This window comes from Balaenoptera ricei, chromosome 10 (assembly GCF_028023285.1).
Source record: "Balaenoptera ricei isolate mBalRic1 chromosome 10, mBalRic1.hap2, whole genome shotgun sequence".
Lineage (NCBI taxonomy): Eukaryota > Metazoa > Chordata > Mammalia > Artiodactyla > Balaenopteridae > Balaenoptera > Balaenoptera ricei.
The window spans coordinates 58,295,009-58,439,187 of NC_082648.1; the positions used below are offsets into that span (position 1 = coordinate 58,295,009).

Genomic DNA, 144,179 nt, shown 5'->3' on the forward strand with positions numbered 1-144,179 from the left:
TTCTTAACCACTGCGACACCAGGGAAGCCCATACTTTCTAATTTGAGCTGATGCTTATAAAGCATTTATCTCAGGGGCTGGCACATATTACTATATGCTCAATAATTGTTGGCTCTTTCCCATTTCTCTTGTCCTCATCCTAACACTCTATTTGAGGTAGACAGTATTATCCCTATTTTTTTCAACAGGTCTTAATGAGTTTAAGTAACTGTTGCCCAAAATATCACACTTGGGTCTCAGATGACAGTGTTGAGTCTCAAACGACAGTGCTGAGTCTCAAACCTAGATCTGTCACATTGCATGTTACCATGCCACTTCTTACTACATCATGATGGAATTTTATTTACATTTGTAACACTCATTACTACTTACTACAGTGGCCCCCACATAGTAGTTGCATTAAAAATATGTGTTAAAGGAATTCCCTGGCGGTCCAGTGGTTAGGACTCTGTGCTTTCACTGCTGAGGGCCCAGGTTCAATCCCTGGTCAGATCCCGCAAGCCGCGCAACTAAAAAAATTATATATATGCGTGTTGATTAATGGAATGAATAAAGTATGTCATCACTTATACATTTATTTAGTTGCTGTATAAGTTGTAGGAAAAAATAAACTGTATGATTGTTAATTTTGAGCCCCATTAGCTCCATAAAAATTGATTTTTGATATTAAAAAATATACTTCCACTCATATTAATGTTATTGTGTTTTGCTGAAGTCCAGTCCTTCACATGGACTTTATATTTCCATTTCACCTCCAGTAATTTCCAGAAACAAATCGCAAAGATCTGTTTGCAAAGACAAATACATTTTAAAAAGCACAAAATAAGGCCACTTGTAACAAACAACACACTTTAAAGTCATGGCGAGAACTGTTTATTTTTTAAAATATATTCTCACACAAATGTTGAAAAATAGTCTATGGCAAACTACAGTGTAGCCTTCAGATGTTTTTATTTTTTAATCAGGTGTGTCTCATTAGGATTATAATTTTCTAAATTCCAAGCTCCATCCTGAGTCCAAATGAATAGCTATACTGCACAATAAAGTCTTAATTCTATGGTTTTTTATTTTTAAAACTAAAGTTTAAATTTTTCTTGATTTTACAGTTAATAAATATATATTATAGCAACAATGAAAACAGAAGTGTGTAAATAAATAAGAAACTAAAAATACTCAGATCTCCACTGCCCAAAAACGATATTAACATTTGGATGTGTTTGTAGCCAGTATTTTGTCTATACATACTTGAGATGAACTTTTTATTTTGGCAAGTATCTGATCATCCTGGCAGTGTGTACATGATCCTTTGCTTAATGTTCCAGCCCTGGACTTTGAATCTTGAGGGAATGTACAAAAAAACAACACTTAGAGTAGGTACAAGGTGGCTTCAGCTCAGTAAAAAGTGTGTCAGTCTAGCAAGGATCAACCGTTAAGGGTGGAGTTCAGCGGAGTGACAGCAATTATCTAGTGGCAACAATGCTGGTGAAAGCTTCCTAGGCAGTTTCTCTCTGCAACATGATCCTGACTCTACTTTGCCTCCTTTGGTTTTTCTGCCTGTTTTCCAAACTCAGTTCTCAACCCTTTTAGTCAATTTTGTGTGTTCACTGATACCTCACAATATATTTTCCTACTTTTAGTGTCAACTTGAGTCCTCTTTCTTTTACTCGCAGCTGAGTACATCCTAAATGATATATTAGGGTGAATGCACCAATGTTAGACCATTGTTGGCCTATAAAAACTGCAATTTTAGGTGGTTCAGTCTAACAGAATTTGGTTAACAGGAAGTGCAGTGCTTGAAATATGAAACTGATTGATTCAAGGAGGTAATGCCCCGTTTTTCTGGATTTTAATAGGTCTTTCTTATTTAGCCATCACAAAATAGTTGGTTTAACCATTATCTCTGAAGTGGAGTATACAAATCTGTTCATTGGGATATAGAAAGATATTAGATCATGTACTGTTATAATTTTTATTTTAAAAATTGAAAACTTCAGCTGAACTAATATTTAATATGTGAATTGACACTAGTGTCCTCACTCAATTCATATGTCAAATGGTTTTATGTCACTAAGGTATGTAGAAGGTATGAATCGAGGTTTTTCTGGGGCCCAATATGTCTATATTTGGGGAGCTTTCTATTTATTTATTTATTTATGTATTTTATTTTATGGCTGTGTTGGGTCTTCGCCTCCGTGCGAGGGCCCTCTCCAGCCGCGGCAAGCGGCGGCCACTCCTCATCGCCGTGCGCGGGCCTCTCACCGTCGCGGCCTCTCCCGTTGCGGAGCACCAGCTCCAGACGCGCAGGCTCAGCAATTGTGGCCCATGGGCCTAGCCACTCCGCGGCATGCTGTATCCTCCCAGACCAGGGCTCGAACCCGCGTCCCCCGCACTGGCAGGCAGACCCCCAACCACTGCGCCACCAGGGAAGCCCTGGGGAGCTCTCTTAAAGAAAAAGAACAAAAAGATTATGAATACAAAATAAGGTATGAAAGCAAATTGTTATTTAGAAGAAGAAAAGAAAAAGGAATTTCAAGTTCATGTGATTTTCTCAAAAAGAGAAAAAAATGTATGGTGAGTTGATAATTTTATATGCCTCATTATTTAGTGTATTCCTGTCAGTAGAGACTTTCATTTTGACTAGGCATTAATGAGAACCAAATCTTCCACTTATAATTTTGCATGTCTCTTTAGATTAATTTTCTAAAGAATAGTATATAATTCCATACCTTTCAAACTTTGTTTCTCCTCCACTACCCACATACCTCCAGAGCCTAGCACAGTTGTACACTCCCAGATCACAGTATGACATCTGGCCTTGTGTCTTCGTACCACAGAAGTTGGGTGAGTCGGCACAGTAGCAATAAAAATATTTCTAGAAAGCATTCCTATATCAGGATGGCTAGCAATAACTTACACATAAATATTTTCTTTTAACCCCAAACTAAATGTACCCCATCATTCAATTTCCACTTGGATTCAAAAAGATGCCCGCTGCCATTCCAACCCCCATCCAGCATGAGGGGGCATTGTATGACAGAGGAAAGTGGAGTGGAAAGGAATAGTGGTCTCAAATTGTGGAAAGGGCCCATGAAAGTGAGGAGCTTTGAATCATTAACTTCTTTTGCTTCCTACATAATCCCTCCTACTGGGGGCAATTCTGAGGAAAGAGGGGAATTTCCTCCTCAACACAGAGGATTCTAAAAAGATTCCCTCACACAGGCACTTAATACACTTCACTTGCAGTGTATTTCGATACGTGGCAGTTTATGAGAGCCCAGTTATACAGACTTACAGATTATATTCTCTAGCTTTAACTAAACTAACCATAATGAAATGCCCAATCGTCTTAAAAACAATCCTAAGAAACCATGGTTCACAGTTAATACTAATAATGAAAGTACAAGTGAAAGCAGGAAAATGGCAGAACCAACATTATCTACTTCTAATATGAACCCTTGTCAGGTACATAATAGATAAAAACAATGATGATGCAATCAGATTTGACAAGAGTAAACCCCAAAATTTCAAGAAGATTTGAAATACGGATTAACATCCTCTAATGATAATACTAGGCCATTATGATTAGCAAGACATTTTAAAATCTTATTTATTTCATCCTCTAAAATTGTATATTTGTATATTGGTTCATGGTATAAAAATGTTAATATAAAATGTCTCAATGAAATAATATTTACATTTTCATATACTATGGCTGTATGTTTTTAAATGTTATACTGATAGGGGTAAGTATTTTAAAAAGTTTGGGGACCATAGGGCTAAACTATGGCCTGTAGTATGTTAGAACCAAAATCATGTTCCTGCAGAGGTTATGGCATTGACTTACTTGGAGTAAGTCAGAATGATAGCATGTGTTAAATATTTATGGATTTGGATTTGCCTTCCCCAACCATCAGGCTTTTGTCTATGTGTTGTCATTCAATAGGTGGAATGGGTTAGACAACCTTTGGGGTGTCCGCTTAGTTCAAAACAACCATCTTTCACTGACAATTCTCCATGCTTTCCTAACTCACACGAGTAGAATTTGTAAGCCAAGTTGTTACTCTGTGACCCTACTGCCGTAGACAAACTTGATTGGACTAGGAGTAGACTTCTATTAAAACTGAGCTAATCAGTTGCTTTCTCCTTAGATTCTGTAATCGAAACTAAGACAGGTGGCCATGTTCTTGAATAGCGGTTATTTGAACTCTGGAGCTGAGGTTGCCATTGTTGCAAGGCCATGTGCATGGAAAAGGAGAGCAAGTTCCTCTATACAGAGAAAAAGCAAATGTACAATAGGGAACCTTAGAACGTTACTTATCTCCCTTCCAATCTCTTTGCTACTCTTCTTAAATATTTTAATTTATATTATTTATACTATTGGAGTGATGTGATTGTGGAAAGGGGGCCATAGCCAAAGCATGTAGGCAGCCTATAGGAGATGGATAAAACAAGAAAATGGATTCTCCTCTAGAGCCTCCTAGAATCCAGCCCTGCCAACACCTTGACTTTAGCCCAGTGAGATACATTTTAGACTTCTGATCTCCAAAACTGTAAGATAATACATTTGTATTGCTTCAAGTCACTCAATTTATGGTAGTTTCTTACAGCAGCAATAGGAAACTAATGCAGGTGGGCTAGAAGGAAACTCCTCTGCAATATTTCATATACTATTGTCAAATTTCTCCCAAGGCACCTTGAACTTTCAATTCTATGTAGCTCTGAACAAGAGAATTTCAGGACTGAGAGGGACCTTCATGGAGGACTTGAGGGAAAGGACTTGTCTAAGGTTACTTGACTAGTCAGTTGTAAAGCCAGGACAAGAACCCAAGTCTCCTGTCTTTCATCTATGTACATTAACAACTGTAAGATGTCTAACAAAGAGACTGTTATGCAGAAGGTACTCAATAAGTGAAAAAGTTTGTCATTGTTGTCATAATTATTATGCATTTTCCTTTGTAACCCACTACAGTGTTTCATTTTGTGGCCAAATAAGGAAGTACCCTGCAACAACATTTTAAAATCATCAGAAAGTTGGGGAAGTGCGAGATACAAACTATTGGGTGTAAGATAGGCTCATCCTTGAGCACAGGGAATATAGCCAATATTTTGTAATAACTGTAAATGGAAAGTAACCTTTAAAAACTGTATATGGGAATTCCCTGGTGGTCCAGTGTGTAGGACTCATGCTTTCACTGCCAAGGGCATGGGTTCAATCCCTGGTCTGGGAACTAAGATTCCACAAGTCGTGTGGCGTGGTCATAAAAATTAAAATTAAAATGAAAAGCTATAAAAATTACTTTTAAAAATAAAATAATCAAAAAGCTAACCAGGAAGTGAGTGAGGAATTACCTGGCCAAGAAGCAGAAGGGGATAGTGTCTATACATTCAGAGTGCTTTTGTCCTGGGGGGCATTTTTAGATTCAAAAGAGATGGCTGAGAGGTTTAACTCCACTTTTGACATCTAGGGGAACAAAATATGGAGTCTAGGACCTGTCAAAAGTATAATTCTGAACCTGTCAAAAGTGGTGATTTTGGTAAACCATATTTTGCACTGGTCTTCACAAGGACAGTACCCTGGGAAGTAAGGGCCAACCAAACTAAAGCAGTCTCCCCAAGATTCCCAATCATCTGGGTTTGTTGGTATCACCAGGTGCCTGCCAGAAGAAAATGAAAATCCTCTATGGAAAAAAATCATCATATGTCCCACATTATTTCTTCAAGTGATTCAATTATGATATCCAGAGAGATAAAAGCTAAGATCGACAGTTTTGGCAAAAAAAAAAAAAAAATGATGTCATTAAAATGAACCTAACAGATTTTAAAAAGAATCAAATAGAAATTTTAGAACCTAAAATTAAAAAAAAAAAAACTGAAAAACAAAATTAACAGCCCAACAGATGAATCTAACACTATAGGAGAGAGAATTAGTAATCCAGAAAATAAACCAGAAAAAAAGCTATTCAAAATGAAGCATGGGGGAGATAAAGGCATGGAAAATTAAAAAGAGAAGGTAAGAGAAATAGTGGATAGAAAAGATCTAACAAACATTTCATTGGAATTATAGGAGAGAAGAAAGAGTTGGGCAGAAGCAATATTTGAAGAGATAGTGTCTGAGAATTTACCAGAACTCATGAAAGGCACCAATCAATATATTCAAAAGGCCCAATGAATTCCAAGCATCATAAATAGAAAGAAATACACTTCCAATAACTTTAAATCTCACATTTAAAGCATTTGTTATAATAAATCCCACTTATTCATTCATTAAAAAAAAAAAGAAAGAAAGAAATACACTTCCAGACATACACAGTAAAAGAGCAGAAAACCAAAGTCTAAGAGAAAAAAATCTTAAAAGTAGCCAGAGGGGGAAATCTCCAATGACCTTCAAAAAAACAGTCATGCTCTGGGCCTGTGAGCCACAATTGCTGAGCCTGCGCGTCTGGAGTCTGTGCTCCGCAACGGGAGAGGCCGCGATAATGAGAGGCCCGCGCACCGCGATGAGGAGTGGCCCCCACTTGCCGCAACTGGAGAGAGCCCTCGCACAGAGACGAAGATCCAACACAGCCATAAATAAATAAATAAATAAATAAATAAAATTTTTTTAAAAATTATAAAAAAAAACAGTCATGCTAACAAGCTGACTTTTCATAGGTAGCAATAGAAGTCAGAATCTTGGAGTGATTTTTAAGCGTACTGAAAGAACAAAAACTGCTTTTACCCCACTTCTCCTCTGACTCTTGCCTTGCTCTTTCACATATAGGACTCTTGTGATTCCTTTGGACCCACCAGGAAATCCAGGATAATCTCCCTATCTCAAGATCCCTAACTTAATCACATCTGCAAAGTCTGTTTTAGAATGTAAGGTAACATATTCACAGATTCCAGGGATTGGGATGTGGAACTCTGATGGGCCATTATTGTACCTACCACATTACCAATCTAAAAAATGCTCTTGCCCTTTATCATGAGTGGCTCTTTTTTTCTACGAAGCCCCATAGAAAAAAGGAAATCAGTGTTTCCAAGAAGCAGAAGCAGATAGGCATTTTTCATGCTATGTCATTTAAACCACTATCAACCTTCAACCTTGGTGAGGTAAATATTATGACCCCAATTTTAAAGATTCTGAAATTGAACATGAGAGAGGGTAGGTAACTTGAAGGAGGTCATCTAGCTGGTAAAGTGTCTGACTAGAAATTTGTATCCAGATCACCAGACTGGTCTTTAAGACTCCAACCAAGCTTTTCTACCATATCAAGTACAGTTATCACTTGACTTATCATTGTATGAATAATTTCTGGGCAGTATGTATCTTATGAAACACACTCTAACTTGGTGGGTTTTAAAAATGGTGAAAAAGGGGCTTCCCTGGTGGCGCAGTGGTTGAGAGTCTGCCTGCCAATGCAGGGGACACGGGTTCGAGCCCTGGTCTGGGAAGATCCCACATGCCACGGAGCAACTAGGCCCGTGAGCCACAATAACTGAGCCTGCGCGTCTGGAGCTTGTGCTCCGCAACAAGAGAGGCCGCGATAGTGAGAGGCCTGCGCACCGCGATGAAGAGTGGCCCCCACTTGCTGCAACTAGAGAAAGCCCTCGCACAGAAACGAAGACCCAACACAGCCATAAATAAATAAATAAATAATTTTTAAAAAAATGGTGAAAAAGAAATAAAGAATGGGAGAAGGTTTCAAACTGGAGAGACACCTTTGAATAAAGTGTGGTAGCCCCACTTACCTGAGGGGATATGTTCCAAGACCCCAGGTAACTGAAAACCTCTTTAAGGGAGGACTGCTATATTGGTGGCAAAAGCTTTCTTTATTAACTACATGACTCCGGTTAAACCACTTTGATTATACTGGTGGCAAAAACTTTCTTTATTAACCACGTGACTCTGGTTAAACCACTTTGGTTCTTTTTTAAAAAAACAAATTTATTTATTTGAATTATTTATTTTTGGCTGCGTTGGGTCTTCGTTGCTGTGCACGAGCTTTCTCTAGTTGCGGAGAGCAGGGACTACTCTTTGTCGCGGTACCCGGGCTTCTTGTGGTGGCGGAGCACAGACTCTAGGCACACGGGCCTCAGTAGTTGTGGCACACGGGCTCAGTAGTTGCAGCTCACAGGCTCTAGAGCGCAGGCTCAGTAATTGTGGCGCACGGGCGTAGTTGCTCCGCAGCATGTGGAATCTTCCCGGACCAGGGCTCCAACCCAGCTCCCCTGCATTGGCAGGCGGATTCCCAACCACCGTGCCACCAGGGAAATCTGATTCTTTAGGCCTCAGTTCCCTTTCTCATCTGTAAAAGATGTTTGGATCCAATGACACCTTTTCCAGTTCTCTGACATTCTATTAGTCTAAGAGTGAAGCCCTTGCCTCAAGATACCTCCACCTTATAGGGTGGGTCCGAGGGGGACCGCATTCAAGTTAGAGGCATTTAAACTATCCCAGAGAAAACCAACTGCAGCTCAAAGGAGGAAACAAATGAAGACAGATGAAAGGTTGGGGGGGAGGTGGGACGCGGAGGAGATGAAAGAAGACGATGCCGATGATACAGATGGAAAGATAAACAGCATGCAAATGACACAAGTAGCATGCAAATAACTCAAGATAATCATCAACAGGTAACTAGCCTTTACAAGGCAAACGAAATTCTGCTGGTCTCTGAGGTGGCAGGGGTGAGACATCCTCTCTGGGCGCTCATAGAAAGCGGAGCTACACTTTGTATTTCATCGTGACATAAAACTTCCACCTCTCTAAAAGCCCTGGCTGTGAGAAATGTAAGTAAAACTGAGAAATGAAAATATCACAAAACGCTTGAGTCTGCCAGGGACAACGTGAAACCACAGTCTCTGGAAATGACTGGGACCACCCCCGCCCCGCCCCGCCCCGCCCCGCCCCCCAAGCCTAATCCAGACACACAAAAGAAACCGCTTGTGCCCTCCGAGGTGCAGTGTTTCTTCTCCGCCTGCGGAACGGGCGGCAGCGGAGCGGACGCACGCCCCCGGCCGCCCCCGCCTCGGCCCTCGGAAGTGACGCAGCGCGCCCCGCCCCCGCCGCTAGATCCGCTGCTGCTGCCGCGGCGGGCGGACTTGCAGGAGGTAGCGGCGGCGGCGGCCGAGGCCGAGGGAAGATGGCGGACGGTGTGGACCACATAGACATTTACGCGGATGTGGGCGAAGAGTTCAACCAGGTACGTGAGGGCCCTGGGCCCACGCCGCCGAAGTAGGTGGTGCTGCGGCCGGGATGCGGACCCGGGGCCCACCGTGGGCCGCGAGCCGCCGCGGCTGCAGCCCGTGCGCCCTTGGCGCCTGTGGGCCGCGCCGCCCGACCCAGGCGCGGCGCCCCCCTCACCCCTCGTTCTACCGCGTCGTTTTGCGGGCGGCGGGCGCCGCCACCCGCCGCGGGTCCCCGAGCGCGGACGCGGGCCGCCGTGCAGCCGCCGCCGACCCCTCCCTCGCCGCTGCCTCGCTCCCCATTGTTGGCGGCGGCCGGCGGGCGCTTCCCGCCGTGTTAGGCCTGGGCGGAGGGGCGGCTTGTGCGCGGGGGGGAAGAATGGGCCGCCCCTGCGCCCCCTCCCCGGCCGCCGGGGCGAGGAGAAAACCTGGCGGGGCGCGCGCCGGCCGCCGTCTCGCCCCCGGCCCTGCCTCTCGGGCTTCGATTCTTCCGGTCGCTCCATTTTGTCTCTGTCGGCGCACGGTCGCCTCATGGAAGGCCGCATTCACGGCCCTTTGTATCCCGCGCGCTCTGCTTCCTGCGCTCCCCTGCTCGTGTTTGCGACAGGTTTCGGCGTGGCGCCTTCTCCCTCCTCCCCTCACACTCTGGGAAGGCGGCTTCGTGGCGGGCACGTTTGCAACAAGTCCTTTGACTTTCGGACCCATGGATCGTGTTTAAAAAGTCGGTGAGCTGCCTCCCTGCCTCGGTGGCCCAGGGCTTGTAGTGCCTTTGAGGCCCAGTCGTTCGTGCTTGGCCTTTGTGATGAAAATACCTGTAGGTATAAGATAGGTGGCCCGGGCGAAAAGGAAGACTTGGACGCCCGAGGGTTGGATGGAACAAAAAAGGCGGTAGCTCACCAAGAGATAAGAGGTGTGATGAAACAATCTCACCCGAAATTCACATGGTGTTAGTTTTAAAATAAAGGATTGTAGCTATGACCCGATTTCCGAAAGCAAAATGTTTACTGCCCTCCGAGGGGTTTTGAAAGGCTGGAGAAAGTGAGAATGCAAGGTTTTTCCGGTGTCTCACTGGCCACAGTAGCCTAGAAGGACTACCTGCGGAGCTGTGATGTCTGATGTTGGGCATCCTTGCGAAAGATTGTTACTGGAGTAGTGAAGTTTAAGCTGTAAGCCTACTGCTTACATCTCTACTCCCTTTTACGTAGTAACACATTTAAAAAATCAGATTGTGCCTAATTGCAGTGCACCTAATCGCTTTATCTCTTATATTTTCCAGGTCCATATGAGAAGCTTAGTAAAATTCTGGTTAATGTGTTATTGTGGGTTTTTCCCCCCTCCATTAAGGATCTTATTTGTGACTAGGGGCTAAAGATTTTTTTTAAATAGGGAAAGCTAGAAATCCTTTCTGGTTTTTTTGAGGGATGATTGTGCCCCTGGTTTAAATATTAGAAAAAAAAAATCCAATTAGCTTTAAATATTTCCTACTCCGTTAAAGACTGAATGTATTTAAACGTAACCCACTGTAATCAAACATTAAGTTTTAAAAATTTTTCTTCTTTTTGTTGTGCTTATATTTTGGATATGTGATGCCTGAGTTGTGTCAGTGACAGTTTAGAAAATTACCTTGAGTGCTAAACACAGTCAGATTCTAATCCTTTTTTAAGGTCAGTAGACAAAGACTTCTCAGAAATTTCTTTTCCTTTTATTTATCAAATGAGTGTAACATTCCATCGAAAAGAGGTCCGTATCTGGAAGTAAAGGAAGAGTTAAATGTTCAAGACAGTCTTCATTAGCTTTCTTACAAGAAAATATATTTGCTTTGTCTTTCTACCCACAATAAAGGAAGAATTGAGCTACAATTTTAGAAGTTGAGCTTTCTTCAGAACCTTTTAATGAAATATTTTTTAGGCTTTTGCCTATTTAATTTGGGATGGGCATTTCTCTAACCTGTATAGCTGGATGTAGTGATACTTGCTTATCCCTGTGCAGTAACTAGTGCTGACTGAGCAGGAGGTAAGAAGAGATTAAAATTCTGTGGCCCTGATGAGGAACTGCTTTATAGGGTTCTTTTAAAAATGTAACTTTTTGTTGATCTGTACATATAGTATTATGTTTCACACATAGTTGGATGATTTTTACTATAAAGATATTTATACTTTTCAATCGGTTAATGGGATTAAATAGAGACTTTGTTTTTGTTATTATTTTGCATATCACTGGCCTTTGTAATCTTCTGCTTGCTGTGGTAATTCCTGTTCAAAATATGGCCACATAAAGATAGTTGGTGGTTTTTAAGGTTCATCCTTCATTTTTAATAATGTTACTATCATTGAAATATTTATCTGAAACTTTATCAGAATTAGAGGCAACTACAAAATTATTGTTGATTGTTTTATTTTGCACTCTTATTAGCTGGTGACATTACTTCTGCTGGTTGCTACAGTAAACTATGACTTTTTTTTTGGCTGTGTAGGGTCTTCGTTGCTGCACACAGGCTTTCTCTAGTTGCAGCGAGCGGTGACTTCTCTTGTTGCGGAGCACAGGCTCTAGAGCGCAGGCTCAGTAGTTGTGGCGCACGGGCTTAGTTGCTCCACGGCATGTGGGATCTTCCTGGACCAGGGCTCGATCCCATGTCCCCTGCACTGGCAGGAGGATTCTTAACCACTGCGCCAGCAGGGAAGTCCCAACTATGACTCTTTATTTTGTTGTAGTTGAGTAAAATGTTTTGCTAAGTATAACGGGTCTTGACTTTGGCTTCTAAACTGCTGTAAACATTTGAAAAAAATCTTTGTTCTTCAATGTGAGCTGTAGTTTTAATTGCACAGTATGCTTTGAAATTCTTTGTAATTCATGTATTTTTAATTTTTTTTAATTTTAAATGGTCATACTTTTATGATGCTTTTTTTTCATGTGTGTTTTGGTAAAGAACAGTATAAACCTATTTCAAAATGTTAGATATTCAGCTGTCTTAGAAGAAACTTTAATTTGGAGATGGTGTGAGAAAAAGTTAGTGAAACTATAGAATAGTTCCTTTCTTCACCAGATGAATTAAGAATGGAGAATGAAATTGGAGAAGGGGAGAAGGCACAAGGGACTCAGCTATTCTTTATAGCTGTTCTTTTAGTTCTTAAGTTGAAGGTCTTTGCATGTAACCAACCAAATTGAGAACAGTTGCTCCAGTGGAAGAATTTGAACTTCCAAATCTCTACCTTGGATTTGGAGTTGAGAAGAAAGTGGTTGGTTTCAGCCTCTATAGTGTGTATCAATTCAGTTTGAACTGGGATTTGTACTTGAAGGTAGTAGTTACTAGCCTAATATTTAATAATTATAGATTTTTATTATTTTTTTTTTATTTTTTTTAATACTTTATTTATTTATTTATTTATTTATTTATGGCTGTGTTGGGTCTCTTAGTTTTCGTGTGAGGGCTTTCTCTAGTTGCGGCAAGTGGGGGCCACTCTTCATCGCGGTGCGGAGGCCGCTCTTCATCGCGGTGCGCGGGCCTTTCACTATCGCGGCCCCTCCCGTTGCGGGGCACAGGCTCCAGACGCGCAGGCTCAGTAGTTGTGGCTCACGGGCCCAGTTGCTCCGTGGCATGTGGGATCTTCCCAGACCAGGGCTCGAACCCGTGTCCCCTGCATTAGCAGGCAGATTCTCAACCACTGCGCCACCAGGGAAGCCCCAATAATTATAGATTTTTATTTTGACCAAAACTAAATTAAAAAAATTTTTAACCCAATTGTTTAATATACATTGTTTAATATACATTTCTTGAGTATTTGTTATATGCCAACAAGGAAGGATACAAAGTTTAGATAGTCTGTCCTTAGAGTGCACTGTAGTGGGATTGAGAGACACATACATAAATATAACACTCTGACAGGTCATGTGTTATAGAAACTACTCCTTTATGTGTATCTTTATCTGTAGAATTTTTGTTGGCAGAGGAGAGGAAAGTCAGATTCTGTGAACTTCAGGAAAGCTTATACTGGGTGCGTCGAAATAGTGTGTATTTTGCTTGTTTGGGGAGCAAAAGCTCTTAATGTGGAATTTAGTTACTGATGTACCTGGTGGTAGGTCACTGATAGCAGTGCTCACTTAGTAATCTTGACTATCCAACTTTAAAATGAAAATGTATATAGGTAGTGGGAAAAAATTCATTTGGAAGCTAGAGACCTAGACATGCTTATAACTCTACTTGCCTTTATGAGTCGTTATAGTTTATATTTAGTTATTGTGTATCTACTATAGCCAATGTCTAGCTAATTTTGGAAAATAAGTTTATTAGGCAAATATCAGTGAAATCTTATTTCTAATAAATTTATGTTGAATAGAGAACCCTCTAAGATAAGGCTTGTAAGGTGGAAACTGAGGTAGGTAGAGATTGATTCAGACACTTGGATAGAAATGTTTAGGGGAGCTGGAACTGTTCTTACTCAGTTTTGTTATTTATGAGTAGTTCATTCAGTTGCCCACTTTGTGGTTTATGTGGCATATTTTTAGTACAAAGTTGGCTTCCTTACCATTAGTTGAGCTTTTTACAGGGATTACAAACTAATTTTAATATCTACTTGAAACATAGACAAAATCAGAAAGTGAAGTATTTTCTAAAAAGATAAATATGTATTAGATTATCTGCTGTTGGATTTTATGTGCTGGTATATTATATTCTCTTCCATGGTATAGAGTACATTTTGTAAATGCAAAATAAAACCTTTCCCCCTGCTATATTTCTCAAAATGGAAATGACTATTAAATTTCCTTTTTTTTTTTTTTACTACGGGGACTTTGAACAAGTGGCCTTTGCTGTGCCATTAGTGGTACTATCATATAATGCAGGAGTGGTATTAATACAATTTTAGGACCACCAAAAGCAGTCTTGGGCCTATCAGGGAGAGTGAAGATATAGTACAACTATACCGCAGTCATCCCAATAATGGTATACAGTATATCTGTGACATTAAAATTTTATGGGAGGTGATTAGGGAAAGTATGTCTAAAAAATAACTCTTTGGAGGGAGGGGTTAATGATAATGAAAAAAAGGTTGAGAAACACTGCTTTTAAAAGGAGCTAATTGAATTTTGGTTATTTTACTATCCATCTTAAGTGTTTTCTCTGACTCGGCAACAGCTACTCATATATCATGAGGAACATAATCTTGAAGTGTACAATCTTGAAAGGATACCTTGCCTTTAAAATGATTATAGTAATTAGAATGTAGGGAATGAAATAACTTAGTGGATTTTTTAACAAACCCTAAGAGCTGTTGCCTACTGGAATTTATATATAATGTACAGCTCTATTGGTGATTAGCTGCTATGAAAAGTAGATAGTTACAATTGGGCAGTATTTGGTATCTAAAATAATTAGAGGGGTAATGTTGATTATTTTTTGTTGTTGTTGTTTTTGAATGCCATTAAAATTTCCTAATGGTAATAATCGAAAAGACTACATAGTAGAACTTGACACTGTGGACTGTCTCTCTTTGACAAAGTTTGTCCAATAGACTTTCAGAGCTCACCTTCTTTATATGTGACCTGTGATATACATTTTCCATAATTTCAGAATGTGCATGTTTTCCCCCTTTTTAGAGTGGGAACAGAAAGTAGGATGTGTTCTGTGTGTGCATATATATATATATATATATTTTTTTTTTTTCCTTAATCTGGAGGATAGGTGTGATATGCTAAAGCTGAAAAGGAAGATTACTGATACTACAGAAGAGTATGTGTTTTGAGTTGCATTTTAGTAATGGTGGCAAATGTATTCAGATTCATTAATATTTTTTCACCAAGTCCAAATGCATACCATTGGGGCTAGAAGTACAGGCTGTGGCCTTGGAACTGAGCGAAGCTAATTAGTCCACATGGAGATCAAACCCCAGGACCATGGTCTCAATTAGCATCATACTTCAACCAATTGGAAGCAGTCCAGCTACCAGACAAAATGGCTGATCCTAAATATTGGTAGAATCATATCAGTATGGAAAATTGGTTGGTGTCAACATAGGAATTCGTGGATGGACAAAAATAGTAAGTCATGGTGATTCACCAGGTTAGTGTAGCTGCAATTATGCTTGTAAATGATTGTCTACTTATGTGAACATTTTCCTAGATTTACAACTAATGAAAAATCATAATGTGTTAACCTGTTTCATGAAAGTGTAAATCTAAATACTTTTATTTTAGTGCTGCTATTAATAACCCTTGCATTCTCTTTTACTCTCCCTCAGACCATATAGTGTGATTATAGTCTCTGCTGAGGAGGATGGAAACACAACTGTTTTTGAATAATAGTAATAATAATTCTACTTGATGTACAGAACTGGATTGCCAAAGAGTCTAAAGTGCCCACTACCCCTTGCGGGAAGGTTTTTAGTATCTTAAGTGTGTGGAATCACTGCTGCAGCCATGCCACCCAAGGCTTCAGCTACACTGAAACTTCATAACAAAACTCACCCTTCTTTTTTCTAATTTTTGCTATCACTGCGATTTGATCATGTTGCTTGGTTTTTAAAAACTCATTTCTCAAAGGTTATTTTGGTATTGTTGTACAAACAAAATTATGGCATTATTCAGTGACTTGTGGTCTTAGTTTCTGCCCATTGCTAATGATAGTTTTGTTCTCTGACTTACCTTGAGATTTTTGTTCCTTATTAAATGTTACAGACATTCAACCTGGTTAACAATGTTGTTATGTAGAGATTCTGTTACATAATCAGTAAATTGGATAACTTCGTTATGCAGGTTACCTGAAATGACTTTACAAATTTCAGGTCCCTTTGGCTATGTGTTATAAGTGGTATTTCCCCTTCTAGATTTTTCTCTTCTTTTTCTGTTTCTTTTTTAAAAAATCTTTTTCTGGCTCCCTTCTGAATAACAAAACAACAGCCATGTTCCCTTGGGGCCTATAATAAAAATATTTTGTTGATCTGTTCACAGTCATCACAAATACCTTCTCTGTGTCATTCTTTATCCATATAATAGTTAGTCCCTAAAACTATTAGCTTTTCCTTATGTGCCATTTGTATTCATCCTTAGTGAATTGTATTAATGGAGAGGATATGAGTTATGTCTGAACTCTTTAAGTTTATTGTTTTCTAGGTGTAATTGCCTCTCTTCTCTTATTATCTCAAATATTCTATCTCATAAGAATAAAATAGTTCACATCCATCTAGGTACTTAGCGGTGGAAAGGGAAGAAGATAAAAATAGAACTTTTCCTCTGATACTGGCTAGTCAAGCCTATGGCCCAGTAACTGTTACCAAAGGCAATTTAAATGGTGTTCAGTGTTCTGCCAGTACCTGCATTTCATTTTTCTTGTGCTTATTTACAGATTGAACCCTATTTTTCCATTTTTCTCCTGTTCACATATTTGCTTCTTTTTCGTTTACCTCTTACTTGCGTATCACTTGGGCATGTAAGTGGCATCTACTAGCATTGCTTTAATTCTGCTGGTGACAATGGCAAAGCTTTACTAGATCCTTGTTCGTATCCCTTTTCTCTTGGGTATGTAGATATCTTTTGCCAATTGACTAATATCTAAGAAGTCAGGTAAGCATTAACTCTTTGTTGACTGAGAATAATGAAACTATTAATAGATACTAATTTGGATAGTTTAACCTGTGTTTTATTTATTGTTTCTCTTTCCCCTGTTCATTTGTTGTGACATATGGAATCGTTTACATACCCACATTTCTTTATCCCTTTCCTATGGCTTAGCTCACTATGCTTTTTCTAAAACTAATAGCTTTCACAGAGTTGGGAAGCAAGATACTGAATACCAAAGAAAACAGTAGTTGTATTTTTCTGTTAAATATTAAAGATTTGTAATGGCTCTGATTTTTGTGATATTTTTGTGTCAAAAAAAAAATTTTAAGCCCATCTATTTGTATTCATGTGTTGTTACTTTTAGAGTATTTTATTTCCATGGAAAGTTTTTTATTATTACTTTATTTTGTCTACATGTTATTCTATTCCTAGAGGAATGTTATTTCCTGTATTATAATAAATATCGGTGGGAAAATAGGATTGATTGTATAGAAATTCGCTTTATAGGCGCTGTTCCAGAAGAATACGTCTGTGGCATAAAGTGAAAAGATTTGTACTGAGATCTTTGGCTGTTTCTATCTTCTACCAAATGTTTAAAACAAAATAGTTGAATGAATTTGCATTCAAATCTGTTTAGTAGTAGTCTGACTATTGTATAATCTAGAGCATTATTTCTGTATCTCAGGAAGCTGAATATGGTGGGCATGATCAGATAGATTTGTATGATGATGTCATCTCTCCATCTGCAAATAATGGAGATGCCCCAGAAGATCGGGATTACATGGATACTCTCCCACCAACTGTTGGTGATGATGTGGGTAAAGGAGCAGCACCAAATGTTGTCTATACGTATACTGGAAAGAGAATTGCATTATATATTGGAAATCTAACATGGGTAAGTGACTTAACATATGAATTAAATCATAGGTGGTTGATTTCAAACTGTTCAGTAGTTGTTTTTCTCCAGTTTTATAAAGTAAGAATTTGAAGTTACTAGACTGGTTCTACATGCTTGCTTATGCAACGAGGAGGGAAATGAAATACAAGTACCTTTAAAATATCGTAAATTCCAAATCTTCTAGTTCTGAATTTTGTAGACATTCACCTTGTTTTGGTAGAGATTCCAGTTAATTATGGTTCGATTTTATCTTCAAATCAATTCTTTTTATTTTACTACTCCAACACTTCAGCTCTCCCAGTTTTATAAAGAAAAATGTTCACATAAAGTCTCAAACCGGGATTCAGAAGTGCAGGAGAGAAACACAGTACAACTCCTGGTTTTAAGAGTTTTCATTATCTAAATCATACTGCAGACATGTTGAGTTTCATTTTCACTCATAATTTGAAATCTGATTTATGGAAATGCTGCCATATACATTGTATTTTAATTTGGGTTACTTATGAGACTGTAGGATTATTATTGGTTGGGAGTTTCATTAGCTGGATGTTCAGTGTTATCTATTTTATTAGTATTAAATCTTAAATATTTACTAAAATAGTCCTATAGAATTTTTGCATCTCTACTTAGAAACATTTGTTACACATACTTGAAAATTTTTAAATTGTCTAGAAATCAAAACTTGTTACTGTTCCATTTCCTTAATAGCATTTCATTTTTAAATGTTTACATTTTTAAAAAACTAATTGATCTATCTCCCACTACCCAGTCTGAGGAAATTTTTTTTTTTTTTTTTAAGTTTTTTTGGGTTTTTTTGATGTGGACCATTTTTAAAGTCTTTATTGAATTTGTTACAATATTGCTTCTGCTTTATGTTTTGGTTTTTTGGCTACGAGGCATGTGGGATCTCAGTTCCCCGACCAGGGATCGAACCCACACCCCCCTGCATTGGAAGGCAAAGTCTTAACCACTGGACCACCAGGGAAGTCCCTGAGCAATTTTTATAATATTGGAGACAGTAACAGTGTAGTTATGAAGAGTATGGTTGCCAAGTAAGCCTCTGAATCTTAGCTTTTACATATGTTAATTTTATAACCTTGGAAAAGGTTATAATTATCTCTATCCGATGTGTAAAATGGGAGTGATACAGGACTTTTATGTTTTAAGAATTAAATACTTGATATAAAGTACATGTTAGGTGTTTTGTTTTGTTTTTTTCCATCTTACATTGAAACAGAAGATGGAGTTTATTTCCCCAAATAACTTCCTTTAAGGAAAGGAAGTGACAAGTGAGGTTGGTTTTATTGAAAATTTAAAGTTGTAGCAGTTGAAAGCTGTAAGAGACCAAAAACTCATTAAGAGTTTAAAAAAAAAAAATCTATGTTCTCTCTAAGGGTATGTACCTTCTAATTTCCAAAACGCTTATCAAGGGATAAAATTATGTCCTCAGGTGCTTTTGTGCTATTTAAAAATAGAAGGTTGACTGGCAGTAATTGTACTTAATTTGCACTGAGCATTTTCTCTTGTTTATCCTGAGTTTACCCTTAAAAAATAAATGGAAACAGTAAAAATCTTGGATATGTTTTGATGGTTAATGAGGGGGAAATATCTTGCAGTGGACAACAGATGAAGACTTAACTGAAGCAGTTCATTCTTTGGGAGTAAATGATATTTTGGAGATAAAATTTTTTGAAAATCGGGCAAATGGCCAGTCAAAGGGGTAAGAATTTTGTTTTAATTCTTTTTTTTCCCTAATGGAAGTTAGTAGCTAGTGATTACAATTTTGGGGGTAACTTTCCTTGAAGTTAATGCTAACTACGCATGTGTAGGATGTTTTATTTCTACATTGTCAGGAGGTTCTTGGACAAAGATTCATACTCATTTCATGTATCCTGTGATCTACCTCACTAAAACTAGTGGAGCTGGGAGTGTAGATAGATAAGATCTCTTTTCCAATTTTCCTGAATTTTCTCCATCTATGGTTGAAATGATTTTTGAAATGACAGTTTGAAGAAGCATTGCTATCCCTGTAATTAAGGTATAGTGGAAGATGGGCAACTGAAGAATAATGTAACATGGATGTTTTGCTTTATTTTTTTAAACTATTAAACTACACAAATGAGGTAGGATCATTACGGGATCATCATAAAATACAGATGTCCAAACGTAAGAAAATAAAAAGCCACAATCCCACCATCCATAGATAATCGCTCTTGACATTTTAGTGAATATACTTTCAGGTTTTTAAATTTTTACTGCAAAAACAATAGGATTACAGCTCACGTTTTTTAATGTATTTGATACACAGAGTAAAACGAATATTTAACAATAAACATATATCTTCCCTAATGTATTAGTTCTTTCCATCATACCTTGTATGCTACTGTAATTTATTTTACCATTCTTATTTTTGGTTATTTGGGTTTCCAGTTTTTGCCTATTATAAATAATGTTGTGGCAGGCTTCATTTTATATAAATCTTTAGGTGCAGATTTTGGGCTTTTTAAAAGGTAATTTGCTGGATGCAGAATGATAAAGTAAAAAATATGCTTAATGTACTTATTTTATATTGTTTAATGTGCCAGTTTTCAATAACTAGGAATATTTTCAAAATACGTACAGAGTCTGGCTGCTTTTCATGAACTTCACTTCTACTACCTCATCCGAGCCACTGTTATCTCTTACTTGAACTTCTGCAGTAGCCTCCTACGTGGTGTTCCTGCCTTCACTCTGATTCTCTACCGTCTATATACATGACACATAGCAGAAGTTGAAAAAAAGTGACATCAATATTTGCCTGCTCAGAATCTTCTAAATGGTTATCTATTTTATTCAGAGTAAAACCCAGAATCTTCACTGTGGTCTACAAGGCACTAAGACCGGTTTCCCCACTACCTCTCTGACCTCATCTCTTACTACTCTTTACCTTCCCTATGCTGCTTCAGCCACATTAGTCTCTGATGTTCCTCAAACACATTGCTACTTAAGACCTTTACACTATTTCTTCTTTTTGGTTTATTTTTTCCCAAAATGTCCGCATTTGGGATCTTTCACTTCATTCAGGGTTTTGCTTGAGTTCCCTTCCCTGGCCACCCTGTGCAAGACCTTCTGCTCCCATCACTGTTTCCTTTTTTTAGTTTTTCTTATGGTGTATTTTACTCATTTATTGTCTTGTCTCCTACTAGGTTTAGATTGTAAGCTCCATAAGAACTTTGCTCACTGTTGTATCCCTAACCCTAGAATGGTACCTGGGATATAGGAGGTGGTGCTCAATAAATGTTTGTTAAATTAGTGAATTAATTAAATTATTTCTAAATGTTGTGAGCCAAGATAATCTTGAATCAAACAGCAGACTTTGTTGACCAAGGATCTAGTTTTTAAAAAAATATTTATTTATTTATTTTGGCTGTGCTGGGTCTTAGTTGTGGCATGCGGGATCTTCGTTGTAGCATGCGGACTCTTAGTTGCGGTAGGCAGGCTTCTTAGTTGCGGCGTGCGTGTGGGATCTAGTTCCCCCACTAGGGATTGAACCCGAGCCCCCTGCATTGGGAGCACGGAGTCTTAGTGGGCCACCGGGGAAGTCCCAAAGGACCATTTTGAATACCAGAGAGAAAAGGCTCCTAAGAGTCCTTCTGAGAATAGTTTAGAATATCATATAACTGTGAATTGACACTCGTTCATTTTTTTTTCTATTTCAAATTTATTTTTCCTAGTGAGATATAATTCACATACTATAAAATTCATCATTTTAAAGTCTTCAAATCAGTGGTTTTTAGTTTATTTATAAAGTTATACAACCATTACCACTGTGTAATTCCAGAATATTTAATCACCCCCAAAAGAAATCCCATATGCATTAGCAATCTGTCTCTGTGGATTTGCCTATTCTGAAATGGTATCATAAAGAATGTGGTCCCATGTGACTAGCATCTTACACTTAGCATAATATTTTCAGGGGTCATCATGTTGTAGCATGTGTCAGTACTTAATTTCTTTTTATAGCTAAATAATATTCCACCATGTGGATACACCACATTTTAAAAATCCCATCCATCATTTGGTGGACATTTGGGTTGTTTCCATTTTTGCTATTATGAATAAGACCCCTATGAATATTCATATACCAGTTTTTGCATGAACATATATTTTCTTTTTTTTTTAAGGAAATTGTTTCTTTTATCTAAATAGGTTACACTGTTATTGTATCTTCTACCACTGCTACTACTCGATTAAATAGCTTGAATTTGGGGCAGTTTTATAAAATGTTAATTTTGAAAAATAATTTTGTATTTTTAAACACTAGATAGATTCTCATAAGCAAAGTGAGCTACTCATACTGTGAGAAGCACATGGAGATGAGATCTGACTGGAAACTGTGTACTAAGCATCCCATTTCTTCATTCTAAGGTGCAAATTCTCTGAGAGCCAACAATAGGTTAAATTGCACTATTAACTTTTTTTGTCTTGTTTGGGGGGAAGTTTATTATTGGTCCAACACATTATACCTGATTTATGTATGTTAATTGTGTAAACAGGGAACTCTGTAATAATACTGATAAAAAATAAACAGCATCAGCATAGCATGTGAAAAAGATAGGTTACACTGTAGTCCCCATATGATTTGGCACTGTTCCAGAACCACCCTTTCATATAGACAGACAAATATTTAGTGAAAGAAGTTAAATTTATAAATATTTATAAAAATTTCCATTTTTGTTCTTATGAATAATGCCCCTGTGAATATTCATGTACCAATTTGTGTGAACATATATTTTTAATTCTGTTAGGTACACGTATAACTAGATTTATTTTTCTGCCATGAGGCTTGCAGGATCTCAGTTCTCCAACCAGGGATCGAACCTGGGCCATGGTAATGAAAGCGCCAAGTCCTAACCACTAGACAGACCACCAGGGAACTCCCAGGAGAGAAGATTTATTGGATTGTATTTTTAACTCTGTATTTAACCTTTTAAGGAGCTGCTGGGATATTTGTCAAAGTGGCTGCACCACTTTACATTTCCCTTCAAACAGTGTATGTGGGTTCTAGTTTTCTCCACATCCTCACCAGCACTTGTTAATTGCCTTTTTGGTTAGTGAATGTGAAAAGGTATCATTGTGGTTTTAATTTACATTTCCCTGTTGGCTAATGATATTGAGCATCTTTTCATAGTGACATTATTCATAATAATGAAAAAAGTGGAAACAACCCAAATGTCTTACCAATTTTTGGAAAATGTGGTATATCCATATAATGAAATATTCAGCCATGAAAAGGAATTAAGCACTGACACATGCTACAACATGCATAAACCTTGAAAACATTATGCTAAGTGGAAGAGGCCAATCACAAAGGACCACATACTGTATAATTCCATTTATATGAAGTGTCCAGAATAGGCAAATCTGTAGGGACAGAATGTGGATTAGTGATTCATTAGGGTTGGAGGATGGGAAGAAATGGAGTGACAGCTAACAGTTATGGGGGGTTTTTTGAGTGATGAAAATTGCTCTTAAAATTGATTGTGGTGATGTTTGTAAAATTCTGAACATGCTAAAAAAAAAGAAACCACTGGGGCTTCCCTGGTGGCGCGGTGGTTGAGAGTGCCTGCTAACGCAGGGGACACGGGTTCAAGCCCTGGTCTGGGAAGATCCCACATGCCGCGGAGCGACTAGGCCCATGAGCCACAACTACTGAGCTTGCACGTCTGGAGCCTGTGCTCCACAACAAGAGAGGCCGCGATGGTGAGGGGCCCGCGCACCGTGATGAAGAGTGGCCCCCGCTTGCCGCAACTAGAGAAAGCCCTAGCACAGAAACGAAGACCCAACATAGCAATCAATCAATCAGTCAATCTTTAAAAAAAAAAAAAGCCTTTATTAAAAAAAAAAAAAAAGAAACCACTGAATTCTATACACTTTAAGTGAGTAGGTAGTATGATGTGTTGTTATAAAAAAAAAGTTAAAGATCAAAGTGTGAGCTTTGTATATTTCTAAGAAATATTTTCCATTTTCTTAGGTAAAATTAAATTCAGACCATTTCCTTTTTAATAAGAGTAGTAACAGTTAATCCCTCCTCACTTTCTACCCACACCCCTTTAAACATCTTTTAGGTTTGCCCTTGTTGGTGTTGGATCTGAAGCATCCTCAAAAAAGTTAATGGATCTGTTGCCTAAAAGAGAACTTCATGGTCAGAATCCTGTTGTAACTCCATGCAATAAACAGTTCCTGAGTCAATTTGAAATGCAGTCCAGGAAAAGTAAGCAACCCCTCAAAGGCTTTTATTAAAAGTTGTACATTTTAACTAATCTTGCTAGCATTTGTTAGATGTTATATTGGAGAAGTCATCTTAATATTTATATTTAGTATTTAGTTCATTGTAGAATCCATTTTAGAAAGTCCATGCTTTGAATTTGATTTAAATTACCGATTATGACTGGTCCCATGTACTGGGAACCTACTCCCGTTTTTCTCTAGATGTCACAGACCCAGCATTATACAACAGTGTGCAAGTTCTATAGCCCTGCCATTCTTGTCCTGTCATTCCCATCGTAAAGAAAGGAAGAAACTACATTCTAATCCTTAGATTGAAGGAAAGTTATGTGGATGTCTATTATGGTGGGGGAGGAACCATTGATAATCAGAAAGTATTTGTTGATTTTCCGCTTAGCACCAAGACCTTTCACCACTTGGTAAAGTGGCTATAGAGAAGATTTGCCATATACACTTACAAATGTTATCACTTAAAGAGATAAATGGATGATCAGGCAATTAACAGAAATTCAAGTGGTTGTTTTAATGTTCTAGCACTTAAAACTCAACTGACGAATGTTACAAAATTTAAATGATTTATACTTACTGACATTTAGATTTCTGTTGGAGAATTTTGGTCTTGGCAGCTGCAGAGTACTGGTTTTTTGAAAGTAACTCATGTTTGCTTATTGGAAATACATTTAAGCCTGGATCTTTTGAGGCTTCAAAAGAACTTAAATAGATATGAATGTTTTCCTAAACCGGTACTTCTCATGTAGTTTGGACAGGCCCAAGGCATCTGCAAGTTAGTATATAGTGTAAATGAACTTTGAAATAGAGTTGTTTCAATATCTAACAGTGGTTATGGATCAGCTATTTTAATAAATGCTATTTATGAGTATTTGGATATTTGCAGCTACACAGTCAGGACAAATGTCTGGGGAAGGTAAAGCTGGTCCTCCGGGAGGCAGTTCACGTGCAGCCTTTCCACAAGGTGGTAGAGGACGGGCCCGTTTTCCAGGGGCTGTTCCTGGTGGGGACAGATTTCCTGGGCCAGCAGGACCAGGAGGGCCACCTCCACCTTTTCCAGGTAAAATTTTTCTTAAATTACCATGGATAAAATGTGTCTACCTAATACCTCTTTTCCTTTTCTCTCTTTTTCAAGTAATGCATTATTAATGTGACTTACTCTCCTTGTTATACTATTTTTGGAATCCAGGAAATTTGATCAAGCATCTTGTTAAAGGAACTCGGCCTTTGTTCCTGGAAACTAGGATTCCATGGCATATGGGGCACAGCATAGAGGAAATACCCATTTTTGGCCTAAAAGGTCTTTATTTTTCTCCAAACTTGCTTGACTTATATATAGAATATTTACATCCGTCTTATTTTCTTACCTCTTAAAAAATCCTTTCAAGACCATTTTTCCTTGTTTCACTTTCTAGCTTGGCATCAGAGTAGACTATAAGGTGGGTGATTTCACTGTAAGAAGTGTGTGTACGCTGAAAGATGGAAACTATCTCTAAGCAATATAATCTATTAAAGTTTTTGTTTCAGTAATTTTTCTTAAGCATAAATTGAGCTAGTTAAATGTGTAAGGATAAACTTCACCTTTGTAACTGTTAGTGTAGCATTTACCATATGGGTTTCATTTAAAGAGAGAGTCTTGGTCTATGAGTTACGCTTTAAAGTATAATTTTGGCGTGAAGATTAAACTACCTTATTGAAGTGGTTTTTTTTTTTTTTTTTTTTTTTTTTTTTTCCCTCTCTCTCTCTCTCCCCTTTATTCTATAGCTGGACAGACTCCACCACGTCCACCCTTAGGTCCTCCAGGACCACCCGGTCCACCAGGTCCTCCACCTCCTGGTCAGGTTCTGCCTCCTCCTTTAGCTGGGCCTCCTAATCGAGGAGATCGCCCTCCACCACCAGTTCTTTTTCCTGGACAACCTTTTGGGCAGCCTCCATTGGGTCCGCTTCCTCCTGGTCCTCCACCTCCAGTTCCAGGCTACGGCCCCCCTCCTGGTCCACCACCTCCACAACAAGGACCACCTCCACCTCCAGGCCCCTTTCCACCTCGCCCACCTGGCCCTCTTGGGCCACCCCTTACACTCGCTCCTCCGCCGCATCTTCCTGGACCACCTCCAGGTGCCCCACCACCAGCTCCACATGTGAACCCCGCTTTCTTTCCTCCACCAACTAACAGCGGCATGCCTACATCAGATAGCCGGGGTCCACCACCAACGGACCCATATGGCCGGCCTCCACCATATGATAGGGGTGACTATGGGCCTCCTGGAAGGTAAGTTAGTATGTATCTATAAAAGTAGACTTGGTGTATTTGATCTGCAAAAGGTATTTTTCTCTGTCAGTGAAGTTTTTAAAAAATCATGACTTTTCCCCAGGTACATAATTTTCTGTATTGTTTTCTCTTAGAAGAAGCAGTGTGATATGGTGAAAAACATACTGAACGGGGTTGGGAATAATCCAGCTCTGCCACTTATACAGCCATGTGATTTTAGGGCAAGTCACTTTGTTTTCATCATTTTTAAGTTAAAAGAGGTTAATAAAGATAAATGAAGCTAGCAAATGGGATCCTTAAGCTATTTTTAAGGTTTTAAAGTCAATCTCATTTACCATTGATGACACTACATAGAATGTTAAAGTTTCTTCATTGGTTTAGGAATTAGGTCAGTTTATTAGATAGGTACTATTGATTATTTCATGCTTATCAGGAGTCCTGAGTAGCAGAATTACTAACTTTTAATTAAAATGGGAACATTAAATAACTTACACGCATATTTGGGTAGACAAAGACTTATAAAACACAGACTTTATGGAAATTAAAATGGTTAATGGCAATCCTTAGAAAAAAGCTGCATGGAAATCACGGTGGAACTAAGTGATCCCTAAGCCCCCTTTCAAAGTACTTTTAAAGCTCTCCATACTCAAATCATAATCTGGAGATTAATCTCTAAGAACTACTTGAATTTGCCCCGTTTAGTTTCTTTTGAGTTTATCATTTGATTTTATATTCTTTAACTATCACTGTTGAATGACTTTGTATTTCGGTTTGTCTGACAGTGTTCTGCAGGGATGGATTTGAGCATCTGCCTAATTCCATACAGTTGCACAGGGCCAGGGAAATAAATTTGATGTTGTAAACAAAGTCTCCTGACAGTTATTTATCCATAGAGGTTGTGTCTTTATGTGACTGCCAAAATTGCTTCGTTTTCTTTTGAAAAACGTTATAACTAAGAAGCTAGCACAACTTTTCTCCTGTTCAGCTTAATTCCAGTGAGCAACTACCTATTAAGTGTCCACTCGTGTATAGGGGCGGGTTAGGTGGCTTGGTTTGACAGTTTAAAATTTGAATCTCATGTCCTTTTTCTAACATAATAGAATTTCTATAGTGCCAGTTTTTCTAAAAATACATTTGTGTATATGTTTTTGGTTATTATTGAGTAATTTTTAATTGAAAATTGGAGAAAACTGATTATCTTGCGTGGGTTTTTTTTTTTTTTTTAGGGGATCAGATGGGTATGAGTCACAGAAATTAATTGAAATCGTACATGGATTTTGAACAACTTGTGATTTGGTTGGGCTGTTTATAAAGTTTTGGGAATAACGGTAATACCTTATAAACATGAAGAAGGTTATATTAGCTGTTTCCTCATTTCATTGGAATGAACTGCTACTGCTTGCCTCAATTCAACATCCTACCTAGTAACTAATAACTAAGATGGCAAAAAGTTTACCTTTTCTTATACTACACATGTAGTCACAATTTTTAAAGTTGTCCAGCAGCTTTAGAAAATCTTGGGATTTTACTGGTTTTTTCCAACAAATATTTACAGGTACTGAGTGCCTTTTATTTGCCAGATAGCCTTCTAGGGATTCAGTGGCAAACAAGATAAGTCTAAAATCTTCTCCCTCCTGAAATTTTATTAGTCCAACAGACATTTATTATCCTCCTCTTGTGAATTGGGCCTTGCGCCTAGAGGATTCAAATATAAATGAAACCAAATTACATCCCTTGATTGTGTAGGGTTGTATTTTTTGCAGTCAGGATTTTTTGTTTAGATATACATACGTGTCAGGGGGACATCAGAACAATTTATTATATCTGTTTTTGTATGACTCTGAAAAATAGTATATTATAGTTACATAAATACATAATTTCTGACCTCCAGGAAGATGAGGTTTCTAAGTTGCTACTTTATTTCAGCTGAAAGATAAGGGAATTTTGCTTAGACCTCTCTTTGTAGGAAAAAGATCACATTTCAATCTGAAAAAGTAACTATTAGCTCTAAGGCACTTGTCAAAAGCAATTATTTGAATTGCTTTACACTGTTGTGACTAATTTAGAAAATCTTTTGAATATGATTTAAGGTTTATTTCGATTTTACAGGGAAATGGATACTGCAAGAACACCATTGAGTGAAGCTGAGTTTGAAGAAATCATGAATAGAAACAGGGCAATCTCAAGCAGTGCTATTTCAAGAGCTGTGTCTGATGCCAGTGCTGGTTTGTATATTTCTTTCTGTATTAACATTTCTTACTTATGTTATTAGGAATGACCTAAAAAGTACAGTCTTGAAGATGGGTCATCTACATGTAGTAGTTATTTTTATATTTCCAAATCATTACCTATACTTTATTTAAAAGGCATTGAAGGGAACTGCATGTCACAGTGTAGTGGAAAAACCCCTAATTTAAAAATTTTAGGTGTAAATTTAAATATTATCCCTGACATTTAATGGCTCAGGGACCTTAAGGCAGCTCATTTATTCTCATATTTACTAAATGATTGTGTTTCACACAGCTATAATAGTAACAAATGGTGTTAACTTCATGTACATTAAAGCCTTTCAGAATGGTGAAACTCTGAAAAAAATTAAGACATCTTCTGTAGTGATTTTAAAGTGCATTCCTTTTGTAAAATGGTTGCCCCAAATGGTTTGGTGGTATTTTGAAAACAAAATTTATTTGACTTTGGCCCATCTCCTTCCACTCACAGGTGATTATGGGAGTGCTATTGAGACATTGGTAACTGCAATTTCTTTAATTAAACAATCCAAAGTATCTGCTGATGATCGTTGCAAAGTTCTTATTAGCTCTTTGCAAGATTGCCTTCATGGAATTGAATCCAAGTCTTACGGTTCTGGATCAAGGTAAAACTTTCCTGTCTAATGTCTATTTAAAACTGCTGCTTTGCAAATAGAAAAAATACTGTGTTTGGGACTTTATAGGACTTTGATTTTACTTATTACTGTTTACTTAGCAGCTAGTGTGATTTTGTTGTTGTTTTTGTTTAATCCCTAAATCAAATGTTAGGTGTTTGCTTGCTTAAAACCCTTCAATGGCTTTCAGTTATTCTTAGAATAAGACTGTAAATATTGAAGTGCTGTGTGATATAGTTCTGCCTATCTTTTCAGCCTCACTGTGGACCTCTCCTCTGGCTCACTGTTCTCTAGCCACATTGGTCTCCCTTCTCTTCTTCTTGACACATCAAGCATTTGCCACCTCTCTGTTTTTGTACTTGGTATTTCTGCCCACCTTGCTGTTTTTGTACTTGGTATTTCTTCTGCTGGGAGTCCTTTTCCCTGGCTCTAATAGCTGGCTCCTTATCCTTCATGCCTCAACTCAATCTAACTTGCTGGGCTTCCCTGCTGGTGCAGTGGTTGAGAGTCTGCCTGCCAATGCAGGGCACACGGGTTCGAGCCCTGGTCTGGGAGGATCCCACATGCCGCGGAGCAACTGGGCCCGTGAGCCACAACTACTGAGCCTGCGCGTCTGGAGCCTGTGCTCCGCAACAAGAGAGGCCGCGATAGTGAAAGGCCCGCGCACCGCGATGAAGAGTGGACCCCGCTTGCTACAACTAGAGAAAGCCCTCACACAGAAACGAGGACCCAACACAGCCATAAATAAATAAATAAATAAAATTAAAATGGTTCCTTTAAAAAAAAAAAAATCTAACTTGCTAAGAGGGGTCTTCTCCCAGGTTATTCTGTCATGTTCATTCTGTTTATTTCTTTCATAATACTTACTATAGTCTATTCTTATTTATTACTAATGCAAGTTTTTTTTCACTAGAACACATGGAAAGGACCTTACCTGTCTTGTTCACTACAATATTTGTAATGATCAAACAGTGCTTGGTACAGAATGGGTGCTAAATAAATATTTCTTGAACAAAGGAGTTAATGAATAATCTGTTTCTTAGTATTTTTATTTTAATTAGGCAGTTCCTTTTTTTTGGCATTACTGCTGACCTTGAAATTTTACATATTTTCAAAAGGTAGATCTTTAACCTTGACATGATACTTTTAGGTCTTTAGTGTACTTTATCTAATGGTAGAGTTGTCTTCATTAAGTTAGGAAAAGAGAGTTTGTCTTTGTCATAGTCCCCAGCTTTATAATTATTACCTTTTTGACCCAGTATAAAGATGTTTGGATCTGAACACATTTGTCATACCTAAAGACCGTATCTTATATAGTTTTCTTTTAACTATTTAAGTCCAGAATAATAACTTCTACTTTGATCACAGGCTTAGCACTTAATAATGTTTGCTAAGTTGAGCTGTCTGGTGCAGAAATACAAAATAGAGATTAAACTAATAGCCAGTTGTTATTTCCTTGTTGTGAATTTCAGAATTTAGAATAGTAGGATTTCTAAGATACATACTTTGGTTAAAGTACCTGTTTTTTGTTGTTGTTTTTAAAGGCAGTTCATGAAACATTTCTCTTTATTAAATAAAAATGAGAAGAGTATCTCAGTCTTTTCTAGTGGTCATGTGTACTAAGTTTCTTCTCTGCTTCCCACCATGCCCCTCAGCACCACCACCCCCCAAGCATACCTATGTATATATTTCATTAGAAAGTTTCTTAGTGGGGTAACACTCATGATGAACCATATTTTGGCTAGTTTTAAATGTAAACTTGATATTTACACATAGGTTTAGGTAACCTGTATTAATGGGTGGTAGTTTTATGTATTTAAGTCTCATTATATATTGAGTGATTTCATGAATTTTATGTCTAAAAAACTACCTTCTATATGTTCTTTAGCTTGAAACACAAGTCCTTTGAAATTTTCTCTCCTTTACCTTTCTGCTTTTCATTCAGTAAATACTGCATGTCTGTTTTAGGCTGCTAGTTATAATAGATGTAATAGACGATATGGTGTATTGCCATGGTGTGTCTGGTTCCCAATTTTTATTTATTTATTTGGCTGCGCCGGGTCTTAGTTGCGGCACATGCAATTTTTAGTTGTGGCATTCGGGATCTAGTTCCCTGACCAGGGATCGAACCCAGGACCCCCCTGTATTGGGAGCGAGGAGTCTTAACCGCTGGACCACCAGGGAAGTCCCGGGTGAATGTTTTTAAAAATGGGATTTCTAGTTCATGCTTGTATGTGAGTAAATCATTATTGGCAGTTCAGGATATTTTAGTTTAAATTAGATTTATAAGTTATTTTTTGCCTTAGGTATTTTTAAACACCAGAATATTGAATATCTTTTTAAGCTATCTAATTATGGAGAGCATTAATCCAGTAATTTCTTTTAGAAGACGTGAACGATCAAGAGAAAGGGATCATAGTAGATCACGAGAAAAGAGTCGGCGTCATAAATCCCGCAGTAGAGATCGTCATGATGATTATTACAGAGAGAGAAGCAGAGAACGAGAGAGACACCGGGACCGGGACCGGGACCGTGATCGAGAGCGCGACCGAGAGCGCGAGTATCGTCATCGTTAGAAGGTGGGTATTCCTTGTTCCTGTTGTATTTAACATGTGTATTATTAATAGTAATTATAACTCCGAGGCTATTGTTTATACAGTATATACCCACATTTTACATGGTTCAACTACTTGTTCTGAATTTAATCTTCTGGAAACATCTGAGATAAATGACAGGTGAGTAATAACAGGTAAACATTTTGACCTCTTATCCTTGAATATTGTGTTGCTTGCTTGAGTTACAGCTTTTAGGTTTCAGGTTAATGGTCCTAAGAAATAATCAAGAGGACTCATTGTCTACTTCTAAAAATCTAAAAATTGGAATTCTCTTAATCACATACATAGTTTGCATGTGATTTAAAATATAAAATATAGGGAGTTAATTCATACTATATATAATATGCTTGGACTTTAAAAAATAAAGTTTCTCTCCTGAACTAACTTTATTTATCCCTAAAAATTTTAAAGAAAATCTGACAGTAAAATAGTTTATAATACAGGAAGAATATAGGAGGGTGGTTTCTCAGCATTGAGAAAAACTTTTTTTTTTTTTTTTTAGAAAAGACACTTTTCCTGCCATCTGGGTTTTGTTTTTAAAAGAAAAGAAACAGTATTCTTTAATTTGCAAAGAAGATAAGAAAGTTACTCAATTAAAATGGATTCAGGGTATTCCATATAGAGAATTTTAAATTGTATCAAATCATACATCCCAGGTTAGAATAACCTTGAAATAATTTTCTTTGATGTTTCATTCATAAACCATAATCATTGTCTTTTATTTCTGTATTTTAAAACTATTGTGTACATTTTTCATAAAGCGGGAAGAGTTATCTGTTTATACTTCATTTTCACGTGTAATTTTATTTTTATATTTGTGAACAGCGTTTATTCATGTGAAAAGTGGGGAGAGGGCACTATAAGGCTTGTGCATGTGACACAAAGGTTATTCTGTAAACAGATTTTTTTTTTCTTCATATGTTGGTGGCATATCCAAAATAAATTAGGCTAAAACAAACCCCTTATTGGTAATTACTCTTTACATGATTATTTTCCATAAATAAAATTGGGAAATATTGAAAATTCAGTTATGGTAATTGTTAGTATTTAAATTGTTATGGGCAAAATCAAAGGCTTGTATGTAATTCTGTGACAAAATAACAGTTTCTTTAAAGTAGATATATTTTAGCAAACAAGATCCTTTTTAAGTAATATTACTTAGAAAATAAGCATGTAAGTCTTATTTTTATGGTACACAAATAACCTATTACATTATTTACAGTTTTAAGGGCTTTTTGAAGTAAAAAGGCAAGTTTTAATACTTTTCCTTGCATTTTGAATATGCATCTTGAATATATATCAAAACCTTAATTTTAAAATAGTTCTCCATGTACTGTATTATAGAACTTAATATAAATAATTCTCAAACATTATTTTAATATGAGGCAAAACTTTTTATTTTTAAAACTAAGCTTATTGAAATTGATACTGTTTTTGGATGTAAGAACTGAATGTTGTATCATGTAAGACTAAATACTAAATTTTAAAGATGTAGCCCTCCGCCTCTCCCACTCCCGCCCACCCCACCCCCCAGTTGAATAGATCTGATCCCATCTTATGAAAAAAGCCTGTGTCCATCAGTGCTTAAGGTGAATTGTGGCCAACTTAGGGAAATGCTTAACGTATATCAGCCATTTCATTTAAAGTAAATACAGGTCCTTCAAGTTATATTTTTATTTAGACTTTGTCAGTTATCAGCAAGCTTCTAGTTACTGAAGTCATGATAATGGAACTTGCATACATTTTCAGTCATCTCCAAGATTGGATATGCCCATCAAGGGCATTCTGAACCAGTTTATACCCAAAGTTAATTAACAAGTCTTCTTAACGGTTTTAGCATAGTTAAGTAAACTTCTGAAAGGTCCATTGTTAATTTTAAATACTTTGAATTAACATTACATTCCGGTAATGGGTACACCTAACTATATCATGGTTTGAGTTTCATTACATTCAGACATTAACTATGAATTCCTAACTTGCAAACTATTGTTGACATTTTTTCTTAATCACTGATGTGTACCATACCAAAATTCCCATGTTTTGTTTGTGCATTAATCAGAATTGAGTTGTAATATTGTTATGTGCCTTCATCCAAGCAAAATTTTACTTAAGCATTTCCAGTGCAAAAAATTCTGTTATCCTGGAATATTGTACCTTTGCTATACCAAACAGTATTTATTGTGAACATAGACGTGAATAAATGGGTAGGGACTGGGATTAAATATATCTGAGTGAAAAACTTTTTTGAGCAAATAAAAAATATCTGCACATTTAATCACCATCATAATGAGGTCTATTGACCTTTTTTAGAAGTTTTAAAATATGAGTCCTTTTGAACTTTCATGTAAATCTTAAATGGACTGAATGGAATAAGGGTAACTTGGAAGCTAAAGTGAATGTCAGTAGTAAGTCTGTATACAAATAAAACAATAATGTAATCTATTATTAAAGTGATGATGAATGGCTAAAAGGGTGAGTTCTTAATTTAACTGGAAACTTAAATGATGTTGGCAAGCTGTTAATGTCTGTCCCATCTTAATTTTTTTGTGTGTTTGAGCTGTTGGTAATGTTAATTACATTCTCTCATTTAAAAAATGTATTAGTTTTTCTAAAAGCATTTAATATCTAAGTTCAAATATATAATATTTTAATGGGAATATCGGTATTGTAAATTTCAGCATGTAAATATATTGTGCTTCATATTCTGTAATTTCTGCCTCTATTCTCAGACCACTCTGAGCAAAACAAAAGTAGTTCAGTGTTTTAAGATTATATGCTTTTTACAGAAATAATTTTGTTTTCATAGTTGTTTTCTTTTGTGTTCCTCTTATTATTTGCTGGGAACAACCCTACTCAGCAGATTTCTGTTAACAGTTCCACTTTTCTTTGTATACTGAAGAGTAATGAAATGAAATTATTTTTTTAAATATTCTTTATTCATGCTTTTTCTCTCTCTGACACATGATGTTTTACACATTCTCAAATCATTATCCATTCCTTTGATAGATTTTAAGCATCATGTACGGGGTATAGGTTAAGTAACTATACTTTCCTTTGCTGTATGATTACTTTTCTCCTATCACAAATACCATGATCTTAGATTTTGTTGTCATTGCACAGAATTTAGGGTGTTTTGCATTCCTTATTCAGTTTATAGCTTTGCATTAATTTTGGGGGGAAAAAAAGCCAAAAGAATCAAAAGTTCTTGCATAAGTGTTAAGATGTTTTTATCTCCTCAAGAGTTAGTGTTACTTTGAGTCTTATGTGAAAATTAAATTCTTCTAATTATCTGATGAATGATACTGGTGGTAATGAGATTTAAAAATTATTTCTGCAACTCTTAAGTCATCTGAGATCTGACTAATATTGTCCAGCCCTGTGTTTATGGTTTCCCCATATATCCTAACTGCTTCATCTGGATATGCCAGCTCTCACTTTTTTCGCTTCTAATTTTCCTTGCTTTTAGTGTTATTTGCAAAACCTGCCTGACTACACAATTGTGTTAATTAAAGTGAGAAGAGGGTAAGAAGTGATCCTAGAATGGATGTATAGTGTGTGTTTTGCTCACTGTGGTTTAAGAATATGGTTTTGTTTACAAATGATTAATGTTCCCTGTTTTAAAAAAAAAAATCAGTGCCAATGTGAGTCACCTTGATCTCTCACCTTCATCTCAGTGTGAAATTTATTACCATTGTTTTAGCTTGTAAATTAGATTGTTTGAATAAATAATGATATGAATGAATAGTTAGCATTGTTTAAAGGAAATCTAATAACCAAAAAAGGAGTAAGGGTGTCACATATGCTGTCCAAATTTAATAATTTGCCTTGGTGGTAGCATGTTTTAACTCTCACAGTGAAATCTAAATCACACAGCAGCTTATTTTGAAATGTCCATTTTGTCAAATTTTGGGGGCAAAGCTGGGTATTCTTTAACTGTGAAGTTTATTTCTACTATTTAGTGAACTGCCTAGAGCAACAATCCTGTATATGTTTTATAGTGTAATGAAATGCGTTAGTTAAAATGAGGTAAGTACTATCTCCAGAGGTGCAAAGATGAAAGTACGAAATGTTTTGGTAGTAAGGGAGTTTTTTGTAAACATCTACAACAAACAGGATTTTGTGTAGTATGCTCTAGTCAATGCAAGAAGGGATTTTGATTTTGAAGAGTTCACTTGTATTTAGATACTTCTAGTTCTTTTGCCCACTTCATCTCCTTTCCTCTCATTAAGAAAAAAGTGAATTTTATTATACTGCGTTAATAAAAGTATATCTCTAAAATTATATTAGAATCCTTCTAATTCAGTGTATTAATGTGAAAACCTGTAAAAGATCCATATCTAATATATATTTGAATCTTTTACTTGAAAGGTGAATTAACTGATACCAATAAATTTGCTTGGATAAGTTTTCTAACAGAAACACTCGTAATTTGAGTTGTTAGTATTGACTGGATCTTGCATTATCTCAAAATGCAGGTGCTTCTCTGTATTGAAATTTTAACTTAGTGCTCGCTTTATATACTTCATTAAAGAGCCATAGATTGTCTGTCTTAGTTTTTTTAACAACTGCTTACATAGATCTTCCTTCTATAACTGATAGCTAAAGCAAGAAATTGTGTGGCTTTGACATTATAGATTTGACCACATGGTATTCTGAAAACATGACCGTTGAATGTATTTGTCACTTTAAGCTTCTTTTTGATATCTTTGTTCATGTAGATTTCTACTTAGAAACTTGAGACTATAATATGGAATTGGGTTATTGGAAATGGGTTGTATTGCCTTCAAATTTGCTTTTTCTTTTTTTTTTTTTTAAGATTGTAAAATTTTGTATTTCCAAATGGATAAATGTAAAGTGTTTAGAAATAGAAATAAAAACTGTCAGATTATCCCCCAGATTTTGTCTGTATGGTGAAAATTAGAGACTTATTAATAGTAAAGATCTATCTATAAGGCAAAAGATAAGTGCATTCATCCTAAAGATATGTGTTGTAATTTCACAAGCAGGATTCTTTACCTAAAATGTAGTAAAAATTCTCCATTGGAGTGATATAAAATTGCAGTGTATGCTATGTTTTTTGGAAGGGTTGGGTATTTTTGTTTTGCTCACTGTGACTTAACTTTTCCCTCTTATTTAAATCCCTTCCAGCATGACAAAATAATTAGGGAGATAACATCCTTTTGCAATAAGATTTATGAATTTCCCATTAATCTATTTTTTCAGATTAGAACATATGCCTTGTCTCTCTTTAATACTTCAATGCCAGTTTTTTTAAGTATATTGCAAAGTAGTAAAGATAAAATGTGTGAAAACTACCTTTCTAGATTTTTTCCCATGAAATAATTCCACCAAAAGCTTTATCAGCATAAGATAGAATACAATGAAAGGTAACATTAGAAATGGCTTAAGTATCTATTTGAAAAATATGGGCAAATTAAAAACTATTTAAAAGTCCAGGATTATAACATCTGCTTTTTCCTTTTGTAGTTGTAAAATTTAATTTTTTCTGCTAGGCATTGTGAATGCATATGTGTACTGTTGCTCTTAAGATGCTTATACCCTAATTGAGGAGGAAAGGACATAGAAGAAAATTTATAGTTGTGACAATATTAATTACTCTTAATTGTAGAGCAAAAAGTATTTTTCAGTTACTTTTATGGAAGACTATCACTAAACATTGTGCCCTTTTGCCTCTTACATCATATTATTGAAACACTCTATTGGAATTTATATTTTAAATATCTGGTGTTTCAAGTGATCACTTATATCCACGTTAATTGAATGTTTCTTTTGTGAACCTCTACCTGAAGTTTGCATATTTATGTATTCCTGAAATTTTAGGTTATCTCATTTATTGGGGTTTTTTTTCTTTATGTGAGTTTTCAATGAAATTTATCATCGTAGGTTCCCATTTAGCTTGTTTTGGCTTAGTTTATATACTTACATTAGATATTTCAGTGTAGGTGGAATAGAGGGACGGTAATGTTATAAATTTGTATATGTCTAAAGATTTGTACGTGGATGTCATTATATTTATTTAAATGTGCATACTGAGCTTATATTTATAAATTTTGTAACATGGAGGACCGTTTGATTTATAACATTTGCAGAAGTTCCTGTATGTCAAATAAATACAACTAATTTGTAAAATAATTTATTGCATTTATATTCAGTTCTCATTTAATTGTTTATGAGTTATATAGAATTTATGTGGATGAATGAAAATATTTACATTAAAATCATCCAAGCGGTTTTCCATTTATTTTTGTAGTACGCATACTTTAGAAAATGACTTATAAATGTTTCCATCTTCACAGAAACAGTAGCTGCTACATTTTCATTTCTGTTTCAGTCATTAAATTTATAAGGCAATACTATTTAAGAAGAATGAAATCAGAATGTCTCAGTTTTAATCATCACATAAATTTGGGAGCGTTTCTCCATCGCAAAGGCAGCTACTGTTTCAGTTAATTCTTATTTTGTGTTAGAATACATAACAGTGTAGATGCACGACTTGTGTATGTATAGTTAAGCCAGCATTTTTCTGTGTATTATGGGGAATAGCAAAATCTACATCATAAATTTTGACACATTACAGCTGAAGGAAGAGGAACACCTTCCAAGACAAAACAGTCTTCATGGGGGAAAAATGACGCTTGTCCAGCAGTTTGCTTCTTGTGATTGAACTGAACCTGTAAGGATTCATGGATAAAATGAACAGGAATAGATCTGAATAAAGCAAATCTGCATAAATGGTAACCAGTAGCTCTACTTTTATTTTTTATGTTGCTTACCTGTTTTATTTGAAGGAAACCTGTGTGATTTAAAAAGTTATAGCTTTTGCAACTTTATTACTGGTTATATACATTTAGCCATTACAATGTGCAAGCAATTGGAGAAAAACGTCAAGTAAATGCTTGTTTTATAGTAGTTTGTTCTTGTTAAAAATGTTCATATGATAATGTCTGTAAACAGCACCACTTTGATTACAATAGATGTAGTGTTGTAATAAACTGTTTAATGGGGCTGATGTGTAAAGCTGTTCAAGTTATTTGATGTTTACACCTCAGGGAAAGTCTTGTGTTCAGCAATATCTAAAGATAATGTTAACTATGACATTTATACTGTCCTTTAAAAAAACATTGCAATAGCATTTTTGGATATGCATCAATCTAATCTTGCGTTCAGTGAATTAAACATACTAATTAAGTGTCTCTTGCCCTTGATTTTGATATTAGAATAGGTGATTACATGGGTATTTAATATTTCTATATTCTGCTTTTCTAGCTGTTTTTACCTAGTTAAGCTTGTGACTTTGCTGAATGGTATGTAAACTTGTAAAAACTGAAATTTCACAACATAGCAATCCAGTCATTGTGTTAGGGGTCAACAAAGATTTTGTGGTTTTAACATTTTAGTAAAAACCCACACGTGATTTGCTACAGTAATGAAGCTTAATTACCACACAGATGTACTGAAACGCTTAATTGTAAACTGCTAGCATTGAAGAAATATTTTGACAGTTCTGATTTGATGCGGCAGTTATTTGCTATTTTATATTGATAGTGCTTATGGTTTATTTTTGAAGCCATGGGCAATGTAAATATAGGCAGCCGTGCAGCAGACAAATGTGAGTAAAGAAAGCCTTAGTTTTATTTTCCAGTTACAGGAAATAGATTTCTGAAGGTTGTGATGTTTATTAACATTGGGTTGTATTCTCCTATATGTGTAATAGGAGATTATAGGTGTACCTATCTCCACAGTTTAAGGAGTTCTGTGTATTCATGCAACCTATTAATTCATGCTGAAGTTACCTAATCAAAGATTTTTTTCAAACCTGCCTTGCATATAAGCCCACATTAAAAGCACCTGGCTAGCATGTGTTCTTAATTGTAAAATTAGCATAGGCAGAGTGTCAATTTGATTAGACATTTTTATAGAAAGTTCATTTGAATCATTACTTCAGGAATTTGAGTTAAAATCCTTAAGCAAGTTAATTTGTTTTTAATGTTTTAAAAATCTGATTATCTTTGAGAGCTCTTCTGACAATACACTTTCTTTTTTTTTTTTTTTTTTTTTTTTAACGTATAGCCAAATTTTAGGACGTTGCTTATTTAGGCACCCTAAATATTATGTAAGTGCAACCTTAGAAGCCCTTCAGAGAACTGCAGTTCTTTACTTTCACGTTGTCCACCATCATACCAGTTCCTGCAGAATTAGCTGTTTTAAATTATCCATATTATTGCCAGCTTTATTTTAAAACATTTTGTGGTTAGAGTATTTGTGCATGGAATCATTGGTGTTTATCAGAACTGTTTGCTCTCAGAAATGATTTTTTAAGTGTTCTATCTTGTTGAAAATGCAGTTGCCTTTTTAACATTTGGGAGTTGTATCAAAATCCGTTTTCTTTGTGTATAGATGTTGTTAGTTTTTGTTATTTCTTAGATTTTTTTTATATTACAATGCTGTAATGCGAAGAAGTATGGACATAAATATATTACAAGGGAATTAGTTAATAGTAAGCTTAAAAGGTAAGTAAATGTCCATGAGGATACAATTTTCTCTGAACAATTTAAAAATGGAATCATAAAAATCTTAACCGTGCTTGAACTTGAAATGAAAGCTGGAAATTTTGTACTAATTAAATCCTTCATTTACCTTTTCTTTCTTTTTTTTTTTTTTTTTTAATCAGTGGAACCCTTTAATTGCTCATACTATATCATTCTTCTCCCTACTTGGCTGATCTCATTACATGACTTTTGTTGCAGACAATGTGAGTGTACTAGAATTGTTTGCTGTTAGTCTATTATAAGTTATCAGAAGGGAATAACTTTTTGATTTGATGAATTTTTGCAAAGTCTCTATCTGATACATGAATATATGGCAGTGAAGGTGAAAATGCAAGCTATGTTTTATTCTTCATATCCCTTTTTTTTTAATGGGCTGATGTTATTTGAAAAAAAATTTTTTAAATGTTTAAAAACAATCCAAAGAGATAAATCTCTACATAGACACCAAAAAAAAAAAAAAAGAGTCCCAGAGATCTTTTCATTTCTTCTTAATAATAATTATAGTGGATATGAAAACAAAACTGAATTTAATTTTAAACCATAGCACTTGTTAGTGCTATGCCATCACATTCCTTTCAGCCAGTGAAGTTATGAATGAGTGATGCAGCACCTGAATGGTATTGCTTTTGAAGCAGTACTTTGAATTGAATGTGCTTCTTTTGGTTAATGGACATAGGTTTTGGAAAGGATATTCCAGTATAAATTTATAAGTGTTTATTTTGTCAATTTTTATAAGCAAGATTTGGAGTAAGTTACAGTGGCTAGTGATCATAGTTTAGCCATTTACCTAGAATATTCTTAAGCAGTTAACTACAGTTTGCAGTTCACAAAAAACTTATGGATTGTAGCTTAAGGTATTACTTTCAGTTAATTCTCCTGTGGAGAATATTGCTTTGTTTTCTACTAGTTTAAGGTCCGTTCTTAAAATAAACATGGAGATTTTAATGAATGTTGTATAACATTTTATAGTGAGGGGGGAAAAATTGTTGGAAGGGTAAAGACTTTCTTTCCCTTATGTATTTAAATGTGCCAATAACCTAAATACATACTGTTTTATACAATGAGATGCTACTACAAGACTTTCTGTTGGCATGCTCTTGACATTTTGGTTTTCATACCTGAATAATCATTGCGTTTTCTGTATCTTGTAAAATGGCTTCACTTTTGTGTTTTAAGCTTCAGCTTGTTATTTTAAGAGGAAGTTTATGTTCTATTTCTTTACTGAGAATACAGTATTGAGATCCTAGCTGTTTTACAGATAACTGCCTTTTAAATTTTATTCATTAAGTTCATTTGCATCCCATAGCCATCTGTAATATTTCCCGTAGTTGTATGTACTTTAAGTGCACGCTTACCCATTGTACACATTAGACATTTTTGTGCTAAAATATATTAAGTGGGATTTTTGTAGCAAAGCATTTTTCTGTTTTTACAGTGTGTGTGTGTTGTTTTTTATGTTAACCTTCAGTTTAAACACTGGTGTATTTTATTTTTTAGCAACTTGACTCTTAGAAGCCTTAGACTAATTTTTTAATAAATATTCAACCAAAAATTATAAATATATTAAGATGTGGCCTTACATATAGCATTCCCTGTGTTTGTAATATGAGATTTTTGATTTAGAGAACTCAAAAGATTGAGGATTAAAGTATCTTATTGTAAGTTGAAATAGAAAATGTGTTAAAATGTCTAGGCTTCTGGGAGGAAGTTCTTATACTCTTCTTTCTTGGTATTAGAAAGAAGCAATATGAATTTCTATGAATATTCAAAATATTCAGGCAGTTGTATCTTGTTCAGATTGATTTAGGTTTGTCTTAACCAATTTCTTTAAAATTTCAGGTTGTTGGCATTCACTCTGAGTATGCAGCTACTATGGTTTTTGTATGGGACATATAAACACTTCGTTAGGTATAGACAGATTTTAATGTTTTAAAGACTTCCTGCTATATTAATTAGCATATTGTAATGGGAGTTTTTTAAAATATTAGGTGGAGTTTAATTGAAGTCACACAAATCTTGAAGTGGTATCTGCAGATAATAAATACTATGGAGAGTTTTTCCTGTGGGAGTATCCTAAAACTCCGCCATGGGTGTAAATGTTTTACATTAATTTCATAATTGGACAGACCCTGCATTTAGTGAAAACATTTCATTTTGAGGATGTGTTCTTTTTGTCTCATTGTTACTGCGTAACACTTCTCAGCATTCTGTAAGTTAAATTATTTTAAAATGGTGAATTCATGTTTATTTTTTTACTTTGAAAATTGTAGTACTCAGGTGGTATTTAATGGGAAAGGATCCTTTGGGGTAAATCATAATGTATTCTAAGGAATGCATCTATAACATTGACTTTAGCCTTAAAGAAAGGTCTATTATTCCTTCTTCCTCTTCATTCCATGGTATATTAGCAAAGTAGTTTACAGCCTTGTACAGCCTTACAAAGTTGTTTTACAATTTTTAATTGAAAGCCCTTAACAAAAAACTGTATCATATTACCAGTATACATGCATTACTGAACCATGGTTTGTAAATAATTTGACTAATACCAGAAGACCAAAGAAAGTCTTAAAATTTTAGCTATTGACTCTATGGTGACTTCACAATAAGATTTCTGTGCAAAAGGTAAGGTGATATTTGATCAAATAAACATCTTTTTGGTGTCCCTGAGAACTAGACTTCCATATTAGCTTCTATTAAAAAGCTCATCCCATTTTATTAAAATGTTTGTAATTGCAATTTTGTGTTTAATGTTTACTTTCTGTCTTTTCTTTCTTTAGCATTTAGGTGACTGTTCAGCAGTTTGCTATATGGCCATTGTTGGCCTTTAAACTGCACTAGTAATGAGCATGGTATTTATCTTGTATTGAAAATAAAACACAGTTTTTATAATACTTTGCAGTTTGTCTTGTTTGTTTGATTTATAATTTGTTAACCATTGTGTATGGTGTGAATAATTCATATCTAATTGCAATATGCAGTATAACAGAAATAGTACTGTTTGTATTTTATCTTTAAGCCAGCCTCCTAGATACCAGTCATTTTCTTTTGTATTGGCATTTTGGTGGTCTTTAAAGCAGATGATATCTGACTAAAATTAGGATTTAGAAACCTAAAAGATTTCTAGGCTGCTTTATTTTTAAGTCTAAGATTCAGAAAACGTTTGTCTAATTTTAGAGGATTATTAACCTTACTAGACTTTAATCAAGTAAAAATGTTTCTAGGTTGCAGCAAAAATATTTCATACTGGCTTTGAAGTAATATAGAGTACTTTTTAAAACAGTAACAAATTATGATTTCAATAAAGATTTGTGTGCCAGGTGTTAAATCAGGCCCCAGATTTCTCATCTGTATGATTCAGTGTATGTTGAAGGTAGCAATTCTGAACAGTTGAAATAACGATATAAGAAATAAATGACCATTACTAGGATCTCTTTCCGCGACCCCATTAAAATTGTGCTTGAGGTTTTATTAGTTTCGCTAATACTCTTTGTTATATGTTTACATTTTAAAGAGGATTGTGTTCATTGATCCTCACTTGCATTGAGTTAATTGAGTCTCTTGAAGAGTATTTGAAAGAAAAGATTATTGGGAACATCTTTTAATCAGGTGCTACACAAAACTTAATAAGAGTCAGTCAAGGCCTGATTTGGTGAAAGAGGGAGCTTTTTAACAAAGGATTTGTAAGGGAATTCCCTGGCGGTCCAATACTTAAAACTCCGCACTTCCACTGCAGGGGCACAGGTTCGATCCCTGGTCAGGGAAGTAAGATCCCTGCAAACCGTGTGGCACGACCAAAAAATAATAAAGAATTCGTAGACAGAATTTTACCAGTCTTCTAGTTTTAATTCCAAAAATAAATGATATTAGAAATGGTTTCCAATGCTGTCTTGTCTTGTATCTTTGTTTCTCTTTTATATTTTACTAACAGAGTTCTTGAATTTTCATGTTATATCAATTCAGGTCATTTGCTATTTTCAGTGTTAGATAAGGAATATATATATATATTTTTAAAACCTTTCAAAAAACCTATAGCTTATAGGAAAACTTGAGAAAATAGTTTACTTCCTTAAGTTACACCGAGTCCTGAAGAAGGAATAAGATTTAACTTGGGGAAAAGGGAAGGGGAGTACCTTCTAGGCAAAGGGAGGTTTGCACAAAAGGCCTTTTGGTATGAGGGAGCGTATTAGGAAGAATACTGGTTTGATTGAAGTAGGGAGTGTAGAACATGGCCTGTGTGTGGGGGCTCAAGAAACAGACAAGGACCAAGACTCTGCAGGGCTTGTAAATCACACTAAAGATTGTCCCAGGAATGATGTGGCATCATTGAAGTGTGTGTAGTGTCAAAGCATTTCTGAAAGCTTCTTGGCTGCACATTAAATCAGGTAAAGAATAGATGAGGTAAACCAGTGAAACTATTACAAGAGCCCTTTGACTAGAGAGATAGTGGGAATAATAGTGGTAGAGAAAAGTTGATTTAGTGAAAGACTTGAGACAAAACTGGTAATAACTGAAAGTTTGGAAGGATGATGTTTAGAGCCTAGTGGTATGTCATTGCCTGAGGTGGGAAACATTGGAAAAAGATGGAGAGACACTGAATTTAATGCCTTTGAGATCCAAGAAATAGCAAGTAGTCATGTATCCAATAGTTATATGGTTTTGGAGTTTAGAAGACATGTGGATTAAAGCCATAACTTTGTAGTAACAAAAGAAGAAACTAATGAGAGTCTTCATCATTTTTCACTTTAATGGCTGTCAACCCAGCTGCAGAATAGAATCATCCATGTCCTCATTGTTTTTGGGGGGTTGGAGGGACTGCTATCAGGATTTATTACATGTTTGATTTTTTATATTCTGCATATAAATGATATCATAGGGTACTTGTCTGGCTTATTTTACTTAGCATATGCTCAACGTCCATCCATGAGCATTTTTTAAAAATTGCTGTTGTACCTATTATCTCGATAGAGTTTCTTACCCTGTCGAATACACAAGGTGGTTTTCTCCTTTTACAAGTGAGCCAACAGGATCTGAGGGGTTATGGCTAGCAGAATGGTGAGTTGAAGTTAGAGTAGGTTTACGACTGCAAAGCCACACAGCTTGTGTGCTGAATGGTTATCAAACTAAGCCCCCACTGCCTTTAAGTGCTAAATTAAAAAGCTTTATTGATAGCTGTAAGCATTTAGGAGTATATTACTTTAAAATGTTCATTTCTGGGACTTCCCTGGCTGTCCAGTGCTTGGGACTCTGCCGTTCCAATGCGGGGGGGAGTGGGGGGGAGGTGCAGGGTTTAGATCCCTGGTCAGGGAGCTAAGATCCCACATGCCGTGCAGTGTGGCCAAACAAAACAAAAATGTTCATTTCCACAAATACTGAGCATACCTGTTCTGTAAAATATACTGTGCTGTATAGGACGGGCGATAGCAACTCAATTGTATCTTGTTATTTTTATTTAAAAAAATATTTCATATTAATAGTTGTACAGGTTCTACTGACATAATTACTATAGCTATCCTATTAGATATAAGATCAGTGAGTAACATTTGTGGAAATGTTAATTTAACATTGTGGGAAATTTTGGCATTGACTCAGGAATTGGGCCGCACCCCAGTGCAGTAGAGAAACTCGAGTATCACTGTGTACCACTTTAGTTCTTTTTCCCCTGAAACTGGTAAGTCATTTTACATTACTCTTTCTTCAGCTTTTCCCAAGTAAGGGAGAAAATGAAAACACAAAATGCTGGAATCTAACTTAACCTGAGAACATGCTCACTTTATTAGAAAGTGATTTGCAGACTGAAGACTGGAGCTAATGGTTATTCGCTGAATTTAGTGATGGCTGGCTTTTCACAGTTAATAGTAGTATATCCATTGTAAACATTTGTTGAAATCATTTTTAGGCATCTCAGAAATTGTTTCGGGATGGCTGGCAACCAACATGCTGTGTATATCTACACACTGGGAAACTGCCTACCTATATAAACTTCTGTGGTAATCAGTTTTATGTTGTCCTTGGCTTTCTAAATGATCCGAGTATGTAGATGAACACTAAAGGGAGGAGGGAGATAAATGGCACAACTCCTCACCCCTGGGTGAGATAACCTGAAGGTACCTTTTACCAGTTGTTTCGCGTGCTTACGTGAGTGTTGAGGATGGAACACGCCCTCTTATTAGAAGTTGATCAGTTGAACATAAATAGGCAGATAAAATGGGGTCATAAATGAAGATTTTTAATTTAAAATTTTATTATTCCTTACATCCTTCTTAGTCTTCTGTGTCTCTTCCCTAACTTTTGAATTGTGGGGTACTCCCAGGAGGCTTAGCCTCCCTGCATTCCTTGGTGCTCTTTTCCTGTCTCATGGCTCTAAGTATTAATATGCTGTCAGTTTCTAAATTTATATTTCCGATTCAGACCTTTTTCTCAAACTGGAGACGTAAGTGTCTACCGACATCTCTACTTGAATATCAAACAGGCATCCCAAACATAACATGCCAAGGCTGAATTCTTTCATCCTCACCCATTCCCCACCACCTGCTCAGCCCACAGTCTTCCTTAACAGCTAACAACATCATTTCAAATGCTTAGGGTCAAAACTTGAAATTATTGACTCTTCTCACACCCCATATCCAGTACATCAGGAAATCTTTTTGTCCACCATCAGAAAATATCTAGAATCTGACAGCCCATTACTGCTTGCACTACGTTCATTCTTTGCCTGTATTACTGCAATGATTCCTAACAGCTCTCCGTGCTTTCTGCTCCTGCCTCTCTACAGTCTGTTCTTAGCACAGCTGTCAGAGCTTCTGTGGTTTCTGTTCAAAATCCTGCTATGGCTCCCCATTTGTACTAGAGTAAAACTCCAGTCCTTAAAAGGTTCCTCCGTGATTTGGCTCCTATTACCTGTCTAACCAGACCTCCCAGTACCTTTCCCCATGCTCGCTGCATTCCAGCCATTCTCGCCTCCTCTTTTGGCCATGCCACGTGGCTTGTGGGATCTTAGTTCCCCCACCAGGGGTTGAACCTGGGCCCTCGGCAGTGAGAACTCAGAGTCCTAACCACTGAACTGCCGGGGAATTCCCCTGACCTCCTTTTTCAAACAGTCCAGGCATATTCCTCTCGCTTAGCCTTTGTATGGGCCGTTTTCCTTGCTTGGAATGCTTTGGATATCTGCGTGACAGTGTCATTTTAATGAGATTTATTTTCACCTTTCTATTGAAGAATGGAACCCAATATCTCCCTTAGTTCTGCTTTATTTTTCTATGTGTTACCTAACACAATATATGTTGTTACCTAGCACAATATGTTATCTTTGTTGTCTCTTTGACTATAAGGCACATGAAAGCATGGATCTTGTAAGTCCCAAGTGCCTACATAAGAGTATGGCACATAGATGTTCAGTAAATAATGAATGAATGTCCTTAAGGTTTAGGTCTACCACATTATCCTGTTAGCTTATGCTTATGGTAGTACAGTTGTAAGAGCTAATTCAGCATCTTTCAAATTGTAAAGTATATAACAAAAATTGCCATTTAAACCATTTTAAATACACATTTTAGTGGCATTAAGTACATTCACAATGTGCAGCCATTACCACTATACATTTCTAGAACATCCTAAACAAATTCTGTACCCACTAAACAGTAACTCCCCATTCCTGTCCCACTTCTAGCCTCTCCCTGGCAACCTCTACTGTACTTTCTATGAATTTGTGTGTCCTAGGTACATTATATAAGTAAAATTACACAATATTTGGTCCTATGTGCTGGCTTATTTCACTTAGCATAATGTTTTCAAAATGCAAATTGTAGCATGTGTTAGAATTTCATTACTTTTAAGACTGAGTATTACGTTGTATGTATATACCACATTTTGTTTATCAATTCGTCAGTGGACATTTGGGTTGTTTCCACCTTTTGGCTGTGGTGAATAATGCTGCTGTGAACATTGCTGTACAAGTATCTCTTTGAGTCTCTTCTTGAAATTCTTTTAGATATATACCTAGGAGTGGAATTGTTGGATCATATGGTAATTCTATATTTAACTTTTTGAGGAACCCTGAAGCTTTTCCACAACAGCTGTACCATTTTATATTTCCACGAGCCATGCGTGAGAATTTCAGTTTCTCCACATTTTTACTAAACCTATTTTCCAGTTTTCTTCTAATAGCCATCTTGTTGGGTGTGAAGTATGACATTGTGAACTGTGATTTTTACTTAATTAATTTTTTTCCTGGAGTTCTATCAGTTTTTGCCTCATGTAGTTTGATATTCTGTTGTTAGGCACATACACATTAAGAATTGTTATGTCTTCTTGGAGAATGGACCCCTTTCTCATTGTGTAATGTCCCTCTTTACCAACTGTGATTTTTAAAGTGACTCATCTTTAGCCAGTCTTTCCAAAGCACTTAACGTAGTTTTCATTGAACCAGTTGTGTTTGCACTCACATTTTATTGGTTTACATAGTGTTAAGTCATGAAATCACAGGAAAACATACTATTGATATAGTTTAGGAACACACGCACTGAGTCTTATGTAATGTAATTAGTAAGCAGAAGTTCTTGGACATGAATGTTGTGTTAATAAGTCATTTTTATAGAGGGACTGTACAGGTAGGTTATGTGGAGGGCATTTTAATTCTTATCATTGGGTATTCAGGTTATCTCACTAGACTTTTGACTTGTATAAAGGATATTATAATGAAAATCCTTACAAGTAAATCTAAATGCACATCTTTTCCAAAAAGTGTCTTTTGGTGCTTGATTCAATAAGTATGAACAGTTGAGGTTTTTGACACATGAAGTTGCCCTCTGATTGACCTTCACCACAGCTGTATGTGAAAATGCGTATTTCTCCACATCCTTTTCAATAATGGGTGCTTTAAAAATTATCGATTTTAGAGGTGAAAATTGGTATCTTTTAAAATATTTTGTGATTTTTTTTACAGAGGCTTAATATTTTAAAATATTAGTGTGCTGCCATCTAGTGATAACTATGTAAGAAAAAAAAGGGTAAGTTGTAATTTAGTAAGTTCATTTTATAATTGAGGAAACAGTTAAGTGTATGCATTCAGACCCAAAGTAATAACTAATTAAGGACAAACTCAAGAACTGAAAAATCCAAGCCAGGCTCTCATCCAAGAAAGATCTGAAGGATTCTTTTCTAATCCATTGTCCCTGTTAAGTCACAGCAATATAGTCAAACCAAAAGATCGGAGTAATAATGATAATATTCTGATGAAATCAGTTAATAAAACCTTTTTTATTTCCATCTTTATACTGAAAATACTTCTAAATTTTCTCAGTGCACATAAGGGTCATTTGAAAAGAAGGAATTTTGTACCTACATATTTTGTATTTACATATAGATTATTTATATGGAGAATATATTTAACATTTCTTTGAAAAGTATAGTATTCTAATGTCATTCTGAATAGAATTCTTGTGGTAGGTATAAGAGTGTGGGCTTAATTTTACATAGCTATATAATACTTTTTTTGTTTTTAAACCCTAGGTGAAAAAGCCTATCTTTCTTTAGCGTTTGAGTGCCCACTCTGTGCTATACGTGGCATTCAGGAAGGGGACATAAGCCAAGGAATATTCTTTCTGCCCTTCGAGAGTCAGGAAATAAAGTAATTTATACTCAGTGAATACTCAAAATGACTGCCATGTGCAAAATACCATGAATACACAAAGAAAACCATGTGCTGTCTGGAAGAAAGCCATTGAAGAGACTAATATATGCTGGCCACTTTCCCAGGTGGTATTTTTAATGTAAGCATCAAATCAATTCCATTGGAGTTCCTCATTTTACAGGTGAGGAAACAAATTTAGGAAGATTCAATAGCAGAGTAGTAATCCACTTTAGGGTCAGAAGAGCAAATCTAGAGAATGTGACAGTGGGATTTACTGGTCATTACTTACAGAAGATAGGAGATGGTATGAAAGATTCTACAGATAAATTATTAGAATCAAAAGATTAGAAAACTCTGTGGGCACAACATCAATATTGAAACTAGATATAAAGTAGCTAGTTTTAAATCTAATAAAAGATGTGCAAGCCCTTTTGGAGAAAGTTTTAAACCTCTAATGGAAGGCATTCATATAGACCCAAATCAATGGACATACCATGTTCATGAATAGGAAGATTTAATGTAAATATGGCCATTCCCTCCAAATTAACTTAGCATCAGTGCAAATCCAATTAAAATTCCAGGAGGTTTGTCAGGTCTTACTGGATATGACAATCTCGTTCTAAACTTTATGCGGAATTAAAAGCAAATGATAACCAAGAAAGAGAGGGAAGAGTTGCTCTGTCACATATTAAGGCCTGTAATAAGATAGTGCAGACTTTGTACATGAATAAATAAGTAGGTCATGGAACAATATAGAGGGACCAGAGACCACATATATATGAAAGATAGATCTTCTGCTAAGATGGAAATTGCTATGGGTTATACTGAAATAGAAAAACGGGATCTACCTAATGTTAAATGTAAATATCAATTCTAGGTGTATTAAATGTGGACTTAATGGGAGGGAGAGGCAAAGCTAGTCTATTAAGAAGAAAATATAGGAAATAACTTTATGACCTTGGATTAGAGAAGGATTTCTTAAGATACAAGTACAAATGATAAAGGGAAAGATTGATAAATGTGAATAAATTAAATTAAGAACTTCTGTTCATTAAAAGACACCATAGAGAGTGAAAAGAGAAGCCCCAAACTGGGGAAAGACACTTGGAACACATAAAACTGACAAAGGATTAATATCAAGAATATATAATAATAAAAAAAGGGCTTTTGTCATAAGTAAAAAAAAAAAGAATATATAATAAACTACAGACCTACAAGAGAATGACAGAAACCCAGTAGAAAAATGGGCAACAGACATGAACTGATATTTCACACAAAAATATTCCATAAGTATATGAAATGATACCCAACTTCATTAGTAATCTAGGAAATGCATATTGAAATCACAGGTGCCATTTCACACCTACTAGATTGGCCCCCCCAAAAAAAGTTTAATCAGTTCTAAATATTGGCTAGGAGATGGTGCAATGAAGAATACTGCTGGAAAGGGTGTGAATTGTTAAAACCACTTTGGAAAACAGTTTAGCATTACTTTGTAAAGTAAATGCATGTATACACCAGGGAAACTTGTATCTTTGTACTTGGAGGCATTTACAAGAATGTATATAGCAACATTATTTCCAATAGCAAAAAAACTGGAAACAGCTCAGATGCCCACCAACAACAGAGTAGATAAATAGCAGGGCATCCATAACAATGAAATACTACATAGGCTGGAAAGACAAGAACTCTAGCTGCACACAACACCGTAAATGAGTCTTAAAATTATATTGACTGGAAGAAGCAAGTCACAGAATTCACACAGTATTATTCTATTTATATAAAGTTCCAAGACAGGCAAAATTTTGAGTGTGTATTAGAGATTCCTATGTAAGGAAAACAATAGAAAAGTTCAAGGAAGTCATGAACAACATTTAGCATAGTAGTTCCAGAGGCAGGGAGGTAGAGGAATACAGTCAAGGGAGCATGCCACAGGAGGCTCCTAAGGTGGCATAATGTATTTGTTAATCGGAATGGTTGACACTCATGTGTTTTTATTCTTTGAACTGTAAATATATGTATTTTAGATAGATTTAATACACAATAAAATTACAGTGATAGAAATAGCCTTTTGTTGTGTAAGTGCAACTGAATTCTAGATCAAGCTATCATCATACCTAGAGAATGCTACTAACGAGTATTTAAGATAATACTTAAGGTATTTTTCCAAAAACATTACAAATGCTACTCTAAAACAGTTGATTTCCTATTTATATCTGAAGATTTATTTGAGTACGAGTTGACTTGAAGTGGGAGATAGCACAATCCATTGAGGGCATGGCGATAGCAGATAATGTTATAACCAGCCTCCTGCTCTCTTCTCAACATGAAAGAAAGATGTGTAGTTTGGAAAAACTACCATTGCTTTGATGTGTTTTATTTCACAATTTCAAATAACATCAATGTAAAGCATAAGGTTTATATTAGAAGTGAGCTTATGACACTACTTGCTCTCAGAACAGCCTTAAAATTAGTCTTAACACCATACTGGTTAAAGGAAGCCACGTGCCTGGTCACCAGTGTCCCAGCGTACTGGAGTGGGTGTTGGGAGAAGTGCAATTGCCAACAATGGTCAGTAACAAGATAAACATTCTGAAACTTTGAGTTGCATGTCAGGCTGCACACAAGTATATTTTGTGTATTCATTGTCTTAGATGGGATGCAGTGGTCAGTACAATCAGTGTACTTGGATGTAGACTGAACAGTCCTCCCTCATCAAGCAGACTGTTCTGGAGTTCTATGCCTCCTAGAGCCACTCTGGGTGAGAGCCTTTGCTCTTAGACAGTAATAAACATGTGCCAAACCATCTCCGTCCTCCTTACGGTGATGTGGTGCCTCCTTTTTTTCAAAAACTGTTTTGAAAAACAGCTACTTGTGCTAACGGCTGCCAAATCTTGGAATGATGACCTCAGTTGGAGTCTGCTTCTTGAAGAAATTAGCTAAGATGGGGATTACCAGAACGAGTCTTCTTGGGACAGAATGGGCCCTAGCATAGTGTTAGAAGCAACTACCACTAGGTGGCAGGCCAAGATGGGTTAGGGAAGCTATCGATATTATGTGGGTGGCAGTGAAGAGTGTCTTCCAATACTTGAAAGGCCTTAATTACCAATGGGTTCTGTGTATTCATTCTTTCAGGAATTACTGAGTTGCTTACTAGATGCCAGGCACTGTTCTAAGGGCCAGATTGGAAAAAAAAATCCCTTCATCTCAAGATTAGTGAAGAAATGAAAAGGTAATTTTTCTCTGAAGCAGTGGATATATTTTCATCAATTTGGGGGGCTCCCAGTCTTCTATGACTGAGTTCTTTTTGGATATTATGGAGCTTACTTGGCTGAAGAAGATATAGCTCATGAACTTCACTTTTTGAGTGCTTTTATGTGCATGCTTTTAAGGGTTAACCCCAAAAGAGGTGGTGCTGCAGTATTCAGGATGTCTTGGAAGAGGGGTTTATGTGAAGTCATATATGGTGTCCAAATCAGGACACTGTGTAGTTAACATCTCTCTCCAGGTAGGAGAGATTCATTCATTTAACAAATGTGCCGACCACAGATCTAGGAGCTAGAAATGCAGCACTGAGTGGAACAGACAACATCCATCTTCTCTTGGAGCTTATTTTTAATGAGGAAAGATAGACAATGGTCAAATATACCAATTGGTGTTAAAGTTATTAAGTGAAATAAGGCAGGATATTTTTATACAGGTTCATCAGGGAAGGCCCTTTTTTATAAGGTGCAGTTTGAACAGAGATCCAAAGATAGTGAGGGAGTCAGCTATGTAGATATCAAGGAGAAGACCATTCTAGCAGAGGGAATGGTGAGTGGAGATGCCCTAAAGGCTAAGTGAAGCAGCAAAGGATGGTAGGATGAGGGAAGAGGAGAATGGTCAGAAATGGGTTTAGGGAAGTGTTTGGGGGCATGATTGTGTAGGGCTTTATAGGGAATGGTAAAGATTTTAGCTTTTACTCATGGTGTGACAGGAAACTTGGAAAGATATGAGTAGAGGAGTGATATAATCCTAAGTTTTATCACAGGTCGCTATCTGAAGAAGAGGCTGTTAGGGAGCAGTTGTGGTAGCAGGTAGACCAATTGGAATGATTTTGCATTAGTGTAGGTTGGAAATTAAAGTGTGTGTGTGTTTTTTTTAAGATTTGTCTTTTTTTTTGATGTGGACCATTTTTTTAAAGTCTTTATTGAGTTTGTTACAATATTGCCTCTGTTTTATGTTTTGGTTTTTTGGCTGCGAGGCATGTGGGAATATTAGCTCCCTGACCAGGGATCAGACCTGCACCCCCTGCAATGAAAGGCGAAGTCTTAACCACTGGACCACCAGGGAAGTCCCTAAAGTGGTTTTGATTAAGGTAATAGCAGCGGAGAAGCAGTGAGACTGAGTATATTTTAAAGGTAGAGCCAACTACATTTGTTGATGGACAAAAGGTGAATGTGAGAGAAAGAAATCAAGGCTATCTCTGTAGTTTTTGACCTAAGAAATAAAAAAATGGAGTTATCTTCCACTGAGATAAAGAAGACTGGAGGGTGGGGTAGAAACATTTTCTGGTGGGAGCAGGAATAAAAAGTTTCATGTTGGGCATGTTGAGTTTGAGAGAACGATTAGACTACCAAGTGGAGATATCAAGTAGTCATTTGGATGTACATATCTGGAATTCAGGGACAATTTCATGGCTAAAGATATGACTGTGCAAGGTATCAGTGTCTAAATACTATTTAAAGCAGTGGGACCAGGTGAGGTCACTGAGAGAATGTGATGGATAAAGAAAAAAATGTCAGCAGCCTGAACCATAGAGGACTCCTATGCCTAGAAATAGGGAAAATAGAATGATGCAACCAAAAAGACAGAGGCAGCAGCCCATGAGTAAGAGAACCAAGGAAGAGGGGAAGAGAGGAGAGAAAGAAGGGGGCGGTGGGGGGGGGGAGACAGGGAGGGAGGGTGGGAGAAAGAGAGGAAGGAAGGAAGAAAGGAGGGAGGGAGAGAGGGAGAGAAAAGGAGGGTGTCTCAGAAGACAAGTTTCACAAAAGAGGGAGTGAAGTGTGTCACGTGCTACTGAGGGTTTCGATAAAATGAAGACTGAATTGACCTTTTGGTTTGATATCTGGAATTCATTGGTGACTTTGAGTGGAATGATTTTAATGGAGTGGTGAGGATAAAAGGATGATTGGAGTGAATTCAGGAGGGAATGGGAGGAGAGAAAGGAGATAGTTTTTAAAACTATTGTTGTAAAGAGCAAAGAAATGGGAAAGTAGCTGGAAGGGGATGTTATTATTAATCAGTGGATGTCTGGGGTCTCACACAAACTGAGTGTCATGATGAATATTCAGGAATGGCCAAGTCACATTTGAAAGGCCATCTTCCACTTGTTGCCTTATATAAAGTTGCAGCTCCCAGGGAGCACAAATTTTTACAAAATACCCACCCTCCAGTAAGCTACTAACTGGTCAGGGAAAAGTGAGAGTATATAAAAGTCTGGAACAGTGACCTCATTAAGGCCTCCACAGTCCTAACAATGGAGCTTCCCATTTTTTCTAACAATGCAAGTACTTGACAAGGACACAAACTCACAGTAACGCAATAGCTTTACATATTGCAGTCACACTTATACTATGGAGAAGTTCATTTGCCTCCATGTACGAATATACTCATTATATATATTTATTTATTTATTCAGGATAATTTGTGAGTTAGCATATGGAATTAGGACCCAGTCCTTTTTTTTGGAAATCATGTAAGCAATTCTAGTAACAGAATCCTTTTGTAAAAGTAGAGAATAATAGTGGGCAGTGAACTTGATGACAGTTTAGATCCAAAGTTCTTCTACCTTCTAGAAACCAGCCAGAGCAACAAGGGGGCAGGGGAGACACCCTCTGTATTTGTTTCCTAGCACTGCTATAACAATGCACCACAAAAACAATAAATGTATTGACTCACAGTTCTGAGACCTAGAATTTGGAAATTTAGATGTAAGTAGGGCCATGTTCCCTCTGAAAACTGTATTCAATCCTTGTCTCCTCCTAAAACTATAAAACTCCTAGATGAAAACATAGGAGAAAAACTTGATGACATTGGATTTGGCAGTGATTTCTTGGATATGACACCCAAAAGCACAGGCAACAAAAGCAAACATAGATTAGTGGGACCACATCAAACCTAAAAACTTCTACACGTTAAAGAAAATAAACAACAGAGTGAAAAGGTAACTATGGAATGGGAGAAAATTGTAAATCATATTTCTGATAAAGGGTTAATATTTAGGATATACAAAGAACTCTTAACAGCTCAACAACAAAACAAACCAATTAAAGAATGGGCAAAGGACCTGAATAGACATTTCTTCAAAGAATGGCCAACAAGCATATGAAAAGATGCTCAACATCAGTAATCACTAGAGAAATTCAAATTAAGCCAACAATGAGATACCACCTCATACCCACTAAGATGGCCACTATCAAAAAAAAAAAAACCCCAAAACAAAAAAATAAGTGTTGGTGAGGATGTGGAGAAATTGGAATCCTTGTGTACCTTCAGTAAGAATGTAAAATGGTGCACCCACTGTGGAAATCAATGAAAGTTCCTTAAAAAACTGAAACTAGAACTACCATGTGATCTGGCAATCCCTCTTCTAAGTATATATCCAAAAATATTGAAAGGCAGGATTTTGAAGAAATATTCACACACCCATGTTCATTGCGGCATTATTCACAATATCCAAGAGTGGAAGCAGCCCAAATGTCCATCAACAGATGAATGAAGTGTGTTTTATTCATACAATGGAATATTATTCAGTCTTAAAAAAGGAAGGAAATCCTGTCACATGCTACAACATGGATGAACCTTAAGGACATTATGCAGAGTTAAATAAGCCAGTCACAAAAGGACATATACTATATTATTCCACTATCATGAAACATCTAGTTTAGTCCCCAGTCAAAATTATTGATTCCAAATTTTCTATTAAAATCATGGAAACAAATTTGAATGGTGGCTGCCAGGGGCTTGGGGGAGAGAAAAATGGAGAGTTGTTTTTTGGTGGATAATAGAGTTTTACTTTTTCATGAAAAAGTTCTAGAGACCTATTACACAACAATGAATGTTGTGAATACAGTTAACTCTACTGAACTGTACACTTAAAAATGGTTAAGAGGTTAAATTTTATATTATGTATTTTACCACCATTTTTTTAAAATTTATTTATTTATTTATTTATTTATTTATGGCTGTGTTGGTTCTTCGTTTCTGTGCGGGGGCTTTCTCCAGTTGCGGCAAGCGGGGGCCACTCTTCATCGCGGTGCGCGGGCCTCTCACTATCGCGGCCTCTCTTGTTGCGAAGCACAGGCTCCAGACGCACAGGCTCAGTAATTGTGACTCACGGGCCTAGTTGCTCCGCGGCATGTGGGATCTTCCCAGACCAGGGCTCGAACCCGTGTCCCCTGCATTGGCAGGCAGATTCTCAACCACTGCGCCACCAGGGAAGCCCCCACCATTTTTTAAATTGCAAAAAAGTGATAATAAAAGATTTTACCATATTGTAAAATAAGCGTGAGCTTATACAGATATAAACAAATAAATTGAAGTTATGGGTGAATTGATAAGGAATGGGATATTTGCACAGTTTCAAATATCTCCACACAAAGTACTTACTAATTATAAAGGGGAAAACATTAATTTTACAGTGGAGGTACCTTGTAGACACACCTTAATTGAAGTGATCAAAGTGATTATCATCAGTAATGAGACAAACAGAAACCACGTGCTACCTAATAGGATGCATTGAAAAGAACACAGCCTAGTACCTGCAATATTCCTGCCAAAGGTACACAATCTGAATCTCGTCATGAGGAAAAATCAGACAAACCGAAATTGAGGGACATTTCTACAAAGTAAATTACTATGATTTCAAAATTGTCAAGGTCATAAAAGTTGAGAAAAAGACTATAAGGAACTGTTCTAGCCTAAAAGGACCATAGAGACATGACAAAGGCAATGTGTGATGGTAAACTGGATTCTTTTGCTCTAAAACACATTGTTGGGATAATTACCAACACTTGAATAGGGTCTGAGTTGGTAGTAAAGTATCAGTGTTAATTCTCTGATTTTGATTGTGGTTATGTAGGAGAATGTCCTTGGTTGTAAGAATACACCTAACATAATGGGTATTAGTTCAGCAATTTATTCTCAAATGATTTAGGGAAAACAGTTCTTTATAATATTCTCTTTCACCTTTCCTATAATCTTATGATTGTTTTAAAATTTTAATGGTTTATTTGAGCTTTATCAACTTTTAGGAAAAACATGTTGCACCTTCTTGTGAGTTTTCTCTCCAAATCTTTGAAAATTTGTTTTAGAGTCCTTAGTATGTTTTTGAACCCGTGTTGCAAAGTTTGAACAGCTTTATTATGGGCAGATCTTCTAAGTTGGCATGTATGTTTAAAAATACTTCATCTGCCAGATGAACCTGAAAAGAACACAAATAATAGTTGCAAAATGTTGAATCCAAGTCAACACAGCCTGGTAGTGAGGAAGCGACATTTTCTCCAATGAATTTAAAGAAACTAGACAGAGCACATATTGTGTACTTGTTCATGTTTTAAAAGAATGCTTTGTTCACATCTTTCATTACAGCTTTGTTATCATACAGCTGACCACAAATGTCATTCACAAACAGATTCAGATCATCCAAAACTTGCTTCACTTTCTTGAATAAAGTCATAGCTAGTTTATAGCTGACAAGAAAGTTAAAAATCATTCATAAGGTTTTCTATAATAACCATATTACACAAAAATCAATAATTGGTCAGGGCTGTCATATCTGAAATAAAATCTCCAATAATGGACTATTACTTGCTGTTTGATTTATTTACCAGCTAATTTTATACATAGTTTCCCATTTTAAAATTCATTTTTAATAAAGTGTTTTGGATAAATGTTAAATTAGCTTTTCTCATTTTAGTATTTTCCCAAATGCTCATGAATTAAAAGCAGCAATTATTTTGATGATTCCTATGAAATATTTGTTATTTAAGAATGCCACTGTTCATTCTGACCTCTGAAAAGAAATTCTCTCTTTTGCTTTAAAATCTTAAGATCCACAACTATTAGCACTTCAGAATAACACTTAACGTTCTTTCTTGTCTGTGTTTAAGACTTTGGTCTAGTGCATTTTTATTTGATTTATGTGTAAACCAAGAAAACATAAGACATGAAAACAAATGTAATGTGGTATCCTATGTTGGGTCCTGGCACAGAAAAAGGGCATTAGTGGAAAAACTAGAGGGATCTAAATAAAGCCTAGAATTTAGTTAATAGTAATCTACTAGTGTCAACATCTTAACGTAACTCTAGTTCATTTGTCAAATCTAAGAAATTAACATTGGGGTAACTCAGTGATGGAATTGTCTGTACTACCTTTGCAACTTTTCTGTAAATATAAAAAATGTTTTAAAGGCACAAAGGCAATGTAGTGGAGAAAGGATAGCCTTTTAACAAGTGGTGCTGGGACAATTAGACATCCATATGCAAAAAAATGAACTTGAACCCATACCTTACACTACATATGGAAAATAACTCAAGGTGGATTGTAGACCTAAATGAAAAACCTATAGAACTTCTAGAAGAAAAATAAGAGAAAATCTTGTGACCTGTACGTTAGGCAAAGATTTCTTAGATACAACACCAAAAGCACAATCAAGAAAAGAACAAATAAATAAATTGAACTTCAACATAATTTATAAAACTTGTGCTTTTAAAAAGACACTGCTAAGATAATGAAAAGACTGGGAGAAAATCTTTGCAAAGCACATATTTGATGAAGGAACAAGAGGAATCTTTTGGAGGTGAAGAATATGATCATTCTCTTGACTGTGGTGATGGCCTCACAGGTATATGCATATATAAAAACTTATCAAATTGTATTCTTTTAAAATGTGCAGTTTATTATATGTTACTTATACCTCAATAAAGTTGGGTTTTTTCTTAAAGAAAAGGAACCAAGGGGAAATTCAGATAAAAACTAATAGAATATGAAACAAAAATTATTTTTTAAATGAGCATATAAATGAATAAAAGTTATCCTGAAATTGAGTAGCAAATTGTAACAAATATTTTCAGATCATACAAAAGCAGTAATTCATAAGAGAAAATTTTAATAAAAGTAATAGACTTATGGACTGTCTGATAATACAATTAAAGAAGAGGAGTGAATTATAAGAACACAATAGGAAATTTTAAAATTTCTCGCTGATTTGACACAAAATAGTGACATCTACAAAGATAACACAAAATTCATGTCACTATGACAAGGATATTGGTGAAAAACTGGTTGTTGACTATTTAAAATTAGTCATTGCACAAGAAAATTTTGAAATGCCCTGAAATCTAACAGCTCATTTATGAATAAAAACTTCATAAAAGTTGTGTCAAATTTGATCGCCACCCTAAACATTTACTTGAAAATACCTTTACTTTGTGATGCTGGAACTTTTTAAAATATCTTGAATAGCAAAAAGTAAATTTTGACCAACCACTCTAGAACAAAGACTGAATTCTCTTTCCATTTCCCATAGGATATATTACAAAATCGCTGTCATATAAAGAGGTAGTCACATAATATACACTATGAAATTCTAAGGAAGGAAGTATTATGAAAATTTTCAGCCAACATGTACCTATCCCCAAGTATTACCTATTCAAAAATAAAGTGAAATGCATCAAGCATGTTTGCATAAGCCTTAAGGATTTTGAGGGGCCTTCTCTCCCACTTTAATTGTGAAATAATTCACTAGGACAACATTTTTCATTGCCTCATTTATTATATAACTTCCTTTTAATGAGGATGCAGTATTTACCAGAAGCTGAAACAACCACCCTTATATAGTGAAAATAACCACTTGGTCGTATGATTCCTTCCTTCGAGGGCCAGTCAGTTAGGATAGGTTAGGTTATGCTACAGTAACAACAACAACAACAAAGTCCTGAAATCTCAGTGGCTTAAAAACAAAGATTTTTTTCCTTATTCATATTACGTGTCCATGCTTGATCACTCATCCTCATTCAGGAACTCAAGTTGAATGAACACTCAATCTCTATCATCTACAAAAATTTACAATGGTGGCAAGTCAAAGGGAGTGTGGTGGTGCCTCACACTGGCAATTAAATGTCACTCTCATGTTTCATTAAAGTAAGTTACATGGTATATTAGTTTCCTATTGCTGTAACAAATCACCACAAATTTACCCACCCCGGCCTAGAACAACACACTTTAATTATCTCCAGTTCTAGAGGTCAGAAGTCCAAGATGGGTCTCACTTAGCTAAAATCAAGGTGTCAGTAGGGCTGCATCTCTTCTGGAAGTTCCAGGGGAGAGTTTGCTTTTGATTTATTGTTGTTGTTGTTTTTCCTTTTCCAGCTTCCACAGGCTCCACCTTATTCCTTGGCTCATGGTCCCTTTTTATCTTCAAAGGCAGTAATGGCCAGTTGAGTCTTTCTGACGTTGCATCACTCTGACACTGACTCTTTTGCCTCCCTCTTCCATATTTAAGGACCCTTTAACTTACATTAGGCCCATCCAGATTATCCACAATAATCTCCTTATTTTAAGATCATCTTATTAGCAACTTTAATTCCCTGTGCAACCTTAATTCTCCCTCACCATGAATCATAACATATTTACATGTTCTGGGAATTAAGACACGGGACATCTTTGGGGACCCATCATTCTGCCTACCTATGTCTAAATTCAAGGTCCATCCCTGCACCTTCTTACTGCAATGCCAGATGAGTTGGCATAGTGGATAATAAGATAATATTTCTGGAAGTCATTTCTACACCAGGTCAACTAGCAATAATTTTGCTGTATGTGAAAGTGACTGCCATCCACATAACCGAAACTAAAAGTGTCTCTTTAGTCTACTTTCCCTTAACCATTTCCCCAAAATGTTTACAGCCAGATTCCCTCTTTTCCCTTCCCCACACATCACACAAAAGGAGAAGTAAAGGAGGGGAATTTGGAGTGGAAAGAAACAGCAAGGTTAGTTGTTGAAGTTAACACATCTCATTTTTGGAATTTTTACAAACACATATGACCACGTAAATATGTTATTAGGGCCCCTCTTGGGGCCTTATGAAGAGCCCATGCAAGTGAGGGGCCCCAAAACTTAAGCTTCATTAGCTTCAGGGTAAATCTGCCTAATAATGTAGCACAAGGTATAAATTCAAAAAGTACAAGAAGATAATGTAAGGTGAAGTTTCCTCCAAACATGTCCTTCAGCCACCAGTTCTCGTCCTTGGAGACAATAAATATATTCTGTCTTCTATATCCTGCCTGAAATATTAAGCATAGATAAGCATTTTGTGCTGAAATATTTGGTAACCTCCCTCCCTCTTTTCTGACACAATTAGCCTGTTATATACAATGTTCTGTACCCTGCTTTTTCTCTTAGACACCTTTATTGAGATATAGTTCACATACCATACAACTCACCCATTTAAAGTGTACAATTCAATGGTTTTTAATATATTCACGGAAATGTATATCATCACCAATGTTGATTTCAGAACATTTTCATCACCTCAAAAAGAAACCAGGTACCCTTCAGCTATCACCCACCTGGCCCTTAACCCCAGCATAAGGCAACCACTAATCTACCTTCTGTCTCTATTTTCCTGCTCTGGGCATTTTATATGAATGGAATCACATAATATGTGGTCCTTTGTGGCTGGCTTCTTTCACTTAGCATAATTTTTCAAAGTTCGTCCTGTATCAGTACTTGTACTAATCAGCACATGTATCAGAATTTAGTAATTTGTGTCTTCTTTCTCTTTTATTTGGTTAGCCTAGTAGAGGTTTATCAATTTAATCATTTTTTCAAAGAACTAGATTTTGGCTTTGTTAATATTCTCTATTTTCCTGTTTTCAATTTCATTGATTTCTGCTCTAATTTGTATTATTTTCCTCTGCTTTAGGTTTGAATTGTTCTTCTTTTTCTAGTTTCCTAAGGTAGAAGCTTAGGGTTTTTTATTTTACATCTTCTTCTCTACCAATATATGTATTTAATGCTATAAATTCCTCTGTAAGCACTGTTTTCACCGCATCCCATACACTTTGATAAGCTGTATTTTTATTTTCATTTAGTTTAAACAATTTTTTCATTTCTCTTGAGACTTCTTCTTTGACCCAAGTATTATTTAGAAGTGTGATGCTTCAACTTTATTTTTGAAAGATATTTTTCTGTGTATAGAATACTAGGTTGACAGTTTTTGCCTTTCAGTACTTTAAAGATGTTACTCCAATGACTTCATTGTATTATTTCTGACAAGAATTCTGATGTCACCCTTTGTTTCTCCATATGTAACAAGTCTTTGTTCTTTGGCTCCTTAAAAAAAAATAACAGCTTTATTGAGATAAAATTATTTTCATCACCCATTAATAGTCACTTCTCATTTCTTCCCAATGCTCCTAGCACTAGGCAGTCACTAATCTACTTTCTGTCTCTATAAGATTGCCTGTCTGGACAACTCTATACAACATACAAATAGAAGCATATAATGTGTGGTCTTCTATGATTGTCATTTTTCACTTAGCATAATGTTATCAAAATTCATCACGTTGTAGCTTATATCAGTACTTCATTTCTTTTTATGGCCAAATAATATTCCATTATATGCATTCTGTTAAATATATGTACCACATTTTATTTATCTGTTTATCAGTTGATGGGCATTTGAATTGTTTCCATTTTTTGGCTGTTATGAATAATGCTGCTATGAACATTTGTTTGCAAGTTTTACATGAACGTGTGTTTTCATTTCTTTTGAAATGAAACCTAGAAGTTGAATTTCTGGGTCATAAGGTAACTCTGTGTTTAACCTTTTAAGAAACTGCTAGACTATTTTCCAAAATGATTGCCCCATTTTACATTCCTGCCAGGAGTGTATGACGGTTCCAGTTTCTTCACATCCTAACCAATGCTGGTTATTATCTGTCTTTTTGAATCTAGCCCTCCTAACCAGTACCACACTGTCTTGATTACTATTGTTTTGTAGTAAGTTTTGAAATTGGGGAGAGTGAGTCCTCCTACTTTGTTCTTCTTTTTCAAGATTGTTTTGTCTATTCTGGGTTCCTTGAATTCCATACGAATTTTAGAATCAGCTTGTCAGTTTCTACAAAGAAGTTCCTGGAATTCTGATAGGTGGATCAGTTTGGAGATTTTTGCAGGGGGGATGTACCACTGTTTTTTTTGTTTTTTTTAACATATTTATTGGAGTATAATTGCTTTACAATGGTGTGTTAGTTTCTGCTTTATAACAAAGTGAATCAGCTATACATATATCATATATCCCCATATCTCCTCCCTCTTGCATCTCCCTCCCACCCTCCCTGTCCCACCCCTCTAGGTGGTCACAAAGCACCGAGCTGATCTCCCTGTGCTATGCAGCTGCTTCCCACTAGCTATCTATTTTACATTTGGTAGTATATATAAGCCCATGCCACTCTCTCACTTCGTCCCAGTTTACCCTTCCCCCTCCCCGTGTCCTCAAGTCCATTCTCTACGTCTGGGTCTTTATTCCTGTCCTGCCCCTAGGCTCTTCAGAACTTTTTTTTTTTTTTTTTTAGATTCCATATATATGTGTTAGCATATGGTATTTGTTTTTCTCTTTCCGACTAACTTCACTCTGTATGACAGACTCTAGGTCCATCCACCTCACTACAAACCACTCAATTTCATCTGTTTTTATGGCTGAGTAATATTCCATTGTATGTATGTGCCACATCTTTATCCATTCATCTGTCGATGGACACTTCGGTTGCTTCCATGTCCTGACTACTGTACAGTTTGGAGAATATTGCTGTCCTAACAATGGTAAGTCTTCTGGTCCACGAACATGTGGTATTTTACCAGTTATTTAGATCTTTAACTTCTTTCAACAATGGTTTGTTGTTTTCAGTGTATACGTTTTGCACTTTTTTTTTGCTAAAGTTATTCCTAAGTATCTTATTCTTTTTTATGCTTTTGTAAAAGGAATTCTTTTCTTAATTTCATCTTTGGATTGTTCATTGAAAGTGTATAGAAATGAAGTTGATTTTGTATATTGATCTTGTATCCTGCAACCTTGTTGAATTTGTTTATTAGTTCTAATAGGTTTTTTTTAAAAAATGGATTCCTTAGGATATTCTATTGGGCTGTCCAAAAAGTTTGTTCACGTTTTTCAGTAAGCTATAACAGAAAAACCCAAACAAACTTTTTGGCCAACCTAATATATACAAGATCATGTCATCTGTGAATAGAGGTAGTTTTACTTCTTCCTTTCTAATCTGGATGCCTTTTATTTCTTTCTCATAACTAATTGGCCTGGCTAGGGCCTTCAGTATAGTGTTGAATAGAAGTGGTGAGAGTGGTCTTCTTTGTTTTGTTCCTGATCTTAGGGGGAAAGTATCCAGTCTTTCATCATTAAGTATAATGTTATCTGTGGGTTTTTTATAGATGTCCTTTATCAGATTGAATATGTTCCCTTCTATTCCTAGTTTGTTGAGTAGTTTCATCATGAAAGGGTGTGGGATTTTTTCAGTGCTTTTTTTCTGTCTACTGAGATGATCGTGTGATTTTTATTTTTTATCCTGTTGATGTGATGTGTTACACTGATTTTCAGATCTTAAACCAACTAGTATTCCTGGGATAAAATCCATTAGGTCATGGTGTATAATTCTTTTTATGTGTTGCTGCATTCAATTTGCTAGTATTTTGTCGAGGATTTTTACATCGATATTCATAAGAAATATTGGTCTGTAGTTTTCTGTTCTTGTGATGTCTTTCTCTAGTTTTGGTATCAGGGTAATATTCGCCTCATAAAAGGGTTCAGGTACTGTTTCTTCCTCTTCTATTTTTTGGTAGAGTTTGTGAAGAATTGGTATTAATTCTCTTATCCATTCACATTTAATGTTATTATTGATATAGCCGGATTTACATCTGCCATTTTACTTTTTGTTTTTTATGTCTCATGTCTTTTTTGTCCCACTATTTGTCCTTTACTGCATTTTTTTGCATTAAACGAATTTTTCTAATATAGCATTTTAATGTGTTTAATGATTTTTCACTATTTTTAGGGGTTTTGTTTAGTAGTTGCTCTAGTTTTTACCATCTTTATCTTAAGTTATCAAAATAAGCTTCAGATTTATACCACCAAAAAATAAAACTATTCCTCTTAGTCTCTTTATTAGGATCTATTTTGATTTGTAGGCAGGGGAATTCACTTTCTTTTTAAAAACAATTCTATATTGTATATAATTTTGCAACATCTATGTTCTTTTTACAGTCATAAAACAAAATAAAAATAAAATAAAACAAAAATAAAAACAATGTTGAGGTTCAAGCAACCTGCAACAGATACAGGAAAAAATTTAAAGATAAAGGGTACACTTTCATGCCCAGCTTATTTTCTCTTTCCTAAAAATGACATAATGCCCAGATCATTTATGGACACCTGGCAGTTACACATTTCTCACTGGCCTGTTTTGTCCATACCAGCTTCTAAGTGTCAAAATAATTCTGTCGAAAGGTTTTCAATAAAAGGTAAGAGAAGAAAGTAGGTTTTAGATTCAGTAAAGTTGAACAAATATGAAAGTCTTTTCAGTGTATCTGACAAAATTATTTATCATAAATTATATTTTTCAAATGTTCATAGCAGCTTTAAAAACTTCTTTATTTTGAAATAATTATAAATTCATAGAAGTTTGCAAAGAAATGTACAGAAGAATCCTGTGCACTCTCCCTCCAGCCTCCTCCAATGTTAACATTTTGCACAACTATAGAACAGCATCAAAGTCAGAAAACTGACATTGATACAATCTAGAGAGCTTATTTAAATTTCACCAGTTATACATGTACGTATTTGTGAGTATGTTATGTGTGGCCTTATGCTGTTTTATCACATGTGGAGCCTTAGATAATTACTGCCACAATCAAGATATTCAACTGTACCCATTACCACAAGACTCCTTTCTTTCACAACTTTATAGCCATACCCATCTCCTTCCTCGCATCCCTAACCCTTGGTAACTGCTATTCTATTCTCCATCTCTTTTATTACGTTATTTCATGAATGTTAAATAAGTGGAATCTTCCAGTATGTATCCTTTCGAGATTAGCTTTTTTTCATTTAGTATAATTTCCTTGAGGTTCCTCCAAGATGTTGTGTGTATCAACAGTTTGTTCCTTTTTTTTTTTTTATCACTGAGTAGTATTCCATGGTGTGGACACAACAGATTGTTTAACCATTCACCCATTCAAGGGAATTTGGATAGTTTACAGTTTTTGGCTATTAAGAATAAAGTTGCTTTGAACATTCATATACAAGTTCTTATGTGGAAAGAAGACATTTCTCTGGAATAAATACCCAAGAGTGGATTGCTGGGTTGTATAATAAGTCCATTTTTAATTTTGACAGGGATTGCCAAGATATTTTCTAGAAGGGCTGTAATATTTTACATTACCACGAGCAATGTATGAGTGATCCAGTTTCTCTGCATCCTTGCCAGCTTTTGGTGCTCTTGCTATTTTTAATTTTTTCATTCTCATGTGTATAATGATATCTTATTGTAGTTTTAATTTGCATTTCTCTAATGGATAATAATGTTAAAAATATTTTCATTTGTTTATTTGCCACCTGTGTATCTATCCTTTTTGGAGAAATGTCTGTGAATGTCTTTTCCGTGTCAATGCCCAGTTTTCTAATTAGATTATTATTTTTTTAATGTTGAAATTTGGAGGTCCTTTATGTATTCTAGATAAAGGGATTTTGTCTGATAAGTGATTTGCAAATTTTTCCCCTGGTCTCTAATTTGTCTTTTCATCCTTTGAATAGGGTCTTTTGCAGAGCAAAAGTTTATTTTGATGAGGTCCAATTTATCTATTTTTCCTCTTATGAATTATGCTTTTGGTGTCAAGTCTAAGAATTCTTTACCTTGTTCTAGGTCTCAAGATTTTCTCCTGTGTTCTTTTGTAGTTTTATAGTTTTATAGTTTTAAGTTTTATAATTTTACATTTAAGTTTTATAGTTTTGTAGTTTTATAGTTTTATAGTTTTAAGTTTTATAGTTTTAAGTTTTATAGTTTTACATTTAAGTTCAAATTTTGTCTTGAGCATAATTTTGCATAAAGTGTGAGGTTTAGGTCAAGGTTCTTTTTTTTTCTTTTTGCCAATGGATATTCAATTATTCCAGCACCATTTATTGAAAAGACTATCCCTTCTCCATTAAGTTGCTTTTGCTCTTTTGTCAAAAATTAACTGGGCATATTTGTATAAGTCTATTTCTGGGCTTTCTATTCTGTTCCATTGACCTATGTGTCTATCTTTCCTTCCACATCATACTTTCTTGATTACTATGATCGATTTTTAATAGCTGTCTTTCCAGATGGTATCTTTTTATTGTTTATTTTTCCTCAAAAATTTCTAAAATTAACTAATAAATAGATGCCATGAAGGTAATATACTTTCTCTGTTTTCTCTCATTCTTATTCTAGTATCAACTATACTCTTATATTGTATCAGCTATGATGAAATCTTCTCATTTTATTCTTGTCTCTCTGGATTTGTGGTTTATTCAGACAGTCAGAAGAGTATTATATGTAAATGCTATGGCATGTGATGTATTAAAATAATAAGTTGTTTTTATTGTTTAGAGAGAAAGAACTGAGAGGGGAAGAAGAGGAGCTGTCATTTCTTGATTGTTTAAAATTTGCCATAATCTTCATGGTATGATTTCAACTAAGCTACAGAGTAAACATTAGTACTCTCATTTTATAGAGGAAGAACTTGAGCTTCATAGAGTATGAATAATGAGTATGAGCATATACTTCATAGAGTATGACTTCATGAGGATGATCCTGGTTAGGATCATAGAGATTAGTGCAGCTTTTTAATCTTTTTTTTTTTTTTTTTTGAAGAGAGAGCAGTTACTTGGGCAAATATGTATGAGGCACCTGGAGCCAAGTTTATATCACTTATAGGAAATGTAGATTCTGATGGTGCTAATTCAGCCATGGATAACCTCTTCATGGTAGGATGGTTGGAAAGAAAGGATATTTATCTAGTACCTGAGTTGCATAATTCTATATCCTGCAAGGTGCCCTGCCTTAGTGTCCTACTTCACCATTCAGAGGTGTTTTCCCAATTAAGATCCCACTTGGCCACATTAACAGAAAAGTGTGTTCTATCTTCTTTAAACACCTCTTCCTTTGAAGTTCAAAGAATCCAAGGATACTTACTCAGTCCAGAGTATCTATCCTATTTACTCTCACTTCATCCTGAAACTGGACAGCCCAGACTACTCAAGAAAATGACCTGTTCATCATAGCTGTTACCACTATTGCTAAGCCTCAGCCCTTCTCAGGGAGAGGCCAATATACTATACCTTTCACCAGCCTGGAGACAGTTGTTGCTGAAGCATGTGGGAAGCCCTGTCAGGGAGAATAGATTTTATTCTCTGTTGCAGGATACTGATTGCTTGGTGACCCATGATTGACCTCTCATTGGGTTTTATACTGGGACTCCCTCTCTTCCAGCCCCAGAACTTGGATGTCGGTCTTCCAACGAAGAAAGCTCCTTCCAAAGTACTCTTATTCCCTAGTCTTGCCCACCCCTGACCTCCAACAGTCTAGAAGGCCTTCCTCTTAGAGAGCTCCTCTTAGTGGAGCTCTCAGCCTTATCCAGGCAGGCTGCATTAAAATGTGGCTATGATAGAGAGAAGGCAAGGCCTGGATCACCCAGAGAGGGAAAAAAACTGAATCATCTTTCAGAAGCTGCTGAGGTGAGAATGGGGTTGACAAAGACAAGAGGGACTACGAAAGAAACAAACACTCATAAAGCCTGTATTAATATGCCAAAAATAATATGTATTATTCTGTTTTATCATATTAATCATGTTTTTATTCTTTGTATTTTATGACAGTTAGCATCTTGGGGACCTTGTTGGCTGGGGAGAGACTGCCCCTCCCAGGACTAGCTAATTCCTAGAGATAGTAAATAATTTGCCTGAACATACCTTTCATATGCAAACCGACCAGTTGAGAGCCCATACTTCTGACTACCTCTTTTATCTAACTCTCACACATTGAGCCAATATTTCTCCAGCCCTAAATCACCCCAGGTCCAGGGACCAAACAATAGAGACCACTCCTATAGCCCAGAGCCCACTGAAATTATTCAAACTAACATAGGCAAAACATTCTCAGACATAAATCATACCAATGTTTTCTTAGGTCAGTCTCCCAAGGCAATAGAAATAAAAGCAAAAATAAACAAATGGGACCTAATCAAACTTAATAAGCTTTAGCACAGCAAAGGAAACCATAAACAAAACGAAATGACAACCTACGGACTGGGAGAAAATATTTGCAAATGATGGAACCAACAAGGGCTTAATTTCCAAAATACACAAACAGCTCAGTTACAATTCAGTAACAAAAAAACAAACAACCCAGTCGAAAATGGACAGAAGACCTAAACAGACACTTCTCCGAAGAAAACATACAGATGGCCGATGGGCACATGGAAAGATGCTCATCATCACTAACTATGAGAGAAATGCAAATCAAAACTACAGTGAAATACCACCTCACGCCAGTCAGAATGGCCATAATTAAAAAGTCTACAAATAATAAATGCTGGAGAGGGCGTGGAGAAAAGGGAACCCTCTTGCACTCTTGGTGGGAATGTAAATTGGTGCAGCCACTATGGAAAACAGTATGGAGGTTCCTCAAAAAACTAAAAATAGAGTTGCCATATGATCCAGCAATCCTACTCCTGGGGATATACCAAGACAAAACTATAATTCAAAAAGATACATGCACCTCTATGTAAATAGCACTATTTAAAATAGCCAAGACAAGGAGAGAACCTAAATGTCCATTGACAGATGAATAGATAAAGAACATGTGATATATATATATATATCACACACACACACAATGGAATATTAGCCATTAAAAAGAATGAAATATTGCCATTTGCAGCAACATGGATGGACCTAGAGATTATCATACTAAGCCAAGTAAGTCAGCAAAACACAAATATATGATTCATTTATATGTGGAATCTAAAAAATGATACAAATGAACTTATCTAGGAAACAGAAACGGACTCACAGACACAGGAAACAAACTTATGGTTACCAAAGGGAAAAGGCGGGGGAGAGGAATATATTAGGAGGTTGGGATTAACATGTACACACTACTATATATAAAATAGATAACAAGGACCTACTATATAGCACAGGAAACTCAATATTCTGTCATACCTAAATGGGAAAAAAATAGATATATGTATAACTGAATCAATTTGCTGGACACCTGAAACTAACACATTATAAATCAACCATACTCCAATATAAAATTTAAAATAATAAAATTTTTTTTAAAAAGAAGGAAAAACAGCAGCAACAACAACAGCAACAAATAAATGGACACCTGCATTCCATGATTTAAAGAGAAGAGAAATTGGTAAGGAGAAACAAAGATAAATGGAAAATAATTTCAAGAAATGAGGCAATGGAAACTTCATTCACCAAGAATTTCTTTTTTTTTTTTTTTTTGGCTGCACCATGCGTCTTGCAGGATCATAGTTCCCCGACCAGGGATCAAACCCGGCCCCCCAGCAGTGGAAGTGCAGAGTCCTAACCACTGGTCCTCCAGGGAATTCCCCCACCAAGAATTTCTAATCATAAAAAGTAGTTACTCTTGCTGTATCTCAGGAATTCTTAATTGCTGACTTCCCCCCTCCCTATATTTATTTCTAGATATATAATGGAATTCTTTTTAAAAATTGGAACTCCTATTTATTGTTGTAAATGTTAGAGAAGTCACACTATGATATGAATGCTTCACTTTTCTAAGTTAAGAATTTACAGCTCCAGCCCAGACCCTTTTTTCTAAAGCTGAAAGATCACAGGACCCAGCTGCCTACCAGACACATCGACTTGGGATTTCAAACACAACATACTAACAATTGGACTTATCTCCTACCCACCCTGTCCTCCTCTAAGTTTATTCACTGTCCTGTATTCCCCTTAATTGGCCTGCCAGAAACCAAAAAATCAAGCTAGCTTTCCCCCTCTACCTTGTATCTCCCCATCCAAGCAATCCAAAAATTCCCCTGGTTCTGATCCTTTGATATCTGTCTTATCTGTCTCCTGTTCTCTGTACCTCCTGACTGCTTCTGTCTTGGTCTTTCATTATTTCTCTTGTAGATTGTAACAGCAATTTCTCAAAGAATTATTTGCAGTCCACGGTCCTCCTAAGAGACCATGAATTGAAAAAAAAAAACACATTAAAAATTTTTCCCCCATTTTTATGGGCTAATGATGCATAACTCCATATATTTTCATTTATATATACAACAAAGGATTAATTATTAATAACCACCTACATGAGTTACTAAGGATTACTGAAATTTTGTATTAATAAGCTAAAATTAGCACACGAATAGGATTTACCGATTAAACTATACCCTATAAAGAAGTCTGGCTGAATGCAATGTTATTGTACATCAATAGTTGGAATTACCCTAATTTTCAGAAAGGATGCCTTGTTACCAGTGTCATGGTTTTCAGTTCCTGCTTTTTGGCTTTTTAACTATAATTTCCCATAAATGTAGATTCATATCATAGTGCTTTAGGTTTATAGCTACCCTTAAAGACATATATTCATTTTGATTCAAATATTAATCATTCACAACCCTAATGATAAAGTAGATGTATATATAATCCCATCAAATTTTGGTTTAAAAAAAATGATACTTCATCCTAAAGACTCAGTACTTGTTTCTCAGGAAAGCAGCAACAGTAGGGTAAGGTATCTTATGGGATCATTTCTTCCCCCTGCAAAGTAGACCACAATCAAAAGAGTTTGAAGATCATGGTCTTTATTACTATCTTGGCTTTTAACTCCTGCCTTCCTCCTCCAAACACACACACATTATCACTTTAGTCTGTACTACCAAGAAGGGATCTCTTTTGCACACAAAGTATAGTTGTTTTGGACTTCCCTGGTGGTCCAGTGGTTAAGACTCCATGTTCCCAATGCAGGGGCCATGGGTTCGAATCCTGGTTAGGGAACTAAGATCCCGCATGCCACATGGCACTGCCAAAACAAACAAACAAGCAAACAAAAAACCAAAATATAATTGTTTCATATCTCTTGCTCAGAATATTTCAGTTTCAACATTACCTTCAGCAATGATTATTAACACATTTAGGTGTTTTTCCCTTTAAGAATAAGTAAATAATAATTAAAGCTTTTGACATTCTTCTAAGAAAAATGTACATATACACATACACACAATAAAATCTTATACAACTTCAGAGGTTTTGCAACACCCCTGAAGCCCATCCACAGATCTTCTAGGAATTCCTCACCCAGCCTATACAATTTACAAATTGAATCTCCTTTGAATAGCATAAAAGATCTTTTGCCTACCTAGCCAAGCTCTTTACTTCCACTCCCCACTTCAAAAGGAATTTCCAGAACATACTATGTTCTCTCTTATACCTCTTTTTTTTTAATAAACTTTTAATTTTAGAATAGTTTGAGATTTACATAAAAATTGCTAAGATAGTACATATAGTTTCTGTATTCCCCAAACCCACTTTCCCCTATTTTTAACATCTTACCTCAGCGTAGTACATTTGTTACAATTAATGAACCAATATCGAAAAGTTATTAGTAAATAAAGTTCATACTTTATTCAGATTTCCTTAGTTTTTACCAAATGTCCTTTTTCTGTTCTAGGATCCTATCTAGAGTACCACGTTACATTTAGTTGCTAGGTTCTTTTGGCTCCTCTTAGCTCTAATAGTTTCTCAGACTTTGCTTGTTTTTGATGACCTTGACAGTTTTGAGGGGCACTGATGGGGTATTTTGTAGAACAGTGCTTAACTGGGATTTGTCTTGATGTTTTTCTCATGGCTAGGTAAGGATTATGTGTCTTGGGGAGGGAGACCACAGATACCATTTTCATCACATGGTATCTAGGATACATACTATCAACATAACTTATTACTGTTGATATTAACCTTGATCCACTGGCTGAAGTAGCATTTGTCAGGTTTCTCTGCAGTAAAATTACTCTTTTTGCTCCTTTCCATGCTATATTCTTGGGAAGAAAGTCACTATGCACAGCCCACACTTAAGGAGTGGTTAGTTACACACCACTTCCTTGAGGGCAGAGTATCTACGTAAATTTTTTGGAATACTTTGGCATGGGAGATTTGTCTATTCTCCCTTTCCTTTGTTTTTTTCTTTTTTTTCTCTCTGTACACCAGTCTGTAATTTTTAATTAGAATTAACTCTCAAAGACACTGCACCTTTGAAGTCTTTGAGCATAACAGTATTTAACAGTGGCTTTATTAGGTGAATGCTTGAAAGTATTCAACATGAAATTCAATTTACTTCACATGTTTGCAAACACATTATTAGCAATTCTTAAATATTTCAAATCAACTAATTCGAAGTACAGAAGGCTTGTTCTCAATAACTCTTCTGAGGTGACACGAAGACTGAAAGAAGCCTATGACTTGAGTCCAGGTCTCTAACCAACAATCACTATATCATCACTGGTGAACTCATATGAGGGAACTTCAAGGTTGAGAGGTGCAGACCTCTTCCTGATCCTGCCAGATGCATCATAGTGTGACCCACGGCAAGGGCAATAATAACCACCAAAATCTCCTGCATTTGCAATGGGTACACAACCAAGATGAGTGCACACACCTATCAAGACAAACCGTTCAGGTTTCTTTACTCATTCTAAATCATGCTGTGAGTCCCTCAACTGGAGTACTTCAACTGCAGCTTTCTGGTCAATTTCCTTCTTGGTTCTATGGCGCACAAACAGGGGTTGGCCTCTCCATTTGAAAGCCATGTTCTTGCCCTCTGGAAGATCGGATAACTTGATTCCGGTTTTGGACATGGCCAACACATCAGCAGAAGCACTCATGCTGGAAACGAACTGAGAAACGACATTCTTGGCAGCATACGCGACACCCACAGTAGTTGTTGCAGTTAACAAATAGGAGAAACCTTTTCTAGCCTCACTGCTCTCTTTTGAAGACTTTGTACTATCTAACACTTGAGCGCAATGATAGAGAAGTCAGGCACTTTGATGTTCATATGGGAATAACGAACAGAAGCAGGGACATTGAGGCCCACGGAGGCGACCAAAGGCCTGCCTGCGCAGCCTGGCCACTCGGCGACTCCCAGCACAAGAAGGACTGCTTCACATCCAGCACTGGCGACTCCGAGGTGGCGGGCACCGCGGCCTGCACTAGTGGCCGACAGGACGGGCGCGAAAGGGCCCGAGCGGGCGGCGACCAACAACATGGTGACAGCAGGTCCCTCCCTTTCCTTTGTTTTTAAAATTGTTTTACCTCCATCTGAAATGATGAAAACACTCCCAGAATTTCCATGGCTAAACACACAGTTTATTTCTTGTTCATGCCACAATGTCTATCATAGTTCAGCAAGTGGTTCTGTTCCACACAGTCACTCAGGCACCCGGGCTGACAAAGGTTTTACCAACAGGTAGCTACACCTTCTGACACATACAACTTCACCAGCTGCCAAGGCAGATAGAAAAGTACTGGAGTGTTTTGCACTAGCACTTAAATGTTTCAGTTTAGAAGTGACTCACATCATTTCTACCCATAGCTCATTGCCCAGAATTAGTTACATAGCTCTCCCTAAATTCAAGGGTGTAGGGAAGTATAATCCTCCCCTGTGCCTGGAAGGAAGAGAACCAGACATGGGAAGTTCCTATCACAAGTCTCCTACCCCAGTTGCCCACCATACAAAATCCTATTCTCCCTCCAGTTCTCATCCAGCTGAAATGCTGTGAAGCCTTCACTGTCTCTTCCCCACTGACTTCAGGTCCCCTCTGTGCTCCATCAGCCCTCTGTGCAGACCAACAATAAAGCAAGTATATATTGGGTTGTAACCATTGGTTTGCATGTCCTATAGAGGAAAACAGTCATGCCTTTTCACCTTGGTATCCTCAGCATTAACATGGTGCCTCTAAAATAGAAAGTATCCAATCAATCAACTTTCATTATTTATTGAATTAATTAATGGACAAATTCCTAAACTTACAACCAAATGTACACAGAACCTTCTTCCATAATACAATTATTCATGTATAATTTCTTGACAATTGAAGTAGAAATTTTTTTCCCTTACTAACTTTAGTGAAGCGTTGAATAATACCTTCAAAAATTTTTACATATATTGGCATGAGGAATCCTGTGTCTCAAACTTATTGTCTTATTTCTAATTTATTCCAGAGGCCTGAGTTAACTCTTTATAAAAAAATGATTCTTTCTTTAAAATTCTAGGTTACCTTTTTGTAATTGTTTTCTCATGTTGGAGAAGCACATCCTTATGTAGTTTGTGGTTGGTTTTTATTTGTAAGTTTGTATTATTTCCTTGCATCATTTGTAATATCAAAACACTGTTTTAACACAGGTAGTCAAGAGAGAAGAATAACACCTTAATTGTAGGTGGAATGCATTTTTTATACAGGGAATTTACCAATTTTGTTGAATGTCTACACTGTACACACGAGTGTGCTTCTTTCTGAGACGGCAGAGGAGAAACCTTAAAGGAGCATAAGTCCTCAAAGAGCTCATCATGATGAATATGAGGACAATATGACAGCAAACCACAAAATAGACAATAAAGTCATAGATGACATGTGATTGACATATGTGTGTTATAAACTCTGAGTCCTCTGAGTTCAGGGTTGGCATGCTCTGGATGCAAAGTAGGTTGGAGGGGAGAGAAATTGGACATAAGGAGACTACTTAGAAAGACATGTCAGTAGTCCTGTCACAAAATTCAGATCTAAACTAGATTTCACATGCCAGAGTACATTGAAGATATTTGACTTGCAGTGAATTGAATTTCTTACATGAGGAAGATATTTTAAGTGTAGTTTTTCTGTATTTAGGTTTATTTTATTCCTATTATTTTTCACAAAAATTAGTAGATATGTGTGTATGTAAACTTTTCCATTTTAGAAGATAGTATTCTTATGAGGAAACTGAAAATTATCTTAACTTCCTAGATGTTAAAACATCCATTCATTTTTTTTTTAGCAGGTTAGAGTTTACCATTCTATATTTGTATAGTATTTCTAATTTACTAGGTTACTCTTTAATTGAAAATCATTTTGAATCGGCAGTCAAAGAAACTATTTTCCAAAATAAATGTGTAAGGCACTGACACTAGCCCTCATCGTCTTTGGGTCAGTTCATTGTGAGACCTGTGTGTAAATGGTGCTATGTTTGTGAGTTCAGTTCCTTTCTGACTGAGTTGGAAATAAACCACTCCCATGCCAGCAAACCAGCCACCTCACAGAGGTATGTTATTGACCTGAGATGGGGGATTGGGGGAGAAAATGTGTGGCTGCATCTTAAACAACTTAGTGATGTCAAAGGGAGAACAACACCATCTACAATTAAATGTGTACATATAAATTGTTGTTAATAAGAAGTTAAGCATATTATCTTATTTGCTTGTTAAGGGTAGCAATAAAATGTTTGTTTGTCGAGAGGGGGGAAAATACAACCCAAATACATGACCTTATTCCCCAATTTGCAACAATTTCTTCTCTCCTCCTCCAACATTTTGTGATGTTACCAGAGCTAATGTACAGATTGAGATCATTGTTTTCTAGTTCAATGAAAGAAGTTTAATGATTATGCAGTTGCACTGGCACAAATAAAAAGATCAAACAAACCTGAAACCCAAAAGTCATACTTAATAGAGAAATGAAATCAGAATACTCTTCTGGAAAGAGGAAACTAAAGTGGGAGCATTTCCATCTCTTTGTAAACAAGACTGTTTTATCACATGTTTGAAAAGTCAATTACCTATTTCATTATAATTTCTCAATGATGAATGCCCAATTGTTGTGTAAACTGGTAAAGGATTTTGTAACCCAACCGATTGTGGGAAGGGAAATATTTGTTCATAATGTGAAAAGGGGAAGTGAAATGAGATCCAGCCTAAGTTCTGATTGCATAATGATAACAGAAGTAATAGTACAAAGAAAGTATTCACAAAGAAATCAAAAGCTTGCCACAATTATCAGTTGTTCACATATCAAGAATATTGATTTTTAAACAGTCTCTTAACTGTTCCATGGCATTGCCTGGTGTTAGATCAACCTCTTAGAGAAAAATCACACTTTTAAAATAAATACATAAAATGGGCTTGCACAACTGTATTGGGAACTAAAATCAGACAGGAGGTAGACAAAGGAGTTATAGTGTGTCAAAGGGTGAGAATTGGGTCGCGGTAGTATTTCTTCCCATTCACTTCAACTTTTACAAGGTAATGTGGTAGACTGAAAAGACCATGGAACTGACCTGAATCCAAATCCAAGCTCTTCCACTCACTAGCTATATGTCTTTGGGCAAGAGGCTTTTCTTCTCTGGGACACATATTTTTTCATCTGTAAAATAGATATAATACCTACCTTTAAGACCCCTGTAAGAACTATAAGTAATGTTTATTAAGTGGTTAACACTTCATAAGCATTTGATAAACAAAAGCTAGTATTATTTACGTTTCCTTTTCCCCTGTATCTCGAACTGGTCTGGATAATCTCTAATCCTGATTATTCAAACCTCCTAAATATCTCTGAAACCCTCCCAGTTCTCTCTGTTACCCACCCCCACCTTCGTCTGCCATCTGGATTACTTGCCAGTTTTCTAGCAGCGGTCCCTGAATCCAATCTAGAGTGTTTTGTTTTGTTTTGTTTTGTTAAGATTTTGATCCAGTTACTCTCCAGTTTAATACTCATGAATAGTTTCCCATTGTCTTTGGGATTAAGGGCTAAATCTCACAGTTTTGGGGATTAAGCTTCCAGGTCTGGTCCTGCTCACCCCTCCAACTTTCTCTTTGCCACCAGATATCCTAACATTTCTTTCATTGTCTACATAGTACACTGAGGAAACAGCAGGAATGAAGACAGAGAAGAGAGTGAGTACGTGGCAAGTGTCAGGAATGGTAAAATCTCCTCTATGACTAGCAGTAAAGTACATGGCAGTTTACTAGGCTAGTACTGTTTTTTAGGCTTAATGATCAATTGATGGGTCAGTAACTTGTGGCTCTGTGCTAGAGCACAGTAACTAGAGACTCTTACAGCACAGTATTGCTACCATAGTAGAAATAATTTCTCTTGTGTATGTTAAATAGTATTATTTTTTCTCGGTATGAACCAATTACCTGACTCAAAACACAAAAACAGCAAGACCATAGAGAAAATTAAGTACAAAAGTTAGATGATTTCTGGAGTTTGGATGGTGTCAGGGAACACAGGAAATTATCTTGTTTGATCAATTTTGCAAAGAGTGGGAACTTAAATTACAGGGATATCGAGAGCTAAAAGAAGAGAAAGTGGTCACTAATCCTTGAGGAAAAAAATACAGTGGTCTGGATTAGGCAAACCCAAACCATTTACCATTTTTCAATGACCCATATACCTGAGGGGCCAACGAAATGCCACCTTTGGATTGGGGTCAAGCACTGCTCCTAAGTCAGGGAATGTCCCCACAGGGAGCCACTCTGACCTGTGGCCAGGCTGCTGGACTTGCTGGGAGCAGCTGTGTGCTGGTCCTGTTTCACAAGGCTGTTACACGCTACATTAGTTGAGGAAGAATTTACTCCACCTTAACCTTTCAACATGTGGGCTCCCCCAGAGAGCCCAGCGGTGTTCCCCGCCACAGCCCTCCCAACTGCCCCACCCCTCCAAATTCTCCTAGCAGCCATGCTGCCACAGCAGAGATGAGACTAGGTCCTCTGCACCCCTGAGCCAAACTACACAAGGACGGCATCAGCTGGAGAATGCAGTGAGTGCAGCTGCCCTGACCGTGGTCTCCCAAGGTCCATAATGGCTTCAAGAAAATGGCACTGCTTCACTAACAAGTGATTATTTATACCTTTTGACAAAACTCATGCCAATGCCTCTTTTCATTAATACAGACAATTTTGATTTACCACTGTCAGTTACTTTCTGAGGTTATCCTATTTTCATACAGTTTTTCATGTCCCTCATATACTGACACAAATAGATTTTAATTTTGTGCTAATAGAGAAAAACAGGATTGTAGGAACGACAACAAAAAAAATGATGGGATAGATGATAGCAAAACAAGATTATCAAGACAGAGTGGTCTGTCCGTATGGTCTGAGTCACTGAAAACTGAAACACCTAGGCTTACCTCCAGAGTTAATGGTGACCTGAATCATGGAACCAAAGAGCCATTTTCAGGAAAATAGTTTCATCTCTAGGGCTCCCAAGAACCATCTCACTTCCCACTCTCCAATTCCATTCAGAGCAGGTAAGTGTAGATCAAATAGTGCAGTGGGTATAAACTTGCTATACCATAAATGGGTGTGAGAAACACCACTTTGCTCTATTTTTCTAGATCAAACAAAATTTGTCTCTAAGCCCCACTTCCCCAAATGGTGAGTCAGTGGTAGTCTTTTTAAACTTCTTTAGCTAATCCCCTGCCCAGGAGCTTCCAAGCATCTCAAGAAACTACAAAATCCAGAAAACTTGAGGAAGACCTTAGAGTTTCGGTCCATCACTGAGATGTTCATACGGTGGTTATTACCCAAGCTGACGTGGTTCATTTGCAGGCAGAAGCTCCTTTTCAAAGCTTCATCAGTTCCCAAGTCAGGGCAATTTGTGTTCAATTTCCCCAGCAACTACATGCCATCCAAGAGACCTCTTGCCATTGCTCTGGGCCCCCCATGGGAGTGGGATGCAGAGCCCTGCCACTTTTTAAGCCTGCTACCACTATCATCTTAGATCTGGCCAAATTTGCCTCCTCAATACCCCTGGCCTCAGGGAGTCTCCTCCCCAGTTTATCCTCCTTCAATGATATAGTCTCCCAAAGAAAAAACCTGGATGGGACATAGTGTTCCAGGAGCTTGGCAACTTGTGCGTTATTCCAAGGAATATAAATTCTATTCTTGTAAGAGTATTTTTTAGCCTTTTAAAAAAATTAACTATACAATAAAAATGATCCTACCAAAACAGCATTGTTCCAAGATACTCTCTCACATTTCTTTTTATATAGCTTATATGCCATTTTAATGCGGCTCATGAAGCTCAGTGAAAATTAATATTTAACTCCTTTCCATTGAAGCTTAAGAGACCACTGATCTGTGTACAGAAGAGCTGTATAGGAGAAAGATAATTTTAAAGTTAAATGGCAGAATATTTCTACAAATATGGCTGAGTTCATATACACAGAGGGATGTCGAGGACTTCAAAATAATCATCCTTTTTTTTAGTGATTCTGCACATTCCTCTGTGTGTGTGTAATTATTTATTATTTTGCTAATTGCAAAAGTAATATATGCAGAAAGAAGAAAACTTGAAAAATGCCAAAATATACAAATTGAGTAAAAATTCTGAAGAGTATTCATAAATAACCACTGTATACATTCTGGTGTATGTCTTTTAGTTCTTTTTCTTACATAATACATTTTTAAACATTTTTTAATCATAAAATACATGTATATATTTTTAAAGTCAAATAAAGTGTTATAAGTTTAATGATGAAAAATAGCCCTAACCTTTCTCATCCAGTTCCCAACACTAGAGGTAATAATCCCTTTCAACTTATTTAGCTATTTTTAGCTTCCTTAGCTATATTCTAGTATTACAGCCATATATCTCAAGAGCATGATTATTCTTCTCAGTTTTGATTTTCAGTCATAGACATTTTCTGTTTATTTCCACCAAGGAGGATGAAGATTTAGCTCTCTCTCAGCTCCCCTTGCCTTGTTGTTCCCCTTTATAAGCATGCACAAACACTCACAGATGAGTATAATTTGATGGTATAATTTGGTTGTATTTCTCTTCTTAAGTTTTTTGGTTTCCTTGGAGTTAATAATTGCCTTACTTTTCTGTTTGCTTAGTTTTCCATGTACTTATTCATGTATTAATTCATTACCCAAAGTCTCAGCCAGAGTTGTCAAACTCCCTTCAATAGGTTCAGACATTCCAGGCCATCTCTTCTGGTTTTCCCCAGGGAGTCCACAGGGACATTTCTCCCTTCATCTCTATAATTTCCCTTCTCCTCTTTCCTGTATTAGAACCCTGTTTCCTAGAACCCACATCTTCTATCTTATTTGCTCCTTTTACTTTTTATTTGTTTATTTATTTTTTGGCAGCACTGCACAACTTGTGGGATCTTAGTTCCCCAACCAGGGATTGAACCTGGGCCTCGGCAATGAATGCACCAAGTCCTAAGCACTGGATTGCCAGGGAACTCCCAAGAATACATCATTTTGTAATTTCTAGAGACATATGCCTTTTTATAGTACAATTTTTTTAAGTGGCAAAAAGAACATGTTATTAACAGACCCAAATATCTTTAGTTTCTCTGTAATAAGAAGTCAAAAGCAGATAACCTTAACCTATGTTTGGCAATTAATGTTTCAGTATTTTCTCTTATTTGGAAATTATCTAGATATTCAATGAATATCCATCATTTACAGTTAAGGTTACGAAAAGATTTTGGAAACCATTTTTAAGCAGACATATTTTATAGAACATAATGATTGTTGCAAAATTCATTTACAAACTTTTCTCCCACTTACATCCATTTAATTCATGTGTTCTTAACAATTATTCTTGAGTTGCCATGAAAATTTCATGAGATATGAAAAGTTAACCAGCATTTTAAGTTATTTTTGTTGTTGACAAACTAGGCAAGTAGCAAAAATCACAGAAGCAAAGAACCTAAACATTTAAACATGGATTTTTTTTCCCCCTACCATGTTGACATACATTAAGAAAATCGTTTTTATTGTAACTTTATTTCCTTAGGTTACATTTATAATTTTATAATCTCAAGCATCTAGTAGAGATAACATAAACTTATTTGACTAGTCTTAATTTATATAAGTGCTTGTATTTTCTTTAAGCCAATTAAATAGAGCTCTTTCACAAGTTTTTAGGAATACTATCCAGAGGGAGAAAAATATAACATATACGTAACATACATGTATAGATATACATAGACACATAGACAGATGCAAACAGAGATCTTACAGATTTCATTTAAAAATGTTAGCCACATATCAGGTACAGTAGTACAAATCTCACTAGCTTATAAAAGAATAGTTGGATCTAAATGGTGTTTCTGGTAGATTGAACAAGTTAAGTTTACCTGCTCAGATGGCTGAAGCTTTTACCAATATTTGTGGAAAAGACTTTTAAGATTTTTACTTGTCTTTAATATGTGATCTTATGGAGGCTGTGGACAAAATTTGGGGCAAGGGAGCTTATGGAAATATCAAATAGCAGTTTGTTTTTAAAACTCTCTCTCTCTCTCTTTTTTTTCCAGTCCCATGGTTGCTTTAGCCAACAATTATCTTTGTTATTTTTTTATTTTTTATTTTTAATAAATTCATTTATTTATTTATTTTTGGCTGCATTGGGTCTTTGTTGCGCGCGGGCTTTCTCTAGTTGCAGCTAGTGGGGGCTACTCTTCGTTGAGGTGCACGGGCTTCTCATTGTGGTGGCTTCTCTTGTTGCGGAGCACGGACTCTAGGCACGCAGGCTTTCGTAGTTGTGGCACGTGGACTCAGTAGTTGTGGCTCGCGGGCTCTAGACCGCAGGCTCAGTAGTTGTGGTGCACAGGCTTAGTTGCTCCGTGGCATGTGGGATCTTCCCAGACCAGGGCTTGAACCTTTGTCCCCTGCATTGGCAGGCGGATTCTTAACCATTGCGCCACCAGGGAAGTCCCCACAATTGTCTCTTTGGATGCTTACATTTCAAAGATATGGTAAGATCAATATTTCCAAGGGACTGAGAAAGGATTATAGGTTTTATCTAAGAAGGAACTCGGGCATATTTGCCTATTATCAGAAATCTAGGATAATTACTGTAATGTTTCTCTTTTCTTTAACGGTAAGATAGGATAGTTCAGTGATTTTTTTTTTTTTTTTTTTTTTTTTTGTAGGGCCAGCCCAAAATACGGGGAAGGTCTGGACCTGGCGGGGTCTGCTTACAGAGTAAGGGACAATAAATCAACTCTTCCAGTGCATTTTCTGAACCTTTATCAAAGCTGTTTCCTGGCTATCAATATTTACGTAAGTTGTACACCTGCTTGAGTGCCATCTGCACTTCTTGATGTTTGTTCTCTGATCTTCCCCTCCTAATCTTGTAAAGGAAGTGTTTTGTTTTTTCTCACACTAGCCAAGGTATTCCTCTGTATCTCTCCTCTTTCTTCTTTCCTTTCTTTCTTCCTCTTTCTTTCTCTTTCTTTCTTTCTTTCTTTCTTTCTTTCTTTCCTTCTTCCTTCTTTCCTTCCTTCCTTCCCTCCTTCCTTCCTTTCTTCCTTTCTTAATCTGATCTTCCCATAGGTACCAGTAGGACATCTGTTTAAGATGAGGGCTCTCTTAAAAATCCTTTCAGATGTAAAAGTCCAAATCTTTAATATACCTATTTCAATTGTGACTCCAAACCAGTAAGTCTTTTTATGTCTAAAACCAATTTCAAGGCTTAACCAGGGACACAAAAGGTGTCCCCTAAGAAATGTAGCCCTCTCAAGATGCAGAGCCACTTCAGAGATAGCCTAAGAAAGCAAAGACCTTCATTGTCACAGGTGTCAAAGAAACCTCTATCTCCCACAATGTGAGACACCTAAAATCACTGACCTACTTATCTGTGTTACCAGAAACGGGATACTGGGATGAGAATTTTTCCCTCACGAACAAGGCAATGAAGGTAGGGGTGATAAAGGCCCCTTATGGACTGAGACCCTTTATTAAGACAAACTCCCCTGAGAGCCAGCATGGTTGGACAAAGAGAATGTTGCCTGTCACTTCATGTCTTAGGCTCTTAGCTGGCTGACTAGCTGCTGATGCAAGCCTGACAGACAGTCTGCAGCCCCAAGTGGCAGAAACCAGAGGGAATATGCTCACTGGTTACAAAGCCAAGTTCTCAGTACATAAAATGAGACAAAAGGAGATTCTCATCTTATGGTTTTTCATCCTTATGACAAAAGACACAAAAGACAGAGACAAAGGAAAACATGACTCTTTCTGGGAGGCTAAGAATCAATACCCATAGGTGTTGATTACCAACAACAAAATCACAAAAGTCACGGTTGAAGATCTATCTTCACAAATGTTTTTCTCCTGCCACTGTGCATTTGGAAAGGAAGGGACAAGGAGAAATGTTTATCCTCCTCTCTTGACTGTGCACTACAGACAGAGATCTGGGAGACTCACATGGTAAGAATTCTTACCTTCTGCTGGTCTGTTGTCAGTTATCCCATATCTAAACTATAGTCTCTAGGGAGAGTGGAGTGTTCCAGCCTTTTACTGTCCCATCACCAGAAACTGTACAGGAGGAAAAATTTGTTTCCTTTTACCCTTTTAGGTTTTTGGCTGGGGCTCTGGAACAACAGACAGATTAACAAGAGAACAAGTTTATTAACATGTATATCTCATATATACTTATGAGAAATGCAGGGATGAGTAACTCCAAGAGGTGGCTAGAACTTGGACTTACATATCATCTTAACCAAAGAACAATATATTTTTAGAGGAGCAACAAGCACTAGGCTTCCAAGGGTGGCAAATTGTGGGATGATCAATATATAAGAAACCAATGGAAGATAATAGCTAGTCAGTAAATGTTGTTTTGTAGAGTCCTCTGGTGCTGTCTTGGGGCTAAGTGTCTAAGGTTGTAGGTGATTAATTTCTGCACAAATTTATGTTCTGCTTTCAAGAAAATAGGGGGAGGGCAGAGAACTTGTCTTGGATCTGCTTCTTTTCAATTGCTTTCAGCTCAAAATCATTCTCATGCCAAAGGGCAAGATTTTTTGGTGACATATTCTGGTATTCTTCTGTAGGTTTTGCTATAAAGTTCCCTTGCTTTATAATGACCCTTTATGTTCTAACATGGAAATGTGAAGTAAGGCATTGTCAGAAAGGAGTTAAGAGTGTTGTTCACATGAGACTTATTTATAATAGTAAACATTGATTTATAAATTAAGAGTTTACAATAGTAACCAAAAAAGTTAGTATAGGAATCTGGCTGAGCAACATGGTGTTGTGCTATATAACTATCAAAACAACAAACAGAGTGTCGTGTTCTTTTGTGGAAAGTATATAAAGTAATTTTAAGTGAAAAAGATGAAGACAACATAGTGAAGGCACATAAAACAATTTAATGAAAATGAATATTAATCAAAGATTGGAGCTCATTTGCAGTTACGTAAAATGTTCAGTTTTTTCCCTTTATAGTTGCTGAAATTCATGATAAAATAGGAGGAGGTTCCTCTTTTGGCAATAGTGCTAATCCCAATTCTTCCTGAGCAATGTCTTTAAGCAATGTCATTTCATTATTTTCTTGCAGGTCATCCTTAGGACCTCAGAATATCCCTCTTCAAACATAAGGAAGAAAACTTTTAAAGTCAGTGGACCAATAAACGGTTCCTGTTTTCCACATGTCTCAAAGGGTGGAGCTGCCAAACCACTCGGAGAAGAAGGAAGTGAAAAGATGTTAAATACCAGGACCAGCTCAGCCTGGTCAGCCTGGAGGTCTGGCTTCTCAGTCAACATGAAGACTGTGCTTATTCTGGGGCTTCTCCTCCTTTCTGTCGCTGTCCAAGGCAAGATCTTTGAGAGGTGTGAGCTTGCCAGAACTCTGAAAAGATTTGGATTGGATGGCTTTAAGGGAATCAGCCTGGCAAACTGTAAGTTAACGCTTCTTCATCCTTCCAAATAGTTAGCCAGCTGTGGAACAGATACTCATAGAGGATGAAGAATAAGAAAGGGACTTTGAGTGAATGGACTTTTTTATTCCTTTGATGGTTTGTACACTTACAATGGTTAAAAACATCAACTTGTTCCTTCAGAATCAGATGTACCAGGTGAAGGATTGAGGCATGGGAGGACCAAATTCTATACCGTTCTAAGCATGCCAGGACCCGTTGTACTCTTCTAGTGCCACTAAATTTGCCAGCTGGCAGATGTAGGCTGACTCAAAGATTCATTTGTGCACCGAGGATATGTCTATCAAGCCCTTGGTGTTGGACTTCAGCCATTTCCAGTTTGGAACTTGGGTTCTGCAAGCCTGAGTAATGCAGTATTTTTTTCATTTGTAATCCCCCTACCATGATGTTGGGTTTTTAACAGCAAAGTTTTTAAAAAATTACATTGAATTCTTAAAACAGGGACAGTAGGAACCTATTTCCCCTCAATGAATATCTATATAAGGATTCCTGAAATGCAGCATGAAATGACATTTTATTATTCTTACTCTAGTTGATTATTTTTCATTTTCTTCCACAGAATTCAAGATGTGCCCCAAGTAAAAGTTACTTTATATTTTAGTCCATATCTGTCAATGTAATCACTGAATTTTTCAGATTGAATTCAGACATTTCCCCTCCATAACTATTTTTGAATGAATGAGCAAATGGCTACATGGGCGGATGGATGACACAGTCTTTCCTATTCTATGACTCCCGTTGTCTGGATTCTAATTTGATATCCAAATTCACCTTTAGGTATCATAAGAAATTTTCTTTCTCCCAGAAAATCCTTATTTTTCCTAATAAAAAGCATTAGCATATGCATCTGCTGCTAATTACCAAACCCACTCAACAACTCTGTTGATTTTCCTATTCTAGGCTGAATCTTACCTGAGGGATGGGAGCAGAGGAAGGGTAATAGCAATGGAAGAAACAGCTATTTTAATATTTTTAAAAATATGTTACCTTGTTTCATTCATATTACCAAATGATTTGCTAACAAAAGAATTCTCTTATGGGCCCTTTAACACCAAAGTGTTAAAATATTTTACAAGTAAAATACATCTTTATAAAGTCATTAGTAAAATAGAATTAGTTAAATAGAACTATATAATTATGCTATGAACTGTAAGTCATATGGTGTTGCTGTTTATTACTTAAGATACGTTTTTTTCAGGGGTGTGTTTGGCCAAATGGGAAAGCAGTTATAACACACGAGCTACAAACTACAATCCTGGAAACCAAAGCACTGATTATGGGATATTTCAAATCAATAGCCGCTACTGGTGTAATGATGGCAAAACCCCAGGAGCATTTAACGGCTGTCACATACGCTGCAGCGGTAAGACAAGATAATGTTGAGTGATGGCACAGGATCCATCTGGTTATACTTACAAGAATAGAGATTCAATACAAATGAAAAGGCCTTGAAGGCTTCATCAGGGACCTAGAAAAACTCCATCTTAACTTCTAGAAACTCTTTATTATTCTCATAATTCCTTAAGGAAGAAATTAAAGAGCTGGTATCATAAAAGGTTGCTGTTTTCTAATATACAAAAACTTCTGGAATGACATCACTTTATTATAACTGGACTTGTTGATGCTTTGTAAAGAACAATGCCAATTGGACATATGTACACTACCAAATGTAAAATAGATCGCTAGTGGGAAGCAGCCACATAGCACAGGGAGATCAACTTGGTGCTTTGTGACCACCTAGAGGGGTGGGATAGGGAGGGTGGGAGCGAGACGCAAGAGGGAGGGGATATGGGGATATATGTATATGTATAGCTGATTTACTTTGTTATAGAGCAGAAACTAACACACCATTGTAAAGCAATTATACTCCAGTAAAGGTGTTAAAAAAATAAATAAATAAAATAAAATTTTTAAAAAAGGAAAAGAAAAGAACAATGCCATTCCTCCTACTTACCTTGTTTGGGGAGGTTTAGGGATAATTTGGTGTGTGGTCTTTTTTTTTTTTTTTTTTTAATCTACCCTCCTTTATTGGAAAATGAAAGGATTAGTAGTTAACCAAAGAGGAGGAATATGTGTGGTCCTTTTTTAAAAATTGCTTTTGCTTTTTATTTATTATGAAATGTTTTAAATATATGGAAAATTAGAAACATTAGTATATTAGTATAATAAACATCAATATGCTCATCATGTACTTTAGAACAGTAAAACATTTTGTCATATTTACTTCTTTTATGTATATATTATATATATATATATATATATATTTTTTTTTTTTTTTTTTGCTGAGTGATTTTAAAGTGAATTAGAAACACTGTGACATTTCATTTCTAAATTCTTTAGTTTGTATCTCTAAAAAATATAGTTCCTATATAAACATTGTTATTCTAACAATTTACGGATTTGTTTAATTGGGGTGAAAAATATATTCTATTCAGTTCCTTTTAAAAGAGAGATAACATGTGGAATCTTTAGTACATAAAATATTGGAGAAGTATTACAAAATTGATATTGTTAAATTTTTAAATATTAAAAGAGAAGATTCGTCTTAGAATATGCTTTTGTATCCAGTTAATTTATTTTAAAAAAATTCTGTATTATATAATAATCTGTGGTCATTGAATAAAAATTCTTACTACCCAGAGATGTATGACCACTGGAAACTTTGGGTATACATATATTCTTTGAGGATATGTATCACTTACATATATGAATGTAAAGCTATGTTATACACATATGATGTACACACATACAAACATGTAAGCAATGTGTGTTTCAACAAAAATGAAATTGTACTATATTTACTGCTTTACAATTTGCTCTTTATTACACAAAATTATTTTTGTCAACAAATACCAATCTATATTATTTTTTAAAGATGAATAGAATTCCACTTTATAAATATTCTATAATTTATCAATCCAACTCTTAATGTTAAGCACTTAGGCTGTTTCCATTTTCCCCTATTATTAATTGCTACCTTGTACATACATCTTTGGGTACATCTCTTATTATTTCTTTAGGGTGAATTTCCAGTAGTAGAATTGCTGAGCAAAAAAGTGCTAGACCGGTTTCTGCTTGTTGGTTTGTTTCTGTTTCGTTTTGTTTTTTACAGTGCCTAGTAAAAAGAGAACCTTCTATCATATTAGTTAATAATTCCAGAGCTTCCTATGACTTTGGTAAATGAGAAACAGTATGCTTTATTTCATGCCAAATGGGATGGAATGAAGAAAGAGTTTTCCCCCAACATTCACAGATACATGGACTCTTAAAAAATAATTTTAGTCGTTCTTTTCTCAGCCTAAGACAATGAAGCTGGCTGAACCTAAACTTAAAATGGAATTTCTATGAGCGTTGTTTCCATTTCTCACCAATTCTTTTTCAGTGTTGCTGAAAGATGACATCACTGAAGCTGTACGATGTGCAAAGAGGGTTGTCCAAGATCGACAAGGCATTAAAGCATGGTATGCTTTTTTTTTTCCCTTCCGGTTTTATTGAGATGTAATTGACATACAGCACTGTATAAGTTTAAGGTGTACAGCATAATGATTTGACTTACATACATCATGAAATGATGATCACAGTAAGTTTAGTGAACATCCATTATCTCATATGGATACAAAATTAAAGAAATAGAAGAAAAAATTTGTGTGTGTGATGCAAAGTCTCAGGATTTATTCTCTCAACAACTTTCGTATATAACATATAGCAGTGTTAATTATATATATCATGTTGTACATTATATCTTTAGTACTTATCACTGGAAGTTTGTAGTACCTTTGACTGCCTTCATCCAATCCCCTCCCCTCACACCACCCACAACCTCCACCTCTGGTAACCACAAATCCAACCTCTTTTTCTATGAGTTTGTTTGTATGTTCGTTTCTCTGTGTTTGCAGTATAATGGACCTACAACACTATGTTAGTTCCTGTTACAGAGCATGCTATGTGTTAATCGTTAAAGGGGAGAGCTGTTTTACCCTACTGTTATGAGAGAAGTGAGGGAATATTTCCAAAGACCAACGTATGCTACTGAGAACTGAAAATTGCAGCTTTAGATATATGCTAAACAACGTATCACATAGAAACCATCTACGTTAACTGATTCAGAATCTTATTCTTTTTTTTTAATTAATTAATTTATTTATTTATGGCTATGTTGGGTCTTCGTTTCTGTGCGAGGCAAGCGGGGGCCACTCCTCATCGCGGTGCGCGGGCCTCTCACCGTCGCGGCCCCTCCCATTGCGGAGCACAGGCTCCAGACGCGCAGGCCCAGCAGTCGTGGCCCACGGGCCCAGCCGCTCTGCGGCACGCGGGATCCTCCCAGACCAGGGCTCGAACCCGTGTCCCCTGCACCGGCAGGCAGACTCTCAACCACTGCGCCACCAGGGAAGCCCCAGAATCTTATTCTTTTACTCCTCAATTTTTTTTAGGGGATTTCTAGAGTTTTTTTCTTTTTAAAAATATTTATTTATTTATTTATTATTTTTGGCTGCGTCGGGTCCTCGTGGCAGCTCGCGGGCTCTTCGTTGCCGTGCGTGGACTTCTCTCTAGCTTTGGCACACCGGCTTCAGAGCACACGGGCTCTCTAGCTGTGGCGCTCGGGCTCAGTAGTTGTGCCACGCGGCCTTAGTTGCCCCGCGGCATGCGGGATCTTACTTCCCTGACCAGGGTTCGAACCCGCGTCCCCTGCATTAGAAGGCGGATTCTCAACCACTGTACCACTAGGGAAGTCCCAATTTCTACAGTTTTAAAGATTTTCCGCACTCTACGAACTCCTTGGCATATCTTGAAATTATTTTTGTAATTAAGTAAATGTGGAGTGTACTTCGCAGTTGTGGACTACACGGGACTCAACATTCTTCTTCAGCATTCTGTGCTCTAGTGAAGGCTTGGGGGGAGACAGGAAGTACTTGGTATACATATCTCCATTTAATACTTGGATTGATCTGTAGCCTGTATTTCAGTATTGATAAACTACTTTGTTCCCCCAAAGGATTTGAAGTATGTGTATTACAACAAAGGTATGTTTTAAACTTATTACCATTTGTTTCATCTTTCTCTGCAGGGTGGCATGGAGAAATCATTGTCAAAACCAAGATCTCAGGAGTTATGTTCAGGGTTGCGGAGTGTAACTGTGGAGTTTTCTTTCTTCAGCTCATTGTCTCTTTTTCACATTAAGGAAGTAATAGTTGAGCGAAAGGTCATACTACCATTCTTTCAAACAAATAATGTTTTTACAGAAGCAGGAGCATATGGTCTTTCTTCTAAGAGGCTTAATGTTTACCTCATGTGTTTACTGTTTGATACTAGGCCTACAATATTTTTAGGTTTGCTAATAGAACTAATGCTGGTGAATATTTGTCTAAAATCTTAATTATCAAATATATGTCCAGTACATTCAGTTCTTTTTTTTTTTTTTTTACATTCAGTTCTTAATCAAATAACCCAGACTTAATCTTGAATGATGTAAGTACGCCCCAATATGCAATAAAAATATAACCAAAGAATGTGTTTAAACAAATTGATCTTAGGCAAAATCCCACTTGTGTAGGCATGTGACACCTTCATCTGTTCTGTCATCTCCAAAAACAGTAAAAGATAACCACTCTTTGTTGGGCAATATAAAATTTTAAAAAGAGCAGAATGCCAAGTGGCTAAAATAAAAACAGCCTGAATTAAGAATTTTGTTTCCATAAAGTGTGACCTTTGATTTAAATGTTTTCTTAGAAATGTTGCATTTACACAGCTTTAAAAATAAACTCACAATTTATATATCAATCTATCTTATCCCTTTTAAAGAACTCATTTATGCATCTTGCTGATCATGACGGAATATAAAGAGGGATTAGATGACCTGTTGCTTTTCCTTAATTTTATTAAGTTAGATTCATGCATTATGACAAATTCAGAGGCAGATGAGTTTTCAAGTATTGAAATAATTGCTAATTAACCACAGGTGTGAAATTCTGCGTGCTGTAAAAAATACAAACATTTTCATTAAAAGCTTTGCAATTCATACCTGGCTCTTTGTTTAGAACCGTTTAGTATCTCTGAAGAAATACATATGTATATATTCGGAAAAAAATGATCTGACACTTAGTATTTCCTACATCCTCACCTGTACCGAAACAGCTGCATATTGCTGGAAAAATCCAAAAACATGCTGACAGATGTCACTTTATTTTTTTATTTTTTATTTTTTTTGACCGTGCCACACGGCTTGTGGGATCTTAGTTCCCCGACCAGGGATTGAACCCACGCGCTCGGCAGTGAAAGTGCGGAGTCTTAACCACTGGACCGTCAGGGAATTCCCCTCACTTTAAACTCATAACCACAAATCTCAAATGGGCCTTCAAGTCTGCCTGGTCATCTTAGTCACTTCTCTGCAATCCTTCTGTGTCGGTGTCCCCACTCTCCAAAATGACTATCACTATTTACTTCTCTCATTTCAAAGTCCCAGCACACATGCCCAACCACTGGCCTTCCACACTCTCTGTTGTCAGTAGAGGACCTGGCCTCATATTACACTGAGAATAGACACAACCTTAGAGAAAATTCTCCCCCTCCTCACCACCATTAACAGAGGTCACATCTTTCCCTGGGCCCATCGTCTCTCCCTTCCCCTTTATTACTAGGATGAAGGGCCTCTGCTCCTGCCAGTGGCAGTGTCTCCACATGCAATCGTCATCGAAGCCCTCTCACTACTCCAATTTAGGCTGTTTCCTGCATCCTGAGTTTCTCCCTCTTTGCTGGATCACCCCCGTCACTGTACAAACTGCCCTGGTAACCTTCCATCTTACAAAGAACTCTCTGTATTCTCTACATAACCCTCCAACTACAACATCATTCTCTGCTTCCTTTTACAGCAGCACTTGTGGGATGAGATATCTATATTTACCAACTCCACGTCCTCACCTCCCTTTCTCTTTTCAACTCTTCCTCATCTGACTGCTATCCTCACTCAGCTGAAAACTGCTCCAACATGACTCCTTCCATGATGCCTTGGGGCCAGTTCTAGTGATCACTTGTTTTCTGTTCATCTTACTTGATCTCTCAGCAGCATTTGTCATACTTCTGGTTTCTTCCTCAGCTTCTTCTCATTTACATCCTGCCTCATTGATGGCTCCTTCTCAGTCCTTCTTGGCTGGCTGTTTCTCTGCTGTTTGATTTTTAACTGTGGGAGTGCCCCGGGCTCAAGCCTATAACCATTTGATAGACATGTTTTACTTACTCATTTATTTGTCTCTTCTTGCTGAATTATACCTTTCAAAAGAATGAGTTTTTCCCACTTTTTAAAGACATTGACATAATCTCAATCTTTCCCAAAATTTGCAAGTAAAGTACAGCCTTTTATGTTTTCTGAACAGTTTGAGAATACACTGCCAACATGATGCCCAGTGGCTCTGAATCCTTCTGTGTGTAATTCCTACATAACCTCAAAACATCATCCAAATCAGGAGGTTAACACTGACTAATTAGGACCACCTAATCATCAGATCCTATTCAATTTCATCAACTGTCCCCATAGGTCCTTCTTAATTAAAAGGTATAATTCAGAATCATGTGTTATATTTGGTTGTTATGTTTTTCAGTTTCCTTCAATCTAGATCACTTCTTCACTTTTTTTCTTGACTTTGCTGACTTTAACCCTTTTGAAGACCACAAACCAGCTATGTTGTAAAATGACCTAAGATTTTTCTGATATTCTCTTGATTAGATTAGGTTATGCATCTCTGGCAGGGATACCGCAGAAGTGATTGTGCTCTTCTCGTTGGATCCTTTCAGGTGACATGCAGTTTTTAAATATTCTGTTACTGATGGTGTTCACATTCATCATTTGAATAAGGTGATGTCTGCAAGTCACCTCCACTGTGAAGTATTTGGGAGAGGGTAAGGTACTTTGAGAAATTTTGTTCCTCATCAAAATGTCAATGTATGCATTTACTTATTATATCAGTATGGACCCCTGGCTTCCTAGTTTATTCAAATTATAATGAGTCATAATCCATTACTATCATTTATTTTGATGTTCACATTGTCCCTGATTTGGCCACTAGAGCCTCTGCAAGCTAGTTTCTGTGTCATTTTGACATGTCCCCATCATTCTTTGTGCACTTTTTTGTTTTCTGGCATAAGATATTCTAAGGCTCACCTTGTTCTTTTCCTGCTTCAGCCTGGAATCAGCCATTTCTCCAAAGAGCCCTTATTCCTCATAGTGGATAACGGTATTTAAAAAACAAGCTCTGGTCACTAGAGTGTCATTGTTCCCAGGCCCCATCAATGGCCAGGGCTAGAGGATATGTGTATTGACATAATATTTATCTATTTAAATTGAATTCGTATAATACATCCAATTCCAATCCCACACCACAAGGTTAATTCTAGTTTTTTCCTTTTTCATGTTGGTAACTCCCTTCTATGACAGTGAGAAACCTGGCACCCATTGTCCTTCATATCCTGAAAACATATCCTTAGCACATGCATATATTTGATCAATTTGCCTGTATGTAACCAATCTCCAAACACTGCCACACCATGGAATAGATGCTCGGCACTGAGGCTTTGATACCCCTCATTGGACCACCCCTACTTCCACATCTGGACACCTTCTTTACTGTGTTACATGTGTTACTCTGACACACCATGCTGGGCCACTGTCCTTACAGGAAGAAGGGCAGAAATGTTTTACTCTTGTTTACACCCATATTCCAAACACCTAGAACAGTGCCTATAACATGATACATGCTCAATAAATATCCACTGATTGAATCTCTCCGATTATTTAGTATATTCCCCCATGCTGGGCATTCTGAAATTTTTCTTTTCTTTTTTTTAAATTAATTTATTTTATTTAATTTATTTTTGGCTATGTTGGGTCTTCGTTGCTGCACGCGGGCTTTCTCTAGTTGTGGAAAGCGGGGGCTACTCTTTGTTGAGGACCACGGGCTTCTCATTATGGTGGCTTCTCTTGTTGTGGAGCACAGACTCTAGGCGTGCGGGCTTCAGTAGTTGTGGTGGACGGGCTCAGTAGTTGTGGCACGTGGGCTCTAGAGTGCAGGCTCAGTAGTTGTGGCACACGGGCTTGGTTGCTCCGTGGCCTGTGGGATCTTCCCGGACCAGGGCTCGAACCCGTGTCCCCTGCATTGGCAGGCGGATGCTTAACCACTGCGCCACCAGGGAAGTCCCTCTGAGATTTTTCTTACTCTCTGATCCCACATGATTCCAGTACAGCAGCTTCTGGGGTTCCAGGGGTCAGGTCTCAAATCTATGTGACCAGCCATGGGAGGACAGCAGAGGGCCCCAATACAGGTGCAGCCTCAGGCTTCAAGATTCTGGGACCGGGTTTCCCTGGTGGCGCAGTGGTTGAGAATCTGCTGCCAATGCAGGGGACACGGGTTCGAGCCCTGGTCTGGGAAGATCCCACATGCCGCGGAGCAACTAGGCCCGTGAGCCACAATTACTGAGCCTGCGCGTCTGGAGCCTGTGCTCCACAACAAGAGAGGCCGCGATAGTGAGAGGCCCGCGCACCACGATGAAGAGTGGCCCCCACTTGCCGCAACTAGAAAAAGCCCTCGCACAGAAACGAAGACCCAACACAACCATAGATAAATAAATAAATAAATAAATAAATAAATAAATAAATAAACCCGAAGTTTAAAAAAAAAAAAAGAATGAAAAACCCAACTTTGAAAAAAAAAAAAAAGATTCTGGGACCATTTTGATATGAATAAACAAAAAAGAATATGGGTTTATTCATATCAGGATATCCAGAGGTGTATGAAGAATGAGTCAAGGTAGGGGAGAGAGGCTTGAAGAGTGACAGCTCAGATGACAGCTCAGATGCAGAGATAGGATATATCCAAGAAGCACCAGGACAGACCCATAACAATGGCTGACTGAAGAAACAACCAGAGATTAGCAAAAGTTGGCTTAAGAGGGAAAGCAATGGGCTTCCCTGGTGGCGCAGTGGTTGAGAATCTTCCGGCCAATGCAGGGGACACGGATTCGAGTCCTGGTCTGGGAAGATCCCACATGCCACGGAGCAGCTGGGCCCGTGAGCCACAATTACTGAGCCTGCGCGTCTGGAGCCTGTGCTCCGCAACAAGAGAGGCCGCGATAGTGAGAGGCCCGCGCACCGCGATGAAGAGTGGCCCCCGCTTGCCACAGCTGGAGAAGGCCCTCGCACGGAAGCGAAGACCCAACACAGCCATAAATAAAATAAATAAATAAAATTTGAAAAAAGAAAATGCTCCCTATTAAAAAAAAAAAAAAAAAAAGAGGGAAAGCAATATTTTTTGGAGATTTTGCTTAGTGTTTTTGATAAATGTCTCACTTATACCTGTTACATTAATACAATCAAGTTCCCAAACCAAATTTCGACCCTTATTCTGAGAATGAAGTAAAAATCAATATCAAAGTTCGATCATTTTTAAAAGAAATTCAATTCCTATGTTGCTTAGTTTCACCTCAGGATATTATTTGAAATGCAGAGTGATATTCCAGATGATAACGGGGCTATTCATGTAGAACTAATTGTAACTAAGCCCTGAGCACATTTCTTGCACTTGTATTTAGCGGACTTATTTAAAAAATATTTTCTTAGAAGTTGCTAAAGGGAATTACTAAAAGTTACAATCATGAGTGACTAATGTCATTCATAGTGTTTTTCAATTAAATGCATGTCTTTTATGCAAATTATATTTTGAATCATTTTAAATTTTAACAAGGTTATAAATTCTCAATGTTTACAGAGTCAGATATTTCTACAGGGTTTGTTTTGAAAGATGTAACTCCCCATTTCTCCCCCTTCACATGCACAATTTTCTACTCTTTTAGCTTAATGTTAAGAATTTTAGGGAGTTCCCTGGTGGCCTAGTGGTTAGGATTTGGCACTTTCACTGCTGTGGCCCGGGGTTCAATCCCTGATCGGAGAACTGAGATCCCACAAGCTGTGTGGCACGACCAAAAATAAAAAGAATTTTATATTTACTCCCATGCTTTTAAGTATTAGGCTTGTATTGCTCCTTCTGGATTTTTCCATTTTAAGATATTGATTCCCACTATGCAAGTTAAGGATTAAGTTCTATTTTCTCCTCCTCCATCTCCATCACACATGGCACCTTTCCCTAAAACCCATCCTTCCAGTGTAATTACATATGTTTTTAGATCAGTACTCAGTATTTACATAGCCATAAATACAATTACTTTCTTCTCTTATGCAAGAGTTTATTTTCCCTAGAGCTAATACCTGCATGATTTTTAAATTGGCTTAGCTTTCTTTGTATCTATCATTAGTTCAATTCCCAAACTCTAGGTCTTTTTTTTCTTTATTGAGGTATAGTTGAGGTATAGTTGATGCGATGAAGGTCTTAGTACCCGGCATGTGTTTGGCTAATCTACCTATTTTCTGTAGGGTATTCCTCCCTCAATCCTGTCTGGTGATCCTCAATGCAGAGACGCTGCTTTACCACTGTTCTATCCCTTGGGGATAAGTAAAGGGTAATTGCTGGGCTGTAAGGACCTGAATATTTCTTAAACAGAATCTCAACCAGTCATTTTTGCTAGCTCTTCTCCTCCTCTTTCCTTCCCTTATTTCCAGAGATCCCTACAACCACAAATTCTTGAGATTCAGGGGGTTTCTGCAGTGTGAATTGAATAGCTTATTGTCTCTGACTACTCAGCTCTTAGGACTGCTGTATACCACTTGCCTTTTGTATTCCAAGTTTCAAGATTTTGTTTCTGCCTTCTCTCCCATTCTCCCCACCCTTTCTAAAAGGTTTATGCCTTTTTGAAAATCTCTTTACTTATTTCAAAGGAGTTTTGAAAGGAAGCAGATGTGTATTCAATCCACTATCTTTCCCTCAAAGTTCCCAATGTGTTTTTGTTGTTTTGTTTTGTTTTGTTTTTTAATAAATTTTATTTATTTATTTATTATTATTAATTTTTGGCTGTGTTGGGTCTTCGTTTCTGCGCAAGGGCTTCCTCTAGTTGCGGCAAGTGGGGGCCACTCCTCATCGCGGTGCGCGGGCCTCTCACTATCGCGGCCTCTCTTGTTGTGGAGCACAGGCTCCAGACGCGCAGGCTCAGCAGTTGTGGCTCACGGGCCCAGCCGCTCCGCGGCATGTGGGATCCTCCCAGACCAGGGCCCGAACCCGTGTCCCCTGCATTGGCAGGCAGATTCTCAACCACTGCGCCACCAGGGAAGCCCCCCAATGTGTTTTAACGTATTAATTTCATTTTATTAAATGTTAAAATGTTATTTTGCTTTAAAAATACTTAGGGTAACACTTTGAGCAAAGAATAAAAAAATTCGTTGAGAAACAGGGGGAAAGCAGAAATACGAAAGCTGGAGAAATAATTACAAAGGGCAAATTTGTGCTCCAGAGATCATGTTCTGAAAGGTGAAATGGAGGAGAGGGTACAGATGAAACTGCACCTCAGATTGGGACTTGAACCCAGCCTAAACCCAGATTAGGACTTGAACCCACACAGCCAGGACTCAAACCCGGCCAAAACCCACGGTCTTCCAACTGAGATCACACACCTGGTTCTTGAGGTCTCATGGCAGAAAGAATTCAGTGAGAGACAAAGTAAGAAGTGGATTTATTTAGAGAGATACACACTCCACAGACAGAGTGTGAGCCAGCTCAGAAGGCAAGAGCGGCACCAGGGTATGGGCTTGTCAGTTTTTACAGGGGTGGGTAATTTCATAGGCTAATGAGTGGGAGAAATATTCCAGCTCTTTTGGGAAAGGGCAGGGATTTCCAGGAATTGGGCCACCGCCCACTTTTTGATCCTTATTGTCAGCCCTGGAACAGTCATGGCGCCTGTGGGTGTGTCATTTAGCTTGCTGATGAGTTACAGTGAGTGTATACTGAGGCTCAAGGTCTAGTGGAAGTCGACTTGTCTGCCATCTTGGACGCATTTGGTTCTAATCAGTTTATGTCATGTTCTTGGTCTATGTCATTCTTTCAAAGGTTGTGCCTTGCCTCCTGCACTCGTTTCACAGGGGACAAACAATCCTATATTGTGGTATGAAGGATGTTGTATGAGAGCGGACTTTAACAGATCTCACTGATTTCAACCACCTTTGGAAAAAGAGCCTCAAGTCTTCTTAACTTCTCCATTTTTCATTTATTCACTAGTCAACAAACATTGATTACTAGAAATGTTTACTAGGGCCTAAGAACATTAAGGGGTATAAGATACGATTACTGCCCTCGTGGAGTTTACAAATAACTCATATATAAACTTGTTAAGTGTTTCAATCCCTTAGGCACCATGGAAACAGAGAGGACAGTGTGACTATAAACCACCCGGAAATCAGCTGCCAGAGAGATAGGAGAAAAACCAAGAGAATGTATTTTATAAAAGGAGGCAGTAGATAGCAGTGTCAAATCCTGCCAAGAAGCTAAGGGAGTTAAAAGTGGATGTTGGATTTACTGATAAAGTCAGTAACTGGTCAGAGAGGTTTTTGTGAGGGTGAAATTCAGGTTCAAATTTGACTTTGAAAGATAATACAGAGATAGAGTTTTGCAGGATTAGAGATGTGTTTGGTTGGTTTCTAACAGGAAAGATTAAAGTTTGTTTAACTCTTCTTAAGGGAAAAGGCCTAAGAAGAAAAGTTGGAGGTACAGGGCAGAATGGAGACGGCTGATGGGGCAAAATCCTCAAGAAAGTGAAAAAGAATGAGATCAAGAACACTGAAGGATTGATTTTAAACTGGAAGACAGACACACAGTTTTGAGGGCACGAGCCCGCTGTGTCCCTTTGCCTAGCAAAGCAATAAAGCTATTCTTTTCTACTTCACCCAAATAAATAAATAAATAAACTGGGAGACGATTCTCTCTTGAACAGAAGAGAAGAAAGGAAGGGAGGGTGGATATTGGGCAAACCAAAGCTTGCGTTTAGGTCTGGTGGCATGGAGGTCCGTTATCTCTGTTGAAATAAGATGCAAAGTCACCTGATCAGAATGAGAGGGTTGGTGTCAAGGTTGGAGGTTTGAGGAGACTAGGGAAATAGAATAGCTTCCAGTTTAAAACAGAAGAAAAAGGAGAGCGAACCTCTGACTAGCACCTCAGATTTCAATTAAATTGGAGGTCATTCATTTAGCACTGCACTAACCTGCAAAGTAGTTAGTGCCACAGAAGGGCAAGGGAGGGGGGGGTTGCGTCACGTTATGGACCTGAGAATCCAAAATGAGTAGGAAGGAAGGAAGGAGAGGAAGAAGGGAGTAAATAAAAAAAAGAAATTAGCGGTTCAAGTCTGAGAACGTCTGGATGAACACAACGAAAAGCTGTCGGTGGGCGAGATTTCATGAACTTAATTTCAGAACTGTCATGCTTTGGCGATGGCAAGGTATTACCTCCAAAAGCCAGTTTCTCGGTCATTACGAAGCCAGGCGGTCTGGCCTGTCGACAGGCACTGGCAACCAAGACCGGGCTTCCGTTCGCCTAAAAGCAGCGGCTCGGCGCGTGCGCAGTGTGCGCGAGCTCGTCGCGCCTGCGCACAAAACGTCACCGGTGCCACCTTTCCCGTCCCGCACTCCAACCGCGCGGAGCTGAGTGGGCTTCCGCGACGCCCTCCGCTGTGAGGCGTTGGCGATCCCTCAGCGCCTCGAGCTCAGCTGACTCGTCCTCCTTCGGCCAGAAACCCTCCTCCTGGGCCCGCGCGGGAGGAGCGGGGCCTCTGAGCGGAGCGGCGAGTCCGCCGGCCCCGGTCTCTTTCCCTGGCGGCGGCGGCTTCTTCCGTAGGACAATATGTTCAAGAGAATGGCCGAATTTGGGCCTGACTCCGGCGGGAGAGTGAAGGTCAGTGCCCGGCCCGCGCCTCCCCTCCGGGAGTGGCTCTCTCGCCCCGGCTCCTCCTGGCGCGGCCTGGGGAGGGCCTGCCTGTTTCCTCTCGCGCCTTCTCGCCTCGGGCTGGAGCCGCGGTTTCCAGGCGGACGGCGAGTCAAAGCCCCAGAGGGAAAATCATGATTTCATTTGGCCACAACTTCATGTGTCACCGCCTCCCTTCCATTCCAGACAAAAAACAAACATAATCGGTGGTGCCTGGGGGAGAGCTGGACGTTGTTGCCGAGGAAAAAGCCACTTGCGGGGCTGGCAGATCCTGGCTTGCTGCTCACCCTCTGCCAACCCAGGTCACCTGTAAAAAGGCGGTGGGGAGGGCAGTACCCATCTATTGTGAGGATAATAACAGTAGCAGATACCGTGCGAAGTAAGCACGGTGGGTGGACGCTTTACCCGATTCTCTGATTCAGTCGCTACAAAGGCAGTATCACCCCCAGTATTTACAACTAGGAAAGTTCAGAAGACTTCCCCAAGTTCATGGTGTTCCTAAAGTCCCAAGGCTACAGCCAAGATACCAATCAAGGCATGCAAAGAACATAACACTGCCTGGCACATAGGGAACATTCAGTACACGGTAGCTTCTTAGTTTTTAATTAAAGTGATCATAGAGCCTAACGTAATGTATGACACTGTGACACATTTCCCTCCCACTTTACTACATCCCCTGGCACATTTATTTTTTATGAGACGACCAACTGGTTCCTGATGTAACACCTATTTTTACCCCTTCTGATTTTTATTTACCGCAGAAAGGAAAATTTTTTTTTCATTAATTAATTAATTTATTTATTTGGCTGTGTTGGGTCTTCGTTTCTGTGTGAAGGCTTTCTCTGGTTGCGGCAAGTGGGGGCCACTCTTCATCGCGGTGCGCTGGCCTCTCACTATCGTGGCCTCTCTTGTTGCGGAGCACAGGCTCCAGACGTGCAGGCTCAGTAGTTGTGGCTCACGGGCCCAGTTGCTCCGCGGCATGTGGGATCTTCCCAGACCAGGGCTCGAACCCGTGTCCCCTGCATTGGCAGGCAGACTCTCAACCACCGCGCCACCAGGGAAGCCCAGGAAAATTTTTTTAAAAAAGAAATCACCCACTTTTGCACCAATCTAGTTGATCTAGGTTTTTTTTTTTTTTTTTTTTTGAGTCTTTCTCTGTGTCATATTGTTTTCACATAATTTTATACTGAATATACAATTGTCATACACAGTGCTTTGAAAGTTTCAAAAGCTACTGAAATTTAATGGAAGGGGAAACAGATGCCAGGTAAAATTCATAGTACTGTAAGGTTCATAAACATACGTTTTCCCCCACTTTTGGGCGAGGTTTTGGAATGATAAGAAAGTACTACTGAACAAAGGATTAGAACACTAGCGTTTGGAGAAGAACTTACAGAACTCTCTCTACTTGTAATCATGTTAGGTTCTAAAAGTCTTTTAAGTCCAAAATCACTTGAGGAGATTAGGCCTGTAGTCCTCAAATGCTTTTCCACCGAAAATGGGTCCGAGTTAGTCATGTAAAACTTTAAAATTAGGGACTTATTTCTTCTCCATGCTGATTATGTGGTCTTGTAAGCATCTTTTCCCAATTTAGATAAATTTGATCCAGGTAGAAAGTCTTTTGGCAGATGGGCCCGCTTTTCATCATTGAGGAACTCCGCAAGTTCCTAGCAACATTGTAGCAGTTCAGGATCTATTATCCCTCACCATGTCAGTGCTCCTTGTACTTATTCACTCGACCCTTGAATGCGAGGCCCCATCTTTGGGTGCCACAAAAGGGCACTTGCTGTGATTTTTTTTTCTTTAAGTTTGTGTACAAACTGCTTGCCTTCTTCTGAACTAACTTCAGGCTAATAGGTATTGGTTTTATTTGTGAATTATCTAGTCACAATGAAAAGTTTTTCCATTTGTTCACTGCTTTTCCTCATTTCTTTTTAATTGTTGATTACATTGGCACAGCACTTTTCACATGTGATATATCTTGCTCTTTGACCTTCAGATACAGTCTTACTATTGAACAATTGGTCTCAAATTCATGTGCAACATTCAGCAATTTTCTTCACTTGGAATTTTTTCTATCTCCTTTCCATCATAATCTGCCTTTACACTTAACTGGATGTGATGAGAAACATGTATGTACATCTCAGAACTGAACACAAATATAGCACACATGCCATCAGTCCAGGGTTTACCGAGCTTGAGTCATCCAAGTGCCTCTTTGCCATTATCTGAATCAAAATGTAGTGTTTAACATTTTTGTTTAAATCAATTTTTTAAAGTCCCTTCGTAAGCATTACTATGTTTGAAATTGTGGGTTTGAATTGCTAGTTATAGTTATGGTTTTTCTAATACAGATTAAACACAAGTAATAAAATGAAAATGTTTGCCCTTATTCTACCTAAAATCCCCTTCCAAACTGTCTTTAATTTTTGTACTGTGCTTTGGAGAACCCTGGTGTAAGCTGATAAATAAGGACATAACCATCAGGTGATGGTAAAGTTGGTGAGCGTTATTCCAGGCTGCTCTTTAAAGTTTGTAAATAGAGCTTTTTCTGTTTCTTTAAAAAAAAAAAAAAGAGAGAAAGAAAAAGGGAACTCTCAAAGTACCCCACATGATTTAAGTACACGTTTTCAAAGTGGGAACATTGTAATTAATGTGGTGTTTAGTTATCTGTGGTATTATGAAATGAGGCTAATTGTCTGGAAATGATTTGTGGAGGGAAATCCATGTTATAAGCAAACTACGTTGTTAGACTGCCTGCCATTTCTTAAAACAAGCTTTCAGAGTTCGAATTCTGTTTATTTGGGTAATAATACAATGTGTTGGGGTTTTTTTAAATAAATTTATTTATTTATTTATTTATTTATTTTCGACTGCATTGGGTCTTCGTTGCTGCACGCGGGCTTTCTCTAGTTGCGGCGAGCGGGGGCTACTCTTCGTTGTGGTGCGCAGGCTTCTCATTGCGGTGGCTTCTCTTGTTGCAGAGCACGGGCTCTAGATGCGCGGGCTTCAGTAGTTGTGGCTCGCGGGCTGTAGAGCGCAGGCTCAGTAGTTGTGGCGCACGGGCTTAGTTGCTCCACGGCCTGTGGGATCTTCCCGGACCAGGACTCAAGCCCGTGTCCCCTGCATTGGCAGGCGGATTCTTAACCACTGAGCCACCAGGGAAGCCCAATACAATGTTAACTGGTGTTGAAATTGTTTTCTTGCAGGGGGTTACTATCGTTAAACCAATAGTTTATGGTAATGTTGCTCGATATTTTGGAAAGAAAAGAGAAGAGGATGGGCACACCCATCAGTGGACAGTATATGTAAAACCATATAGAAATGAGGTAGGTAATTGTTTTTCCTAAAACTTTTTTGAAGCTATAGTTTTTTTGCTCAGAGTTAAATTGTAATATTGTATAGTAACTGATAATAAAATTGGCCCATTGTAGAAATGTTACCAAAAATGTTGAAAGAATAAAGTAAGAGCTGTCATCTTTCTATAATTGTTAGTAGAATCAACTTTCCAAAAATGTTTTCTAATTAAAATTAAGTTATGGTAAAAAGAATTATGCTATATGCACAGTACGTCTTCCAATTACCACACCTTAAGGTAGCCTAGTATATAATCAGGTATTTCAGGAATAGTAAATTTAAGTGATAATTTGGTAATCAGACCATCAGAAAAGATGAAAGACAAACTGCTACATAATCTAGCTGCTGGTAATTTGGTTTTGCTACTGAATCTCTAATTCCTGGAATGCAGTAAGTACATAGTGGGTATTCAACAGATACTTACTGAATGAATAAACTATTCCTCTATTTAAAACCCTTCATTCTGTATTTCAAATATCATTGTTCCAATATAGTGGAAGCAAAAAGGCAGGTGAGAATTTATGTTATCATTGCAATCATTCGTCACCTTTTAGAAACATCTGAAATAGCATTTAGAGATGTCACAAAGAGTTGTTACTTCTGAAAAGATGAAAATGGTGCCAAATAGCCCAAGGGTAGATTCACAGCTTGATGGTAAAGGTAGTCTGCTTCAAACACTTTGAATTATATTTTGCCACATGTAAGAGACTAGAATTTTGGACATACATTTACTTTATCAAGGGGTCACATTTTTAAATTAAATTTAATAATTATTCAAAATAACTTTATAGTGTCAATTTTAAGGGTAGAAATGCTGACTTATCATTCAAAATTACTTCCAATGCTGAATACTCTTTCTTCCCATGTAACCCCACAGTATGTTCAGTCACATTTAATAAGTTAAGAGATGATAAATTTAGAGGTAAATCAAAAGAAGGCCATGTAGGACAGTTTATGGTAACTGAACTCAGTGCAGCTGTAGCCACAATTTAAAGGTGACCACTTGAATGTAGAGCTCTTGAGCTGAAATCAAACATCTACAGGACATGCAATGCATGTGATGCAACGCAAAGTTATCTTAATTTCAAGGACAAAGAATAAGGCAGTTGACTTTTGAGTTCTATTTATCTTTTCTTCATATATTCTACCAAAAGACTGAGTTAATACATGTTGAAACCAATTAAGCTTGATAATGTTGTTTTTTCTTCAGCATTTATACTATTAAGTAAAGTTAAAAGACGAAGGAAAATAAAAAACCTTCAAAGTCCACACAAAAACTTGTATATGAATGTTTGTAGTGACATTATTCATAATAGCCCAAATGTCTCTAAACTGATGAATAGATAAATAAAATGTAGTGTATCCATATAGTGGAATGTTATTAAGGAATAAAATAGAGTATTGATACATGCTACTAACACATGGAAAAAATTAGGAAACATGGCAAGTGAAAGAAGCCAGACACAAAAGCCACATACTGTATAATTCCATTTTTATAAAATGTCCATAATAGGCAAATCCATGGACATAGAACCTAGATTAGTGGTTGACAGTGGGTGGGAGGAAGAATGGGTATGTTTCCTTTTGTGTGATAAAATGTTCTCAAATTGATTGTGGTGATAGTTGTACAACTCTGTGAATATATTAAAAACCATTGAATGGTGAACTTTAAATGGGTGGTTTGTGTAGTATGTGAATATCTCAATAGAGCTGTTAAAAACAAACAAACAAAAAAAACACCTTCAGTGACTACCTATTGCCCTCATCATAAAGCTATCATGTTTAGAAGGCCTGCCATGACCTTTCCCTATCCTATCTCTGCAGCCTTATCCCTTGTCTGTGTTTGCCTCATTTCTTTATATCCTACATTTTACCAATACTAAATTACTCTCAGTTTCCCAAAGGAACACTCTTAAACCTCTTCCTGTCTTCCCACCCACTCCATTCTTATTGTTCCCTTAGGTCTTAGTTCAAGTGTATTTTCTTTAGATCTACTTTCTTGATCTCCAAAGACTAAAATAGCTGCCTTTCCTATGGATTTGTACCTAATGTCCTCATAACACATGACCTAATATGCACACAACAGATTACAGATTACAGCATTGAAATGCTGATTTTCTTGTCTGCCCCCCACTTTACAGTGAGACCCTGAGGACAAGATTCTGTTATTTATCATTATAGCATCTGCCTATATTGGTAGTCACTCATATTTGTAGAAAAAATGAATGAAAGTATTCCCAAAATAGTCTTCAAAGATGCTTATGAAAATCTGCCTCAGAAAAAATGTTCACAAAATAATGTTAAGTGATGAAGGCAGATAGTAATATATTATTACAGTAGGATCCCAGTTAAAAAAATATGTAGATAATAAGCACATAAAAATTCCTGAAAGCAAATAAAAAGATTAATGAACATTACTGTTGAGTGCGACTTACTCTGTTTTGCATTTTCCTGTTTTTCTATAATGAATTATTTTTGAAAAGGCCTCCTTCGCTAGCAGAATCCCTTTTGTGTGCCGGAACTAATGAATATGCTTTTGTGCTTCAAAATATAATTAAGGAAAGGAAGAGTTTTATATACAACAGTTTTAGGTTGCTTAGTTTAGTTGACCTTTGTATAATATAATTTTGTTTTTTGAAGTTACTTAATTCTTAGATTTGCTTTGGTGTATATGTTTATTTCTGTAGAAAATATTGGAAGTGTACTGCTGTTTTATGGAAAAATCAAAATTGATTTTGAGTATTGTCTACAGAGATATATAAAAATAGGAATGCAAAACAATGAATTAAGGACATATATATTTCTATATATTATGAATTTTGAAAGAATTCCGCACAGACTTCCTTTGTTTAAGATAAAAAACAAACCTCCAGGGTATAATTCATGTTTCTTAGAAAATTGGTTTCCATAAAATTTAAGGAGAAGTGTATTTTATAAAATTGACACAGGTGCTCTGTGTATCTCCTTCCTAATTGTTATGTGTAGATGGCAGAACTAATTAATTAATTCCTCTGTATTTTAGGATATGTCAGCATATGTGAAGAAAATCCAATTTAAATTACATGAAAGTTACGGCAATCCTTTAAGAGGTACAATAGTTTTTTAAAATTCATAATATTATAAATTTTAAAAGAGCTAGGAAACTGTATCAGTAATTTACAATTAATAATTGTTTTATTTTTTTCTTTCTTTTAGTTGTTACTAAGCCTCCATATGAAATTACTGAAACAGGTTGGGGTGAATTCGAAATAATCATCAAAATATTTTTCATTGATCCTAATGAAAGACCTGTGAGTAATGTTAATCTCTGCAAATATAAAATGAATTTTTTAGTAATTGTGAAAATTTTACACTATTCAATAGCTTGTTATATGTTGACATTTTCATTCAGGTATACTTTATGTAAGCTTATGGCTTGGTTTATCTTGCTATGAGTTAAGGTTTTTCATTTTTAAGTGAAGTGCCTTTCAAAACTCTTTTGTTTTTCAAGTATAAAAAGAAGGGATAGAATGTGAACAGTTATTTGAAAGGAATCATGGAAATTACATGATTACTACAGCAAAAAAATTTAAAATTCATTAGTATTGTTTGGTTCTTAGTAACAAACAAGTGGAGTCCATATGCTCTCTGAAATGGGAGTGTCCGGTTTTTTACAGTTAAAAGCCCTAGAAAGTCTTTTTACATTTTCAAACTGTCATCAGTACTAGCAGCTTTATCTTATACCTGAATCCTTATTTATAACCACTGACTTTTTCATTATTTGATCTCTTCAGGTTGTTGCTTGATAATGTAAAAAGTCTCTCAAATCTTTCACTTTGACCCCTCAGCAACTTTGTGAGGTTGGTGAGATCCTCATTTTAGAGATGAGCATATTAAGGCTCAGAGATGAAGTCATGTGCTCAAAAACACAGTTAATTGTGGTGGAGCTAGTTTTTGAATCCAGGTATTTGCATTCAGACCTCACACTCCTTCCTTTACTCTTGCTTTTGACTAAAACCACTAAGCCTGTTTTATTTTTAAACCTAAAGGGTCACAACTCAGGCTGTCTCATTGCACATTTGTGTGGCTGGTGTTTAACTCCAGTTTCAGGGCTTTAATGTTCATCACCATTAATTTTCATCTTGATAGATTCAGCTCGCTCCTTTAGCACCAAACATTGACACTTTAATTATCAGATTACATTTGTAAAACTATGTGCTTTTAAAGGATTTGAATGTCACCTGGGCCAGTGATACAGAGAATTAGTTCCTAACTAGTTGCATCAGAAATGCCTGAGGTGTTTTTTAAAAGTTCAGACTTCTAGGCCCCATTCCATGGAGTGTGATTCACAGGTTTGGAGAGGGGTCAGCACCCCAGGTAATTTTGATGCGCAGTAATATTTAGGACCCATTAAGGTAGACCATACTCTTCCTACATAGAAGTTCCTTTAGGCAGTCCAGTATAGCAAGAAGAGAATATTGACTTCCGTTATTAAGTGAAACATCCTATTCAGGTTTGGAGTAGTTCTAGTTTTAAGAAAGCTCTACTTTATGTTAAGCTTCCTTGAACTTTTTACTGATAACTATTCATACTTTAGTTTTCTTTTCTCCTGAAGAACCATCTATAGCTCATTTAAATATCTTCCATGTGATAAGGTTTCCAGGTCTCCTACCATTCTTGTCCTTCTGGGATACTCTCACAGACATTATATTCTGTTTGACAAGAAATTATTAAATATCCATATTTGGAAGATATTGCCCAAGGGGTGGGATACAAAGATGAGACACTACACCTATCCTTAACCAAAGTAGTCTATTAGGGAGAATAGAGCACAGAATATGGCAGATGTTGAGAGAGAAGGAGAAGTTGGTCATGTTACTAGAGCAGAGGTTCTTGTTAACTTTGTAAGATTGCTTTGAATTCATTTTATTTTGAGAATGTGCTGCCTTACCTGTCTGCCTCCTCATCTGTCTCCCCCTTCTCTCCTCCCTACCCTGCCCTCAATTGGAAAATACATCTCTGAAAGAAATCATTATATAATGTAACCTCATTATGAGACAGCTCTCAAAGTCTACTCTTGGGAAAGTAGGGTAATATGATCTTTTGCCTTTCTGGAGTGATTCATTTATTGAATAGGTTTCCATATAGATCTACATAGGCCTGAGTTTTATCCCCTCCAAATTATTGTAGTGTTCTTTTAGTATAATGAAACCATTATAGTTTTTGAATAGTTGGCTCTTACAGAAAGTAAGTCATATGAGGTTTATTTAAAATATAAAAGAAAGATATGGGTAACTTGTGATTTACTTCTGTTATCCAGTAACCTATTATACATCAAACCACTGTAAAAGGAATGGTTGTTTCTAAAAGCAAAATGCTAATATTGGGTTTTTATTCCTAGAAATATCTCTGGCAAGTATAGGCATTTTCATTGCTCTAAGAATCTTTAAACACCCCTGAAAATTAGGGACATCTGTCCTGAAATTATTCATTGCCTATTATTCATCTGCATGAATGTCTCTCCAGGTCTGAATAATAAATTTGGGAAAGGAAGACTTTATGATGTAGTTTTTAATACTTCTTAAATTATAAAAGATATGCATATAGTTTTTTAAAAAGATTTAAAAAATAAAAAGTACAAGTCTCCTGTATTAGTTTCCTAGGGCTGCCATAAGAAAGTATCTCAAACTGAGTGGCTAAAAACAACAGAAATTTATTCTCCCGGTTCTGGAGACTAGAAGTCCCAAATTAAGGTGTTGGCCATGCTCTCTCCAAAGCCTCTAGGCGAGAATCTTTTCTTGCCTCCTCTAGTTCCTGGTGGCCCCAGGCGTTCCTTGGCTTGTGGCAGCGTAACTCCAGTCTCTGCCTCCATTTTCACATGGCCTTCTCTCCCTCCCTGTCTCTGTGTCACTTCTCTTTTTATGAGGACACCAGTCATATTGGATTAGGGTCCCCGCCTAATGACTTGATCTTAACTTGATTACATCTGCAAAAGGCTCTTATTTCCAAATAAGGTTACATTTACATGTTCTGAGGTCTAGTACTTCAACATGTCTTTTGGGGGATACAGTTCAACCCATAACATCTTCTTTCCCCCATCTCTGACCCCTTCCTCAGGAAAACCACAGTTACTGTTTTCAGTTCCTCTAGAAATTATTCCCACTCATCTCATGTATTTAAATCCCAAAGGTTGGATTTTTCAATTTTAGATAGTGCCTGTCAGCTCTTAGTGATGACAGATGATCCTTTTTCTTCATCTTTCTTGGTTTCTTTTTTCATTTTGCTGGAGGAATTTCTTCAGAAAGGATGCGTGAGAAGTAAAATTTCAGAGCCAGTGCTCTCTGAAAATATCTTTATTTTTGTTTACCTCGTACTTGATTGGGTGAAGAATTCTAGGTTCCACAGGAGGATGTGCTTTCTCGTCGGTGAGTGAGGGGAGAAGAGGGAAGGTTGGCCAGCCTAGCCGCCCCACAGCATTCTTGATTTCTATACCTGCCAACTTTGCGCTCACAGTCTCTCTGGGGCTCCACTGGGGGCAGTGGCTCCCACCTCTGATGCAGTTTTCTCCTTTAAGATTTTAGGTTATGGATTTCCCTGTTATGGTTTATCTATCTGTGTAGTCTCATCTGCTTTCTGTCTGTTCCAGAAATTTGTCAAATTATCTGCTTTAAATATGGCATATGATCCATACTCCTTATGATGATTTTAGCTAACTTTTTGGAAAATTCTTTGAGGCCTCTGAATTGGTTTCTATACCTTCAACATGAACTCTGATGTTTTACCATCTAGGTTTTGTTTTGCTCAAATAATCACACATTGTGCTGCAAAGCTTTTCCTTTGATGTCTTACTGTATCTGTTTTTAAATATTTTGAAGACATATTGCTCTTGCCGAAGTGAATTATCACTGACTAACTGTGTTTGTTTATTATGCTACTTATGTATTAATTTTATTATTACACTAAAGAAATTAACTTGTCCTCACTGAGCATTTTAGTATTGATCATTCCTTTTGAAAGTATCAAATCTTTTTTCGCCATAGTAAATTTGTAAACTTTAACTGTCACAGTTAATCAAATTTCACCTGTGTAAGTAAAAGAATTCATCTTAGTGACTTACCAGTTTAATTTCCATAGCTGTATCTTGTGTTATTTTTATATATAGTCACTCTCTAGAGATGCTTTGTAACTAATGTTTGCTTACCCTCTTCAAAACATACATATTGAATAGATGTGGATAAATGGTAATACCTAATAGGAAAATAAAAGTACACGCAGAATTTGGGTGACCTGCCACAGTAAGTTGTAGCTGAAACAAGATCCTGAATTTGATATGTTTACTAATTCAGTCTCTAAATCAGTTACAGAAATGATGATGTCTCATGATGATGATAAAAACCATTGCACAGATGTCATGTCTGTTTTTATTTCTCAGGTAACCCTGTATCACTTATTAAAGCTATTTCAATCAGACACCAATGCAATGCTGGGAAAAAAGACAGTGGTTTCAGAGTTCTATGATGAAATGGTAAGAAGATTTTATAATGAGAGTTTTTAAAGCATTTTAAATTGTAGATTTTGCAGTTATTGGGCTTTTGTTCATTCTCTTCCATTAGATATTTCAAGACCCAACAGCAATGATGCAACAATTATTAACAACATCTCGTCAGCTTACCTTAGGAGCCTATAAGCATGAAACAGAATGTAAGTGCCATGAGTTTATAATTAATCCTGAGAAATAATGTATTCTGTAATGGTGAAAGGATTGTATGATTAGCGACTATTAAATATTTTTCCTTAGTAGATACAGGTAAAATTTTTAGGAGTTAAACAAAATATGTATTACTAAAGAACAGGTAAGAAGGATGTTGTAAATAGTTCTCAAAGTAGACCTACTTTCAGAAAGGTAAAAGACAGCCTCTGACACACTCTGAAATACTGTTTGTCTTTATTCACTAATTACATTTAAGCATAGCTTTTCATTAATCTTGCTTAACCTGTCACTCAATCATTTTCTGTTTACTAGTCTTTGCTAACAAAATCGGTGTGAAGAACCTTGCAGAACATAATTATACTTGAGTGTACTGTGAACTAGTTTCTCTCTCTCTCTCTTTTTAACCTGTCACCTGACATAGTTTTATATTAACGCTGGGGTGGTGAAGACCAGAATGCCTTATTGATAGTCAGTCATGCTATCTTCTCCCTTTAGCTTACAAGGCCTCAGAATCCCCTACACATCGTTTCATGCAGCTGTTGCCAACCATTTGCAGTTGTCATTCAAGATGAAATCTACTTACCAACCCTGTGTTGACATTTATGTCACCATTTATTCGGTTCTTCCTTTGATCTTTCATTTATTTGCTTACAGTATATATTGAGCAACAGTAAGACACCAGGCATTGTTCAGAGGATAGAGCAGACAAAAGCCCTGCCCTCATGGAGCTTACATACTAGTGGAAAGAAGACAAATATTAAATAAACAGAACAATGAAGTGTGAAGTAGTGATTGGATGGCATGAAGAAAACTAAAGCCGGGGAGAGAGCGCTTTTGGTGGGAGGAGATGGTTAAGAGTTTTAAATATCAGGTCAGAGAATGCTTCCTGAAATGGTGGCATTGGAGCAAATACCAAAAGGAGTGGGGAACTGAGCCGTGCAGCCACATGAGAGACGAATGTTACATGTAGAGCGGCCGCAAGGGCAGGAACCCTGAGGTAAGAGCCTGCCTGGCATATCCGAGGAACAGCAAGAAGGCCAGTGTGCCTGGAGCAGAGTGAACAAGGGGACAAGGAGTGGGACATGAGGCCAAAGAAGTTATTATGGGACCAGCTTATATAGGGACTTTAGGTTATTAAACTGAAGGAGATGGGAAGTCTTTTGTGGGTGTTGAGCAGAAGAGTGACAGTATAAGACTAATATTTTAAAAAGATCAATCACCCTGGTTGCTGTGTTGAGAATAGACTGTAAAGCAGAAAGGGTAGGAGCAGAATAGTTAGGAGGCTATTCCAGTAATCCAGATACAGAATTGTGTGTAGTACCAGAGTGATAGCAATGGAGGTGGTGAGAAGGGGTCAGGTTCTATTTTGAAGATAGGTACAGTAGGATTTGCTGATGGTTTGATAATAAGATGTGAAAGAAGGAGATGAACAAAGAATAACTGTTAAGGTTTGGGGCCTGAGGAAACAAACAAAAAAAAATTGCTGTTGCTTTTCATAGAGATGGGAAGTCTGGGAGGGGCAGCTTTGAGGGGAAAGATTAGGAGTACACTTTTGGACATGATGGATGTGGGATGCCTGTAAGACATCTAAGTGGAGATGTTGAGAAGGGAATTGTACTCAAAGTCTGGTATTCAAGGAGAGGTTTAGGCTGAAGATATAAATGTGGAAGTTAATATACACATGGATTTATAAATTGTGAGGCCAAGTGGTATCATCACAAGAGTAAGTGAAGATAGAAAAGAGGTTCAAGGATTGAGCCCTGGGCACTCCAACATTTAGAGATTAAGGAGATGACCAGCAAAGGAATTAGGAAAGAACAGTGAGTGTGGAGGGAGAAAAACTAGGTGCACATAATATCCTAGAGCCAGGTGAAGAAAGTGTATCAGGAAATAGTCATTAGCTGCGTTCAGTACCTCTGATAGGTCAAGTAAGATCAGAGCCAAGAAATAGGCTATAGCAAGGTGGAGGTCCTTGGTGACCTTAACAGGAGCAGTTGAAGGAGAATAGTAAGGACAGAAGATCAGTTGAAGTGGATCAAGAGAGAATGAGATGAGGGAGTTCCCTGGCGGTCCAGTGGTTAGGACTTGGCACTTTCACTGCCGTGGTCTGGGTTCAATCCCTGGTCAGGGAACTAAGATCCTGCAAGCTGTGCAGTGCTGCCAAAAAAAAGAGAGAGCGAGTGAGATGAGAAATTGGAGACAGGTGCTGTGGACAACTCTGTCTTGGAGCTTGACTATAAAGGGAAAGTAGCCCTTGAAGCAGTAGCAGAAGCAGGATTTGGGGTCAAGAGAGCAGAGTTTTCGGGGGAAATAGACCAGTATCGTTATAGGCTGGAAGAAGCGATCCAGTAAAAGAAGTGGGGTGGGGGATGAGAAAGCAGGAGAGAAAGAGGTTGCTGTTTAACCATTGTTGGTTATAGTAGTGTTTTGTTTGTATTTTCGTGAAACCCTGACCAAGAGTTAAAAGATCTGAATACTGATTATAATTGCTACTTGGTAGTCATTTAAAATTGAAAATCACACTCATTAAAAAATTTTATGTTTCACTTTCTACATCTGAAAAAATACTTGGGCTACTTTGTTATGAACATAAAACAGATATGTATATTATCACTTTGAAAAGGTAAAAAACACTAGTCATATGCTATTTTAATTTGTTACTGGTCATATTCTCTCCATTATAGATCTTCTTTCTCTCATACTATGAAATGTGCCCAATTCATAGAGGAAACTTCTCTTTTTAAATTCAAGTACCCACATTTCTGTGTTTTCAACAAAAATAATATCATTAATTCATATATGTGTAATAGTAGAGACAAATGTGTTTCATGAAAAGACTTTTCTACAAATTAATTTTTAACGTGTTAAAGTTTATGTGTGGAGCTTTATAACCTTGGGAAGTTTTTATCAGTAAATTGCATGTTTTATATTATCTTGAGGTTATTTTCTCAACAGTATCAAATCCATAAGGAAGAAAAAGATAATTCTGTAAATGGTATTGACACAATTGATAACTTTTGAGAAGAAAACTTAATTTAGATCATTGCTTTATAGCACTTATCAAAACAAATTCCAGTTTAATTAATGATAGTTAACTGTTTTTTTAAAGTCGGTTAAGCTGTCTAAATAATTAGAGAAATGACTGTCTGTCCTGGCTAGTGAAGACTTTCTAAATTTGAGGTGTTAGAAGAAATCACATTGAAACAAAGGCAAACTTGATTTTGCAAAAAAATATTTAACTTCTGCATTTCAAAAGGGCAAAAAAGAAAGATAAATTTGTAGAAAATATGAGAAAGGGTTAATATCTTTAAAACCCTAAAATAAATAAAATAGAATAAAATTTTAAACTTCAGTTGACAAATGGACAGAAGACATGGACAGATGAAAGAGGAGATGACTAGTAAATAAAAAGGGAAAATATTTGACCCTGTTAGTAATTTTTAAAATGCAAACCAAATAATACTGGGTGGTTATATTTGTATCAAATAAGCAAAAGGAATTTATAATAGTTGTACCTATTAAGGATGTGGTGAACCCTGTGTTCTATGAATTGTTTGTGTGAGTAGGCCTTTTAGGAAAGCAACTTGGGAATATTAATCAAAGGTCTAAAAAAGATAGGTATACTTTTACCAGTTTGAGAGCATTATACTCAATATTTGGTAATAATATCAGTTAGCTTTACTGAGTGCTTACTGTTTGTACTCTTGTAAATCTGTACATGTATAAACTCATTTACATCTACAATAACTTTATTAGGTAATCCATTTAGAAAAGGAAACTGAGGCACAGGGAGAGTAAGAAACTTGCCCAAGTTAACATGAGTTAGTGGTAGAGCCAGGACTTTATCCTAAGCAGTCCTCAGAACTTAGGCTCTAAAAACATAGTAATATTTTTAGAAAGAGTAATAGCCAGGATAGAGGTTGCTCATTATAAAATTTAAAACACACTAAAAGTTTATAAAGATGTTTATACTGGTAAACCCATGGAAATTTACTTAAGTACTAATGATCTAGCTTTTAATAGAAATTGCTTCTACAAGGAATAATTAAAATGATAGTTAATGCTTAAAGAGAGTTTACATGTACTAGATAAGTGCTTTGCATTTCTTAATTTATTGAATACCCTTAACAACCCTAGGAGGAAGGTACTACTGTTAGCCCCATTTTCTAAGTAAGACCCTAGAGCATAGAGAGATTTGATATCTTGCCTCAAATCACTCAGCAAAGCCAGGATTTAAACCGAGACAGAGTGTGTGCTCTTAACCGATAAACTGTTCTACCTCTTTGTAAAAAAGCCTTACAGGGACTTCCCTGGTGGCACGGTGGTTAGGACTCTGCGCTCCCAATGCAGGGGGCCTGGGTTCGATCCCTGGTCAGGGAACTAGATCCCACATATATGTCGCAACTAAGAGTTCGCATGCCACAGCAGAGGAGCCAGCCTGCCACAACTAAGACCCGGTGCAACCAAATAAATAAATAAATAAATATTAAAAAAAAAAAAAAAAGCCTTACAGACTATTTTTCTAACCAGTAAGTTACATTGGCTTTGCAAAAATATTCTTCTTTGGATTGACTTACTCTAAATTGAGGCTTTATTTGGAAATTTAAAACAGAAGTTTTATCTATATTTATATATACATATATATATACATACACTCACACACACACACACACACACACACACACACACACATATATATATATCTTAAATGTATGTATAAGCATTTAATATATTGGAAGCAGAAAACCAGAACAGGCTAAAAGAAGTTTTTAAATGTTTTCCCCTATCATCTCATTGGTAATTAACCCAGTTCTTTCAATATATGGTACGCTTTGCAGTCTTATGATTTGTCAAAAATAAAGTATAGTGACTAAATCAGACCACAAAAATCTGTATCTACAGTGCATGCTGTCCTCTGACAAATGAGTTAAATCTGGTCTTCCTGACTAGATTTAAAACTACCTGTTACAGTCATATAGGACTCCTTGTTGTTTCCCAAATCTTTCTGTACTCTTTCCAAGGCCCACTATGTCCACTTCATCAACCTAATTCCTTTCTCATTCTTTAAAACTCAATTCAGATTTTACTACTGCCAAGAAGCCTTCTTTGATATACACACACACCCTTTCCCCGTGGTATGTCATAGCGCCCTATGATTACTTCATGACACTGTAATGCATTTTTCTTTCTTGTCTATCTCCTACTTCTGTATCCCACCATCTCACAATGTGCCTTTCACTCCATATATGTTTTTTAATTGATATGGAGAGAGAGGGGGAGAGCAAGGGGATAAAAACTTCTGCATAGTAAAAAAGCATTGTCAACAAAGTCTAAAGACAGACAAGCCATGAAAAAATATTGTACTCATATCACAAATGACTAGTTTCTTTAATGTATAAAGAGCTCCTGCACATCATTTAAAAAGGCTGATAACCAGTAACTAAAGAGCTTCTGCAGAGCAAAGGAAACCATCAACAAAATGAAAAGGCAACCTACTGAATGGGAGAAAATATTTGCAAATCATGTATCTGATAAGGGGTTAATATCCAAAATATATAAAGAACTCATACAACTCAATGGCCAAAAAATGCATACAATTTAATTAAAATTGGGCAGAAGAACTGAGTAGATATTTTTCCAAAGAAAACATGCAGATGGCCAACAGGTATACGAAAAGATGTTCAATATCACTAATCATCAGGGAAATGCAAATCAAAACCACAATGAGATATCACTTCATGTCTGTTAGAATGGCTACTATCAAAAAGACAAGAAATAACAAGTGTTGGCAAGGATGTGGAGAAAAGGAAGCCCTTGTGCAATGTTGATTGGTGCAGCCACTATGGAAAACAGTATGTAGGGTCCTCAGAAGAATAAAAGTAGAGCTACCATATGATCCAGCAATTCCACTTCTGGATACGTATCTGAACAAAACAAAAACACTAACTTGAAGAGATATATGCAACTCCATGTTCACTGCAGCATTATTTACAATAGCCAAGACAGGCAAATAACATAAGTGTCCATCAACAGGTGACTGGATAAAGAAGAGGTGTTTTATATATATATATACACACACACACACACACACAGATGCGTACACACGCACACATGCATATATACACAATGGAATATTACTTAGCCATAAAAAAAGAAGAAATCTTGCTGTTTGCAAGAACATGGATGGACCTTGAGGGCATTATGCTAAGTGAAATAAATCAGAGAAAGACAAATACAGTATGGTCTCACTTATATGTAGAATCTTAAAAAAAAAAAAAGCTCACATACAGAGAATAGATTGGTGGTTGCCAGAGGCGGGAGGTGAGGGGTGGGCAAAAAGGTACAAACTTCTACTTATAAAGTAAGTCCTGGGGATGTAATTTATAGCATGGTGACTGTAGTTAATAATACTGTATTGCATATTTGAAAGTTACTAAGAGAGTAGATCTTAAAATTTCTCATCACAAGAAAAAAATCTGTAACTATATGTGGTGACAGATGTTAACTTCAGACTTACTGTGATGATCATTTTGCAATATATACAAGTATTGAATCATTATGTTGTACACCTGAAACTATTATACCTCAATTTTTTAAAAGGGTGGTGGGGAGAGTCGATAACCTAAAAGAGAAATGAGCAAAGGAAAAGCAGACAATCCATAAAAAGAAAGGGAGGAATGTCCCCTAAACATATTAAAAGATTGTCTGCCTCAGAAGTAATAGAAATGTAAATTAAAACTATTCTGAAATACCATTTTTAATCTTTCAGATTAACTAAGACCAAAAAGTTGATGCAGTAGGGAAATAGACGTACAATGCTAGTAGATTATGAATTAAGAGGACCTCTAAGAGTCACTTGGCATTCTTCCAGATTTACAAGATCAAATGTCCTTCAATTACTGTTTACTGGAATTTAGCCCACAAGTATACTGAAATGATTATGCGCAGCATACATGTTATAACATTGTTTGTAATAGAGAAAACTGGAAATACTCCAAATGTACATCAGAGGGGACAGATGAATGAATTATGTATGTCCATTCAGTGAGGTCCTCTGCAGCCTTTGAAAGAATGAGACAGCCCTGTGATATGGAATGAGCTTTCAGATGTAGTAATGTTAAGTGAAAGAGCAGGGTGCTGAGCAGTGTGGATAGTGTGACACCACTTGTGTTGGGGGTGAGGAGAAGTCACACTTAGGTGTATGCTCGTCTCTGAACCAATTATTTCTGGAAAGATACCAAGGAAACCTAACAGTGATTATCTCTGGGAAGAGCGCTGGTTGGTGGGGGACAGGGGTAAAAGGAGGCTTTTTTTGTTTTTGTTTTTATTGGAGTATAGTTGACTTACAATGTTGTATTAGTTTCAGGTGTACAGCAAAGTAAATCAGTCATACACATATTAAAAGGAGACATTTTTTCCATTGTCTACACTTTTCAGCCTTTTAATTTTGTATCGTGTATGTACTACCTGTTTTCAAAAATAATTGAAAAAATAAAAGCAATGAAAAATTACAAAGAAAAATATGGATTGTTTTGGCAATATAAAAGTTTACCTGTGTTACAAAATATATCACAAAAAGAAAGCACCAGCAATGAGGAAAATAAGGACACATTGCGTGTTTTGTTTTTGTTTTTTGATAAATTTATTTATTTTATTTATTTATCTTTGGCTGCATTGAGTCTTCGTTGCTACGCGCGGGCTTTCTCTAGTTGTGGCGAGCGGGGGCTACTCTTCGTTGCGGTGCTCGGGCTTCTCATTGCGGTGGCTTCTTTTGTTGAGGAGCATGGGCTGTAGGTGCGCGGGCTTCAGTAGTTGCGGCGCACGGGCTTAGTTGCTCCGCGGCATGTGGGATCTTCCTGGACCAGGGCTCAAACCCATGTTCCCTGCCTTGGCAGGCAGATTCTTAACCACTGCGCCACCAGGGAAGTCCCACATTGCGTGTTTTTAATGCGCTAGATGCTTTAGGTATATTACTTAATCCTCATAAATCCTCTGAGAAATACGAAGTTTTAACTGTATCATATAGAAAGAAGAGATGAAGGGAGACTTAGAGATATCAGCATTCAGCTATTAAGGGGCCAAGGGTGTATTTGAACTCAAGTCTTTCTGATTTCAATGGTTTTGGTTTTTTTTCTTCACCAAACCACACTGCTTCCAATTAGTGATCCTTTTACGTTAACAAAAGTACAACTGTGCCTCAACAGTCATCAGCAGCAATTACCTGAAATGTCCACAAGGTGGAAATGTTGGATGATCGTAGTCATTTTTCTCTGTAAAACTTGATGCTACACTATCCAAGTGGAATAGTTAAATCGATATAATCTATTTTGCAGTAATGATATTTTTCTTTTGTAATTTGTTATGTAGCCAGCTAGAATGTTTTAAATATTCAGTAATAATAATAATAGTAGTTAATATGGCTTTTTATGTGCCAGACAGTACTCTTTTTAAATCTTTTAAACAAATAATATTATGAGGTGTTTGCTATTATAATCTTCATTTTAGCAATGAGGAATAGAGCATAGAGATAATAAGTAGCTTATTCAGAGTGGCACATCTAGTAAATGATAGAGCTGGAATTCAAACCTAGACACTTATTGATATCTTTTTGAAAAAAGATACAGGTTTGTTTTACCAGTGTGATTATGTAAGTTTTACTTGTACATAAATTTAAGAGTACTGTTTTTAGTAAACTCTTATTGGCTGGATGTCTCTTGGACTGTATACTCCCTCATTTCCAAATCACATTAGGAAATTAGACATAATTAGGAAATTAGACATAATTTAAGACATTATGTCTTAAAATGTTAACTGTGAATTAAAATATTAGTGGTCAGAATTTCATTCTTAGTGGTAGAAAACATCTTAGAGCCTCTCTAGAGAGTTCAGACTTTCTTACCCACCCCCCTGTGTCTAAAGTTACATATCTTAAGTTGTCCGCATTTCATCATGAAAACATTGACCTAAGGAAATGCCACATTTATTGCTCTATGACATATCTTGTACATGTGAGAAAAAATGAAATGAATCAGTAAAAGTGTATGTTTTCTTTAGTTGCAGAACTTGAAGTGAAAACCAGAGAAAAATTAGAAGCTGCAAAAAAAAAAACAAGCTTTGAAATTGCAGAGCTTAAAGAGAGATTAAAAGCAAGTCGTGAAACTATAAATTGTTTAAAAAATGAAATCAGGAAACTCGAAGAAGATGATCAGACAAAAGAAATATAAACAGTTCTGAAGAGAACTCGATAGTAAGTGAAACTAAAAATAAGGTGGAGTTTAAAGGAGAGATGGACTACAAATGCTGCGATGTTTCTTAGAGGAACTGCACATATAGTTGTCAGCCATAGATTTCTCAGCAATGGGGGCAAAGTATTTGTACTTTACAAGCAATCTTTAACGTAAAATATATGTGTATAATGCTGTATAGGCATTTTATCAACCCATTTCGGGGTAGTTCTGTGATATTAAGCACAATTTTAAAACATTTTTATTGCATTGTATGTATAGCTTATCCTTTTGACAGACATCAAAATTTCATTATAAAGTATAACTTGTACGAATTTTGTACTTCCCTAGTAGTTAGAATTCGTGGTAAAATTAACGTGTGTATTTAATTTCTTAAGTTCTTACCTGCCCCCATCCCAACTCTTTTGTATCTGATGTGCCCAGTGCCCAATAAGCACTCAATAAATGCAGTTTACAGATGCTGTTTCTACCTCTTGATGTGTTTCTTCGCCTTGAAGCAATTCGATCTCTTTCATTACAATTAATGTATCTCCATAGTATTGTGACCATGCATCTCTTATTTGCAGTCAGTGTAGCATACAGAATCTCTCTGACAGCCAAGATCATATCTTAAGTATTGTTCTGCCTAACTCCCACAGTGTCATTAGTTTTCACATAGAACAATATTTCAGTCCTTCATGCATGTTCCAAAGACATATAGTAGGGGACCCCAACCCCCCGGGGCCACAGACCGGTATCGGTTTGTGGCTATTAAGAACGGGGCCACACAGCAGGAGGTGAGTGGCAGGCTGGCAAGCGAGCAAAGCTTCATCTGTATTTACAGCCGCTCCCCATCACTCACATTACCACTGAGCTCCACCTCCTGTCAGATCAGAGGTGGCATTAGATTCTCATAGGAGTGGGGACCCTACTGTGAACTGCGCATGCGAGGGATCTAGGTTGTGCGCTCCTTATGAGAATCTAATGCCTGATGATCTGAGGTGGAGCTGAGGCAGCCCCATCACCCCCAGATGGGACCACCTAGTTGCAGGAAAACAAGCTCAGGGCTCCCACTGATTCTGCATAATGGTGAGTTGTATAATTATTTCATTATATGTTACAATGTAATAATAATAAAAATAAAGTACACAATAAATGTAATGCGCTTGAATCATCCCCAAACCATCCCCACCCGATCCCCAGTCCATGGAAAAACTGTCTTCCGTGAAACCGGTCCCTGGTGCCAAAAATGTTGGGGACTGCTGACATACAGGATGCAGCTGTGCATCAATTTCACATACTACCCCTAATTTCTCTACCTTCTCCTCAGGCTGTCCTGTTCAGATCCACATGGTGAGTCCTCTATTTTTGACTCATCTAATTTGAACATTAGTGGTACTTAATTTTTAAGGCCATGTTGGCTGACTCATCTTGGCAACCTAGGAGCAACAATAAGTAGGAAAGTATTTTGGAAAACACGTAACAAAGCTCCTAAAAATGGAAACCACGCATATGCCTCATGCAGATTCTATACCTTCTACAGAGTGATAACTAGCCACTCTAGTACTTTAAGATACTTTTAATCTATCTGCCCTGGTGGATTGGTTAATTTTTACTTTGTTGCTTTACTTTCTAGGTTGTGACATTTATAAGCATTATGGAGGTTGGACAAAGCTGTGGTCTGAGATTTCTGCCAGGGGTTCTCTGGGGGGTTGGAGATGGCACTTCTAATTGTGCTAGGCATCATTCAGCTCTCCCCTACCTCTTACCCCAATGCCCACAGTATAGGGTAGGGCTATAGGGATAGATCAGAAAAAAAGAATGGGGGAAAAGTCCCATTCTATTGGGTTCGCCGAAAGGTTCATTTGTTTTTTTCCATAAGATGGCTCTAGTAGCACTTACTTGTCTTTAACTTCATTTGAAACAATTTTGTTAGATTGTATGTGACAGCTGTCATATCAGCATGCATTTAAAAGACATCAAATTTGGTGAATTTTTGTGTAGCCATTTTAATGTTGAAGATGGAAGAAAAAAAAGCAACATTTTCAGCATATTATGCTTTATTATTTCAAGAAAGGTAGAAACGTGGGGACTTCGCTGGCGGTGCAGTGGTTAAGAATCCGCCTGGCAATGCAGGAGACATGGGTTCGAGCCCTGGTCCAGGAAGATCCCACATGCTGCCGAGCAACTAAGCCTGTGTGCCACAACTACTGAGCCTGCGCTCCAGAGCCCACGAGCCACAACTACTGAGCCCGCGTGCCACAACTACTGAAGCCCGCGCACCTAGAGCCCGTGCTCCGCAACAAGAGAAGCCACCGCAATGAGAAGCCCGAGCACCACAACGAAGAGTAGCCCCCGCTCGCTGCAACTAGAGAAAGCCTGCGTGCAACAACGAAGACCCAATGCAGCCATAAATAAATAAATTTATTTTTTAAAAAACCCCAAATATGCAAGATATATACAAGGATGTTCACTGCACTATTGTTTACATATCAAAAAATTGGAAACAAGGTAAATGCCCATCAATAGGAGCTGCATAAATTATGCTATGATATAGTGATATGATGGACTCCTCTGTAGTTGTCAACGTGGATAAAGCACATCTGTATGCTCTGACATTTAAAAATACCTGGATTATACTGGTTGGTGAGCAAGAAAAAGGCACTTTGCAAAATAGTGTTCATGATTCCGTTTTTTGTAAATAATATTACATTAGAAAGCATGACTTGGATGAATTTTCACCCATCTTAACAATAGGAAAAGGAATTATAGGGACTGTCAGTATCTACATAATGTGTGTGAATGTTAGAATTTTTTACAGTAATAATGCATTTCATTTGCATTAAAGAGAATTTTTAAATAGTTTAAAACTTAAAAGGAAAAACTGATGTCTTTTGATTATCAGAACATTGCCTCCGATGAACCAGATCATTATGAAGTGTCGTGTGACAGTTCAGAGAAATGAAATGTGACCTGTGAATGATGTGAGAAGCTGATGGGCCAGGACTTCTTCTGGAATTGTATTGGAGGGACTTACGGGTAAGATCCTTGCTCTTCAGTGCATCATCCAGTGAACTGGGATCATAATCCTCATGTAAAAATAGGTGGTGAAAGGTGTGGGGTTTATCTGACTTCTGTCCCAGTCTGGACTCTCTGATCTGGATTTTTAATTACTTTTAGTTATTTTTAATTAAAACAATGTGTAATTAGTTAACCAACTAGATTACAGTAGCCTGTGTAATATGCCCCATGACATCCCCAACTGTGGGTAGCCGCCCCCACCCCAATCTGCTTACTTTCTCACTTTCACTGGCTACCCACCCTAGCTTACCTGCTCTCTGTCCCCTACCAGGCTTCATTGCTCTTCAGTAATTCCTTATCTACCCTTAGTGAATTCCTCATCAATGCTGTTTGAAAATTCCCAGTCCACTGAATCACCACTCCCCTTATTCACTAAAATAGAGTCGTAAAACTGAAAGGCAGCTTAGAGAACATCTAATTCAATTCCCTCATTTGATGAGGGAGTAAAGTCTTGCAGATATTCAATGACTTGCAAAGTCACACAGTCCTTTGGGGCCAGAGGTAGAATTTGAACTCAGCTTTCTCTGACCGAGCAGTCAAGGTATATCATTGTACGGCTCCACCAAGGCTTAGAGAAGAGTGTGTGAATTGGCAGGTTACTTGGGGAAAAGCTTTCCAAGGAAAAAGGAATCTGTAACATGCAGTGTGCTGTTATTGATACGGTCAAATCTCTATCATCAAAATTTTGGTTTATTCTCCTTCCAGTTTATCTGGTCAAATCATGATCTCAAAATTAATGAGAATTGTCACCCCCTACTTGGTTTCATTACATGCATGAATTGAAACCACAAGTCTGTTTACTCTTATTATGCACATCAGCAGATGACCTCAGTTCTCATGTCATTGAGATCACAGATGCCTTTCAAATTGACCCTGTAAACTTCTAGCTGTACAAAGTTTCTCTTTGTTCTCACCAAATCCTGCTTTCTTTCATCTCCCTAATGTTCTTCTCATCTGTGGTTTTGGTTTCAATTTATATGATGTATTACTGCAAATTTATAATTAGGGTAAAATCACATTACTTTCCTGAGCCTCAGTTTGCTTCAGTAAACGTGAGTATACTACCCACCTCATGCAATTCTGTTTAAGGTAAGTGAAATAGTACATGTAAAAGCACTTTGAATGGTGGGAATAAAGAAGGTAATAATGCTAGTACCTGCTCATAAAAATCCTCCACAAAATACTAACAAACTGAATCCAGCCACATATAGAAAGGATTAAGTCATCTCATCACCAAGTGGGATTTATTCCAGAAATACAAGGTAAGCTCAACATATAAAAATCTGTGTAATACAGTTATGGGCTGAATGGTGTTCACTCAAAGTTCATATGTTGAAGTCCTAACTAACCCCCAGTACTTCAGAATGTGACTGTATTTGGAGATAAGGCCTTTGAAGGGGGTAATTAAATTAAAATGAGGTCATTAGGACGGGTCCTAATCCAATATGACTGGGTTCTTGTAAAAGAGATTAGGAAGACCATGTGAAGACCCAGGGAAAAGATGGCCATCTGCAAACCAAGGAGAGAGGCCTCAGAAGAAACCAATCCTGCCAACACCTTGATCTCAGACTTCTAGCCTCCAGAATTATGAGAAAAATTTCTGTTGTTTAAGCCACGCAGTCCATGGTACTTTGTTATGGTAGCCCTAGCAGACTGATATGTATACCATATTAATAGAATAAAAGACAAAAGCCACATGTGATCATCTCAATAGATGCAGAAAAAGCATTTGACAAAATACAATACCTTCTTAGGATAAAAACTTTCTACAAACTAGGGATATAAGGAAACTTCCTCAACCTGATAAAGGGCATTTATGAAAAACCCACAGTTAACATCATACATGATTGTGAAAGACTGGATGCTTTCCCCCTAAGATCAGAAACAAAACAAGTATGTTTGCTTTCACCACATCTGTTCATTGAGTTACTAGAGATTCTAGCCAAGGCAATTAGGCAAGAAGAAGAAAAAGCATCTACATCAGAAAGAAAGAGGTAAAAGTACCTCTATTTGCAGATGACATGATCTTGTACCTAGAAAATCCTAAGAAATACACACACGCACATACACACAAACTATTAGAGCTAATAAATGGGTTTAGCAAGGTTGCAGGGTACAAGATCAATATACAAAAATCAGTTATATTTCTTTTTCTTGAATTTTATTTTATTTTATACAGCAGGTTCTTATTAGTTAACTATTTTATACATATTAGTGTATATATGTCAAACCCAGTCTCCCAGTTCATCCCAGTGCCTGCCTGCTTTCCCCCCCAAAAATCAGTTATATTTCTTTCTTTTTTTAAAAAAATTATTTATTTTTGGCTGTGTTGGGTCTTCGTTGCTGTGCGCGGGCTTTCTCTAGTTGCGGCGAGCAGGGGCTACTCTTTGTTGCAGTGAGCGGGCTTCTCACTGCGGTGGCTTCTCTTGTTGTGGAGCACAGGCTCAAGGCACACAGGATTTAGTAGTTTCAGCATGCGGGCTCAGTAGTTGTGGCTCGTGGGCTGTAGAGCGCAGGCTCAGTAGTTGTGGTGCATGGGCTTAGTTGCTCTGCGGCATGTGGGATCTTCCCGGACCAGGGCTCCAACCTGTGTCCCCTGCATTGGCAGGTGGATTCTTAATCACTGCACCACCAGGGAAGCCCTATATTTCTATATACTAGCAATGAACTGGAAGTAAAATTAAGAAAACAATTCCATTTGTAATAGCATCAAAAAGGATAAAATACTTAGGAATATGACACCTAAAGCTCAAGTAACTAAAGAAAAAAATAGATAAATTGGACTGTATCATTAAAAACTTTTATATTTCGAAGGACACTATCAAGATTGTAAAAAGACAACCCACAGAATGAGAGAAAATACTTGCAAACTATATATCTTAAAAAAACAACCAATTAAAAATTGGGCAAAATATTTGAATAGACATTTCTCCAAAGAAGAAATATAAATGGCCAATAAGCACATGAAAAGGTGCTCAAAATCATTTGTCACTACGGAAATCAGAACCCACTAGGATCACTGTAATAAAAGACTCAGACAATAACAAGTGTTTACAAGGATGTGAGGATGTGAGGAAATTGAAACTCTCATACGTTGCTGGTGAGAATGTAAAATGGTACAGCTGCTAAGGAAAACAGTTGGGAGTTCCAGAAAAGTTAAACATAGAGTTACTATATGACCTAGCAGTTCTACTCCTAGCTATATACCTAAAAGAATTGTAAACATAGGTCCACACAACAACTTGAACCTGAATATTTATAGCAGCATGATTCATAATAGCCAAAAGTAGAAACAACACAAATGTTCATCAGCTGATGAATGGATAAATCAAATGTGGTGTATCAATACAATGGGTTATTATTCAGAATAAAAATGAATGAAATGCTGAAATCTTCTACAATATGGGTGAATCTTGTAAACATTATGCTAGATGGAAGATGCCAGATACAAAAGCCACATATTGTATTGTCCACTTATGTGAAGTGTCCATAATAGGCAAATCCACAGAGGTAGAAAGTGATTAGGGGTTACCAGGGGATGGGGGTATGGGAGGTGGGGAGTGATGGGGAAACGATTTCTTCTGGGGGTGATGAAAGTGTTCTGGCATTAGATAGTGGTGACTGTTGCACAACCTTGTGAATATACTAAAACTTGTACGCTTTATGGTATGTGAATTATATCTCAATTTAAAAAATAATAATGCTAAGTGTTACCATTTACTGAAGACTTAATGGCCCCACACTTAGCTAAAGGTAACCCAGTGAGTGCATGTTATTATCCCTACTTAACAAATAAGAAAACCTAGGTTCAAGGAGATTAAATGCTTTGCCCATAGTCACATATACAAGGAAGCACTTGAGCTGAGACTCAGGTCTAACTCCAAAGCCCCAACATTTAATCACTCCCAGCACCAAGCTTCCCTGATCAAAAATTCTTAATAGTTCCCATTACATATCTGTTAATACTCAAATAAAATATTTATGTGTGTATATATAAACACTACTTCAATGTATATGCTATAGTAATATATAGAAAATATGTAGTAATATAGATGTAGTATTGTATATATATGCAGTAATATGTATACTATTATATATACTATATAATATGAAGTATACAAGTAGTATATAATATAGGTTATATAATAATATATGTATTACCCACAAATCAATAAAAAAGGTTAAGTCAACGCAATAGAAAAATGGGCAAAAAATATGATCAAGTAATTCAGAAAAGGAAAAATCAAATGGTGGTCAAACATTTGAAAAGATGTGTGAACTCAGCAGTATTCAGAGAAATGCAAATTAATACAAGACCATTTCTCATTCATTATAATGACAAAATTTAAAGATTTCTAATACACAGTGTCACAGAGAGTGAAGGGGAATCGGTACTCATACATTGTTGGTGTGCAGTAAGATTAACAGCAATTTAATCTATAAGAATTTTACATTTATCATTTAATCAAATAATTTCACTGCTAGGAAATACTCTCATGTGTACATAAGGATATTCATTGTTTTTGATAGTGAAAAATTGGATGTAAACTAAATGCCTACAGATACGTACACAATTTTATGTAAATTTTTAGGAAGGTTATTAACAGGAGTTACTTTTGAGGAAAGAACTGAAATTGGGTTGGGTGTTGGGGAAGATGGGTAAAAGGTTAACAAAACCTTTCCCCTTCCTGCTTGACAATTAGACCCTTCGTTAACTTTCTAGTTCTGTTTCTCAGGCAACTTGATAAGGATAATGTGTCAACCATGCTGCTAGGCAACACTGCACATAGGATAAATGACCCCTGTTTGGTAAAATACATCTGGAGTGAGAGAACTTCTCAATCCCTAGCAGGAAGTCCTATCTTTGGATTTCCCTGAATGCTGTGACTCTAGTAATTAGAAACCTGGAAGCTATGCCTATGAAGTTGTTACAAGAGATATCAGCTCCTGTAGGGAGTGATGCCTGTAAACCAAGGCAGCTTCCATGCTTGCAGGATGGGCGCCTTGCTTCCCTGAGTCTAAGCTGCACTGCTCAGGGGTCTACCGCCAGGAATCCCGGGGGTGCTCACCCACGCCCTGGCAGACATCTGTGGTTCCTGCTCTGTACCCTTTGGAGTATCCAAGTGTGGTCTATACTCGAGTTGTGAGTCAATGTGTAGTTGAACCTAAGAAGACCGCCCCCGCCCCAGCCCGTGATGGGCATGGTTGGAAGGGCCTTTATGACAAAGTGAAAATAAATCTGTAAGTTAAAAGATTAGTTTATACACACCCTCTTTTTCAACGAGTAGAATCTCCATGCTGTTCCTTAAATGTACCCTGTACTCTCCTGTTTCACACCCTACATCTTCCTTTGTTAAAATATTTCCTTTCTTCCAGGCTTAAATTTCCCTTTCCCACTCCCAAGTAAGTTCATCTTACTCTGAAGTACCATGGCATCTTGCTTCCCTCTCTTTTGTGTTGTAGTTCACTTACCTCAAAAGGGTAAACTGGAATTGATGAACTCCTGGTTCCCGCTTGGAAACTATACATATATATATAAATATATGGAAACTGATGTTAACCCTATACTTGTATTACCAGCCTTCAGACTTTTCACTCTTGGTAAAGAGCAGGGAGTTAGTTTTGTTTGTCTTGATAATAGAATGTAAAGCACTTGGCATGCCTACCATACAGGAAGTGCTCAATAAATGGTCGCTGTCATTTTATTATTCTCTGCCGCTTAACTTCCAGCACCTGCACCGGGATCTATTCCACACCAAGGCACAAGTCTAGTTGCAGATCTTGGCTTTCCCTTCATCTACTCTAGCCTGTCCCAGTGCTAGGCACAGAGTCTTGCCCAGCTCTGTCTCCAGATATCACAAAGAAGCACAAATAAGTCAGGTAAAAACGCTTGGATTTGGACTAAAATGGATGCATTTATGTGGGTCTAATTATGCTGGGGTTGTTCCTATACTTAAGATTTTCAGAGATTAGACAGATTTATAGTTTGTTTTTTACTGAGGTTTCGTGACCAGAGCTAAGCTATTTTTATATCTCTAAAAGGCAACCTAAAGTCCCAGGACCACCCTCTCCACTCTTCTAGAGTAGGGGTCCACAGATGTTTTCAGAAAAGGACTAGATGGTAAATATTTTAGGCTTTGCAGGCTATACATCCTCTGTCACTGCTACTCAGCTCTGCTATCGTAGCATGAAAGTAGCCATACCGAAACAAATGAGCACTGTCTTCTAATGAAAATGTCTTTAATGACACTGAAATTTGAATGTCATATAATTTTTACATCACAGAATACTTCCTTCATTGTTTTTCATCATTGAAAAATGTGAAAAACATCCTTAGTTCACAGGCCATACAAAAACAGGCAGAGGGCCAGATGCAGCCCCAGGGCCACAGTTTGCTGATCCTTTTAGTATTTCTAAGACTAGGAATATACAAGAGTTGCCAACCCCAAGAGGGAGCTCTAGGATTTGTTCTGCAAATTCGGAGTAAAAACCTGAGACTGGGCCTTAAATGTCCCAATGGCCTGTAATGTCCACAGTTGACTAGGTTAGTCCAAGTTACTCTATACAATACAGATTTGCTGAAGAACTGTGAAGCAAAAGCACACGGACTTATTCCTTCCATTTAATTTCACCAAGGCTTGTCACCTTGCTGTCTCATGGGTGGCTACAAAAACATTAAATCATGAGGAATTCACTTCCTAACCTCCTAAACTCATTGCAATTTTGTTTTCCTTCACTTTGATGCCCCTCATCAGAGACCTTGGGGCCATATCCAACTGGGGCGGTTTTCAGGGTTTATCTTATTTAATAGAATTCACCACTTTCTTTTCCTTGAAACTTCTCTCTTTCCTCTTTCCATGTTTTTTCTCTGTGTTGTTTCTTTTTTTATATACCAGTCCTTTGGTCAATTTTCCTTAGTCTCTTTTAGTGTTTCCTCTTCCTCTGTTTATTCTATATTTTTTAGTCTCTAGAATTGTATCTTGAACCAGCAATTTTTTTCTCATGTACCCATGGTTTCAAATACAGTTTTTATGCTGACTGTCTGAAGCCTGAATTTCTAGTCCAAATTCCCATGCTGAACTCCAGACTTTACATTCACTTACTTCCTAAACAATATATTTGGATGTTCTGTGGGCATCTCAGTTGAACATGTCCAAAACTTAAGTTATCATCTTCCATCCCTATCCTCTCCCCATCATGAATTCCCTCCTTTGATAGATAGCATCAGTACCAATCCAGTTTTCCATGTTGTCAAGGGTAGACAGGCTTTTCCCAACCTAGGCTCCCCTGGTGAGAACTGCAGTCGCTACTCACAGAGGTGAGTCCTGTGGCCCTTCCCCTGGCTAGAGATGATTGGATTTGGGTGGATGCTTAACCCAGTCTGAATCAGATTATCTCCTGGGATTATCTTCAACCATCACTGATGCTTGAACTAGAACTGGTGCAGCTATGTGCATGGAGAGGAATTTGAAAGTTGTGTACAGAGAGAAATTGAAGTTGATACACAAGGAAAAGCAGAAAGAGTAGAAGAAATGGCCTTAGATAGAGTAATCTTGATTCTGCCCTCTCAATTCTCCATCTGCCTGTGCCTTGCCTGCAGGGCTGCCTGTGTCCCTGGATCACCACCTTCTAGATATAAAATAATTAGCCTCTGAACTTTTGCAATTAATTCCTATGTTAAATTCCCTCTATTGCATTGTCTAACATGACTTTTGTGCTCCTGGCTGGACCTTAACTAATGTAAATGTCTTTGTAAATAAGCACATAGAGATCTACATCATTTACTTTGAGAGCTGCCTATGTTTCACTTTTTTGAATGTTCCACCATATATTTAATCATTTGGCTATTGATGAACATTTAACTTGTTTCCAAGTTTTTTGCTACTACAGTTAGTGCTATAATGAACATCTTTGCATATATATGTATTTCTATAGGACAAAGTAAAATTGCTAGAAGTAATATTGCTAGGTCAAAAAAGGGTATATGTATTTTTTTTTTTTAATCACTTTAAAGCAATTTATTTTTATTTATTTTTTGGCCACACCACGCAGCATGTGGGATCTAAGTTCCCCAACCAGGGATCGAACCCATGACCCCTGCAGTGGAAGCGCGGAATCCTAACCACTGGACCCCCAGGGAATACCCTGGGTATATGTATTTTTAAATTTTAGTGATAGTGCCAAATTTCTCCCAAAAGTTTGTACCAATTTATACTTTCTACAACTGTGCGTTAAAGTGTTTCCCTACTCTCTGGCCAACTCTTCACCAGTCTTAGGTGAAAAATATTTCATTGTTTTGAATTGCATTTCTTTCAATTCTGAGTGAGAATGAATATCTTTTCATATACTTATTGGCCATTTGAGTTTCTTTTTTTGTGAACTGCCATGCAACTGGTCTTATTTATTTCTTTTTTCACTTAATATTATATAGCATGAACTTTATCTAGAACAATAATAAAAAGCAACACCGTAAGTAAGGACTGCACATTATTCCATTCTATGACTGTACCATATTCTTTTATTATTGGATACTTAGATTGTTTCCAGTTTTTTTCTTAACACTTATATATTCTTAGATGAGGAATTATCGGGACATAACGGTGTGTGTGTGTGTGTGTGTGCGTGTGTGTGTGTGTGTGCGTGCGTGTGTGTGTGTGTGTGTGTGTTTAAGCCTTTTGATACACATTGCCAGGTTGCTCAAGAAAACTTCTTCCCAGTTTGCACTTGCACCAGCAGACTATGAGGGTGCCCATTTCCCCATACAAAGGAATTCAGCTGAGAGGTGACTTCTGGAGTTTGTATCAAGAATTTCACATGCAAGACGATTCCCTGACCTGCAGCCCAAGTCATCTCCAGAATTTCAGGCTGGAGGCAGCTCAGGTCTCCAGCATAGCATATTCCTTTGTCCATCACTGACATTAAAACCACAGACCAGCCCCTTTCAATATATTCTCATTCATTCCACAACTATTTATTGAGCATCTATTGTGTGCTAAGACGCTTTTTCTTGCCCTAGAGCTCTCCCATCCCAAATGGTGAGAGCCACAGTTACACGTAATTAGAAATACCATAATATTTAGAAATGACTTGGGTTTTGGAGAAAGCCCAATTATGGACTGTGTGAATTGGGACAGGTGCTTAATTTCTCTGAGCCTCAGTATTCTCTTGCATAATTGAAATTGTAAAACCGATTTCAGGGGAATGATTTAAAGGGCCTGTCTGCCCTGCACATGTGGGTGTTATCATAAGGATTAAAAGCGCGGGCTCTGAAGTCGGACCACAAGGTTTGAATCTTTGAATCGTGGCTCCATTGCTTACTGGTTTTGTGACCACAGGCAAATTATTTACTTCTCTGTGTCTTGCTTTACTCATGTGTAAAGTGGGCATAATTATACTTACCTCATAGTGTTATTGAGAAGATCAAATGAGATGATATATGTAAAGTACTTAGCATAGCACCTAGAACCTAATAAGTGCTCAACTGATATGATATTTTAAAAACAGCTTTATTGAAGTATAATTTACATATTGTTATGAGCTGAATTGTGTCCCCCACTTCACCCCGCAAATTCATAGGTTAAAGTCCTAACCCTCAGTACCTCAGAATGGAACTGTATCCACAGATAAGGTCTTTAAAGATGTAATTAGATTAAAATGAGGTCATTAGCGTAGACCCTAACCAATATGACTGGTGTCCTTATAAGAAGGGGACATTTGCCTACAGATGTACAGAGGGAAGATGATGTAAAGGGACTTCCCTGGTGGCGCAGTGGTTAAGAATCTGCCTGCCAACGCAGGGGACACAGGTTCAAGCCCTGGTCCAGGAAGATGCCACATGCCACGGAGCAACTAAGCCGGTGAGCCACAACTACTGAGCCCGCGTGCCGAGAGCCTGTGCTCTGCGACAAGAGAAGCCACCGCAATGAGAAGCCCGCACACCGCAACACAGAGTAGCCCCCGCTCACTGCACTAGAGAAAGCCCGCGTGCAGCAACGAAGACCCAATGCAGCCAAAAATAATAATTAAGTTTTTGAAAAAAGGAAAAAAAAAGAAGATGGCTATCTGCAAGTCAAGCGGAGAGGCCTGGAACAGCTCCTTCCCTTATAGCCCTCACAAGGAATCCATTCTGCTGACACCTTGATCACAGACTTCAGCTTCCAGAATTGTCAGAAAATAAATGTCTACTGTTTAAGCCACCCAGTCTGTGGTATTTTGTCCTAGCAAACTAAGACACATGGCATAAAATTCACCCATTTTAGTGTATAATTCATTGATTTTTAGTAAATTAACAGAGTTGTACGATATAATATTATTTTCATCACTCCTCAAAGAAACATTGTCCCCACTTGCAGTCACTCCCCATTCCCACCTTTGGCCCCAGGCAACTGCTAGTTTCCTCTCTGTCTCTATAGATTTGCCTTTCTGAACATTTCATATAAATCATCTCCAATGATTAGGAAATTTTTTATATTGAGTCAGCCCATTCTATACCTTAATAATCTGTTTATTAAATCTTCTTATATTGAACCCAGATCTGTCCTGTAAACTGAATATGACATACTGAATATAACATACTGAATATGACAACTGAATATAACATACTGAATATGTTATACAGTAACATATTCCTGATATAGTTTATTTCCAATATAAGTAAGACAAAAATTATTACATGTACCACAGAATAGTTGGGATAGGGCTGAAATATTCAGTCAAAATTAGCACTGTAGTCATAAATTAAGAAATTATAAGTTTGTTTTTAGCAATCAATACGGGAAAAGTTTGACAAAAGAGACTATGAGGGAGAGTGCTTTTTTGAGCTGCAGAAGGATTGAGACAGTCCAAGGAGGATTTCAGTCGAACTGCTAGTGAGAAACTGTTTTTCTTTGGTGAGACCTGAACTGACAAGCTCGTCCCCAGAGCCGCTCAGGCACATCTGATAACTAATGGGGACATTCCATCAAGCCCACGTGTGCGGGGCCACGCCTACACGGCAGAGCATCCAAACTGCCGAAGACAATGTTGAGGCTGCACAAAGATGGGGCTTTGTATCACGCCCCTTCTGTTGAAAAGATCCACTTAGATGAAATCTAGCTAGGGCATTATGTCAAAACTGCAAGTGAAGAGGTCTTTGCTTTTCTCACCTGGAAGACTTGGTCTCCTGTTAACCTTACCATCCCATAGTAACTACAAACTAAAACTATGCATAGCTGTACATATGCATGCATATGGAACCATTTATTCAAGAATATTTATTAATTGTGTGTGCCACGTGGTACTGTTCTAAGCACTTGGGAATATATCAGTGAATAAACAAAGGTCCCTGTGCTTGTGGCATTAGCATTCTAAAAGAGAAAGTCAGAAAATAAACAGTAAACATAATAATAATAAATAAGTTAAAGCTTCAAGTCAGAAGGTGTTAAGTTAAAGAAAATCAGAGCAAGGTAAGGGGGTTGGGATTGCTGGGCGTGAGCATAGACGAGGTTGCAATTTTATTTTTTTGCTTTTGAGAAAAAACTATTGAGGTATAATTGACATACAAAAAGCTGTACATATTTAAATATAAAACTTGATGAGGGACTTCCCTGGTGGTCCAGTGGTTAAGAGTCCCCCTTCCAATGCAGGGGACTCGGGTTGGATCCCTGGTTGGAAACTAAGAACCCACATGCCATGGAGCAACTAAGCCTGCGTGATGCAGCTACTGAGCATGTGGGCCACAACTACAGAGCCCACATGCTCTGGAGCCCACACGCCACAGCTAGAGAGAAACCCGAGCACCACAACAAAGATCCGTGTGCCACAACTAAGACCTGACGCAGCCAAAAATAAAACAAATATTTAAAAAAAAAAAAACTTGATGAGTTTGGAGATATGTATAGATCAGTGAAACCATCACCAATCTCGATACCATAAACATATCTATTATCTCCAAAAGTTTCTTCCTGCACTCTATGCTTTTTTCTTTTCTTTATTTATTTATTATTTTTTGACTGTGTCAGGTCTTAGTTGTGGTACGCGGGATCTTCGTTGTGGCATACGGGATATTTTGTTGCAGCACACGGGCTTCTCTCTAGCTGTGGCGTGCAGGTTTTCTCTCTCTAGTTGTGGTGCGTGGGCTCTGTAGTTTGCAGCACGTGCTCTCTAGTTGAGGCGCCAGGGCTTAGTTGCCCCGGGGTGTGTGGGATCTTAGTTCCCTGACCAGGGATCAAACCTGCATCCCCTGCATTGGGGGGCAGATTCTTTACCACTGGACCACCAGGGAAGTCCCTGCTTTTCTTTTCTCTTCTCTTCTCTTTCTTCTTTTCTTTTCTTCTCTTCTCTTTTCTTTTTCTTTTCTTTTCTTTCTTCTTTCTTTCTTGTGATGGGGTTGCAATTTTAAATAGGTGATCTATGTAGGCCTTACTGAGAAGGTGGCATTAGAACAAGACATGAAGGAGGGGATAGACTTAGCAATTATCTGTGGAAACAGTGGTAGAAGGAACAGCTATAGTAAACTCCCTAAAGAAAAAGCGTTCCTGCTGTGTTTGAAGAGTATCACAGAGGACAGTGTGGCTGGAGCCGAGTGGGCAAGGGTAGAGGAGCGGAAGATGAGCTTAGGTGGATAATAGGAAGCCAAGCCATGTAGGGTCTTCGTGTACCTTGCAAGGACTTTAGTTGTTATTCCAAGGGAGATGGGGACCAGACAAGCAACATGATCTGACGTAAGTTTGGAAAAGACCCCTCTGGCTGGACTGGAGGGGAGGAAGGATAGAAGCAGGAACGTTGGTTGGGACCCTATTTCAGAATCCAGACAAGAGATGATGATGGTCAGGGTTGGGAGCTGGGGATGAGCTATGTTTGTGCAACTGGAGCTTCATTTTACCCAGTGAATATTCATAGGCACTGTGCTATGTGCCAGGATGCTGTGGTGGCCAGCCTAGTGACACTCCCTCCCCTATCACTATAACAGCTAATGGTAATGGTTAACATGGACAGAGGGCTTGCTGCAAGTCAGGTCAGCTCTAAGCGCTTGACAGGTATCTTCTCAGTTAATATGGACCTATCTCGAGAGCTCAGGTACCACTATAGTCCCCATTTAAAGGTGAGGAAAGTCAAACATCGAGTGGGTTAGTGAATAGCCCAAACTTGCACAATCAGGCAAAGTCAGAATTCAGGTGCAGGGGGTTGGGCTGCAGAGCGCCTTCCTTAGAGATGGCGGGTGTGACGGGGGTTGTAATAGGATGATATAGGGTGGAGGAGATGACACTGAAGCTGATTCAGTTTGTTAAGGGTGGGACGCATTATAAAGTTAGGTAGATCAAGTTTTCCATTATCAGTCTTCTTTTCCAGCTATTCCTGCACATTAGTAAACAAGTTATCTGTGCAGTTTCTTTAATACCTTCTCCACAGAGAAATGACAGTGCATCCAGATGTGATCCCTGCTATGCTATCTCATTTAAACTGCAGTGCTCATCCCCCATCCAGTTCACATCTGAGCATGTAGTCCTTCCCATGATTATCCCCCAAATGGAGTCACTTCACAAGTCAAAAAAAAAAAAAAATCTAAACAACAATGGCATATCTGATAAAGAGTGCATTTTTGATTATCCTACAAATTGGACAAATGTTTTAGTCTTAAGTGATACTGGAATAGAAAAAAGATTCAAATATTTGACATCCGCAAACTCGATCCACTTCTGCCCAGAACTTTCTATTTAGTTTACTTCAAAATAAGATGGGAATTTCTTGGCATATGATGTCTAGAAGTAGGAGAATGCACTGACTTCTTAAACAGAGAATCCCCTGGACTTCCAGGGTCAGAGCCAGCTTGGCGCCAACTGACTTGGGATTAACCGGGGTGATGTAGCTGATTGCTCATCAGCGGCATTGGGAATGAATTTGCACTGCCTTGCGTTTACGTGACTTTCTTTCTCAGGGACAATGTTGCCATAAATTGTTATGTGAGATATCAACAACTTGGCAAGGAAGAAAGTCTTTGACAAAGTACTGTAGCTATTGGAAGGGCAAAACTTTGGGAAATCCCACCCAAATTCCTGCAGGATGCAGACAGGTGTCCACAAAGAACATAAGCAGAGCAATTCAAAACACCTAGAATCATGCATGGTTCAAGCCCATATCACATGCACAAGGAGCAGTACTTTGCCCTCAGAGCCAGGGGCCCTGGAGGCAGTAAGAGAGGAACATGAGAACTTGTTTCCCCAGTTGGCCTTTGTACCCCTCTATTCCAGTATTTCTAACTTAAGTCATTAAGTGGACAAAAGTCCAGTGTACTCAGTGGTTCCAAACCAACATTTAGTGTCACAAAAGTATTTAGAGCTAGTAATGGACCCAGTGACAGTGACGGCTTCAAAGCAAAATTGGGAGTGAAGTGGCCTGAATGCTTGGTGAAAGATGGTACATCTATAAAAACCAAGGCCATAGGTATGAGGGGACAGGTGGGGGAAAAGCGTGTGTGCAGGGACATGACCACAGGTGAAATGGACTGGGAGGGGAAAGATGTCTGAAAGTCAAGGCAGGAAGGGAGGGGTGGGAGGAGAAGGGAGTGGGGGACTGGCTGGGGGCTCCAGGCAGGAACAGCAGCCTTTCTTTAAATGTCATGTGCGTCACTGCCCGAAGGTGGCATCTCTCACTCTGAAGGATTCCTGTGAAGATTAAGAAACCTTGAAATACATTTTTGTGGAAGGTCAGTTCACATCTGTTTTCTATTTGTCATGTTCTGTCTGCACTTCTGTGAAAACAGAGCCATTACACCAGCCCTAGAAGCCAAAGGCAGCTGGATCCTCCAGGCCTGGCACCTTCCAGGCCCTCAGTCCCACCTCAGTGGAAGAAAAGTGAACCCAGCTCCATGCCCTCTTAACGGACGCCGCCACTAACCCTCACCTGTACGCTATGCTTCAAAGAGCAAACAGGGACAAAGACTTCAACCTGGTTAATGAGCTGTTCTCCTGCCTGTAAAACAGCATAACAAGAAACAGTTTCGAGGCTTTTCAGTCCTCTGATGTGTTTAATTTGTTATCTAGCAAGCAATAAAAAAGAAAAAGAAATTCTCCAGATTTTTATATTTACAGTCCTCTAGCTAGTGAACTGGAGTTTGCCCAAGAGGCTTATTGCAAAGTGATTGGTCGCAGGGAGAGACCCAGAACTCAGTAATACTCACCGTGGCCTTGTGATGTTTATCAGAATGGAGAAGATTTCCAAATGGTGCTTATCGGTATGTGAAGGCACTTATCACAAGTAAGGAAAGATCTCCATTGATCTGGTTCAAAGGGCAGTCCAATGCGCACAGTGGGTCATGTTCCCTGCCCACCTCCCTGCAACCCTCCCACCACCATCAGATGACCTAGGTTGGCTTCACCAAGGTCTGGATTTGATATTACAAGGTACCTAGGACAGTCCACTTCCCTCTCAGGTCCATGTGTAGCGACCGACTTCCAATGCTTAATTTTGATGTTAAGAATACACTCGGGGGCTTCCCTGGTGGCGCAGTGGTTGAGAATCTGCCTGCTAATGCAGGGGACACGGGTTCGAGGCCTGGTCTGGGAAGATCCCACATGCCGTGGAGCAACTAGGCCCGTGAGCCACAACTACTGAGCCTGCGCGTCTGGAGCCTGTGCCCCGCAACAAGAGAGGCCACGGTAGTGAGAGGCCCGCGCACAGCGATGAAGAGTGGCCCCTGCTTGCCGCAACTAGAGAAAGCCCTCACAGAAACGAAGACCCAACACAGCCAAAAATAAATAAATAAATTAATTAATTAATTAAAAAAAAAAAAAAAAGAATACACTCGGTGGGAGATGGATGGGTAGTTCCCAGTTTGGTCAGGGCTGAATTATAAGATCTTGGCTGAATACCTTTGAGGCTTTGGAGCAGATGAGAAAGGATGACCAACTGCTAATGCATAAGGGCTACGTGGGTGGGAGGCTAAAACTCCTGTGACTAAATCCTTTGTTTTTCAAGTCTAATTATCTGTGTTCTCCACTAGGAATTCTGTGATGTTTTAGGACTAGCTTTAAAGTGGAGAAATATTTAATTTTATCAATCACTATCCATGTGCTGTGTTTCCAGGACTGTTTATTTATTGGTGTCTCTGTAAAAATAACAGCAACCCTTTGTCATTGTGGGAAGAGTCCCAGTGGAAATCAGTAGCGCTTAGTTTGATGTTGGCAATTTTGTTGCATGCCTCCCCAGAAATGCTTTACTTAATATTTTTACAGTAGAAGAAAAAGTAATCAAAGCTTTTGAAGCCAGATGTCCCTTTAAAAAACTGCTGATAGGGTATCTTTTCTCAAATAGAAAGAGATTTCAGTTAAGATGATCAAATAAAATCAGTTATATTTAAGTTTCTGGCTTTTTTGTTTATCTTTGTCAAATAAAGCTGTGTATTCTAGCAGAGAAATCAAAGGTCATTGTTCTGACAAAGATTCTGGTGATTGTCTTGTTTTAGGGAAGCCATTTTAGCAGTGACTTCAGCCTTGGCAGGTGATAATGCTGTTCTAGTCCTGTTCGGAGGTTGGAAGAGTTCCAAAATCTAAGTCAATTTTGGACTGCAGATACTCTGCTTGCAATTTGTATAAGGCACTTTTTACCTGTTTTCTGATCTGCCCCAAATCTTGATCGACAACTCACTATCCCTCTTTTTCAAAGGTCGATAATAGGGAATTCCCTGGCGGTCCAGCCGTTAGGACTCCGAGCTCTCACTGCCAAGAGCCCATGTTCGATCCCTGGTCAGGGAACAAAGATCCCACGTGCCTCGCAGTGCAGCCAAAAAAGTAAAATAAAATAAGACGTCAATAATAAATAAATGCTGGTCTAAAACATTTACCTGTCAACAAAGTGATGTATGTGTCGGAGGGAGTAAACAACCAAGAATCAGAGTGACTTCAGTTGGTTTTTCCTCCACGTATTTCCCTTGGTAGAATCCATCCTTGTGTGATACTTAACTCTTGTTTATCTGTTTCATATCAAAGTACAACCTACATAATCTAAATATATTTGGGCTAATCCTTCAGCCTTGCTACCTCCTCATCATCAATATTGCCATTAAGTTGTAAATATGGTTGGCCTAAGTTTCACTGCAAACATTTCTCCTGCCCACCTCTCTAACCATTCTTTCCTTGGGGCCCAATTCGAGTGTCACATCCTCTAAGGCCTCACTTTCCCGTTCTCAATCATCCCTCCATGAATAGATCCTCCCTTACTTAGCATACACCTCTACTGTGCTCATCCTAGTTTATAGTCACGTGTTTATGTGTCATTCTCACTGGTTCAAATGAGAACCCCATCAGAGCCAGGGCTGTGCCTTGTCCACCTTTGTATGCCAGCACCTGGCTCTGTGTCTGCCATTATAGAAGGCTTGTCTAAATGCTTGTTGATCGAAAGGGTGCCACGTGCTGGGCACTCCAATGGGATGAAAGATGGAGAAGGAGTCTGTCTCTACTCCCAAGGAGCATAGAATGTAGTGGATCACAGAAGACCTAGCCATAAATACAATATAAGAATGTGTGTGACAGGTGGCATTATCAGTGAAACATTTGAGATGGGCCTGGAAGGATGTGGGAAGAAGCTTACAAGCAATGGACCTGCATGAGCAAAGGGAGAAAACATGAGGTATCTTCACGTTGTCTGGTGAAATTTCAAGTTGTCCAGGTTACATTAGGTCGGTGTCCAAAAGCAGTGGGAGATAAGGCTGGAAACCTAATTGAGCCTGGATGGCTGAAAGTCATAAGTTTTGGATTTTCTTTTTCAAATAATGGAGAACTACGAAAAGTCTCTAATCTACCAAGAACAGTGTGGGGAGGATGAACTGTCATTGCTTTGAGGTTTAAATATAACTGGATTGCTGAGAAGAACATGGATAGGAACCTTGACTAACTGCATGTTTCATTCTTTCAGCTACCGAATGTCCAGCAGTAGAAGGGCATAATCACAGCAGTGTTTTAGAAGAATGATTTTCTGAGGTATAAGGAATGAGATATGAATGATGCGCAGGAGGCAGGGAGGCCAGTTGGGAGGCCAGGAGTTTTGAGGACCTGAAGAAATGCTTTGGATGTCAAAGGAAAGGGGTGAAGTGATTTGCAAACTGTGTTGCTGTGAAATCTCCATCAACAGTTAACTAGTCAGGCACCTGGATGGTAGGGGGGAGGGGACGGAAGGCAAGATGATGAGTTGTGTTTCAGATGTATTAAATCTGAGGTGCTGGAAATACATCCAGGAGGATGTTTCCAGCAGATCATTGGAGATATGTGAAAAGAACACGAGGAAGAGACATTAGAGACTGAGAGATATTTGGCAGCTCTTCACATAAAGGAATGGATGGCAAAAGCCACATGACTTGGTGAGCCCATGGAGGTGAATGGGGACTAGAAAGAAAATTCCAGGAATTTTAGGAAAAGCTTTCATTTAGGGAGCAGAAGTAAAACAGCCAGCAAAATTGGCATTAAGGATCTAATAGTACCAGGAGCATAGGTGCTAAGGAAGCCAAGCTGGATGTGGTCTCTACAGAGGTGATAGAGAGAGGCAGAAAGTTCAAGGACACTGAGGATGGAGCACACCCCCATGTATCTCATAACTGGAAAATCACCAGGGACTTTCAAGAGGAAACTTGCAGGTGAAAGATAGGGACAAAACCAAACACTAGCAAGGGATTGCAAAGTCAAATGCTTATAAGGACCTGACAGGTGATAGAAGTGAGCAAAGAGGGTCAGAGGAGACTGTGATGACCTACTGATCACAGGCCCCACCCACAGCTGCTGTACCCAGACCACTGTTGCCACGTGGAAAGGGTGGCCCAGGGCAGCCAGCTGTCTGATCTTTACAGAGAAGACCAAAATCCTTAATTTTTAAGTGAAATTTCCCAAATGAAAAAACTCTGTGGGAGTCAAGTGAAACTCTTCTATCAATTGTATCTGGTTTTTGAGCCACCAGTTCTAGCAACCTCTGCTAGTTTTGAAGGCATTGATGACAGGACAGGAATCTTTTGTATATAAGGCAGTGCAAGAGTAACCAGTCTGATGCGTGTTTTAGAGACTGGAGTGCTAGCTGGTGTCAAAGGGAAGATGAAAGATTCTGGGGCAAGAGGTCCAAGGAGCAGGTGAGAGGCATAAGATCCTTAGGGAGAAGAGACACCTTTTCCTTTCAGATGAGAGGTATGAAGAGAGTGAAAAACAGAGAAATGTTAAATGTTGGGAATGGGGGTTGAGGTAAATGAGGGAAGTTTAAAGACTGTGAACTTAATGTCATCAATGGACTCTAAGAAGTAGAGATTACCTGCTGAGGATGAGGGACGTGAAGACTGCACTTGGGCCTTGGGAGGGTG

General features: G+C 37.5%; 2 protein-coding genes and 1 pseudogene across 8 annotated transcripts; 2 read left to right on the forward strand and 1 right to left on the reverse strand.

The window, feature by feature from the left end:
* The first annotated feature begins 8,927 nt into the window (after positions 1-8,927).
* Positions 8,928-92,357, forward strand: CPSF6 (cleavage and polyadenylation specific factor 6). 7 transcript variants are annotated; one of them, XM_059936453.1, is made up of 11 exons: positions 8,958-9,182; positions 17,402-17,611; positions 19,231-19,334; positions 23,722-23,867; positions 24,777-24,950; positions 25,080-25,190; positions 25,655-26,159; positions 28,269-28,384; positions 28,878-29,031; positions 31,427-31,619; positions 32,158-32,613. In XM_059936453.1, the coding sequence occupies exons 1-10, from the start codon at positions 9,123-9,125 to the stop codon at positions 31,614-31,616; spliced, it is 1,770 nt and encodes a 589-aa protein (XP_059792436.1). In that variant the 5' UTR covers positions 8,958-9,122; the 3' UTR covers positions 31,617-31,619; positions 32,158-32,613. The 7 variants fall into 7 exon arrangements, with proteins under 7 accessions (XP_059792441.1, XP_059792440.1, XP_059792436.1 ...); XM_059936452.1 differs by lacking the exon at positions 32,158-32,613 and adding an exon at positions 38,254-43,119 and having other exon boundaries at positions 8,960-9,182; XM_059936454.1 differs by lacking the exon at positions 32,158-32,613 and adding an exon at positions 38,254-43,119 and having other exon boundaries at positions 8,961-9,182; positions 31,430-31,619.
* LOC132372612 (cytochrome b-c1 complex subunit Rieske, mitochondrial-like) lies at positions 74,401-75,228 on the reverse strand (annotated as a pseudogene).
* An 8,814-nt stretch (positions 92,358-101,171) lies between the features above and the next one.
* Positions 101,172-122,266, forward strand: YEATS4 (YEATS domain containing 4). Its single transcript, XM_059934691.1, has 7 exons — positions 101,172-101,485; positions 104,725-104,844; positions 107,895-107,961; positions 108,068-108,162; positions 112,284-112,376; positions 112,465-112,552; positions 121,617-122,266. Exons 1-7 carry the CDS (start codon positions 101,435-101,437, stop codon positions 121,784-121,786), a joined length of 684 nt encoding a protein of 227 aa, XP_059790674.1. The 5' UTR covers positions 101,172-101,434; the 3' UTR covers positions 121,787-122,266.
* The last annotated feature ends 21,913 nt before the right edge of the window (positions 122,267-144,179 follow it).

Excerpts from the sequence above, each read along its gene's own strand:
- CPSF6 (XM_059936453.1), top strand. The coding sequence starts at position 9,123 with ATGGCGGACGGTGTGGACCACATAGACATTTACGCGGATGTGGGCGAA. Across the intron at positions 23,868-24,776 it reads TGAAATGCAGTCCAGGAAAA|CTACACAGTCAGGACAAATG; the intron begins GTAAGCAACCCC and ends GGATATTTGCAG. Across the intron at positions 28,385-28,877 it reads TGTGTCTGATGCCAGTGCTG|GTGATTATGGGAGTGCTATT; the intron begins GTTTGTATATTT and ends TTCCACTCACAG.
- YEATS4 (XM_059934691.1), top strand. The coding sequence starts at position 101,435 with ATGTTCAAGAGAATGGCCGAATTTGGGCCTGACTCCGGCGGGAGAGTG. Across the intron at positions 101,486-104,724 it reads ACTCCGGCGGGAGAGTGAAG|GGGGTTACTATCGTTAAACC; the intron begins GTCAGTGCCCGG and ends GTTTTCTTGCAG. Across the intron at positions 104,845-107,894 it reads TAAAACCATATAGAAATGAG|GATATGTCAGCATATGTGAA; the intron begins GTAGGTAATTGT and ends TCTGTATTTTAG.